Source organism: Harmonia axyridis, chromosome 4, assembly GCF_914767665.1.
Source record: "Harmonia axyridis chromosome 4, icHarAxyr1.1, whole genome shotgun sequence".
Classification (NCBI taxonomy): Eukaryota; Metazoa; Arthropoda; class Insecta; order Coleoptera; family Coccinellidae; genus Harmonia; species Harmonia axyridis.
This window is the reverse complement of record NC_059504.1, coordinates 6,764,027-6,895,594: the sequence shown is the minus strand read 5'-3', so window position 1 is coordinate 6,895,594 and position 131,568 is coordinate 6,764,027. Positions and strand designations below refer to the sequence as shown.

Below are 131,568 nucleotides of genomic sequence, written 5' to 3'. Positions count from 1 at the left end.
TGGCCGCCCAGATCCTCCAATTTTTCACCCATAGAGCATGTTTGGGACATCATGGGTAGAAGGCTTGGAAATTTACCCCAGCCCCCCGAACTTTGGCGGCTCTGAGACATGAAGTACAGGTAGCTTGGGATAGTATCCCTGAAGAATAAATAGACCATCTTATTGGATCAATGCGAGACGTGTTGGGGAGTGTAGGTATAGATAATCGCGGTGGACAAACACATTATTAACAAATTTATTAAAAAAAATTGTAAAACCTTCGTTTTTTCCATCCAAATTTCAATCATTTACTCCTTGCTATACTATCTATGTTTTACCAAAAAAAAAAATTAAAATTCAAACAGCTCCTTCTGGGTGTTGCACTTTCTTCGTCAGTTAGTTTATTACATCGAAAAACTTTGAGGAAATTTCAGAAATAAATGGTTGTTTACAGAGTGAAGGTTCTATATATGACGGAAGATATAAAGAAAGATGACTCAATAATATTTTAAATAACTTCTTAGTTCCAGTCGACATTTCTCGCTCCCCTTTTTGAAAGAGTTTTTTTAAGAATTTCCTCAGATTATTGGTTGGTTTCTTTTGATGTGGGATATTCTCAAGGCAGCTTCTTTGATATTTGAAGAAAGAAAAATATGATTGCCTTTACACGCAAATAAACGCAAAGTTTATAACATGAATTTTTCAGTTTTTTTTATGTTTTGAAGATACTGTGGTAATATTTCTCAATATAAGATAAGCAACTGTACCAAAAAGTAATTTTTTTTCGAGGCGCCTTGTAATTGCCGGAATGAGCAGAAAAACTTTCATGTAAAATCGTGGTTGTTTACAGATAAATAGGTGAACGTTTCCGGATACTTATCTGATGTATGGACGACTGATTTTCGCCCTCATATTCCTCTCAAATTATACCATATCCATCCCTTAATTCACAGATCACAATCCAGGACAATGGATAAGGTTTAAAATCAGTTTATACAGCGTGAGGTGAGAACATTGGTTATCTTCGCCCCTAATAATCCTACTCTTATTCTTCCCCTGTCATTCAATTTTCAATTCGAATTAAATAAACATGTGGATGCAGCTGGATATTAAACCGTACTCACTATTATTATTCGCAACCCCTATGTTATTACACGCTGAAAAAGAGAAACGGATAGGGAAGTTGTATATATGACGATCTAGACACCTGTGCGTCGGGATATTCAATTTTTGGGACAGCCGTATATGTTCCGTATTTAAAAAACAACTAAATAGTTCTAAATATAGATGTATCATTCCAAACTTACCGAGTTCCAGCATTTGACGAAATATATGTCGACCAAAAAAAGTATTTAGTAAGAAGAGCTAGGTCTCTCAAATTCGATGCTCATTGAAAGCATCTCGAGAATTATAATACAGAATGATTTTAGTGCAATTATACTTTGCCGTCGGATTTCGGATATAGAACAACTATTTTCATGAAAAAAAGTTCATATACACATATATCCTAACAAGCTTCATTTCCGATAAACAGAGGGTGTTAAAGTTTGAAAAAAAATCAGTTTTTTATTTATAACTCTAGTATTATTATATTAATTTTTTCAATTTTTTGGTATTGTAGTGTAGATAATGTAATGTTTCAAACAGGGCCCCCGCAACCGCGCGTGCAACGCGTGCACCGCACGCGGGCGCCACTCTAAAAGGGCGCCAAAACCTCTTATAGACCGCATGAAGAACCGAGGGACCAAAGGTTTTCAAAAAAGATTCTTTCAAATTTTTTTAACAATTTTTTTTTCCAAACTTTTTTTTTTGCAATTTATACAAGTTTCCGAACGTCGCTATCGGCATGAAATAGCCAGATATTGGTTTACAAAAACGCACACTCGATGCTAATTCTAGGGCATTTTTTGCGCCATGTGCTGCACACAGCTTAAATTTAACTGAAAATGATGCTGCTAAGACTTCAAATGAAACAGTGGACTCTTTTGATATTGTACAAGAACTTTATATATATTTCTCTTCGTCCACAAGAAGATTGGAATGTTATAAAAAAGCATGATCCTCAGTTACATCTAAAACCCCTAAGTGATACTAGATGGTCAAGTAGAATTGATGCTGAAGTTTTATTTTATTCAAAATGTGTCTGTGTCTGTTGCTTCTGGTAAGAGATCATTCACTAAATTAAAAATAATTGAAAACTTTTTGAAGTCTACCATGTCATAAGAAAGATTTTCTGGATTGGCAATCTTAGATATAGAGCAAGAGATACTCGATAAAATTGATTGAATGATTATATAAAAATTTTGCAACAGCCAAATCTAGAAAAACATCCATTCAATTTCTGCATTGATCCTAATTAAATGTTTATGCCTTTAAGAATAATTTATAGAAGAATACAGCTTAAGTTTTGAAACACATTAAAAATGTATTATGTTACAACTAACACCATAAAGTTCTTAAGGCAATGAAGGTTGCTGATAGAACAAAACAAAAAAAATTTCGATTATCAAGCAGTGCTTTTCTCCACCTCCCCCCTTTAAGGGGCGCCAAAATATGTTCCGCACGCGGGCGTTGATGTCCCTTGCGGGGGCCCTGGTTTCAAATGAGGTAAGTGTCTCTCGACAAAATTATCTAGTGGCGTAAATATGGGGGTGCGATCCTTTTCCTATTGAAAATCCACACCACTGTCTTTTTTTCGAGTAAACTGAGCTTTACTAAAAAAAGGTCTCTTTAATTTTTTTCATAGAATGTGCCATTTTCGTGACAATCGAGGACAAAGCAAAACAATATTCACGAAAATGTACAAAAATTAATTTTTCAAACTTTCAATTAGTGATAAATGAAAGTACAAAAATTGACGTAGTGTATTATAATTCTTTCAGATGATATTCAATTGAACATTTCAAAAAGAACATTTTTTACTTTCATTTATCACTAATGGGAAAATTTGAAAAATTAATTTTTGTAGATTTTAGTGGATATTGTTTGCTTTGTACTCGATTATTTCGAAAATGGTACATTCTATAGAAACAATTCCAGGAACCTTTTTTTTAGTGAATCTCTGTTGATTTCAGAAATGAAATAATTTTATTAAAAAGGTCAGTGGTGTAGATTTTCGATGGGAAAAGGATTATCGCACCCCTATATCTACGCCACTGGATAGTTGAAGCAGAAGATACTTATCTAATTCAAAACATTACATTATCTAGACTTCAATACCTAAAAATTAAAACAATGAAAGTAATAATACTAGAGTTATAAGTAAAAATCTGATTTTTTTTCAAACTTTAATACCCTGTATGTCGAAAACGAAGCTTGTAAGGATATATGCTTATATGAACATTTTTTCATGAAAATAGTTGTTCTATCGGACGCCAACGTTATTGCACTAAAATCCGGACCACCCTGTATAAGAAACAATTAATCTACAAAGACTCTTAATTTCTTTTTTCGAAATGATAAGATATCAGAAAGTAGATTATATTTCATAGATATCTTGATTCGTTCATTCGTTTCAGAAATATTTCGCTATATCTTGGTTCCTGTTGGAGATATTCGAAAAATTCTAAAACAATTTTTCAGGAATTTTTATGGTTTAATTACCTCTATGATTCTCATATCATCAGATCATAGAAATTAATTTCCGCATTAGAGCTATAGAGGAGAGGAGATTTTGTGTTTTTTGAATGGAACAGTTTATATTTTTCAACGCAGTTTTTTAACCGCATATTTGTCGAAATGCATCCATATTGGATTTTCAAAAATGTCATCCGTGAATACGAATTTGAACAAGCTCGTGAACGTTCTTGACTTGACGTTAGGGTTTTTTGGATTGGATATCACCGCCATGAAAACCAACTGATGAAATTATTCACCGTGAATTTCATTCACTTTTTATCAACCCCGTTGCGATTATAGCTATCCATGCTGAAGAGTTTTTCTGTGTGACTGCCATGGATTTGATTGCTATCTTCATAATCTTATAGACCGTACCGTAACACTGAATCTCGTTGCTAGTAGGGCAAATAATGAAATTATTCCCTCTCTGTATTTGTTTAATCCCTATGGAGCAACTGGACGAAAGATAAATCTTCTAATCGAAGGTAAATATACAGATGTATCTGCTTGGTTTACGGAAATCAACTATAGGTTTGTTCAGAAGAACAAAAAAAAAAACAAATAAAAACAGAATCACAGTTTGAATTCTCTCAAGGAGTTAGAAATAACTGCATCTCATTTCAATCATATTGGAATTTTTGAAAAATTTTGCAGACATCTGAGTAGATGAAAGTATAAAGTAATTTCAAACTTCTTAGGAGAATTCAGACTATGTTATTGTTTTATGTTTTTATACATTTTGTCAAATGAATGTTTCGAAATATTTCGATGATTTCTATGATTTGGCTTATCATTAATTGATATTATTAGAAAGTATTAAAAAGAGTTGAATAATCAGCAGTCCGACCATTAGTTTGTGAGATATTGCATTGTGAGTGTAGCTACTTTTGTTATTTGAAGAAAGATGGAAAAAAAGAATTTCGTGTGCTGATAAAATATTGCTTTTTGAAGGGAAAAAATACACTTGAAGCAAAATCTTGCTTTATGAAGAGTTTCCGGGATCTGCACTAGGAAAATTAACCATCATTGCTTGTTATGCTAAGTTCAAACGTGGTGAAATGAGCACCGAAGACGGCGAACGCAGTGGACGCCCAAAAGAGGCTGCCACCAACGAAAAAATAAAAAAAAATGGGTGCCACGCGAGCTCACAATAGCCCAAAAGCAACAACGTGTTAATGATTCTGAGCAGTGTTTGAAGCTGTTTAAGTGCAATAAACTTGAATTTTTGAGTCGATATGTGACAATGGATGAAACATGGCTCCACTATCTCACTCCGGGGTCCAATCGACAGTCAGCTGAGTGGACTGCACACGATGAACCAATTTCAAAGCGAGGAAAAACACGTCAGCTGGCAAGGTTATGACATCAGTATTCTGGGATGCACAAGGTATAATATTCATTGATTACCTCCAAAAGGGTCAGACCATCAACAGAGATTATTATATAGCGTTATTGGATCGTTTAAAGAATGAAATTGTTAAAAAACGGCCCCATTTGAAGAAAAAAGATGCTGTTTCATCAAAACAATGCACCATGTCACAAATCAATGAAAACAATGGCAAAATTGCATGAATTGGGCTTCGAATTGCTTTTATATCCACCTTATTCGCCAGATCTGACTTTTTCCTGTTCTCAGACCTCAAAAGAAATCTCGCTGGAGAGAAATTTAGCTCCAATGAAGAAGTAATTGCCGAAACTGAGGCCTATTTTGAAGGGAAAGACAAATTGTACTACAAAATGGTATCGAAAAGTTGGAAGATCGCTTTAATCGCTGTATAGCCCTCGAAGGCAACTATGTTGAATAATAAAATAGAATTTTGCCAAAAAAAATGTGTTTTACTATGGTAGACCACGGACTTTTCAATTGGCCTGTTATACCTATATATTTTTGGAAATCACTTTGCTTTATTTTATTTATAATGAAGAATTTCGATCAAGTAAGAACCGAATACATTAAATAAAAAAAAACGGTAGCAAGTTTTTTTTTTAAATTAGTCTATTGTTCCCGTATCCTCTCAATCATTTAACTGAATTGCGTTCCACTCCACCCTTCGAACAAAACCGGAAATGAATTAAGAAATCTGCCATATCTCATTTATTAAACTCCTCTCTCATAAACAACTATTAACTACACAATTAAAAACCTATCTCGGGATGGTATAGGTGTTCGAATTTATTACCGAAATATTTCATTTTCATTATTCATAATGTCGGGGTTGATTTATACAAAGCGTAGGCCTTGCGGGGGTGTCTGAATTGCGGAAATGGGTGATATATACTTTTAATGACATATGACATGTGAGTTCCGAAACGAAGGGTCACACAAATTATACCTTCGACCCGATTGTGTGCTATCTGTAATCACCTGCTCCAGGACAGGCTTGGATTTTTTTATGAAATTGATTTTGAGTTCATTTTGATGGAATTGGTTTTGCTTCAAAGTCTTTATCAAAGATGAAAGAAAGCCTTTTGTACCCACTTATTGGATGAAAAAATTATTCAGTCCCTTGATTCTTTTTTCAGGAGAATTTGATTAAAAAAGTTTTTGAAGTTTGATGAAATTTCCTGGAAGAATCTCAGGCTGAAACAAAATGAAGACAATTTCAATCTATAATCTGCAATTGCTCACAAAAAAGGCAAATATTTTCCTCATTTGATAAAAATTGATTTAAAATTTTCACTTACAAAATGTGTTTTAGAATATGTTGAACAACGCAGCAGCCTTAATTTTTACAATTAATATCCGATTTTGATGAAATTTGGTATGAGTATTCGTAGAGGGTTGCATACGAATTTCAGCTTTCTGAATTATGGGTTGCACGTATACAGGCACAAACATGAAATTCTTGAGATACCTTGAATTTCCGATTTTGATGAAATTTTCTGAAGATATTCCTATTGACTGGTGAATGGGTCCTTAAGAATTTCAGCTTGGATATAAATCCGTTGCGCATGGAAAAACGTATTAAAAAACTCAGGGAACCTCAATTTCACATACTTTACTGGTCCGTTTTTGATGAAATTTGGATTTTTTTAATGAAATTTCGGGTAATAATTTTGCTTCCAAGTCTACTAAAGTTGGAGGGAAGCGTTATGGATACTTTTGGAATGAAAAAAATTCGCAGAATTCAAAAGTTTCACTGACATTTTGATGAAATTTGCACAGATGGTGAATGGTTCCATAGGATATACATGTGTTGAGGTTGTGAAAACGTTTCAAAAGTTTACGAGGCCAGAATTTCTTACGTTTTACTAGTCTGATTTTGATGAAATTTGATATAAATAGGGTATGAGTTGAACAGGACGCACAACCAGTGACAGAGTATTTTTAATATCTTATATTACTTATGAATTTTGAATACTCTAGAATTTGAGGTAGACGGAGAAGGAGGTGAAAACTTCTTTCTGTTACCAAATACTTAAAGATTTTCGATTGATTTTGAATGGATGATCTATTTTCTGAGTGAGGAGGTCTAACGTAAGGCCAAAAGAACTTGTGTTATAAAACTTGAAATAACGTATGTCTCAAATGCTTTGGCCTAATTTTGAATGTGAGGAAGGTTTATAATGCCAAAATCTTCCGAAAAGTGGAAGACCTAGGTTAAAGAGTATGATTTCTCACCTTTTCGAAAATACAATGCCAATTTTCAATTTCAGCGAATAAATAAAAATAAAGTAAGTAAGTTACTGCTAGACAAAGTTATCGCTACAAAAATTACACGAAACATTCAGAAACTATATCAAAATCTTAAGTTACAGATATAAACAAAATCAACTTCCAATTATTGAGAACACCTGAACAAAAACGAAAGCCTCACCTAAAAAATTCTTTTATTTCAATATTGAAAGGGAAGTCCGTCCCTAACAGTGAAAATGCATTTTCCATGGTTGAACGAATGCGGTGCCACCCTATTTCAAACTTTGCGGCATCCACACGTGTTCCTAATATCTCATGAAACAATCGTAATGCTAGATTGCTAGAGATTGTTAAGCCCCAATTTATGAACGATTTCATCTGAAAAAGATTTAGATTTCGAGGTGGATATTTTTGATTTTATAATGATTAGAGGAAAGTCCACTTTCTGATTTTTACTTGAGAATAAACATAAAAGAGCAGGCACATGAACGTATAAAACATGGTTTCCGATTAATTTAAAATGTAAGTGTTGGTTTTTTGTTGACTTTTATGTCTTTAATAAGAAAATCTGATCAGAAGTCTTTGGTCAACGCTGGTTCCCATGTTAGTATAGGGTGTTCAAAGTAGGCATAGCGATAAATGCTACATCTGGAGTCGTTTTCATTCTGAATTTCTTCCGAGGAAATATTTTTGATTATATCCCCTTCTTGGTGGCTGATTTTTTGAATGAACAACAAATACGTTTATCTACAATATTGACTATTTGGCGAACATCATATATGTAGTAATAAAAATAGATAGAGTAAGAGGGAGTATACGCAATTTTTCATGTCCCCAACATGGTTAGATTACGTTGTCGGATTGTGATATATTTTCAAATCCACAATTTTACTATATCGTTATGAATGTATATTATATTGAAAGAAATATATTTATTTGAGTGATTACCGATTAAATACGCAAATTTGAATATTTGGAATCCGGTATTTTTCCTAATTGTCGAATTCATAATAGGCAGAATATTTATTATTTTCTGTAGCTAACTGCTGAAATCCAAGGTTTGGCAACTTTTGCTCCCCTAGTGTCATCGGTTGTTTCACGTCGTTTGGCGCGCTTGAAGTTTGTTTTATGAATTCCTGATATAAGTAGGTATATATTTCAAAATATTTTGAGTTAATATGAAACGTTGGTTCATTATGGGATATAAGAAGTGCGTTCTTTGTGGAGAAACTCGCGAATTGAGTGAAATATTGTGTCACTGATATGTTTTCATTTCCGCGCGCTTCATGTCAAATTTGATAGTTCATATTGGGAACAAAATTTGCTTACTGAAAATGTGGTATGCTCCCTCTATCTATGTTTATTACTCTGAGGCAAATATTCATCTCCTAAGCTGTCTTGTATTTGGAAATTGTCAAAATGTTATCGCTACTTGTTGGTTGCATTTATTATTTCTGTGAATGGAGTGAAATAGTCACTATGCTACCTCACATCAACAGATCAACTCAAATTTACCTTCAATTTTTTTTTATATTTGCCTCATAACAAAATTTAAACCACAATTTTCCTTGTTGTAATGTCTTAATGTCTTCATTTGATAGTCCCATTCGCCAAAACACATTTCATCGATTATATCTTAACATATATCCATTTCAGCACGCATATTTAGGTCCATTGGGACCAATAAACCACAATTGCATTCTTCAGAGTGAATTGTCAGGAAATTAGCGCCTATTCAATCGATAATGGATTTTAAATGCATGCTGTCTGCGTGAAGTGCGTACACGTTACAGGGGTTTACTCGATACATATGTTTCCATCCCCATGGACCCCATCAGGCTTGATAGTGTATCCCTTGAGACCTTGAGGGTGTGACATACCAGGACCGCATCGTCCTAAATTTGTAATTTGACAGGAGGTTTTGATGTCTTTCAAAAATTATCCTTTCCCGTGATTTTTCAACTGTTCCTGGTTAATTTTTGGGTCAGAATCTTCATATTTTGCCAATCAGATATATAGGGTGTATATTAGGCCAATTGAAAAGTCCTCGGTCTGATGCACAGATGGCGGTGCTAGTATTAAATCCATATGATTTTTACAAACGATATAAGTCAAAATTTGACAGCAGTCCGACCATTAGTTTGTGGGATATTGCGTTGTGGGTGTAGCTACTTTTGTTATTTGAAGAAAGATGGAAAAAAAGAATTTCGTGTACTGATAAAATATTGCTTTAGAAGAGAAAAAAAATCAGTTGAAGCAAAATCTTGGCTTGATGAAGAGTTTCCAGGGTCTGCACCAGGAAAATCAACCATTATTGATTGGAATGCTAAGTTTAAACGTGGTGAAATGAGCACCGAAGACGGCGAACGCAGTGGACGCCCAAAAGAGGCTGTTACCGACGAAAAAATCAAAAAAGTTCACAAAATAATTTTGAATGACCGTAAAGTGAAGTTGATCGAGATAGCAGACATTGTGAAGATATCATCTGAACGTGTACAACATATCATTCACGAATATTTGTACATGAGAAAGTTGTGTGCAAAATGAGTGCCGCGCGAGCTCACCATCGATCAAAAGCAACATCGTTTAAATGATTCTGAGCAGTGTTTAAAGCTGTTCAAGTGCAATAAACCTGAATGTTTGCGTCGATATGTGACAACGGATGAAACATGGCTCCATCATTTCACTCCGGAGTCCAATCGACAGTCAGCTGAGTGGACTGCACACGATGAACCGAATCCAAAGTGAGGAAAAACAACAGTCAGCTGGCAAGGTTATGGCATCAGTATTCTGGGATGCGCAAGGTATAATATTCATTGATTACCTCCAAAAGGGCCAGACCATCAACAGCAATTATTATATAGCATTATTGGATAGTTTAAAGGATGAAATGGTTAAAAAACGGCCCCATTTGAAAAAAAGTGCTGTTGCATCAACACAATTCCCAATCAATAGAAACAATGGCAAAATTGCACGAATTCGGCTTCAAATTGCTTCTGCATCCACGTATTCGCCAAATCTGGCCCCCAGCGACTTTTTCCTGTTCTCAAACCTCAAAAGAATGCTCGCTGTAAAGAAATTTAGCGCCAATGAAGAAGGAATCGCCGAAACTGAGGTCTATTTTGAAGCGCAAGACAAATCGTACTACAAAAATGGTATCGAAAATTTTGGTAAAAGTACGCTATAATCGCTGTATCGCCCTCGAAGGCAATTGTGTTGAATAATAAAATCGAATTTTGCCAGAAAAAATGTGTTTTACTATGGTAGACCGGGGACTTTTGAATTGGCTTGTTAGCCACATTAGTAGATAAAAATTAAGCGTGGACCTATCTTTGTGCTAATACAGCCCTGATGCATGAAATCAATTTGCTCCAGCTAGTGCTAGAGCTATGGAAACAAGAGAAAACTACTTGTCGAGTATTGCAAAGCGTGAAGAGAGGATTAGATGACAAATTGAAAGGGGCGGATTCTGAGTGGTTTTTTATTTACTCTGATACGCCCGCAGTTGTTCATTTCATACTGATTTTCATGCTGGGGGTTAGAACAATGGTTATGGTATCAATTTTTTTTTTCATTTTTTCGGCTGTATGGAATCGAAGCATAAATGGAGATAAACTAGACAAGACCCTCTAGAATTTCGAATGTTTATAATTTTTGACAATTTTGTGCTTCTTTGTTTCGCACAGCGAAAAATTAATTACATCCACCATTTTTTTTTAAGGATTGCATAAGTCTCAGGTACCTTTCTAAAGGGTTTTCTAATAGGAATTATCATAAGCGTGAAAAGGGGGGACGAAATTTATTTAAATAACCCCCCATTAATTAGGAGAAATAAAAAAAATTGTTACCAACCATTTAATGAAAAATTGAAAGATTTTGCATTTTCAAAGTGTGGGTAACCTCTCCATGAGTCCACTATAGTTAAACCTCTGGGAATGATAAATAAAATAATATAGAAATTTGAATATTTAGAATTAGATATTTTCCCTAATTGTCGAATTTATAGTAAGAAGTAAGGCTGTATCTATCTGTATGCATACAAGCTTTGGCAAGCGTTATTATTCCAATCCTTCTGTCATCGGTATTTTCAGGTGGTCGATTACTCTAGCTGAGCTGATTCCAAAAATGTATCACATGTTGATTCCAATTGGTACAGGGTAAACAAAAATACAATCGTTTTGTGTATGCTCATAAAGTAACGCGTAATATTCTTTATTAGTTAAATTATCAAAATTATCGAAAATACTTATTGTCTAGCTGCAATAAACAAATAATGACATTTCACAAAAAACTAGGCGACTATGTTTTTTTTGAATTGATAAGAAATAATTTCTTTCATATTCTGTCTGCTAGACCACAAGTACCAAACATGTTTGAAAACAGCTCATTTTTATTAATCTAAAAATGTAACAAACTACAGGGTGTTGCAGTCAAACCAATTCCCGCTAGACAAGTATTTTTTATAATATTGTAAATTTAACTAATAATAGTATATTATTCAACGAGCGGTAATGTAGGTCATAACTCACGCAGATGATGTTTGCAGCACGAGCCGCAGGCGAGTGCTGTAATTCATCAAGTGAGTTATGACCATTACCGCAAGTTGAATACTATACTTTATCTACGACTATATCAATAAATACTAAGAAAAAAATACAGACTTAGAATAAAGACAGAAGGAACGGGAAATAAACATAATGTGCTCGATCCCGTACAAGAGAGATGGAAACTTAGTGCCACCAATCACAATCGAACTAGCTCGAATCCAGTACAGAGTACAGACATAGAAATTTATTGAAAAACCTTAATAATTGCCTATAAAAATGCATTAAAATATACCAAAAAATATTCTCTCTTACACCCATCTTGAAAATTTTTTCAAACTCCTTTATATTTTTTCGGGCAATTAATTCTGTATGGTAACATTAGCTGTTTGTCTTTTGGAAATGTATACCTTTATAATATTTCATCTTCACTATCTGAATTAATCGTTTTCAGCAAAACATTCACAATAATTAGATATCAACTTAATTTGAAAACGTCAAAAGTGACATTCCCTCGGACTATCCTCCCCTCAATAACAATAATGGAATGTTCCTTTTCGGCCAATCGAATAGAAGCAGAGAAGTATAGAAGCACAGATCCATATTTTCCTATTTATAATAGTGAGTTATAGTAGTGAGTTATTATAAATCACGCTGTTTGTTAATAGATACTATTAATTGCTCAAAAGCAGTTGAATAATGAGTATATAATTCAATAGGAGTAGATAAAGAATGTTACGCTTTACTTAATGAGCACACACAAAACTATTGTATTTTTGTCCACCCTGTACCAATTTGAATCAACATGTGATACATTTTTGGAATCAGATCAGCTAGAGTAATCGAAAAATTGAGACAAAATGGGGGTGTTCCATTTAAAAGAAATGACGGTGACGTCATTACTCGAAAATAATTCACCCTGTATATTAGATTATTATTTTGAAATACGGTAAATTAAAATCAAAAATCGACGTGTTTCAGTATTATTTCTTAAAATGGTCTGTTTATCTTAAAATGAATTTGTTCCATACTTTACGGACACAGTGTATATTCTCAAGGCATGTAACTTTGCAAGATAATTGAGTAATTGTATTCTAATTCAAGATTTGAAGATTAAATTTCGAATTTCGTGGAAAAATTACACGAATTTCAGCAAGCGCTCAAAAGATTTCACATCAATGCTTTTCTCATTTTAATTATGGTCAAAAAGTCGATGACTCCACCGCAGAAATATGCACAAACAATCAATATATCACCTGTGTCCTAAATTCATGTAAACATTTACCCAACCACCCATAAAAGCTGATGAACTGATAAAACAGATAATAAATACTCATCAAATTGCAATGTTGGTATCACTTGGCGACGTCACATAAGCTTTCCCGATATCTCACATTGTTTTTCCTCTTCATCCGGGAAAATCGACGGTGAAAGGCGTGGTTTAACCACTCCCCAAGGGCGTCGCGACGGCGCTTAGCACCCCCTCCACCAATCCTTGTTCCTGGTTCGATTAAAACTCTTCAGAGGGTAGTTTCACTATTTAATTGTTCGGGCAATGAGCAGCACGTGCACATAAAGAAGAGATCACGTGGCTGCACGTTTTCCCAATTACCACTCAACCTTTCTTGGTTGTCGACAAGTGTCAACAAGCGTCGGTAAAGAAATACCGTGTAAACCACCCTTTAGATCGCCTCTGTGCAGTGAGTTATGGTATTCCTGATTTTTCGATAAAAAAATTCCGGGTTGAAATCATGTTTAATATCGATGATCTTGACAGACAGTTTTTCTTCGATTCTAGTAATTTTCTTAATAATAACATAAGTAGTAGTGGGAGCACTACGGGCTCTTCTAATAGTAGTGATTTGTTCCTGTACGATGAGAATAGTAGTGATTCTGCATTGTCCACTTGTTCTTTCAACAGTGACCAGGAGAATAGTTCAGGATCAAACAAAGAGTAAGGTTATTTATCAATAATTACAACAACAAAAATTTCTAACAATGTTAAATCCGGAAACTTTGGTGGTCACCGTATATTTTAATTAGGTATAAGAAGTTCACAGATTATAATAGATAAACACTTGCCTTGTAAAACTGAAACTTTTAATGATTTTTAGGTATAGTTTGATGAAAAATTTTAATATCATGTTGAATATTTTTGAAAAGGAAAAAAAGAGGCGATTTTATTTGTGATTTTTATGGTTTACATTTAAACTAACACAAGTTTCTATTATAACTCCAAAAGTAATTGCAATAAAAAACAAATGATGACACCAATCTTTACTGATTTTTCCAAAAATTAGAGTTTGTTTTTTTCTTAAAATGTGACGTTTACGAAAAATCGGTGAACGGTGTGAGAATTGACGATCTCTAATTAGCCAAATTTTGTTTTCGCCCGGAAATTTTTATGTCCAAAATTTTCACTCAAATTTGCAATACCTTGACCCAAAAAAAATCGCAAAAAGTTAAAGTTCCTTCTTAGAAGGTTAATACCATTCTTTCATTTGATATGATCACGTAGATCACGAAAATGCTTGAAGTTGGGCGATTAGTACATTATTCCAGAAATAATTGGTTAAAAACTGAAATTTTTAAAAAAAAAACTCGATATAATTTTCTCGAAGCTGCCTTTTCTTCTGGACTCAAGATTACGGACTGGAAACCTCATCACGTTTTAGATCATAACTCGATATTCGAAAAACATTTTTATTTGAGGTGTCTATAACCAATATTTTGGGAGATAAAACGATTCTAGTGAAGAAATTCAATTTTTACTGATTTTTCCAAATTTTCCAGTTCAGTTTTCTCTTAAACTGTGAGTTCTACGGAAAATCAGTGAATGGTGTATAAATTGACGATATCTAATTATCCAAATTCCGTTCTCACCAAAAAATTTTTATGTCCAAAATTTTCACTCAAATACGCAATACCAATACCTTAAAAAATCAAAAAAAAAGTAAAAGTTCTTTCATGGAGAGTTTATACCTTTCTTTCAATCGATATGATTACGTAAATCACGAAAATGCTTGAAGTTGGGCGATTAGGTACATTATTTCAGAAATTATTGGTAATAAAATGAAATTTTGAAAAAAAATCGATAATTTTCTCGAGCCTTCTCTTCTGAATTCGAGGTACGGACTTCAAACCTCATCATGTTTAAGATCATAACTCGATCTTCGAAAAACGTTTTTATTTTAGGGGTTTTCAACAAATATTTTAGGAGATATAACGATTCTCTTGAAGAAATTCAATTTTTACTGATTTTTCCAAAATTTCGAGTTTAGTTGTTTCTCAAACTGTGAGGTCTACCAAAAATCAGTGAGCGGTGTGAGAATTGACGATACCTAATTAGTCATATCTCGAAAACCATTAACGTTTTCGAAGTAAGATGTATTTTTTATTTTTCATGTAGAAACAGAAAAAGCGAAAAAATAATAGATTTACCATTGAGAAAACCTTCGAAGCAAAATCCTAGCATTTTCTTATTTTCAGTGATGCATCATATCGACACAGGAGAAGAAACAAATGTCCCCAACAGCAAATCCAGCAGAGGCAGGCAGCCAACCTAAGAGAGAGGAAAAGGATGCAGTCCATCAACGACGCTTTTGAAGGTTTAAGGTCACATATTCCTACCCTGCCATATGAAAAGAGGTTATCGAAGGTTGACACCTTAAAACTTGCCATAGGGTATATTAACTTTCTCAGTGAACTAGTGAGGACTGACAGAAACGCGAATACCGAGTGTTTTAACGGGCATAACAGGAATTTGCAGAAGGATGAACCGAGGAAAGTTATTTTGAGGGGTGAGTTCTAACCTGCATATTCAGACTTATTGGGTTAATCGTATTTGAATACATAGGCCTACAACTCTGCTTTCGCAGTTTTTTGCCGAAATTTAAGGCTTTATTGTTAACAACTGATGGCTATACATTTATGATTCAAAGTATTGTCCATCGCTGATGGCCACTACTTTCTCCCATCTTTCGGGTAGCGTACGAATCCCGCGTTGAAAAAACTGGCCATCTTTTGGAGCGTTCCACGAATCGAACCAATTTTTTCAATTCTTCATAACACCGGAAGTGCTGGTCAGCCAACACGTGTGCCATTGATCGAAAAAAGTGATAGCCCGAGAGAGCAACGTCTGGAGAATACGGCGGATGGAGTAGAATCTCCCATTTCCAACGTTTCCAAGTATGTCTTGACCACTTTCGCAACATCAGGTCGAGCATTTTCATACTGTAAAATCACTTCATCATGTCTCTCATTGTATGGCGGCCGTTTGTCTTTCAAATCTCGGCTCAAACGCATGAATTGCGTTCAATAACAATCGCCTGTGATTGTTTCAGTCGGTTTTAACAACTCATAATACACTTCACCAAGCTGGTTCCACCAAATACTGAGCATGACCTTTGAACCGTGAATATTCGGTTTGGCCATCGACGTGAAAGCATGGCCGGGATATCCCTATGATTTCCGCGCTTGGTATTATCGTAGTGAACTCATTTTTCGTATCCAGTCACAATGCGATGAAGAAATCCTTTCCGTCTTTGCCTTGCAAGTAGCTATTTACAGGCAAACAAACCGTTCAACATATCTCGGCTTCAACTCGTATGACACCCAATTTCCTTGTTTCTGAATCATTCCCATGACTTTCAGGCGTTTTGAAATGGCTTGTTGCGTCACACCCAATGATCCTGCCAATTCTTGTTGCGTTTGACACGAGTCTTGATCAAGTAATACCTCCAGTTCTGCATCTTCGAAAACTTTCTCTCTTCCACCGCCATGCTTGTCTTCGACGTCAAAATCACCGTTCTTGAAGCGTTGAAACCACTCTCGGCACGTTCTATCAATAATAGCGGCCTCACCATAGGTATTTGAGAGCATTCGATGGGCATCAGCCACAGATTTCTTCATATTGAAGCAGAAAATTAAAACCTCCCGCAAATGACGAAAATTTTGTTCGTAAGCTGACATGTTTAATCGGGAATAACTTATGATGCAGACACAAATCGACTAATATTTCGATGTCCTATGTTTACAAATACCTGAGCTTTTTGTATGACATCTACGAACTATTTATTTCGACAACCACTTACCGCTACAGCCATCGATTGCAAAACGGCAGAAGCAAAGTTGTACGCCTAATAATTTTATAAAGAAATTCTATCAGACATTCGACAGAGAACATACCGCACACTTTATAAGAGCACCCATGTTAAATTAGCTGAATTTTTGATATGTTATATTCCAAGTCATTCCAAACAAAAAATTCAATCGGCACAAATTTTGTTATAGGATATTTTTTACGCTTCATCAAACTCGATAGCATATAGCAGGAAAATTTGACATCAAACATTGAAAATGATCTGAGTCAAGAAGTGGGCTAGTCCAAAGAAAGACGTTCTTGAGAAAGGACCTAACTGCTAATAGTTATTATAATTTCATACTTTTATTGAACTGGAAGATTAATAAATGTGGGTGACTCATCATGAAAAAAGGAGAGAAAAAAGTCTATGGTCCCACAATCTTTATTTTGTGACTACAAGTTTCAAGACCTCAAATCAGTCTCATTCTCAAGTCTTCTAAAGATACAAGCTACAAAAAAACACAAATAAATCTGTTATGGTGCTGTTCACTATAACAGATTTATTTGTGTTTTTTAAAGTTTTAGCTTGTATCTTTAGAAGACTTGAGAATGAAACTGATTTGAAGTCTTGAAACTTGTAGTCACAAAATAAAGACTGTGGGACTATATGACTTTTTTCGCTCCTTTTTTCATCATACTTTTATATTGATTTAGAAGAAAATATACATTGCCTGAATGCAGATATGACAGGTACTTCAAAGGAAGCAGCTGCTTTTGTTGGCTACCCTTAACAAATGTTGATGTTACGGGTGTGATATTTAATGTCGGTTTCTATAGGCATCATTTACCAACAAATTAAGGGGTTGAATCTAACCCGGTGGCCTATGGTGATCAATCTGAAGGCTTTTGTGTTTTTCATAGTGAATCATTAAAATGATTGCGATGCTATATTTTATGTCTCGAAAGTTTTGGCACAAATTTCTTCGTACTGTAACGAAGTCTGATTATTCCAATAGGAATGATCAGGCTACGTCTAAAGAATAATTCATTATTTTCCGTTCAAATTAATCATTCTGATATATTCCGTACATATTGGAATTAATTTATCAATTGTCCAACGCGATAATGAAAAAGTCCATGCCTCATGTTTTCAACCCACCAGGATCTCGAATTATCGGATTGAAATAAAATAAGAAATTATTGATTTCGGCGTTTTTGCCACCGATATAAAGGGTGTTTTTTTTTAAGAGCTATAGAACTTTAAATTGCAATAAAACAACTATGGATTATTCGATTGACATGAATTTTATTTATCCGCAAGATAATCTTGTGGCATTACATTTTAAATATGATTTCTGGCATATGACCGCCACGTCTGGCTCGGATGTAGTCCAATCTGGACGTCCAATTTTCGATGACTTTTTCCAACATTTGTGGCCGTATATCGGCAATAACACGGCGAATGTTGTCTTCCAAATGGTCAAGGGTTTGTGGCTTATCCGCATAGACCAATGACTTTACATAGCCCCACAGAAAGTAGTCTAGCGGTGTTAAATCACAAGATCTTGGAGGCCAATTCACAGGTCCAAAACGTGAAATTAGGCGGTCACCAAACGTGTCTTTCAATAAATCGATTGTGGCACGAGCTGTGTGACATGTTGCGCCGTCTTGTTGGAACCACAGCTCCTGGACATCATGGTTGTTCAATTCAGGAATGAAAAAGTTAGTAATCATGGCTCTATACCGATCACCATTGACTGTAACGTTCTGGCCATCATCGTTTTTGAAGAAGTACGGACCAATGATTCCACCAGCCCATAAAGCGCACCAAACAGTCAGTTTTTCTGGATGTAACGGTGTTTCGACATACACTTGAGGATTAATTTCACTCCAAATGCGTGTGAATGTGTGAAATTGGAAATTGAGCGTTGGTAGCCTTAAATTGGATTCTGGGGCCAACATTTAGAGAAAAATTCTCCGTGAGAATTATTTCGCCGTGAAGTATTGCAATATTTTCTTTTTTTTAATTCTGAGAAAACTGAGGGTGAGCCAAAAATTCAATCAAAAATTAAAATCAATTAAAAACGCCTGAATATTTATGATTCATTATGTAGAACCTGAAACGGTTAGAGAAGTTTCGGAAACGCAATGCACAGGGTGGTTTTTCAACCTGCACAATTAATCTGAAATTATAACAACAACCCAATATTTTAAAGAAAGTGGAATCACTCTGGAATATGGATGCTGGGAAGCGGCAAATGAACAACAATTAAAACAGCAGATCTTGTGTATTCAGGAGATTAATTTTTGACGGGCCCTACCAAATGGAAGAGAATTTAACGTAGTCCATATTAATTTTTTCGACCGAAAATTCGTAGAAGAAAAAGTAAAATATTTTTTTTTTCTTCTAGGTGCTGGAAATTCCTACACTATTCATTCTCTATCGTGGTCTAGAGCTAAAGAACCTGGTGCAAATGGAGTGATGCATGCTAAAGTTTGGGTTCCAGAAGATCCAAGAGCCATCAAAGAAGGCAACAGCTCAGCATTCAACATATCGAATAACTGATTGACAGTTATGAGAATTTAATGGAATTGTTTCTCTTATATTTATTTTCATCTATAGTTTTCAAATATTCTTATTTAATTATTTATGGAATTTTTTTCCAAATTTTTATATTTATTTTTTTCAAACGAATATGTTATTCTATTTTCCCAGGAAAGTTTTCAATTCAGTCAAAAAATTTTATTCTATACCTATATATTTTTATTTTCACTAAATATTTTGACTGAAAATGATACTTTTAATTGTGATAAATAAAATCTCCTATTTATTGAAATTTTATTCATTTTTTCAGTTATTAGTCTTGAATTTGTATATAATTGTATATAACAGTGTAAATATGTACGAATGCAATATTTTTATCAATTAATTCGATTGTGTAAATTATACCAAAGACATATAGTTAGATCATTTTTTTTTATATTCAATTTTTGACGCGAACTACAAAAGACATATCTTCTTTATTAAAAATGCATTTATTTTTTTTATATAACAACTCACAATTTATTACCTAAATAATTGTAAATAAGCCGTATGGTGCAACCAATAATTGCTAGTCATTTTAACTATCTAGTCATTTTAAATAGAAATAAAATTATAAATTATGTATTATAAACATATATATTTATTCAATTATAATCAAAACACTATTTAGTGAATAAAATTATTTGAGAAAAATAGAGAATTTTTATTCGAATGTTATTCAATGCAAGTATATTAAATAGAAGTTTACATCCCTTGGTATATCCTCAAATAAATAATATTGAGAATTTATCATTCCTAGCCAGAAAATTATACAATTTAATTCCTGAACCAATAGGGTAGCTAACCACGATATAGGGATAATATCAATGAAAAAATACTCCAATAAATTAAAGTTTGGAATTTTCAGTGATGTCCCTTTCCAAATGAAAATTCACCTACCTCAAATTTATGGAAATATCCTGTCTGAATGGAATACAATAAAATTGTGCAAGGAACTAAAACTATCTAGGTACTCCGATAAAGATATTACATCCTCGAAAAACACCTGTATTCATAATTACCTTAGCAAATATTGAAAAATTATCTCAAGTGACTTGCGTCACTTGATAAAGATTCAATATAATCGATATAATTTATGTGTTTTTCCTATAAATTTTGAATGAGATTTTATTGAAGATGAGGACAGCACTAACGTGACGCCAGGAGCGTTTGTTCTTTCATGCGCCAATTGTTCCCTTGAAAATGTGGTTTCTAAGGATGCAATTGAAGCATCAATGAATGAACACTCAAAAGCTTCTGAACATGAACATGAAATTTTGTATAAAGTAACTTACCATTTTACATCCAAATGAAAATTATTATCTCGATCGAATGGGCAATTTTGAAATAAAAAAAAAACAATATTTCGACCGTGGCATTCGAAATTCGAACCTACATCCTTGAATTTACTACGAATTCGTCATCAGTGAGTCAAATCTTATCGTTTGTAACCATTTCCGGCTCATAATTCATAAAATACAGATATTCTGACGAAATAATTTGTTAGATGACGATCAAAAAAGCCAGATTATTGAAATAAGAGAAAATTTTTTATCAGACATGACAATGATATTTTTTTTCTGAGCATCCCTCTTTAGAATCGTTCGTGAAAAAAAAATCAAACTCTCATTGCAATTTTTAAATTTTACGTTATGGAATCTGAAGAATCCAAAAAATAAATGAAAAAAACCTTATTAAACCTTTTACCTCTAGAACACGATCAATGAATTTCGAAGGCAAAATATTGAGAAAACGAATTTAAATTAAATTTCTAGGCTATTTTACTAGCAAAGCTGGATGCTTCGCTAAATGTCCACTGTTGCACAAAACCATTATATTACACGTTCAACATTGAGTTGGAAGATTGAAAAATTCCAATAAAGCTCTGACGGCATATTTTATCATTTTTACTTCTTTACAAACCGCTAGGGGAGTTCGAGGAAAAATCTCCAAGAAAAGTTATCTTCAAGAAGGTGTAGAATCCAAAATCGAATAAATGAATGAAGGTGTACCCTCCAAGGGCTTGTTAAAAAATTCAAATGACAATTTGTGAAAATTGGGGAAAATAATGAATTTGAAAATCCCCTTTTTTATAGATGATATAGAATGAACCATAGCTATGATTCAAGATTCTAATGGACAAGGAAGACAAAACTTTCTCATTTCCTAAGTTTTTAATGTGAGTGAATTTTAATGTCTCGATGATTTATTCAGTTCTGTCTAAATAATTTTTACTTTTGGAAACTGGAAACACCTGAGAGTTCCCACGTTTCCAGGACGTCAATATTTCTCCGCCATCCTGATTGGTTGCACTTGTTCCTTCCCACGGAGCTACATGATGGCGTCTTGTAATCTGTACATCGTTATGTAGAGGAAAAACATTTTCCTTGAAATCGATTCGAAGGAAATATGCAGATCTGGAATCTATCCGGTGAAATTCCACAATTTGGAGAAATTAGAAAGAAGAAATGAGCTTTTGCTCGCTAAAATTTGTATTCATGTAATTTTCATAACTTTTTTGGAATCATTTTCGAGGAAACAAAAAAACATTTGAAAATTGTTCGGAAAGTTCGATTTTTCATAATCGAAGAATTCAAATCATTCAGTTCTCCATAAGAAATTCTGTGGTTCAAAGGATTCAGCCAAAAAAGTCCAAAAATTTGGCTAGAGAAGAATAACTTCCAAAACTTATAATAAATTTATTCATCGCAACTTATCTACTAACTGATGAATTTTTCTGAGGATTGCTAATTGTTTGATTTTTTTCTCGAAATAGGTAGCAGATACGACAAAACTATAAGAAAACAAAAAGAGTAGTACTGGACCAAAGTTTTCTTTTACATTTTTTTAAACTACCAGTGGTCCAACAAAAAAAGGTTCTGGAGGAAAGAAGCGACCACTGTTCCAGGAAAAATATCACCCTGTAGATTTGCATTCAAAATTTGCATATCACATGATGAAAACTTCGAATTGGAATATCAATGCCAAATTTAAGTCCGATATCTTGTGAAGGGAGGGTGCTATGAGAAACACTTGAAAAAAAAATTAAACTTTAACACCCTTTATCTCGAAAACAAAGCGTTTGCGAGCCCATGAATCTTTCATTTTCATTTGTATCTCCAATTTAGGAACACCCTGTATAGTTATGTGTTGTTATATTTAAAATGTATACACATTTTAAATATACTTGTATATACGTTTTAAATATATGTATTATGAACATGCAGAGTGTTTATAAAGCATTGGTTGAACTGAATATAAATCATTGAATTATGTTTATAATTCTGATATTAAAATAATCCCAAAAAAGTAATGAAGGCATGGAGAAACATTTTTAATTCCTTTTACGATAACAAAGATATAAGAATTGGAAATAACTGGCAGATTTCACATTTTCTGGAAGGAGGATATTCAATTCAGAAGGTGTTCACCTGCATTGGATAATATTTATCTATACTACATATTATATTTGGCCATGAAAAATTATCTCTAATGAATAACAGGGAATACTTAAAAACAGTTCATCTATCATTGCTCTCTCTTAGAAAACGTACACACAATTTGAGAGAGATGGAGGGCAAAATTTGGGAGACAAGTGACAACGGTGAGTGGAAGTTCAATATATTTTCTCTATTATGTTTGGCTTGTTCTTCAATAGTTTTTTTATATTCACATTCATGTGATCTACAGAGAATACAAGTAGCATTCAATGTCGATCATTACATAATCGTGTATTTATTAAAAAAATCGAGTACTCGTAATTCATGCACCCGTGGCGAACACATCAGTATACAGGGCGTTTCACCGGGATGGCTTATTAGACGTTTATGAAAACTAATCATAATTTTGAGCTGAAAATTTGCATATTGGGGTTTGAGACAATGATCTTTCTCCCTAAAATATTTTCAGATATCTTCAACTTCCGGTTATACCGGAAACAGACTACTACTTCATTATTTCAAATGGCACACCCAGTATATTATTGCCTCATTAGATAGCTTTTTGACGACAATTTCGGTGATATGCCGTACCTTTGGCAAAAACTCAACGGATCATGAGATAATGGGATTCTTATGAAAAAAATGGTGGCGTTTGGGGACTAAAATTTTTTTAATTTTTCGGCAGAAAAAGCTTTTTTCGGAAAAATGTTTTTCTTTTTAGATACTGCAAATACGTAGTATTATAAGACTAAGTGCGGTTTGGACCAAAAATGTACAGGGTGTTCATAAGAAGATCATGAACTTGGACAACTCAAATTCATCAAACTCAAGATTTTCAAATTAGAACCAATTTTTTTTATTATTTCAGTCGATTCTACGTACAATAGGAACATCAATGAATAATACTCAAAAGCTCCCTGACCTAAAGTCAGTGCTTCTCTCGATTTTTTTTTCTGAATTTCTTTTTGTTGAAACAATTTAATTTCAGGAGATATCGAGATCATCTCTCTTACCGAGAAATATCTGAACGAAAGCCTAGAACTACTGCAAAATGTATTTTTCACGGAAGAATTTACAGCTACAGCATGTGGAGTTCCAAACGATCCTGAAGCAAAAAAAGAGTGGGGTGAAATATGTTTAGCAGTGGCTAATGAAGGAGTTTCTGTTGTAGCAATTGATAGAAAAAAGGATAAAGTAGCCGCTGTAGCCTTCAATAAATTATATCAAAAGGTAAATTCTCACAAATATCGCGTAGATTTTTTAAAACTATAAAAATTCATATAATTTATGGATTTTCCATTCTCAAGACTTTATATTTATTTTCAATTGATAATAATGTTAATAATCAGTAATGAAATCAATCGAAAATAAAAAAAAAGTAACAAAATGCAACACTTATCAAAACTGAGAAAATTTTACAAGTTAGCCTACTTATATTCGATTTCCCAAAACAAATATTGATAGAAAAATAAACTGAGACCACGTAGTTGGTTGATATAAGAAAGAATAAAAAATTTATTAATCATTTTCCAAAATAATATACAAGGTGGGTCAATATCGCTCCATTGATCGATATAACTCTTTGAAATTTTGGACTAGGAAAATATGATTCAAATTTTGGCAGAATCGACAGTACTCAGCACATAAGTTTAAATTATTTTCGACTCTACAGGCTGGTCCGAAATTGTTGAAACACGATACCACCCTGTTTTTTCAAATGAGAATGCCCAATTTTTATATCATACCTTCTCATAATCTCCATGAAATTCTGATTTTGAAATACCCCACTTGTTATCATTTATCTATGGTATTTTTTGACGTAAGACACTTTATTCGATAAATATCATGGATATAAATGTTTTGAACTAAAGATCATATCTTGAAACTGGTTCGAGATAATTGTACAATTTTTTTTTATTGCATTCCCGAAAAGTTTTGAACTCTTCTGCAAATTTACGGATTACTCTACAGGTGGTCCGAAAGATACTGCAATATTTAATAGATGTTGAAAATTTTTATCCTGTTATACATAACTTTCCTGAATAAATGTTAATTTTCTATAACTGAATACATCTTATTTTCAGATCAATAGTAAAAATTCAATCTCACTTTATGACAAGTGCTTAAAATCCTTCAAAAATCAATCAGCAAAAGATTTGATTATGTGTTGTAAACAAATGGATAATACAACAGATCTATTCGACAAATGTGGATGCAATTGTTACTTAGAATTGATGTTCCTAGCAACATCTCCAAATTATAAAGGACAACGGTTGGCGACTAAACTAACCAATGCGACTATTGAGTTGACAAGACAGTTGCATCAAGGGAATAACGTGAAGAAGAGCTTGAATGGTACTATGTTACACAATGAACCTAGACCTGGAGCTGTAGTTGCAGTTTTCACATCAAACATATCCCAAAAACTTGCTGAAAAACTAGGATTTGAAACAGCAGCATGTATTTTTTATAAAGACATGATGAGAAATGGAAAGTCCTATTATGAATTAATAGACAAGAAGCAAGAGAAAATTTTAATTGTGTTTAAAAAGCTTTGAATATGTCTATAATCTCAAATGCAATTATTGAAGATTTGACTAGATGTAAAAATATTTATGATCCTTATATAGGTGTGTTGTTTTTATTGATTTTAGTGAACATATTTTATACAAATTTCTTATTAAATGATATATGATTGAACACTTGCCTCATTATTATCAGTAATCATCCCATGGGACTCTAATCTAGAGAAACAAAGGTAACTGAATTTTAATGAACCAGTTGTTTCTATATTATATTTTGTTTAATTTAAAGTGCATCGTGTCCAAAGAAAAGTGCAAGGAAGGATCATCTTGCGAATATTTGTATTTCCTAGGAATTTCAAGAAGAAAACAGTGAAAAGTCATCTCCATTTGGTACATCTGCAGTGAAATATTCACTAAACGTTTACTAAAATAAATTCAAATATTTGAAATAACAAGAATTTGTTAATAGCGCTACCTACAGTTGACATAACGAAGCTGAACTAATATTCTCAAAATTGTCAAAACGAAATCAGTGCATTCACCAGGTTTTAAGACATCTCACCCAAAAGTGAGATGTATAGAAAACCTGGCGTGTCTACTTATGCTTATAAAACTTTCAGACAAAACGGGAGATTTTTCAGATTTATACCTACTTGATTTCGAGGGATCGCGTCTGTTTCAGATGGCGCATACATCGTTTATATTTGACATTTCTCTCGATTCTCGGCTTTCGTGACCTTTGAGTAAGATGCATAGAATCCTATACTCTTCTATACTCTGTCATTATATTCCATATATTTCATTAAAAATTCGACTCGTACTGAATTGTTATTTATTGTGAAAATTTCAGTGTCTAAAATCAGTATATCGTTTTTAAACGGCACCAGGCAGATAGCGATAATTCGAGAATTTCTGAAGAGCGCCACCTTACAGAACTCCGGTGAAGCAGAACGCCAAAGCAACAGGTGGATATCTCAAAAAGTCTGAAATAAAATCGAATCAATACACACACACACACCAGGGATTCTATGCATCTTACCCAAAGGTCACGAGAGCAGAGAGAAATGTCAAATATAAACCATGTATGCGCCATCTGAAACAGACGCGATCCTTAGAAATCAAGTAGGTATAAATCTGAAAAATTTCCCTTTCTGTCTGAAAGTTTTACAGGTATAAGTAGACACGCCAGGTTTGCTATGCTTCTTAATCAGCTCCAAATCATGAAAAGGCACACCACATTCAAATTTGTAAATTTCGGATCCAAAATTCAAAAAATTGTCAAAAATTGAGCAGCGTTTTTTTGGCCTTAACTTGACACCCCATGAAAATATGTTCCTTCTTGTATCTTGGCATGTCTTTAACACTTGACAGAAACAAATCAGTTCATTTAATGTTTGGAGGACAAGCGCTCAAAAATTTAATATTCAAATTGTTTTTCATCATCCACTTATCTATTTTTTATGCTTTCTACGTGATTGGTGTTAAGTGATAATAAAACACAAAATTAAAATAAGCATTTTATGAAATTAACAAGTAAATAAACCACTTAGAAAAATATACATATAACAATCTATAAAATGATTTAAATAACATGAATCAAACATCTGGTATATTAAGTTGAAACATAATGTTTCTATCAAGAATAAATTTAGTTTTCCTTCTTTATTTACAACATTAGTAATAAATTTCTCTGAAGAAAGTGATAGTTTAACAGATGATCACGTAATGCACTACAATTAACGACAAAAAAATAATTAACAATAGGTTTGTGAATATTTTTGACTTTACAATAAACAAAATGTATTTTAATTATACGTAGCATCCTGTGTCAAACTAGGTGCTACATCTACAACTAAATTCGATGGATAACCTAATTCATCGATTGAGTCATCTGAACAAAGAAGGTGTGGTCGGAGGCTCAATATTTTATATCGACTCACAGAAAGACTTAACCAGTTAATGTCAACTGTTATTATTCTGTAAGACTGCAACCAATCTGCAAAAAAAATGACATTATCAAAATATCTAAAAAATGAGACTAAAAGATTCATTAGTAATATATCGATATCAAATCACGAAAGAAAGACATTCCGCAATAAAATTTGTGTATTTCAAATGAAAGCAGTGTTTTCATCATAATTTCCATTTTTTTCCTAAATAAATGCTGCGAGAAACAGAGATAAAATCTCATTAAAATAATTTAATGCGGTCATTAGAACAATTCACTTTTCAACATCGCTTTGAGGGAAGGAGGTTACAAGTAGGAGTGTTAGAGATAAATGTGTTCTCCTCTTCCCTTTAATTGAACTTTCACTATTTGTAAAAGGAAAGAGGGGAAAACATTGTCACTCTCTGTTTGATTCTCAGCATGGGCGCCCGCAGGGGGGGCCAGGGGGGGCCATGGCCCCCCCTGAGATTTTGGATGCCTCATTTTTCAGCACAACACCCTCAATATTACTTTCTCAATCCAAAGGGCAAGGAAAAAAGGAAAGTAATAGATTCACAACTATTTTCCGGTTTTCAATGGAATTACATACTATACATATAATCCATAATCGGCAGAGGTATTTTTTGAATTAAAAACTTTTTTAGGCGCGTTGAGCACTTCTTGGGTGAAGAAAAATCATGGAACCGAAAGCACTCCATGCGTGTCAATTTGTTTATAAATTCATCTTATACACTGCGTCCGTAACCGTTAAGTATGGAACAAAATTCATTTTCAGCTAAACAGACCATTTTAAGAAATAATCCTGAAACATGTCGATTCTTTATTTTAATTTACCGTATTTTAAAATAATTATCTAATATACAGTGAATTACTTTCGAGTAATGACGTCAGCGTCATTTTTTATTAATGGAATACCCCCATTTTGACTCAATTTTCCGATTACTCTTGCTGAGCAGATTCCAAAAATGTATCACATGTTGATTCCAATTGGTACAGGGTGGACAAAAATACAATAGTTTTGTGTGTGCTCATAAAGTGACGCGTAACATTCTTTATTAGTTAAATTAACAATATTATCAAAAATACGGCAATTGGTTTGAATATAACACCCTGTAGTTTGTTACATTTTTAGATTGATAAAAATGTATAAAAATAAGAAATAATTTCTTTCATATTCTGTCTGCTAGACCAAAAGTACCAAACATGTTTGGAAACAGCTCATTTTTATTAATCTAAAAATGTAACAAACTACAGGGTGTTACATTCAAACCAATTAGCGCTAGACAATAAGTATTTTTGATAATATTGTTAATTTAACTAATAAAGAATATTATGCGTTATTTATGAGCACACACGAAACTATTATATTTTTGTCCACCCTGTACAACTTTTAGTGATCTTTTGAAATTCAGAGTAGACGCTGGTGATAAATATAAATACAGAAATAGAAAGAAACGGAATACTGATGTCACCTACGACAATCATGGATGCTTTATTGTTTTTCAATTATTTTCATTTTGCCCCCCCTGAGAAAAATTTCTGCGGGCGCCCATGATTCTCAGCATTCTTTATGCACATTGATATTACATTCTGAAATACCAACTTGCCAGCGAGGTATGCAATTATTGTTGAAATCAACCAGTTTTATTATTACACAAAACCATATATTAGTGAGGATTTCTTACTTTCATACTGTGTATAGTCTTCTGTATCCACTAGTTCACATATTATGATACATATATATTCTTTCTCGTCCTTCAATTCTTCAATAGAAGAAACAATAACACCTTGTAGCAACTGAATGATGTTCTGCAATAAAAATACATTTCCATTTATAAATTAAATATTTGTAATAGATATTTCAGAGGGTGATTTATAACGAAATGTAAAGTAATTTACCTTAACATCTTCAGCACTTGTCTGAGAAAATGATCTTGGAATAAAAAACTTGAATCCTTTGAGCAATGGATTAGTGAGACGGGTGAGCCTTGAAATTCTTGGACTTGGTATTCCTGTTATATCAAATACTTCAAATGGCTCCTGAAATATTAAATCTTTACTTTGTATTATTCAATATGAGTTTCTTTGATAGTTTATTCATAAAACAAAATATAACACTTAACTTCTAATACATTTTTTCATCATTTCAGAAGGAAGTCACAATCAATATCTTAGTTTTAAAATATGTGTGATGCAAATTAGAGATTTTGCAGTTGAAACCACTTTTTACTGAGAGGAAATACTAGATTTCTGTAACTTGTACATTCACGAAAAACTCCCTTGTGTTCATATGCACTTTTACACTTTCATCTATCCTCAAATAAGATGTGCAATATTCAATATGAGTGTATAAGGAATATCATCAAATTGCCGAGCTATAACAAAAACAAAAAACAAAAATTTACTCACCTCATCTACAATATGATTTTTTGTCAAACATTCCTGTACCCATTTAATATTTAGTACCCATTTTCCAGCAGCAATAGCAGATATGAATTTAATTGTATGATCTTTGACATTATTATGCTTGTCCACGGAAACAATCATGTGAGTTACATCAGTTCCAAACTTATCTTTGCGTGTAGCTAATCCTTTATTGCACAAGGAAATTACACATGATGTTTCAGCATTACTCAGCCTGGTAAATGCAATGCAGGGTTTAGGCCTTTCTTGTGGTGGAGTGCTGAAATTATGCCACAATTAGCATCACTGTATTTATGAAATGCAGAAGATTTTTCAAATTATTAAGCCAATTGAAAAGTCCCCAGTCTGATGCACAAATGGCGGTGCTAGTATCAAATCCATATGCTTTTTAGTTAGTACCAACCTTCAAACGATACGTGTCAAAATTTGACAGCAGTCCAACCATTAGTTTGTGAGATATTGAGTTGTGAGTGCAACTACTTTTGTTATTTGAAAAAAGATGGAAGAAAAGGAATTTCGTTTGCTGATAAAATATTGCTTTTTGGAGGGAAAAAATGCAGTTGAAGCAAAATCTTGGCTTGATGAAGAGTTTCCAGGGTCTGCAACAGGAAAATCAGCCATCACTGATTGGTATGCTAAGTTTGAGAAATGGCCCCATATGAAGAAAAATGGTGCTGATTCATCAAGACATGTGCCGTTTCACAAATCAATGAAAACAATGGCAAAATTGCATGAATTCGGCTTCGAATTGCATCTGCATCCACCGTATTCGCCAGATCTGGCCCCCAGCGACTTTTTTCTGTTCTCAGACCTCAAAAGAATGCTCGCTGGAAAGAAATTTAGCGCCAATGAAGAAGTAATCGCCGAAACTGAGGCCTATTTTGAATCGAAAGACAAATCATACTACAAAAATGGTATCGAAAAGTTGGAAGATCGCTATAATCGATGTATCGCCCTCGAAAGCAACTATGTTGAATGATAAAATCGAATTTTGCGAAAAAAAATGTGTTTTACTATGGTAGACCAAGGATTTTTCAATTGGCCTGTTAGAACCATAGTTTTATTGAATGTGTAAGATTCTGTGTGGAAAAATAAAGATGCTTATTCAAATAAGTTCTCCAGAAACGTCTAATAGTCGTGGGAGACCCTGTATATTATATTTCGAATTAATATTACTTTTAAATATTTAATTGTATCTCATTGTGAAGATTCATTACATTCCTACTAAACAATCCGTTTAAGGTTAGAATTCAATATTATTTCAAATTCCCCAAGTTCTCAATGACCTTTCTATAGAAAAAATGAATTCATCCAAATTTTCAAAATAACTAGTGAAACATTTTTCTTTGAAATCTAAAACTAAAAAGTAAATAAATGAATGTACCTTGCTTCCTGTGAGGACTTCAGCTTAGGTTTCACATAGCTCAAAATACTTTTTTGCTTCGGTGTACTAGTCAAGACTGGCGTACTGGATTTGGGCAAAATCGTTAGAGGCGAAAATTTTGACTGTCGTACCATTTCTATGACATTCAGATTTTTGGATTTCTCTTTACATATGGGAGAAACCTTCATAAACTGTTGAGATAAAGTGGTCATCACCTCTTGAGGCGCTACAAAATGTTTGTTATTCGTGTTAGCTGCAGCTAATGGCTTCTTTATTGGTCTTTTTTCATAATTTTGTGGGGATAGTGAAGCTGGAATCACGTTTTCTGATTCTCTGTCATTACTAGAGATTATTTGTTCAGAATCAACTTTCTCTGCTATTTCTTCTATATCATCAAATCCAGGGGGTGGTGGTACAATATTCATACTTTCAGGAAAACCTTCACTGTTTTCTTGAATTTTAAATGATGCCCTAGCATTCTGGTTAACAGCTTGAGAGCAACTTAGCCTTAAATAAAATTTTTGAATATTTATGTTCTCGTTTATATCAAGAAAATATACTCATTACATATAATTAATATGTTCAAAATATTTGATCATATTTCAAAAAAAATAAATAACATTAATCATAATAAAGTACCTCAAAAAGTACTAATTATATTTAACTCAAAAAATTGGGATTGATTGAAAAAAGTCTTTTGATATTCTTTTAAAATATTTTTGTAACAAAAACAGTAATTACCTTTCCAAGAAACTAACTGTTTTTTGAGGAGTTGTTTCTACCACATCTACATCTGAAAAAATCTCATCATCTGAACTGTTGAAACCATCTACTTTCTTCATTTCCAATGTTAAATTTTTAGCTTTTTTCCTTTTTTCATCTTCACCAACAGATTTCCTTCCTCTGGGTGTGCTGAATATATTTTCCGTTTCAACCATTGACTTATTTTCTGCAACTGGAGTCCTATATGTATTATTTTCTTTGCATGATTCGAATAAAGATTCTGAAAGTTTGTTTTTAGAATCTTCAACCCTATGATTCACTTTTTCTAAAACACTGTCCAACTGATCAAAATTCTGACAAAAAAATTCATCATCATTCTCCAATTGAATTTTGTTCATCAGATCTTCATTAGTTGATGTCGTGATTTCATTTCTTGCTATCTCTTTTGTAGTTTTCGCTATTAATGCATTACAGTGATCTAGAAGATCCTGAGTTTTTATTAGATTTTCCTTCTGTCTAACTTCTTCAACAATATCCATATGTTTAGAAGTTGTCGGGACTTGTGAATCATTGTGTTTCCTTTTTCTATTTGGTTGCTCATTAGCGACTACATTTTCCATGTCTATTTGCCTGTTTGCCTTATCTATTAAATCATCATAGTGTTTGCAGTGATCTAGAAGATCCTGAGTTTTTATTAAATTTTCCTTTTCCCTTACATCCTCAAAGACGTCCATATGTTTAGAAGTTGTTGGTATTTGTGAATAATTGTATTTTATATTCGGTTGTTTATCAATGACTACATTATTTTCCATGTCTATTTGTCTGTTTGCCTTATCTATCAAATCATCATAGTGTTTTAAGAGATCCTGTGTCTTCATTTTTTCGCTCGCTGCTTGAGATTTTTCAGACAGATTAATCTTCGTTAGTGATCGATTGAACCTCCCAGTGTTTCTAATATTTTCATTACTTTCTGATATAATTTGGGATACATTAATATCGGCATCATGATTTGGCAACTCATTCTCAGCAGAAATATGTCTGTTAGCTTTTTCGATGAGTTCGTCACAATAATTCAGAAGTGTATCAGGTTCTGGTTGTTGATTGCTGTTGTTGGTTTTTACATTTTCTTTTCGGGTGTTTTGAGAATGTGTGAATTTATTTATTGGTCCAGGAAAAACTTCTTCCTCAAGCTGTAACAAGTACAAATTATTTGATTGAAAATCATGTTTTTAATAAAGGTGATTACGAGTTCTGATATCCAAAGAAAGACTATCCAAATTAAAAAAATTAAAAAAAAAAATTTAAAAAAAAGATATCCTAAACAAAGTTCAAATTTTAGTAGGGGAAAACCAACATATTGTATAACATACTTTGGGTATGGTCTGTTTATCACCTTGGTTACTATGGTTTATGAGTTGGTGCTCCGTATATGTCAAATTCCTCAAAAACCGGTGACAATTTCTTCAAACTTCGGTGAATTATCTGTCACCACAGCAACCGTACTTTTAATCTGGTTAGGTTCGGTAACCACTCCCACTCCGGTTGGCAGTTGTCATTTTAATTTTCAATTCATTATTTATGAATATTTTCCATGACATGTAACACTCAAAAACTTTATTATTTTAATTATGAAACAAATGCCCTTCAGAGCCATTAAGAACTATTAGTTATTTACAAATTAAAAGAGATCAACCTTTTATAACCTCCAAAATTCTGTCAATGAAAAATTTAGTTGATAAGTGTCAAACGGTCCGTAAATACGAAGCAGGTTACCTGACACATTGAAAACCACTTGTAACCGCTCTTTAATTCTCGGCGATATACGGACCATACCCTTTGAGATAATTGTGAGAAATATTTAAGCTAGATCAGCAGTCCGAATTTCCCCTAAACCAAAAAAAAAATTTAAATCTTACCACATCCATTTCGGCATCCAAATTCTTTGAATGTAGGCTGTTATCATTCAAACTTTCAGACTCAAATTCAATACTAAAATCATTTTGTATGAATCTGTTACATTTCATTTTATATGGCCTCTCTTCATCAGAATCAGATATCGAGTCTCTTGTTCTCACTCTCTTGAGAGTTTGATCCAATTCTCTTCTTTCCCGCATAGCCTTTTCAAACATAAGTTTGCGATTCACCCTAGAGTTCGATTGAGGGACACTACACATAAGGGCAGATCCTTGACTTGAGCCAAGGGTCATCGATGGTCTTGACTGCAATTTACTTTTATCCATGTTGTCCTTAATTCTTGAAACATTTCCTTCTAATTCCAATATATTAGGAGATTTTTTCATCATGGCCTCTTCTACATTTTTTTCAGAAGAAACATCATATTGCGTACTACATTGCTCTAAAATTTGATCAACAGGAATCTCGCTATCGAGAAGACATGTATTAATTTTATTAGCGACATTTGCCTTCGGAGAGGTTTGGTTATTGAATGAAGGTAAGTTCACATCGAGGTTCACATCTACTATAATTTCGACTTTAGATGAACTGATTTGCGATTTTATTTTTTCTGTTTGTAATTTAGGAGATATGTATTCTTGCTCTAATTCAATGTCTAATGGATCTAGTGCCCCTTTTTTAGATTGGCTTTTTTCTTGTTCTTCTTCTTCAACAATTTCAATATCATTCCTCAATATACGTTGAGATGTATGAGCATCAGTGATGTTTTTGATGGAACAAAAATGGGGGCAGTCCGAGCAGATTTTATCTGTTTGTATTGCAGCATCTTCATGTACCAATGTTTTAAATGCAGCATTTGGAGTTAAAGGTAAAACGTCCAAGGAAAGCAAATCAGTTTGGATTTCTTTCTCAACAAAACTTGTTTGATTTTCCTCTCCAACTGGTTTTTGGGATATAAGTGATCCTTCCTTGAATTTATCAAATATTTTGAAAACACCTTCAACAGAAGGTAGAAGAGAAATTAATTCCTTTGTTTCAACATTATCCTCTTCTGTTAATTGAAGTAAAACCTTCTCCAATTTTTTAATTAGCTCATTAGCATAACTTATTTTATCGATTTTTGGACTGATTTCATCTGTCGATAAGGGTTGTGTTTGATATATGTAAATATCTGAGTTATTGTCCTTTTCTTGAGCTTCATTTGATGCACTGAGTATCTCTTGAGAAGATGTTTCCCCGATATTTGTCTCTATCATTTTGGGAATAGCCTTGCTAAAATACTCCTCCATTTTCTGAAAATCAACAGTTCTATTCTCCATAACAGTAGGATTAGTAGATTTAGACGGATCACTTGTGTTCAAAGTAGTTTCTAAGTCTTTTTTATTGCATTTCTGGGTGGATTGAAGACTTATGTCTAATTTCTTAGGTACTTTTGTCTTACCTATTGTCTTTTTAAATTTCTTTATACTTTTCCACGATGATTTTGATTTGTTTTCATTACAAATTTCAGTTGTATTTAAAGTAGTTTTCTTTGAACTGCCTGCTTTTTTTTCATCACAAATTTCCATCATTTCATTATCTAACTGATCCAAAAATTCATCTTCTACATCTATAACCAATTTTTTGGTTGGTTCCTTTTTGTTGGAGGTGACTAGCATTTTTCTTTTGCTATTTTCACCTGATAATTCTTTATCTATCACATCTAAAACTTCATCTTCCATAATATTGATTATGAGTTGGTTCTCTATGTGATTAATTTCTTGTAAATTATTATACTGCTTCATTTTTATCGGAGAAGAGCATTCTAATGAATGCCTCCTCAATTGCTTACTTTTAAATGCCAAATTTTCAACAGATTGAGCTTTTTTATCTCGTAAGCGTTGATCTATATTCAACTCAACTTGATTCTCTATAACTCTCTCAGATCTGTTCTTTTTATTCTTCTCAACATAAATTTGGGAAACAGATGGCATATCTACATCTTGCGGTGTATTACTCTGGGTTTCATAAGATTGAGTTTGACTGAATCTCTCAAATTTATTTCTTGTGTCCTGTAACCATTGCAAAATTTTATTCTTATCTGAACAGGGTTTACCTGATCTCTGGTTATGTTGAGGTAGAATTTTTGTTTGTAACTGTACTAAATTGCTTTTGGAATCTGATTTTAGTTTGTTTTGTTTACGGGATAAACCAATTTTAGGTAAAGTTTTTTTATTCTCCTTATTATCTGAATTTTTCTTTATATTGAGATTCAGTGGTTTTAGTGCTGAAAAAACATTTTATATTAAAATTTAGAGAAAAGTTTCATCAGATGAAAGCTCAATTTATACAAATCACTACAAATTAACTAATATACCAACATCCAATTTTAGTGCTCTTTTTAGTTGCATGAGAAATTTGTTTCTTCAATTTTTTTATATCCTTTGGTTTGGAAGTACATGGAATTATATTATCATCTGAAAATTGGGCAATAATATCATCTGATCCATTTCGTTTTTCAAGCTTGTTTAGCATAGTTTCTTTTTTCATATTACTGAAAAAGGTTTTGACTGAAAAAAATGTTATTTTGAATTGATCACTTTAGAACGATAAAAGGAAGGAAAACTAATCTCAAAAAGGCAATCATATACAGGAGTCACCTACCATCTATTTTATGATGTACTTTAATATCATCACATAAGGTTTTAACGAAACTACACAAAGAATCAAGAGCAGCATCATGACTTAAGAATTTTCTTTTAGATATTTCTTTTTTGCATAGGGGACAAATGAGAACATCGTTCCCTTTCTTATATATTTCCAAGCATTTGAAACAAAATATATGCCTACAAGGTAGCTCTCGCACATTTTCAATAATATCAAGGCTGAAATAACAATGGTTAGAATATAGTGGTTCCTATGATGTATCATAAATATACCATATTGGGCATTTGAGGCGTTCTAATTTATCTACAATATTTTTTGAAAGGTGTTCCAGAGTATTTTCCATATCACTAAAATATTAACAAAAATAATACATATCCCGCCAGAAAATTTCAAATGGGAAAATTTGTGTAATCTGTAAATACACAGAAATGAAGAATAAATGTGAAAACCAAAGAATACAATAAATTCTTATTCGTTTTACTTTCGGTTCTAGTTGTCAAAGTTGTCAGTTTTATAGAATATTCATATCTTGTTATCTTGCCAAACTGACATTAAGACCAAAATCGAAATTTATTCGTTTTATCCAACTCATTCAAAAGAAAATTGTTGTTAATTATGTGGATATTTTAATAACAATGGCAGCCGAAATTAAACCAGCAACACAATCAAACGATAGATTTTGTACCACAAAAAAACCCGCCCTCTTAGCGAAATTAGAAGGGTGTACCGATGAAATTAATGCCGCTGTTTTAATTCCAGGAGAAGAAGGAGTTATCAGCGTATCTGATGATAAGTACGAATCTATTCAAAATGAAAAATCCCATCTCATTTTTCTTTTTATAGAACTGTTCGAGTTTGGCTGAAAAGGGACTCTGGACAATATTGGCCAAGTATTTGTCAATATATGCCCAGTGGGGCAACTTCTGTTTATTATACTATAGAAACAAGACAACTCTTCATTGGCCAAGAAAATGGTACTGTTTCTGAGTACTCCCTTGCCTCAGATTTCAATCGGATGATGCTTACGAAAGAATATCTAGTCCATCAAGCTAGAGTAACTGAAATAATTTTCTCATTAGAATGTGAATGGGTTCTCAGTGTTGGTAGGGACAAAGTATTCTCTTTTGAATGTACCCAAACTGGAAGAAACTTGGGAACATTTACTTCAGAAGCATGGTGTACATCACTTCAGTATCCTTTTCAACTCCTTCATAAATAACCATTTTAAATTTAATACAAACATTGATAATTTTAATATGTTTTCCATTGATATTTCACTTACATATTAATAGATTGAACTATCAAATTAAGAACTGTGATGATTCAAATAACTTAATATAGTGATTATAATTTCCTTATTAGAAACCAGATTTGATACACAAAGCAAACATGCATTTGTTGGGGATTATTCTGGCACCATAACTATGTTGAAATTAGAAAATGATGGTTTATCTGTAATAACAACATTTAAAGGACATTCTGGCTCTGTACGTTCTCTTGCATGGGATTTGGAAAGAAGTATGCTGTTTAGTGGTTCTTTTGATAAAACTGTTATTGTATGGGATATTGGCGGGCAACAAGGACATGCATATGAGCTCCAGGGACATCATAATAAGGTAAGATTCATTGTTCCAATAAGATAAATTGATATAGTTTTACCTGAAAATGAAAAACTATGTCAGGTTTGCTATTTTTTCAAACATATCATTTCAGGTTTCTGCATTATATTATTTGAATACTACTAAACAACTAGTGAGTGCAGGTGAAGATGGAGTCATTGTTTTCTGGGAAATGGGTCAGGAAAGAAAAGAAACTCCTGAATGGGTTGAGTCGGACTTGTGCCAACTCTGTGGTCGTCCATTCTTCTGGAATCTCAGGGCTATGATGGACCAAAGACAATTAGGTATATTATTAGAATATTGAAGGGAAAAATATCTGTGTATGCTATTTTAAAATTTTTCAGGTCTAAGACAGCACCATTGCAGGCATTGTGGTAAAGCTGTTTGCGAAAAATGTTCTGCCGGAAGACTTACTATTCCAGCGATGGGTTTCGAATTCCCTATTAGAGTTTGTGATCCTTGTCACAATAATCTGAAAGATAAAGAGTGAGTACACTTAGATATTGTAGGATTCATTAAAAGTTTTTATATTTATCAATTGTCAATTCTGCTTTTGAATTTACCAAAATTAGAAAAGGAAATCCCACAAAATTACTTTTGGAATGATTTCTGCTCTTTCTATTTTTTACTGTTACTTGCTTTATCTCTAACAATACTTTTTGATGTTTCCTATGGAATTCACCCTCTAGCTACTCTAGCACCATCAATTTAGGTCAGTTAAATTTTTGAAAATGGGAAGATTTTTCTTGCATGAATGAACAGGCGCTCAAAAGCTTCTGAGGCCAAGTTGGTGCTTTTCTTGAATTTTTTCTATATGCGTTTTTACGACCTGCCTATTATTATATATTATATTTTACAGGCGACCATCTATGGCTACATTCCATGACGCCAAACATGCTATCGTTTCAATGACCATAGACCAAACCACAAAAAAATTACTTTCTGTTGGTCAAGATCGTATTATCAAAGTTTGGGATATATCCCCATTGTTTTGAATCAATTGATTCCTTAACACTTGAAATGTGATTTATAATCTTTCATGTGCTTTGATTTATATTTGTAAAGAAATAATGTTATATTTATGTTATAAGCCTTATAGTTTTTTGAATATGATGCCTCATCATAAATTGTACTAACTTCATTCTGGAAAACGAATTAATATAGAAATGATGAGTTATCTGTTAGAATTATTGAAACTGTTTTTTTATATGTAGTGTCTATCAAGAGAGTTATTAAAGCAAAATCAACTCTATACAATTTTTTTTGTACTACCTCGGATTCCTCATAAATATTTCAGATTGATAGAATACGTAGTAAAAATAGTAGAATATATTTTAAATTTTGATAAGGAGTGGTGGCAAACTATGAAAAAGCTTATTAGAACTTAAGCCAAGTAACGGTAGAATTTTCAATGCAATTGGCTGATAATGCCCGAGATTGAAGTGACCACATTCTGGTATACTGAATTTCTATTGGAGTTTAAAGCTTTTTTATTCAGAAATTAAAGATCAGTGTATTCCATAGTACAAAATTCTACAGCTTCAAGTTTTTACAAAGAAAAAAAAGAAATCGAACCCGATTCTATGACTATTTTCAACATAACCTCTTTCTAACCTAACTTTTACACTTGTGAATAGTGACGATCCTAAAGAAATGTGGGAAGTGTATTCTAGTTTTACCGTGTGGATCAAAGTTTTTTGAAAACAATACATAATGAGTGGAGAAAAAGTTAAACTTAAATATCAAGGGGGAGGACGTTATACCCATCTGAAACCGAAATTTTCTAATTCCGAAGATAGTGTTTTTATTGTGAAAAAACGAAGTGTTCTTCAATATAGCACAAAAACTGGACAGCTAATATCAGAATACCGAGGATTAAACCAAACCATAGTTGGATTCGATGTTGTTCAAATAAAGGATATTGAGAACCTTGTCGCATTATCAGAAGATGGAGAGTTCCGTGCTTGGAAAACTTCAACCAGATTCAAAACCATAACGAAGAAGATAAAGTGTGAAAAAATCAGTTCGTTTCATCTACTACCAGATCAAAATCAAGAAGAATTGGAAGGTATTGTTACTTATACAAAGCTTGGAAAAGTCATAGCTGCTTTGATAAATACTGCAAAAGAATCGTTGCAGAATTTCAAAGTAGATATCAAAGGTGAAAAAACATTCATTGGTGTTGGTAAAAGGTTTTTTGCTATTGCCGATAAAAAAAGCCTGCATTTCATTAATATTGATAACATCAATAAGTCGTCACAAGTTTTTGTTTTCGAGAAAAAATTTAAGAATTTATATACTACATGTTTAGAGTGCCATAAACAAGAAGAAATTGTGTTGACAGGTGATTCTGAAGGGAAAGTGATATTATGGCAGAACATATTTAGTAAAAATCCAACAAAATCAATCTATCATTGGCACACATTACCTGTTAATTGCTTAGCATTTTCAGCTGCTGGTAGTTATTTTTATAGTGGCGGAAATGAATCTGTGCTTGTAAGGTGGGATTGGAACAATAGCCAAGACAAAAAGTTTTTGCCCCGTTTATCAGGATACCTTGAAGAAATAGGAGTATCTTCAAGAAATCAATTATTAGCTCTTTCCACTTCAAATAGTGCAGTGAAAATTGTTGATTCAAATCTGGACAATGTTAGTACAATTCAACATTTTGTTGTTGGAGATAATTATGATTGTGGCATTATACTCGATTCGAGAACTGAGACCCTTGTTATGAATGGCAATATTGGACAATTACAATTTTATCAACCAAGAAATGATAGTTTATTATACAGCATAGATGTTGTAAGTCAAAACAAAAAATCGAATGAAAGAAATATTGAGATACCTAATACAGAGGTTAAAAAATTTACTTTCAGTAAAAATAGTCTTTGGTTAGCCACAGTAGAAGAGTTGACAGAATCTGAATTCAATATTCAAAGATTGAGATTGAAATTTTGGTCATTTGATGAGTCTCGTCAAATATATGAATTGAATACATCCATAAATGAACCACATCAAGATTCAATCTCGTCAATTGCATTTCAATGTGTGAATGAACATCAAAATATAAAATGTGTAACAGTTGGCGAAGATAATAAATTCAAAATCTGGCACAAAATAACCATACAACAAGTCAATACAGAACGTACATGTTGGACTATTAAGAACAGTTATACATATGCAGATATGCCATGTAGAGGTTTATCATTTTCTGTCGATGGTTCTCTAATGGCTATTGGTTTTGGCCCAAATTTGACAATTTGGTCACCAGATATTTGTCAATTGGAATCATCCCTAGTGTATCCAAAATACAAAACAAATGTGGAAAAAGTTGAGTTTGGGAGAAGTGATATGCGTCACTTGGTTGTAGTAGCAACAAAGGACAGATTATGGGTTTGGAATATTTTAACTCAAAGACTAAAATGGACTGTGCCATTAGATGTAGAGTTTCTTATAGCAGATAGGCTATCGTTATACATGGGTGTTATCACAAAGAAAGGAGAAGTTAAAATTTTTTCTCCAGATTCCCATGAACCTGTTTATGAAAATGACGAAATTTTATCATCAAAGCAAATAATGGCAGCAGCATTTGTCCCAACCCAATCTTCAAATGTAGATACCAATTCAGATTGGTACAAAAGAGTTGAGCTGTTTTTTATAGATTCTAATAAAGAATTATTTTCAATTGGAGCTGAATCTACTGAAGAATATCCAATTGACCAATACATCGATGAAAATCCTGATGAACAGATGGCTTCTTTGTTTAATAAAATGATGCCATTCACAAAACATTCCGAAGTCGCCAATAGTTATATGTTGCAAGATGTACATAAATCCCTTAAAAGAAAGAGAGAAAGTGTGTTTACAGACAGTGGTAGAGCCATTCCTCCAGCATTGGTGGTTTTGGCTTTGTTCAAATCGGAATTTAAGAGAATAAGAGCAGCCAATTAGAATTGTGTAATAGGATCATAAAAAATTTAAAATTCTGTATTTTAATTGTATAATATATTTTTTTCATGGAAAGTAATGCAACCTTCTTTTTTTCATAAAATGAAAGTAGTTGAGATTGTTATAAATCTGCAGAATTATAATTATAAATCTAAATATTCAGTTGTGTACATCATTTCATTTATGGTTCTTAAAAAAATGCTTGATTTCAAAGAAACTAGAACAAAACTAATTAATTAAATTATCTAGCGATTATTTTTTTTAAAATAGTTTTACCACTGAATTATCATTATTAATTGTTATTGAGCATCATTAGAATAGAAATTACTTCAACTAATTGACCAAATGAAAAATTACAATTGAAGTGGTTAAATTTATTGAACTAGTAGAAAAAACAGTTGAAACAAGAAATATCAATAATAAAAACCCTGAAAAGTTTTCATTATGGTTTATTAATATCCTCTATCGTAAAATTTTCCTTGATAAAAAATATCAATCGGGATTTGAATCCCTTTCAAACTGATCGGTCTAGCATTTTGTAGAAAAAGTATACCTAGTCGGCATCACCACTAAAATTCCTGGTTTAAATTTCCTGATCAAGTTTCGGAAAATGATTTCTTTCAGAAACATTCAAATTTGGTATTTACCCGGAACAAACGCACAAGTAAACACAAAATACATATCGCTATATTCTATGTTGTAGATACATTATACCACAGACTAGTAATCTGTGATTATACATTCTTCACATAATAATAAAATTATTCTTATGTCAAAATACATAAAACGTATTCTTCTATGTTAGAATGTAATAAATCATTTTATTATTTCAAGAAAGGCTAAAAATATATAATTTGATAAATTATATAAAATATTTCCATTTTGAATAACATTTCATATCGGATTACTCCAGCAAAACTAGCCTCTGGGGTTATTCCACAGATTAGTCTGTGGTTATAGAATAACAAATGTCAGAGTCATAAATTATGTCCCTGCCATATGTCATTCAACGATATTTTCAAATAGTTGGCGCCGTTGTTGTTTAGATTTATGAGTGTCAAACTCCATTATTCCGTTTTTTACAGCTAATTAAATGGAAAGCATTCACTGAAATCACTGTTCCAGTTATGAATTCATAATATTTCAACTTGTTGGTAATATTGTACAAAGACCCCTATTATTGCTTGACAGTTTACAAGGAGGTAGTTAGTTTGATTTGTAGGAGATAACCTGCAAAAAAGTATCTGTCATCTTCGAATAAAACAAATGAATTCTAAAATTTGATCATGAATTAATTCATTGCTTGGAGAACAGTGTATTGACTTTTTAATATGTGGCCGTTATTGATTGATATGACAAAAGATGAATCTATACAAAGTTTAAGAAATTTAGGTAAACTCAATTTATGAAGGACGAATTTCACTCTGAATATGCCTTCTGTTTTAGAATTAGAAGCTTATTCTCATTTAGTTTCTGCTTTGAGAGCCCAAGGACCTCTTAATCCTGATAAACGAAAATTATTAAGGGAAACTAGCTGTGTTCTGAATATATCTCAAGAAAGACATAAAGCTGAAATAAGGAGGGCATTAACTGATGAAAAACTAACAACTATAGCATTTCAGTAAGCAATAAGTCATTTTTCACATTCACTATTCTCATGCTTAAAAATTTCAGTGTAAATGCACAAAATGAATATAATAGTGATTGGGCACAAGAAGGACGTAGGGTGATTCCCCTTATGCCAAGGATGGCACCACAAACTGCTTTCTCAGCTATGGCTGATGAAGTGGCTGAAAATGCTGATTTAAGTAATAAACAGTTGCCATTACCAGCCAATACAGAAAGGAAACGATCCATGATTGTTCAGTCTAATCAAAATATCTTGGGGGATTGCAATAAAGGTTCATTTAGAATTAATGAACAGCCAAAACATGAAGAATTAAGGAAGAGAAAATTTTCTGAAAATAGTAGTTTAGCTCAACATCTTCTTGGACCATCTAATAAAATGAGTAGAATACAGCAAATTTATAGGTTAGTATTATTTGTAAACAGTAATTTCATCAATTAAAATACCAGAATAGGTAATATGATTTTTCAATTTGATATTACAGTATTAGTACATAATAACAAATTAATTAGTTTTATAATGATGGTTTGTTTTTTCAAATGATGAATATTTTGTATTACAGACAAAAAACAAAATCCAAAACAAAAGAACAGTTTACAAAAGTGAAAATGGAACTAGACCAATCAGAGGTTCTCCAAAATAAAACTCAACATCCTGTTCTATCACAAAAGCCTCAAATGGTAAAAATTCCAATGAATTCCAATATGAATACACCCTCAGCAAATGGATCAAAAATTAATATCCTCCAAAATATCAACTTACAACAATCAAGTCCTCTGATTTCGGAGGATCATTCGGATCAAGTTCCAGACATAAACAACTCCAATATGACAAAACTTAATGAAGCAAATCATATAGCATCTCCACCTTTCAATATAAATGAGAATATCAACAATCGATTGAAGTTTTTAACTAAATCAAATAATATTATGTTCAAGCCGTTGAATACCTCATCTGGAACTAATATGAATATGGAGTTACAGAAAACATTGAAAGTGTGTCCTTCAAGAAAACCTATAGCAAAAGCTGTACCAACGACAAATCAGAAACTGATTGTTGTTTCAAATGCACAAACAATGCCTAATAGTAGTATTCTTCAAAGAACATTAACTATTCCTTTTGTTAAAAATATATCGGTAAAAAATTTTGATAAATTTAAAATTGTAAGCACTTCTGGCGCTCCAGTCACTTTAGCAACCAGTACTGTCAATTCAAATAGTTTCAATTCTGTAAAGCACAAAGTAGTAACTGTGAGAACAAGTAATCCTGTCAATACCGGAAAGAAGGTTCTTCCGATAACACAACTGCAAATGTTGAACAAAGGAAGCATTAAAGTACTTCCTCTAGGAGGAAAAATCGTTGGAAAAACTACAACATCAGCAATACCTTCTTCAATGTATATTATGAATTCTATGGGTAATATGCAGAACTTGACAAAAACAATAAACACTTTACCAATAGCAGCTCCTACTAAAATAATAGAAAACATCGATAATACTCAAATAGTACCTTTATCAACAAATCCTGAAACGGGAAGTTCAAATTGTGCTAGAAACATGGAAAAACTTAAAGAATTAACAAAGAATTCTTCAGTAGTTAATAAAGTCATCACTGTGGATGATGATTATGATAATCAAATTGAAGAGTTTCATATTGAAACAGTACCTGAAGATGCTGTAGTTGAAGTAAAATCTGAGGAGGATATCGAGGAAGTTGTGGAAACTGTTGAAGTGGATAAGAGTGGAATAGTTTGTCTCCCTGAAATAGGTGAGTATCTTTAAATTGATCTTCAATTCACAGGCATTTCTTTTCCAATATTGAATTTTTTATGGTTCTGATTATGTGAAAAACCTGAAATTGTTATTTTATATCTCATTTTGATTATAGACTCCAAATTTTATTTCTCTAATTCTGTGGTTATTCCGTTCATTCTTCCACATCTTGTAGAACAAAATCTTGCGAGAATATATCAGAAACGCACAGTTTTCATGGTTATATTTTATTATTCTATGTTGGTACTCCGAACTTTCCGCCACGGCTTTATCTGTCAATTCATCAATTTGCCTTAAAGAAATCAGTTCTGCCAACCAACATTTTTCAATGCAAAAATCACTAAATTATATTTATGGAAATATTTCATTAATTTCAATGAAAATGCAATGAATTAGCGAAAATAATGTATAATACTCGTCCAGAAGGCTCATTCTACCACTCGTTCATTCCAAAACTCGGCACTTCGTGGCTCGTTTTTGAATTTTGAACTCGTGGAAGAATATCAATGCCTTCTGCACTTGTATTATAAATAACTATTCTGTCAGTTCTATGATCAAGGGAATATTGGGTAATTTTCTTTCAATATCCTTCTTGAATTCTCTATGCTTCTGGTTATGAGATCAACATGAAATTTTGCATAAAGATTGAAATTATTATTTCACAACTAAATGTGATATTTACTTTCGATCTGTAGTTTTGAAATTATCATAAAAACAAAATTTAGAACAGCCATTAACAAAGACAGCAGCGACATTTTAGATCCGAGCCTACCCTGAAATTTTAAAGGTTTTTCCTTTTGGGAGTTATTGTGTTTACGGCCTGACCGACAGAATTGAATTTGACTCAAAAATTCCTAAATATTATTTACTGTTCTATCCCAAACTTCATCAAATACGTTTTCTTTATCTGGTAAATCTGAATTTTGTATGGGACCATATGTGGCCGAATACTGAATGCCCATTCCAAATTTCATTAAAATCGGAAAGAGTTGTTAGAACACAAAACAGTGGCGGATCCAAGGTACTGTTTGGGGGGAGGGTGTTTCATGGATATAAAAATTCTCATATGAAAAAAGTAAAATATGAATATATTTCCAATAGATATACAAAATAATAAAAACAAACAACATAGTTTGGTGTGTCACCAAGTTACCAGTCAACAATATCTGCCCAACATGGATATAATTGAAAAAAAAAACTTTTTAATTATCATATTGATAATAAATGAAACAAACAACATTCTGCATATGCAAAAACCAAATAAAAACACATTTCCAAATGATATATACAAAGTGAAAATAAAGTATCATGAAAATAAAATAAGACAACAAAAAAAATAGTGAAAACAATCAATAAAAATTTCGCATATCGCATTAATCAAAAAAATCTCGAAAAAAATTAAAATTATTTTTATAAAAGATGTTCCATCATAAAAAATGAATTCGAAATATCAATATCTTTGAAATAGACATTTCTGAAAAACAGGTAACAGAATGCTTTTTGTTAAATCTGTTATGAGTTTTATGTAAACCACAAAAATTACTAACAAAAAACCTTTAGAATTTTCTGAATATCGAATAGAATCCAAGAAATAATTTTCAGAATTGCTCTGTAACTCGAGAACGAAACAGGATATCTTGAGATCTTATTTCTGATATCTTATTATTAGTCTTATAGTTCTCGAGATGGTTTCAGTGAGCATCAAATTTGGGACACCCTGTACAAATGTGAAACACGATCTCTTTAATAATCAAATTGAAAATCAAATTCTTCAGGCTTTTGAAATAACTATTTTTTTTTTCAGATTGCTATATTTCAGATGGAGAGGTAATAGAAACTGAATCCAGATTATCTCCTGAGAGAGAAATGAAGGAAAGTTCAAATGAAAGCTGTAAAAATGAAGATTTTAGTGATGATCAGTTGAACAATATGGATCATAGGCAAGAAATAGAAGAAATAGTTTATGTTGACAACTGACACTTATTTATTTTAATTTAAATTTGTATTATTTTTGTATAAAAATCTTCGCTAACCTCAACTGTTAAATTTGTTATATTTTGAATTTGCACTGGTTAAACAAATTTACTGAAACATGCAATTCCATATATATATAGATCTACCATGATAAAAACATACAAATTGTGAATATTAACAAGATATCACTCAAATGTTTTCAACTTATTTGAAATAGAAAAAAATTGTGATGCCATTGGTTAAATTTATAAACATCGAAAATTGAAATTCATCAAATTTGGATAAATTTTCATTGTTTCTGAATTAAATTAATAAATTCACAGTAACAGCGCTTATTCAAAACTTTTCTCGCGAGATTATTATGGTAATAAGTAATTAATGATAGGGTATAAAATTATAATTTTTTGTTTAAAATTTTCCAGAATATTTATTAGCTATTATTCAATATTTCTTTTCACATCAAGGTACCTATAACAAATGTAGAGTTTGTTATATATGAAATTTCAGCGGCATTCCTTCCATTCAGATATTATATTCACCAATTATACAGCTTTAAATCAATAGTTATTTGTAAGAAAAGAATATTCTCAAAAAAGGGTCAAACAAAAAAATTTGATTTTTTGGGTGATTTCTTGTTAGTTGAGAAAAAATAAACTATTATTATTGTGAATTATAATATATAATCTTTCTTTTGCTAACAGATTATTGAGGAAATATTTTCTGCTTGAATTATCAAAACTTTGCTCAATATGTTGGTATTTTATGTTGAAAGTGGTATGCAGTAAATTATTTATTGAAACTATAATATATGTAAATTTGAAAATTTTATTATAAATATGAAAAGACAATTTTTATAGTGAAATAAAAATTAAAGAAAATTCGGTTTAGTGGATTTTATTTCATGTTTCTTATCTTAAATTTGAACTTTTCGGTAGTTTTCTTCAAATGAAACTCCTTTGCATCCTGAGAATGAAACATCAAAACTGAGAAGTCTCCAGGATAATTAAAAGTAAAGATCATTATAATTATCTTTATTCAATATAATAAAGCAATTAGTGTAAACAAAATCAATAACAAAATTGATTTGAAAATGCGAGAGAAAAAAAAAATCTCATTAAAACTGATAAAATCCGGGTTTCATCTGAGCACCTCAATTGATTTATTTTGTTACTTGATGAATTGCATGCGCTAAGTACTCGACATTCTTTGAAGTTACACCTGCCATAGATATACGACCATCCTTTGTTAGGTAAACACTATGGTCTTTAATCAATTTTCCAACCTGAAGAAGAAAGGCATTGGTTATTTCATTTTTATTTATATAAAGTTTGAGAAATTAGCATAGCCCAATGAAGGTCAGTTGCTCAACTAGTAAAATTGAATTATTATTCGAAATAATATATGTTATAAAGAAAAAAGAGAACAACATTCACGTGAATTTACGATACAGGGGCTTTTGTGTGCTTGCTTAAAAATCATAAACATGAAAATTCCGTATGTAATATGTGTATCTTTTTTATTTTTAAAAAACATTTCATATGGGTAACCATTAAACTTATTTCCCCAATTAGGAACTTAAGAATTTTGAGAAATATTTAGCAGAATTTGACCATCAGTGAATGGAACCTAATCATTTGCGGCGCAGAATTCTAAAATTACATACATTTGAGCAGAATGGATATCCCCTTTTTTCTCTGGAGCTAGAGTATACAAATAGAGTTAATAATAAGACAAGTAATACTTACTTGATCAGCATTCATTCCCGTGAAACAGAACATACCGATTTGATCGGTAATATGTTGCCAATTCCTAGTTGAACCTTCCTTTTTCAAATTCTCTCTGAGTTTTGTTCGGACAGATATAATTCTGTCAGCCATTCCTTTTACTTCAACAAGCCTAAGAGAAATGTAATATGTAAGTGAATATTGTAATAAATATTCGTATTATATCTAAATTGCTCAATAAAAAAATTTGTAAAGCATCTGACATGAAGTCAGGATGAGCGCCTACTTGGTCTTCAGGGGCGCAACTGGCTAAAAAACTCCCGATGTCCGGGCTTTCCCCGTTTTTTTCAATATTCTTCTTGAATTTTCTATGATTCTGACACGAAGTTCTATACGCATAGAAGCTACAATATCGTGGTTAGAAGAAGAGGATGAAATTTGAAATTGTCAATCTTTATATTATATGCACAAAATCTCAAACCGAACGAATTTATGATCACGCAAGTTCTGCATATTTCTTTTTAAACATTCATCTTGAATTTTCCATTATTCTGACGATGAAATTTTGCCCGGAACTTGAAATCTCAATTGCGATAGTTTTGTGGTCATAGAAATGTAATCTTTTTTCTATATCCTTCAGGAACATAAAATTTTAATTTGTGAATTACGTATGTTCTATAAAATTCATACTGTATACATACCAATCAGCTTTGAGTTTTGAATCTCCTAAAATTTCAGAAACGATTCTAGCACCATTGATTGGAGGATTAGAGTACATGGGTCTAATGAGAATTTTAATTTGAGATAAAACTCTAGCTGCCTCATCCTTGTTCTCAGCGGTAATACTGAATGCTCCAACTCTTTCCCCATAAAGACCCATATTTTTGGCATAACTCTGACAAAGAGCTATGTTATGACCTTCTTTTAGGAATAATCTCACCTGAGGATATAATAAATTTAATAAAAAACCTAATTGAAAAATTTCAAATACCTACTGCATGTGCATCTTTGTCAATATTACCAGATGCAAATCCTTGGTAAGCCATGTCAAAGAAGGGAAATAGGTTTTTCTTTTTGATAAGATTGGAAAGTTCTTGCCATTGTTCTGGGTTGGGATCAACACCGGTTGGATTGTGAGCGCAAGCATGAAGCAGAATAATTGACTTCTCAGGTATATTCTACAAAAATACATTTTATGTTATCTAGGTTTTATATGACGTGGAATTATGTTAAATGAACTTAATGAATACAAATATTGTTCAATTCAGATATCTATGTTTATTTAGGATATTGTTAAAAAAATGTACACAACAAATTTTCTAATGATACGAAATTCGGCATGAACATTTTTTACATAATATCCAGTTGAAATTTAGTTTGTAACTAATTGTAACTATTGGGTTATTCTTTCTGAATTTCTCATGGTTCTGTAGGTCAGGCGATCAACATATAATTCTGCATAAATTGTTATAAAAAATCTAGTATTTAAACGCAAAATTTCAACTGTGACGGAATTGGATGACACAGAAATATGATTTTTTTCTTCTTTTTCTTTTATGCTTTTTTCGATATTCATTTTGAACTTTCTCTGTTTAGACGCGATCTTGGCATAAATTTGTGTTCTGTGGTATGAACTCATTCGAAATCGTAGTTTTGGAATATCGGAAAAAAAAATTCGAATGATCATTATTTACGAAATGATGATATATTACCCCTCTTTCGAGTGTCGTGAGATGATTTCAGTAAAATCGAGTTCATATTGCTTCATTTCGTCTTTCATCATTATTCTTCTGATTGTCCATAGGGAATTTAATCGGAATTCTTTCATTTTCTCCTGATAACCTTATCATAGATGATAGTTACAAGATAATTGTTTCTCAATACAAGATTTAAGAGTGTTTACCATCAACAAAGAAAACAAGATTCATAATATGCATCAGGTTAATAAGTTATTATTATAATATTTCTCTATTATTTTTGTCACTTACCATAATATCATCACATGCCCCTTTAAAGTCGAAACCGCAAGTTTTCGGATCGTAGAATTTGTATGATTTCACTTCCATTCCAGAATGTTTGAAAATTGGAGTGTGATTCCCCCAGGACGGAGCGGGAATATAAATGGTTTTTGAAAATGGATAGAAACCATTGAGGAAAGCCGCACCAACTCTTAAAGCTCCTGTACCAGAAATTGTCTGAACTGTTGCATTTCTACCGTTTTTGACAACTTCTGAATCGTCTCCTAAAGCTAGGTCTATGCTGTATTTGCACAATTCTGCGCTTCCCGAAATTGGAGAATATTCTTTATCTAAATTTTTGGCGGCTATTTGAGATTCTGCTTTTTTCACACAAGGAAGAACATAGGGTTTACCATTATCATCTCTGTATGCACCCACTCCCAAGTTTATTTTATTTGGGTTGGTGTCTTTTTTGTATGCTTCGGTCACTCCTAAAATTGCATCTGGAGGACCCATCTCTACTTGAGACCACCATGAGCTGAAAATAATAAATAATGATAGAACTTCTATTTGTCATTTTATTTTAATTAGTTTCAATGAGTCTCAGAGATTTTGTTAAAACAGAGAAATTAGAGGAAAAGTTGAGAGTACCTTACCTGCTTCAATTATATTTTGTAAATTTTATTAGTTCAGAAACAAGAAACCCTATTGAATATTTCTTAATAATTTCTAGGTCAAACTGGAAATCATTTCAATATCACCAAAATATATGGTTTTTAATGTTTATAGAACCCCTTTTTATCAGAAAAACAAGTTATTTTGGTTATAATTTCCAATACAATTCAAAATAATTCAGAGCCTTCTTTGAAAGTTAATTCCATCTTAGACTTTAATTTGTTCTATTCAGATGGATTTCTTGATAAGAAGAATATCGGCGTTAAAAGAAAATATAAGTGAAATATTCCCTATTTGATGATCCATGGTTAAAAGAAAAGATAACATACAAATGCAAATAGCAGTCTGGTTATACATGGTGAAAAATGGTCGAAGCATGTACATAAACTTTGAAAACAAATTCCGAATAAATGAAAACTCAAAAATGGAAAAATCATATGTTTTTATTCTGCAAACATAACATAAAAATTAACTTCAACAAGCAAGCTAGCTCCTTCATATAATTACATAGTGGATTCAACAAAGCTGAAGCTATTGAACTCCTAGATTTTTCTTCAGTTCCTAACTCGAAGAAATGATATTTTCTTCATTTTTCATCATCTCTTGCATCATAAGTAAAGACGTATTATTTTTTTCAAATTGATATAGCCTTACCCAGCTCTTTGTACCACATTATTCCAATTAGGAGATCTTTTAGTTAAAGAGAACAAAAAGGTAGTTTGCTTCAGTGCCATATTTCCTCAATAACACTATCACAAACAATTCTCAATCAATAAATGGAAAAAAAATTATAAAATTATGAGCCGGCAAGAGATAATCAAGTGGTGGGAATTTGACAAGGTTACGAAAGGTCATGATGCACAAGTGCTGTGTTTCCAAATCTTCAAATATTTACGTAATACTCAGAATAAAATTATGTTTTTTGTTTCTGACAACATTGGATGTTTAAAAATATCAGCATTTATTAATTATTAGCATTTATTAGATGAAATCGATAGCTATAAACAATTCAATGATCTAATTTTATTAATCCCAGTTCATAGTCCTATATAATTTTCTATAATTGGTATAGATAATATCTATTGATATTTATATCGATATCTAGATAAAAAATATTGGTAATACTGAAATATAACTATAAAGATTTTGATCTAAATTTCAAAACCAAAACAAAAACGAAAGGGAATAGAACTAATACGGATATGTCAAATGACAAAAGAGCCACAGACAAACCAAAGAAATATATAATAATAATTATAAGGGAAATCAAAACAAATGTCAAAAAGATAGAAAGACAACTTGATAATAATAACAGATGAGTTGAAAACTGTATAAAGTATTCGGGAAACAGTTTCCAGTTTTACGTTCCAATGAGTATCTAGGACTGTTTTGAAGAGATGATGTAGAATTACTGATTGTGATACATTTCGCATATTTGATATCGGTGAAGTACCTTCCTGCTGTTTTGGTGTGCAAACTTCCGATTATCGATACCGAATCATCAATCCCAAATGCTTATTCCAGGATTGAGGATAGTAAGGGGACCGGACTGGTCCTGGGGAAATCAAGGTAACTTCATTTAATGTTAAAGATTGATCTTACATAAGGGCATTTCAGAAAATGAATGAGTATATGTAACCAAATTCTTCATAAATATTTCTAGATCTTATTGATCATTAAAGAGGTGCATATTTTGAATTTTTTTGCTGAAAAATCTAATAATATCCAATTTCATTTGCCGTCAAGTTAGTTAGTTAATACATATCTTAATATTGCATATATTTGAAACTTTAAGTTTTTTTTTTCATTGAATTAAAATGTTTTAATTGAAAGCATATTGTCTATTTGATATTTTGCCACTTCATGAAAATACCACCAATTTAACTTGTAAATTAATTTTGAAATATTTTTCCATATTGTGTGCACCAATAATTGCAATATTTCGCATTCTTTCAACTGATTTCAATATGAAATGAAAGTTTATCATTGAACTGAAACTCTATGTAATCAGTGAAAGCCAACAATTCTTTAAATTATTAGTTTATCTATAGGTCATATTGCTTTGTGAAGAATTGATTTCATTTGGCTCATAAATTCATTTTTTTCATATTCAATGAGTTAGTGCAATCATATATAAAAAGTTCATGTAATTATATTTTTTTTCTGATTGTTTCAATTGATAAGCAGAAATTCATCTTGTTTTTTGCCTTGGATTGTTTTAAGACTCAATCTTTCTCTATTCCATGGAAAATATTACAAAACATATTAGAAAAATTTATCAATTTATAACTTTATTGTGAATGTCATTTTTTTTAGATGGAGGCGAAGGATTTGTTGGGACTGTTTGTGAAATTGGAAAACCTGGAACTGCTGGATCCCCTGATAAAACCGTTGTTGTTCAATGGGATAACGGGGCTCGAACAAATTACAGAGTTGGCTATCTTGGAAAGTATGATTTGAGAATTTTTGATAATGCCCAGATAGGTACGTGTAATAATAATAATTAATATTAGTAAATTGTTGAATATTATTGAAAACATTGTGAATGCTGATCAGTAGCTTCCATGTTTATAAACTGATAAAAATAATTGAGAGACACACATTTTCAGGTGTGAAACATCCTAATATAGTTTGTGATGGATGCGAAAGCCAAGGGATCAGTGGCATGAGATATAAATGCTCCGTTTGTTATGACTATGATTTATGTTACATGTGTTACCACGGAGATAAACATGATTTGACCCATCGTTTCAAGAGATTTGATGATACATCATCAAAAGGGTATGATAAATTATGTTCTGATTTGTTAACTTCGTAGTTTTCAATAAAAAAAAGATTGGATTTCATTTAATTTTGTTTAGGGTTGATTTACCACTTCGACAAAATGGAAGAAAAAGCGAATTGCAAGGTATTTTTGTTGGAGCCAAAGTTGTGAGAGGTTTTGATTGGGAATGGGGTAATCAAGATGGTGGGGAAGGTAATTGTCTTATTATTGTTTTATTTTGATTGTCATGAAAAAAATTTAATACACTAATGTTCTCGGGTGTTCATTTAACTTATATTCATATTTGTGTTTATCCAAAAGTAAATAAATAAATTTGAAACATGGGCTTATGTTTTTAGGAAAAGTTGGTAAAGTATTAGATATAAGAGGTTGGGACAACGAAAGCAGTAGATCCGTTGCAAATGTAACATGGTTTTCTGGTTCTACAAACGTTTATAGGTTAGGTCAGAAGGGTAATTGTGATATAAAATTCGTTGAGCCAACCGGTGGTGGATTTTACTATCCAGAACATTTACCAGTTTTAGGTAAGATGTAATAATTAGTATTTGAAATATATCACCTCTTATAATTACCTTATTAGGCCAAAGTATTGAACAACCAGTGGTACAACCTCAAAGAATAGGCCCGCCTCCCTTTGGAGTGGGGGATAAGGTTCAGGTGAATGTTACAGTGGAACAGTTGAAGCATATGCAACAAGGGCATGGAGGTTGGAATCCAAGAATGGCAGAGGTGCAGTATTTTATTTCTATTGACTTTGTGTAACTTGAAATGACACCAAAAGCAATCAATAGGCAATGAGGAATTTATATACCAAATAAGATTGGCAGAATTTTCTCACTGATCATTCTGTTATTCTTTTCAGTATATTTCCAAAATTGGCACAGTACATCGAGTAACAGACAAAGGGGATATTAGGGTGCAATATGAAGGGTGCAATAACAGGTGGACTTTCAATCCAGCTACTTTATCAAAAGTAAATTTGTTTGCGGCTGGTGATATCGTTAGTGTTATTAATGATATGGAAAAAGTGAAGCAACTTCAAAAAGGACATGGTGAATGGATTGATATTATGCAAAATGTAAGTTCTGAATTGATTTGCTTAGCTTTATACATAATAACTTGAGAATCACCAGAAAATTGCAGAAGAAATAAGTATAAATTTAACACAAAAAATAACGTCATCAGTTATATATTCTGAGTTTTCTAAAAGCAGAAAGAGTTCAAAGAAAAGTTGTGTGACAATCAGCATTTGCCGATATCTTAATAATATCTATTTATATTATAGAAAACCAGATTATGACAACAATAATAAAACAAACTATTTTTTTGGAAACTTTTCAGTCTTTCATTGGGCCTTAATCATGCTAAAAAAAAATCAAAAAACACAAATGAAAATGCAATTAACGTATTTTTTTGTTATTATTTATTTTTATCTTTTTCACAACATGAAATAGGAATTCAAGAAAAATGTGCATTGAAATCATAACTAATCTAGCTGTCAAGTGATGTTAGAAATTAGTAGCTGATAATTTTTCAGACCTTGGGAAAACTTGGTAAAGTACTTAAAGTGTATTCTGACGGAGATCTTCGAGTACAGCTTGAAGGACATGCATGGACTTTGAATCCGCTGTGTGTGAGAATTGTACCTGGAAGTGCTGCAGAGCTAGCTAATACAATGCACGCATCGCAGAATCAGAGACAGGAGCCTTCAAGTAAGTTTTTTGTTGGACATGTAGTTTTCATTGTTTTCAGGCTATAATACAATTCACAAGTGATTCACATCTTTTCATGTTTATATAAAAAAAACAAATTTAATTTTGCATTTTTCCTATATTGGCGCATGAATGACAAGTACTCATAAGTTCTTGACTTCACCTTTTCTCATTTTTTTGTAGTTTTTCATTAAAAACTCATTAGATTTGGAATATTCTTCGAGAAAGGGGGAAATAAAAAATTGTTAACTGTAAATTGCACTTGCAGTGCAATGGCACCCTGGTGGTGATGGAGATAACCAGTCTGATGGTACAGCAGACCGTTTGGTTAGAGCTGCAGCCCAAGGTAATGTAGAAACCTGCAGAAGGTTGTTAGACGATCTTCCTCGATCTATGGTGGATATAAGGAGCGGAGGGAAGACGGCACTGCAAGTTGCTGCACATCAAGGTCATTTAGCTGTCGTAAAAATGTTTTTAACTGCCGGTGCTTCTGTCAATTCCAGTGATAACGATGGAGATACTTGTTTGCATTATGCTGCCTTTGGAAATCAACCAGAGGTAAGTGCTATGGTTAAATCAGGGTTATATTATTTTGTCAGAATGTCTGTATTTTTTGAATGAGTTTCGATTCTTTGATGAATCTGTGGTTAAATTAAATTCTGTTCATCCAGCCTCTGGAACAGAAAAACAGAGAAGATAAAGATTTATGTTGTTGTTTAGGTGCTAGAATTACTGATAAATGGTGGATCCAACCTGAATGCTTCCAATAAAAGTGGTTGTACCGCTCTACACATAGCAGCGCACAAACAGCCAGCTCGTTGTGTTCAAATACTTTTAGCAGCAGGAGCAAATCCAAACTGTAGGGATTTATATGGAGACACTGCCCTTCATGATGCAATAGGTAAAAAACCAATAATTTTACATAGAAATAATGACGAAAGAAAAAAATTTTTATGCACTCTCCAGAAATCTTTATTTTCCTTTCTAACTTGTCCATAACTCAAAACTTGCAAAACGTAACTTCATAATATATACCGAAGCGGAAAACACAAACTAAATTTATTTCATAGCTCAAATTGATGATATTTGATTTTCGTGTAGGTAAAGATAGTTTTCAAGTCATCGATCTACTTTGTGCTGCTCCTGCCATGGATTTCACTTTGAAGAACAAGCGTGGTTTTAACGTATTGCATCATGCTGCTCTCAAAGGGAAAAACTACGCTACAAATAAACTATTAACTCAAGCCAGGCAACTAGTGGATATCAAAAAGGATGATGGTTTTTCTGCTTTGCATCTTGCTGCTCTCAACGGCCACAAAGATGTTGTTGATACATTAATAAGGGTCGGACAGGCAGAAATCGATTTGAGAAATAATAGGAACCAATCGGCTCTTCTTTTAGCAGTTAGTCAAGGTACAAATGAATATTTAGTGTATGGTCCGTATATCACCTTGGTTACCATGGTTAGTAAGTTGGTGGTCTGATGGTTCCTCAAAAACCGGTGACTATTTCCTCAAACTTCGGTGAGTTATCTATCACCAGAGCAACCGTGCTTTTATTCTGGTTAGGATCGGTAACCACGCCCACTCCGGTTGGCAGTTGGCATTTTAATTGTCAGATTATTGTTTATGGATATTTTCCATGACATCTGACACTCAAAAGCTTTGTTATTTTAATTATAAAACAAATACCCTTCAGAGCCATCAAGAACTATTAGTTATTTATCAACCAGTTATAACCTCCAAAATTCTGTCAATGAAAAATTTGGTTGACCATTGACAAGTGTCAATATGAAACAGGTTACCTGAAACATTGAAAACCACTAGTAACCGCGATATACGGACCATACCCTAAGAAATAATATTGAAATATTTATCGTGAAAACTTTGAAAACTGAGATTGGAAGGAATTTTCTATTTCTATTTGATTTTTAGGCCATTGTGGTGTTGTGGAATTATTGATAAAGTTGAAAGCCAACATTAATGCTAAAGATGAAGACGGCGACACAGCTCTTCATCTAGTATTAATAAAAAAAGCACATTTGAACGCTGAAATAAGAAGGGAAAATTGCCCAGAAATATATGCTATATACGAGCAGATCAGTCATGTGACAGAGTTTCGGTTAGCAGTAGCCTTAGCCTGTTTCCTGATTCAGAGAGGAATAGATTTAGACATGTTGAACAATAAAGGTGAATGTGCCTTACACCTTCTTCAAGAGTCTAACCTGCAAGAACTCCTTAAGAGTTATAAGCCAAATATAGATAATAACCACATTCATAACCTCCAGATTAGTCCGGATATTTTAGATCTTGAAAGTTTGACTTTGAGAGAGTCTAGGCATCCTACAGATGGCTATAACTTAACTGAAAATAGGTGAGTGAAAAGTTGTAATATCTGGAAGCATTAATGTGATTTTCCAAAAATTATCTTTTGCAATTGATTTGGGGGAAAAAACTTTGAACTTTTCAATGTTGGCATTTTGGGTACTATTGAACTAAAAGTATGGTTTGAAACAGTTACTCTATTTAAATCATTGTCATTGTTGATAAAGGGGCGATTAAGATGTCTAAAACATTGGTTTGCTCACTTACTCTTGAAAAACCTTAAGATTGAAGTGGCGACTTTTGAAAGAACCTGCCTTCTTGGATTTTGATGGTATTGATCCCTTTTCAATAAATTCCCGCATCATTTTTTATGGCGCTCACGTCGTTTTTCTGACAATGTCGTTGTGATGTTAAATCAAAAGTCAATCAACTTTTGACAGAAACAATGAAAATTTTAAAATGATGCCGTTGATTGGTCCATTCTTTGTATGGCGCCACCTTAGGGAAGAAAAGGGTAAAGAGGCACCATGTTGAGCCACAAGAATTATCTTGAAAAAAATCTATCAGTGAATACACCAGTATTTTAGACTTCTTAGTGTAGATATGTCAGGTTCGATAATGACATATAAGAGGATCTTGAAGTTCAGGATTGGATTTACACAATAAACATTACTTTTTTAGGAGTAGTCCAGTTAGGATCCTACCTAATGAAGACACCAAAAATAGGAGGAGTAGAAAAGATCAAAAATCTGATAAAACGGTAGAAGTAGGAAGTAGTAGCCAAGAGAATTCTCCAAATCATAGAAACTGCCAATTCCAAAACGAAATTTGTACCAGTAAACCTGTAGAGTGTTTAGTATGTTCCGAATATTCTGAAGAAAATGTTAGGTAATATAACTTGCAATTAATATATTTAATATTAACGATATTGACATTTTTTGAGTTCAGTAATATGAATCTTCTGTTAAATATATTTTTTTTGTTTTTTAGGTTGGAACCCTGCAACCATAAGCCAGCTTGTGAGGATTGTTCTTCAAGAATGAAAAAATGTCTTCAATGCGGAAGTATTGTGCAGAAACGTATCACAAAGGATGGTCGTATAATACCAGCGAAAAGTAGGCAGCCAAGTGCAGAACGAATGAGATATTTAGAATCGAAAATAGCCGAAATAGAAGAGAGTCATGCTTGTAGTATATGCATGGAGAGAAAGAGAAATGTCGTGTTTCTGTGCGGACATGGTACTTGTTCTAAATGTGCGGACACATTGAAAACTTGTCACATGTGTAGAAAGACTATAACGAAAAAAATTCCTATTTATTAAAAGTTATTTTTCTTTAACCGGGGCATTTTTACAGCCAATGATATTGGTCTTCTTGGTTTTCGATTTCATTTCATACTCCAGAAAGGATGCAGTCAAAAATTCTTGATTCACTACATCTTTGAGAAAAAATTTTTCAATTTGTTTGTATATTCTATTTGTTCTCTTTATTAATGAAGAACATTTTATTTTGAACAAGACAATATTTTTTCTACTTGGTAGCAGTTTGAACAGATATCACAACTGCAGAAACAAAAGCATGGTAAAAAAAAGAGATAAAAAAATATGTAATAGTGAATGTCGTATGTTAGAGAAACACAAAAACAGGATGTTGAAATGTAAGTATATAACCATTTTTTCATCGAACTTGTATCTTATCTAATGCTGAAGGTTTTCATGGCCGGATTGTTCAACAGAGTTAGAAAATTTCAGTCTTTCTACTTCTAGAAATGCCTTAAGTATCTTCAGAGGTTTTTAGGTCAGATTTCTCCGAACTGATTGTTCTCTGCCGGATTTATACTTTCTTCTGATTTGACTAAGTATAGATAGTCTGTAACTTTCTAACCCTGCTTTATCTTGGGTATGGTCCGTATATAACCTTGGTTATTATGGTTAGTAAGTTGGTGGTCGGTATATGTCAAATTCCTCAAAAACCGGAGACAATTTCATCAAACTTCGGTGAGTTATCTGTCACCAGAGCAACCGTACTTTTATTATGGTTAGATTCGGTAACCACGCCCACTCCGGTTGGCAGTTGTCATTTTAATTTTCAGATTATTGTTTATGAACATTTTCCATGACATCTAACACTCAAAAACTTTATTATTTTGATTATGAAACAAATATCCTTCAGAGCCATTAAGAACTTTTAGTTGTTTACAAATTAAAAGCGATCAACCATTTATAACCTTCAAAATTCTGTCAAAGAAAAATTTGGTTGACCAATGACAAGTGTCAAGCGGTCCGTAAATACGAAGCAGGTTACCTGAAACATTGAAAACCACTAATAACCGCTCTGAAATTCTCGGCGATATACGGACCATACCCCTTATCTGATTATCGTTGGTTTTGAAAAAGTAGAACTTTTAATTTTGGTTTTACAAATATCAAGAAATAAATTTTGATCGATTTATGAACTACAGTTGGCCCAAAAGTAGCTCACATAAGATTTTTGTTAATGATAGTTCAGATCGAGAGAAAGATGTTTTTTTTTGTTTGCATCTTTGCCAGTTTCAAGTGAAGGGAATTATATTTATGAAATTGCTGGATAATAGAGGTCCAGCCATATATTAATCGAAATCCCTTTCATCTGATTGAAATTCTTGATATTCGAAGTTTTTTTTTTGACCTCTTGATAGAATTCTTTGATATTTAGAGGAAATAGAAAGAATTCATTTTCATGCATCTCTGCACTATGTTTGTGTACATTTTTAGACACACTAGACTCCAATTGGAAATATTTTGAGCTATTCAAAGGATTTAAAGAGCCCATTTATGATTTAAGACTTAATCTTCATTTTGTAGTCCAATTATAGTTTTTTTAACTCTCTGTCTAAACATTAAGGAGCAACTCAAAGATAATTTTTTTTTGTCTTTAGGCCATCAGATTTTTCTTTATTTGAATAAAAAGCCTACTTTGTCAGCTTCTGAAATAAAGCTGACAAAAATTCCTCAATATAATTTTCTCAAAACACAAATTTCTATTTGAAAAATAAAAAAAAAAAATAGGGTACTTTGGAAATGAGTATAAAAAAGTAGAGAAAATTGAAGTGCTTTTTAATTGATGTGATTAAATAATGTACACAATTCATTTTATGGACTGATAGTGCTATAGTCTCAATTTACTTTTTACCATTTTATCTCTTGTAACATTGGAGATCCATACATCGAATTTGATTGAGGCTATCTTGTCCGCAGATGATTGTTTCATTTTTTTTTTCAAAGGTATCAGGTTCAGAGAAAATGTATTGACATATGAATTTGAAATGCTAGTTTGCATTGGACTGATATGACATTTCGCAATGAATTAATATTTTCAAAATTTTGGAATAAAAATTCAGGAGGCCAATAGTAGTTATTTAGTTTTGGGGAATTCAACTAGATTTTTGACAAACCAGAGAATGAACCCAGTAATAATTCCATAGTACATATAAAAATATTGTACGTTAAAGGAGAGTTATAGATTTGAAGTAAAAATTTTTTTATTATTTTAGCTTGCATATTTGAAATAAGAAATTGAAAATTTCTAAAAAGAAAAGGTTTTCAATGCAAATTTTCAATTAATATTTGCAAATTGAATTTAACTGGTGGAGAATTTTTGCTACAAATCTAGATTTTCTTTCATGAAATGGCTCTCGTATTAATTATTTCTTTCTAGTTATGCTAGTCCTTGTATTTTTCCTTTATCAATTTATGTTTACGGAGGAAATTTTTCATAATAGAATTTTGTTAAAATTTCTGATGAAAAATGTTTTTTTTTTAAATAGATACTCGCCTTGTTTTTGTTATTCAGTTAAGACTTTTATTGAAATATATTGTTACATGAAAGACCATCTAGTTTACTATATCCTTGTTTTATGGTTTTTGAAATTAATGTATAAACTCTGTGATTTGTATTATTTAATCATAATTTAAGTGTCGAAAAAATATATCTGAAATAGTTTGTAGATATTATTTATATCAAATTTTGCGAATAAAAAATGTGAAAAATTGGATCTTTTTTTTTCCTGCTCAGTGAAATATAGTTTAAGAATTCAAAATCTCGTATTTTCAAAGCCATGCTGGCTAAATTTCTGTTATTATTTGCTATTCATAGGAAATGATCATACAAAAGAAATGAAATATTTTTATTTTCCAATTACTTCATAGCAAAATCTTCAGAATTTTTCTTTGTAACAAAATTGTAATAACCATTCACTAATTTAAAATCACATTTATTTTCAAAAGATAATTCACAGAACGATATCCCATGACGTATAAAATCCTTCTAAATTCACAAATTTGGTAAATTCTACATCAATTATTGAATTGAAAAAAAAAATTAAGCTATACTAAGAAATATTTTTCAGTGGGACCCAAATGTAAATTTTAGATTAGCTAAATAAAATAAAAAATTATCAAAAGTGAAACTACAATATTACAACATTCAACAAAAATAGTCGCATTTCTATTTACAATTATCTACAGTATCTCTGATGCATACAGAGTAATTATTTTTATTTCTTGGAACTTGACATTTAGTCATAACTTAATTTTCTAGGTCTGATTGTTGGAAATGAACTCGTCAGATTCTCTCGATTAAAAAATTATTCAGTTGCTATGTACCTAAATCAAAATTTTTTTTTAACAAATAAAATTTTTGGTCTGAGGAAGCCTTCTTGGAATTGAGTCAACAATAATTTATGTCAGTTTCTAAAAATCACTCTGCATGTAATAAAATTGTAAAATTGAATAAATCAAAAACAAGATCATTCAAAAGTAACATTTAGAGTTTTTATCGACATCGATTCTATATAAATATCAGCAAGCTTTGACACATTTTCTGCTAGTGTTTCTGTTCCTGTTAAACTCTTGACTTCGAAATTCTTCACTTTTGCATATCGGAAAGAACTTTTTCCATCAAACATCGTACTGCTGCAAGTAAAGTTACTGTTCACCGCACAATCATAACCTTGTCTATGCATAACTAAAAGAGCACTGTTCGAAGGGAACTGGGAATAAACCGAATCCGGTTGAGTCCTTAGATTCATCAGATGAACATCGCAAGGAAACTGCTTATTGATAAGTTCAATCGAACTGTTCACGTAATCTTGGTAACTGGGATCTAATAAATATATATTTGCCGGATATATCAGAGAATTCGATAGATGATTTGAATATAATGAGGGCCTCGAGTATCTTTCTTGCTTAGAATCCGTAGATTCCGTTGGACTATTGAAATACCTCAAGATCTCTCCTTTCTCAAAGTTATCGTCACCATTCTCAAACCTCTTCAAATTCGAGTTCAACGTTGGTTCCATGGATATGTCTTCGATTAAAAGCCAGAAACGATGAAGTGTCGGGTAGTTATCCACAATGCCCTCTCCCATACCCCTAGAATCGTCATATAACGTTCTACGATCTAACATCACTTCCAGAAAACCTGGCTGCCAACTAGCTGCTCCTTGGGCGTGGGTTGTTAACAAACTCAGCCTTATGTTTTCATCCTGAATGTACGCCATTGTAGTGATGGGGAAATAGTTGCCTTCGATTCCTATCCTTTCGATTTTAACATGCTTTTGCGTCTGGAAACCATTCGAATCTGTGTAAAATTCCGGTGGTTCACCATTCTGAACATCAGAAATAATCCTCATGAACATTTCCGTTTCTCTATTTTTCGGAGGGTTCTCGAAATCAATGGTGTTTTCAATATTCAGTCCCGAAGAAAATGCTGAGGTATCATCGTGGAATATTGTAACACTATGAACAAGGAACGGACCGTATACAACGGTTAATTCACTGTAAACCGATCCCGATGTTATCAGTATACTCATTTGATCTTTGTAACCTTGTAAGACATCTTTCTCAATTTCCCTTTCGTTAGGATCCGGCATGAACAAATAAGCCCCAGAATGAAACTGGGCGCTTCTATATGCCCCAAAGTGTATTCCGCACTGCATTATTTTCGGGTTGTGTTTTCTGGTTACGGTTTTCAGGAAACCTGTGTTACCGTTGAATAATATCTTCAGTTTATGGTTTTCCAATTGGATATCACCGGGTGGAATGTTTTTCATGGTAAATATGGACTTTACAGGTTCTTCGTGGGGTGGTGGAGTGTGATCACTGTTAACGTGTGGCTCCCTCTGGCACTTGTTGCAATAAATAGTGGACAGCTTTGAAGAGGAAGTGGTCGAATATACCACCTTATATGTAGCCACAGTTAATGCAGGTAATTTGGCGATGAAGACAACTTCAAATTCATTTTTAGATATCATCATTCTTGTATTATCCTGGTTCGAATCCCAAACTGGACTTATCTGGTGTTGCACATCATTATTGTCGTTATCTAAAATTTTAACATAACTGCTGTTCGTTCTCAATTTTATGATGTGCTCTTGCGGTTGAGCCAAAGAATTATAAAGGAGGACTTTTCGTGTTTGTTCAGGACCGATGGTTATAGAGAATTTTTTGGGCATTTTATCGTAAGATTCACGTTCCATATCACTTAAAATGAGATCTTGATTCGATTTTATCTGTATGTTTGGGAAGAACAGACTTTGTAGCGCATTTTGCTGAATTTTTATTGTGTCCCTGATTCCTTCGAATAGCTTCAAACCGTAGTCTCTCATCACAAACGATTTGCTTGTACCGGTTATGGCATCGTGATGTTGGAAAAGGCCAAGATTCCTCCTAGACTTAACCAAACCTTCGAAATCTCTTTCGAGGATTTTAATGTGGGGTTTCAATTTATTCTGTCTAGCTACGTTGAAGGCTATGGTATATAAAATTTCCGCGCTTCTTAAATTATGTTCTAGTTCTCTATCTAACAACTTCATAAAAGGTCTGGTTGTAAAATATCCTGACCAATAGGCAGGTCTGCCTTCAGAGAAAATGTCGGAATATACGAAAAAGTCCCCTTTTAGTGTAGGGAACTGATCATAACGTTTAGTTATTTCTTCGAAGTAATCATGCGGAGTGCCAAACTTAACTTCGGCTTTGTACACATCCTTGTTGGCGTTGATGAAGTTGATCAGCTTCATGTAATTCGTGTATTGTTGATCCCATTCTTCTATCACGTTATATCTGAAGTCGTCTCCTAGAGGGATCAGCACTACATTGTGAGGGAATAGAGATCCAGTCCTAGCGTACTGTTCGAGGAGCAGTTCGCTCTTTTGCTTTATATTTTTATCGGTTATCTCTTGAGCCTTGATGGAATATTCGGTGTATTCGCCGACAACCTTTCGAAAATCAAAATTGAGACAAATGTACGGATGTGGTCCACAACTGTGCTTGATGGAGTAGATGTCGAATGGCTGATTGTGGGTTAGGATAGTACCAGATGGGTCTGAAGGTGTCCACTGAGGAATCCATCGAAAATCGCCGTATTGTTTCAAAGCCAGCCATTGTTTCCAAGCGTAATGTATTCTTTGTATCACCGTTCCTTTGATCCCTGATTTTGCTAGCAGATAGGGAACGGTACCTCCATGACCGAAGGGATCCACTGACCAACCAGATTTTGGTTTGACTCCGAGATTTGTAAGAACCCATTGGTGACCTGTGAACAAATATTGGAATCAGACATCATTTGAAGGGTTATTTTGTAACGGGTGTTTTTTTTCGAGGTATATAACTTCAAGTTAGCATTATTGTTCAAGATGGCGACCGATTTAACAACTGTCAAGTGATTTATTCTCATTTTGGTTTGGCAATTCATCATGAACAGACTCACGACTGAACAACGCTTGCAAATAGTGCGATTTTATTTCGAAAATAATTGTTCTGTGCGGAATACGTATCGCGCACTACGTCCATTTTATTTTGTTTAGCGATGAAGCTCACTTCTGGTTGAATGGCTACGTCAACAAACAAAACTGCCGCATTTGGAGTGAAGCTAATCCTCAAGTGTATGTCGAAACACCGTTACATCCAGAAAAACTGACTGTTTGGTGCGCTTTATGGGCTGGTGGAATCATTGGTCCGTACTTCTTCAAAAATGATGATGGCCAGAACGTTACAGTCAACGGTGATCGGTATAGAGCCATGATTACTAACTTTTTCATTCCTGAATTGAACAACCATGATGTCCAGGAGCTGTGTTCCAACAAGACGGCGCAATATGTCACACAGCTCGTGCCACAAACGATTTATTGAAAGATACGTTTGGTGACCGCCTAATTTCACGTTTCGGACCTGTGAATTGGCCTCCAAGATCTTGTGATTTAACACCGCTAGACTACTTTCTGTGGGGCTATGTAAAGTCTTTGGCCTATGCGGATAAGCCACAAACCCTTGACCATTTGGAAGACAACATTCGCCATGTTATTGCCGATATACGGCCACAAATGTTGGAAAAAGTCATCGAAAATTGGACGTCCAGATTGGACTACATCCGAGCCAGCCGTGGCGGTCATATGCCAGAAATCATATTCAAAATGTAATGCCACAAGATTATCTTGCGGATAAATAAAATTCATGTCAATCGAATAATCCATAGTTGTTTTATTGCAATTTAAAGTTCTATAGCTCTGAAAAAAAACACCCATTATAAGCCTACCCACCTTCGATGAGCTGGTCCACCATGCCAAACACATGGGAGTTGGCTTCGTCGGTCATCACCCATCCTCCGGTGACAATTTCCAATCTGCCAGAGTTGACCAGATTCTTCAGCGCCCTCTGTTTGCTAGGATGGGCCTCTTCCCACCACGCGTTCAGGAAAGCTATCTCGGACCAGATGAAAGTGAGGTTTTTGTGCTGCTGCAGTTTGGACACCATGTGGTTCATGATTTGTCTGGACGTGTAGTGGAAGTAGTTTTCGAAGGTTTTCAGCCAGCCTGGATCGTTGTGAGAGTGTGGGATGATGATAACCTGGTGGAAAATTGAGAATAAATTGGTTAGGATTGGAACCCAGAAATTATATCTGTAATCGCTTGATATAAATATTTCATCAACAGAAGAAGATGACAAACATCTACAGAAAAAACACTGTAAGTTTAACACTAATGTTTATTATTTCCTTTTTCAACAAATTTCATGAGCAGTTAAAAATTTCAGTTTAAGTGAGGTGTAGTAAAAGAAATCCATTATTTTTGCATGAAAAACCAGGCTTTAATTATCATATTTAGAATGATCCGATTCAGGTCGAATATGCACCGTTTTGTTCGATAACTTGTAGCCATTTTGAAGACAATATCATTATGCCTTCCTCATAGAAGTCCTCGTCCCTATTGGCAAAACATTTAGACAGTCGATTTTCACAAGTCTCTGTTGAAGCGAATTTTTCACCAGCGAAATTGTTCGCCATGGAGAGGAACACATGGTAATCACTTGATGCCAGGTTCGGACTATAAGGTGGATGCATAAGAACACCCAACGAAGCTCCTGGAGCTTCTGGCGATTCACTATCGATGTGTAAGGCCTGGAGTTGTCCTGATGAAACTCAATTCCTCTCCTCTTGGCCAAAGCTGGCTGATTCTGGACGATTGCTTCCTTCTACGGTCCAATCGTTGACAGTACAGTTTCGAGTTAACAGTTGTGCCATAGGGGAGCGGCTCATAGTAGATAATTCCCTGCCATTCCCACCAAACACACAGCAAAACCTTCCTGACAATTTTAGCTTAGCCACCGTTTCCGTTGGCACACTGCGTTTCGACCACGACCGTTTTCGCTTGACGTTGTCGTAAGTGATCCACTTTTCATCACCAGTCACCAACCACTTCAAAAATGGGTCGATTTTGTTGCGATTCAGCAGCGATTCGCAGATGGAAATTCGGTCCATGGGGTTTTTATTCCGTTAACTCGTGTGGTACCCATATATCGACCTTCTTCTTGAGACCAGCCTTATGCAAATGGTTCCAAGCGGTTTTTTGTGTAATCTTCAGCTCTTGAGCAATCGAAGCAGTGCTTACATGATGGTAGGACTCGTCAATGTCCATGTTTTTATCGACATTTTCGACAATTGACCTTCCATCAGTGCATCTTTGACATCCAACTTATCGGAACGGAATCGACGAAACTAAAATTGCGCACGATTGGCTATTACAGTATCAGTACCATAAACACTCTTTACATTTTCAGCTGGCTGGCTTGAATATTCGCCTTTATCGAAGATAAACTGTAAAACATAGTGTATTTCTCTTTGCTAGTGTCCATCTTTGACGCGCGGTCAAACTGAACTGAGTCAACTAATCACAAAACTGTCGGAAAAGTTTTTGTAGTACGAAATCTCATCTTCCGAACGCCATCTAATTGAACCCGATAGGACTCATACAACGCGAGATTCAGTCGACATCTATTGGAAAAATAATGGATTTCTTTTTACTATACCTGATATATGTTCCAAAATTTTGATATGCACCTTTTGAAGCTTGGCACAAATATTTAGGAGTTTGATGTATGTAAATGAAATATATCTCACTAACCTTCAGTGGAGGTCTCTCAGGATCCATCTTCTGCCTTTCGTATCGATCATCGAAAGACTTGTCCCAATATTCTTTCGTCTTCATCCAACTCGGCTGTAAGAAAAAAAACAACCACCAATTAAATAGGTAATTCCTATCGAATAATTACATGTCGTGAAAGAATTAATAATAGAATGTACCATACAATATTCAGGTGCTGAAAATGGGATGTTAGACGTACTGTAACGAAGGAGACCGACAGAGAAACGCGTCTAGCGCTTCTAAATTGGTGGGATCAGTTGAGGGCCCCGAGTAGAATCGAGAAACAAGTTAGCCATTGTTGGGAGGAATGTAATTCCCGAGTGTTTTACTGGTTCAGTTTCAATTCAATTAATGTCTTTCAGGAGGACTGACTTCGGACACAATTCTGGAACTGAAAAAGTTCATCCTTTCCGATGGCTGGCGGAATCCGTTGATTTGGATCTAACCTAAATTCTGTATCGATCACTATTATATCTCTCTATTATTTTCCTCGAGTGCTAGAAAGAGAGCTTCATCTGGGAATTTATTATTGTAGAAATATGAATTTTGAAAACCTGGATTTTGTGTTAATATACGCATATAACGGGTGTTTTTTTTCGAGGTATATAACTTCAAGTTGGCATTTCTGTTCAAGATGGCGACCGTTTAACAGCTGTCAAGTGATTTATTCTCAGTTTGGTTTGGCAATTCATCATGAATGGACTCACGCCTAAACAACGCTTGTAAGTAGTGCAGCTAATTCGATTAACCATGGAACGTTTTCGCACCACTTTTACTTTTATTGATAACTCGCATCCCCAGAGACGCCGTACGGTGCGTACAGAAGAAGCTATTGCTGCTGTAGAGCGTAGCATTGAGGAAGACCCGAATGAGTCTATCCGCCATCGAGCACTGGAATTGGATCTGTGTCCATCCACTTCATGGAAGATTTTGCGGAAGGATCTTGGTTTGCGTGCTTGCAAAATCCAACTCTTGCAAGAATTGAAGCCAAACGATCATCAAGTAAGGCGTAGATTCGTCGAATGGGCCCAAAATGAGATTGCCGTTGTTCCCGATTTTCATAAGCGAATTTTGTTTAGCGATGAAGCGCACTTCTGGTTGAATGACTACGTCAACAAACAAAACTGCCGCATTTAGAGTGAAGCTAATCCTCAAGTGTATGTCGAAATACCGTTACATCCAGAAAAACTGACTGTTTGGTGCGCTTTATGGGCTGGTGGAATCATTGGTCCGTACTTCTTCAAAAACGATGATGGCCAGAACGTTACAGTCATTGGTGATCGGTATAGAGCAATGATTACTAACTTTTTCATTCCTGAATTGAACAACCATGATGTCCAGGAGCTGTGGTTCCAACAAGACGGCGCAACATGTCACACAGCTCGTGCCACAATCGATTTATCGAAAGACACGTTTGGTGACCGTTAATTTCACGTTTTTGACCTGTGAATTGGCCTCCAAAATCTTGTGATTTAACATCGCTAGACTACTTTCTGTGGGGCTATGTAAAGTCATTGGTCTATGCGGATAAGCCACAAACCCTTGACCATTTGGAAGACAACATTCGCCGTGTTATTGCCGATATACGGCCAAAAATGTTGGAAAAAGTCATCGAAAATTGGACGTCCAGATTGAACTACATCCGAGCCAGCCGTGGCGGTCAAATGCCAGAAATCATATTTGAAATGTAATGCCACAAGATTATCTTGCGGATAAATAAAATTCATGTTAATTGAATAATCCATCGTTGTTTTATTGCAATTTAAAGTTCTATAGCTCTAAAAAAACACCCTAGAGTCTCATCGGCAATTGTAACGTTACAAGTCTACTCAGTAAAGTCCCAGTTTCCTATTTTATATTAGGTTATGGGCCCAGACTCGATCTAGCGAAGGAAGTTCTAAATTGTCTATATTCTTCATTTTCAATTTGTGCTTATTTGATCTTGGTTGTTCAAAGTGAACTTAATATTTATGTTCAAAGACCTGTTTGAAGTATCATCGATAAACTGAAATTGAAATTGACGATTCCAGAAATCTTTTTTTGTGGAATTTCATTGAATCCTCTGTTATAGGTTGTTAAAAGTTTGAGATGGAGTTGACAGTCTTCATCTGATTTAATTCAGATCAAAACATGGCATATCAAACTGGAAATAGTAATAATAATAGTAATAGGGTTGAAATAGGTACAGCTGAGTTTTTTTTTGTGGTATTGTTCAGTCGATTCCGCATCAACCAACCGAAATATTGAAATTCATAGTACGGAAATTAACCATGCATTATGTGTATTCAGTAAGGCCTATCAGAGCGGCTAGGATGAAGTTTGATCACGTGCATCAATTAACACTTCGGTATATACTTCGGATTATAATATTAATACTGGTACACAGGAGGAATTCTATGAATAATGGATAACTAATTATACGGCGGATTTCAGATCGAGGGAGAGCATAATTATGATAATAGATTCCATCATATTATTTATTCATTTTTAGTATTAACGTCGGATTAAGAAGTTTCAGTAGAAATTATGCCTTTGACGTTTCTTTCAACTTTATTCATTGGAATTGAATTTAATTTCGAGAAGTATTTTTCTGATAGCTTTGTGATACTGAAATTCGGTATTCTAATGTACTGCAAGCTTATCAAGCTTTTGACTCTCACCAGGAATGAATATGTAAATGTTTGGTTGAGCTAGTCCACACTTCTCTTGTGGTCTTTATAAAGGCCCTGTTGTTCACAGAAGAGTGTAGAATTGAGCGTCGTTGAGCTTTTTTGTCAATCCATCCTTCTGCAAATGGTACTATGATCGATGTTTAGCTCTTGGGTGATGCTACGATTGCAAACATCTCGATATTCTCCATGATTTTATTGACATTTTCGATCACAGGTCTGTCAGAGTGTGGTGTATCATTCACCTCCTCTACAGTCTACACTAGAATGAAATCGCTCGACAATAGCCTTGTACAAGATCAGCTTGTTCTAGGCGGACATGTTACTGTGATGACAGAGCAGTGAAAGCAATTTGGTAAGCCCCATTTCACTGTTTCGGACGGCATACTCTAGGTGATGGTAGAAAGCGATCCAAGATGACTCCTAATTATTTTGCTTGGGATTCCCAGAGAATATATCATGCCCCTACATTTTAACTAGGGATTCACAGCTTGGATTGATTTTCTAGCCATGATAGCAGTGTCATCTACGTATATAGCTAGAGAAATTCAGGCGGACTTGGGGATGTCGGCTGTGTATACTGAATATAGAAGAGAAGACAGCACATTTTATTCACCAGATGCCACTGTCTTCAACCCGTATACCTCCAGAATGATACCCCTAACATTCCCAAACTAAAAACGGTCAGAATCCGAAGCATCAAAGTCCATATACGCCGTATAAAGAAAGGAACGGAAGCGAAACTGTCGTATATCGTACGAAGGTATCGCAGTATATACCGTTCAGAGCAGTATAGCAAAGTGGGAGCAAATTGGATTCGATATATCTTCGTGGTGGCCCCTGCATTTGAACTAATCTCCGTGATAAGGCAGAGTAGAGGACTTTAGGGTTGATTAGCCATTTGTCTTGAAGGTATTTTGGTTGCCAAACGAGGGAATTTCGACGTAGCAGTGTCATCTGCCTAGCTAGAGAAATTCAGCCAGACTAGAGGATGTCGGCTGTTGCTGTGTATACTGAATATACAAGAGGGGACAGCACATTTTATTAATCATACGCCACTGTCTCCAACCCGTATACCTCCAGAAAGATACCCCGAACGTTCCCAAACTAAAAACGGTCGGAATCCGGCGCATCAAAGTCCATATACGCCGTATAAAGAAAGGAACGGAAGCGAAACTGTCGTATATCGAAAGCAGGTATCGCAGTATATACCGTTCAAAGCCGCATAGCAAAATGGGAGTAAATTGGATTCGATATATCTACGTGGTGGCCCCTACATTTGAACATTGCCGAAGGTTTGACTAATCTCCGCGACGTAGAGGTATTCAGGGTTGATTAGCTATTTGTTTTGAAGGTATTCTGGTTGCCAAACGAGAGAATTTTGACCTAGCATCTGCCTATATAGCTAGAGAAATTCAGCCGGACTTGGGGTTGTCGGCTGTTGCTGTGTATACTGAATATACGAGTGGAGACATCACATATTATTCTCCAGACGCCACTGTCTTCAACCCGTATACCTCCAGAAACATACCCCCAACGTTCCCAAGCTAAAAACGGTCGGAATCCGGCGCATCAAAGTCCATATACGCCGTATAAAGAAAGGAACGGAAGCGAAACAGTCGTATATCGAAAGCAGGTATCGCAGTATATACCGTTCAGAGCCGCATAGCAAAGTGGGAGTAAATTGGATTCGATATATCTCTCCGGGGCGGCGGCATCTACCCGTCTCTTCTCTAGCACGATAAAGAGACGAAAGAGAAACATGAACTTAACTGAGATATAACGCGCGATGACATCACGAAGGATATAAATCGCGGAAACTCGGTCTGAGGAGTTTCGGATGCGGTTGGCTGGTGACAAGTTCTACGGGCAGCGGACCGCCGCCACCGCCTCGGAGCCGCCCCCCACCCCTCCCTTCTGGAAATGCGAGCTCTCGTGTGGTCCCCGGGGGGTTCCGCGAACGATCGCGTTGTCCGCCCGAGGGTGAAAAAGTAAAACGGGAATCGATGTTGAGACCTCGCGGCGGGCGAGATATCGGTAGTGGCGGTGTGGTATGTGTGTGTGTTATCTTTTGTGCGGTTACCGTCTGGGATGAGGAGTCGGTTTTTGGTTCCGGATGTGATACAGGGTGGGGCTCACGGGTGTTGCCATGGGGTTTAGGGGGTTCAAATCCACCCGAAATGTGAAGATTTCAACATTAATTAGAATAGCATAATATTTGATGGATAACCGATAATTGTTTAATTCCGAAAAAAGTACCTTCTCGAGTGGGATTCGAACCCGAGGCCTCCGAATTACTGGTCCGACGTTCATACCAATCGAGACACCGAGGAAGGTTCAAATTCCAACCGTATACGAGGAACCGCTTCTCCCGGAATCAAATATTATGTTTTTTTAATTTATTCAGACATCAACCAAATTTTCTGATTGATTAAAATAAAAAGAGGCGAGCTGACGAGTAGCATAACTGTCGACCAACAAGTACTTTTCAATATATGTATTATTATTCCTCTACAACTTTCTTGGGTTGTTTTCTTTTCCTGGGTTTTTGAGACCTCAAGAAACAACAAGCACTGCGCAATGCTACCTTAGTCAAATCGGTACGGTAACGATCACTCTTCAAAAGGTTCTTGAATTTGTAGAGAGACCTTCTTGGTCCAGATTCGAAGGTTGTTTTGATTGTCCTTTTTTTTAGGCTTATTCTGTTTCTTAGGTCTCTGATAGACTATTAGGCAAATTGAAAAGTCCCCGGTTTGATACACAGATGGCGGTGCCAGTATTGAATCCATATGATTTTTAGTTAGTCCCAACCTTCAAATGATACGTGTCAAAATTTGACATCAGTCCGACCATTAGTTTGTGAGATATTGCGTTATGAGTGTAGCTACTTTTGTTATTTGAAAAAAGATGGAAAAAAAAGAATTCCCTGTGCTGATAAATTATTGTTTTTTGAAGGGAAAAATACAATTAAAGCAAAATCTTGGCTTGATGAAGAGTTTCCGGTGTCTGCACCAGGAAAATCAACCATCATTGATTGGTATGCTGAGTTTAAACATGGTGAAATGAGAACCGAAGACGGCGAACGCAGAGGACGCCCAATAGAGACTGTCACCGACGAAAAAATCAAGAAAGTTCACAAAATAATTTCGAATGTCCGTAAAGTGAAGTTGATCGAGATAGCAGACATTGTGAAGATATCATCTGAACGTGTACATCACATCTTTTACGAATATTTGTACACGAGAAAGCTGTGTGCAAAATGGGTGCCACGCGAGCTCACAATCAATCAAAATCAACAACGTGTTAATGATTCTGAGCCGTGTTTGAAGCTGTTTAAGTGCAATAAAACTGAATTTTTGCGTCGGTATGTGACAATGGATGAAACATGGCTCCATCATATTACTCCTGAGTCCAATCGACAGTCAGCTGTTGAATCCAAAGCGACGAAAAACACAACAGTCAGCTGGCAAGGTTATGGCATCAATATTCTGGGATGCGCAAGGTATAATATTCATTGATTACATCCAAAAGAGCCAGACCTTCAACAGCGAATATTTTATAGTGTTATTGGATCGTTTGAAGGATGAAATCGTTAAAAAACGGCCCCAATCGAAAAAAAGGTGCTGTTTCATCGATGCGCCGTGTCACAAATCAATGAAAACAATGGCAAAATTGCATGAATTGGGCTTGGAATTGCTTCTGCATCCACCGTATTCGCCAGATCTGGCCCCCAGCGACTTTTTCCTGTTCTCAGACCTCAAAAGAATGCTCCCTGGAAAGAAATTTAGCGCCAATAAGAAGTAATCGCCGAAACTGAAGCCTATTTTGAAGCGAAAGACAAACCGTACAACAAAAATGGTATCGAAAAGTTGGAAGATCGCTATAATCGCTGTATCGCCCTCGAAGGCAACTATGTTGAATAATAAAATCGAATTTCGCCGAAAAAATGTGTAGACCGGGAACTTTTCAATTGGCCTATTACTGTTATACGTAATACGATATTCTACTGCAATCAAGAAAATAATTAACAAAAAAACAAAAATGGAAAAGCACTCACAACTCCAGCCTTTCCCAATTTTGATCCGATCCTCTGATGGATTGTTGACATTTCGAAAAATGCTACGTGTCCTATACAAGCCATCATCATGATAACAAAGTTAGTTTCGTCGAATGGAAAGCATACAGAGGAATTTTCAATCCATGATGTTTTGTTTGGGTCCATTTGCCGAAACTTTGTTAACTTGCGCATCACACATGAAATTTCCATCAGAGTATATAATTGGATTTCATCTAATTTGACCTTCCAAAATGGAACCTCGTGTACTGTATTAGTTGTTGCAGGTATAGTTGCATCAGATGAGTTCAGTAAAACTATTCCTCAGAAGTTTAAATTGAAATTGTGAGGTCATGTAGAAGGAGATACGTGTATGGTAAAATACAGTTTGACATTCCATCTGAATCTGAAGTTGGGTTACTCACTCTTCTGTGTTCCATTTCCACTTTGTTAGCAGCGAGATAATTGGAGGAGTTTGTCTTATTTTTTTTGTCCAAGGGGAAGATTTTTAATTTGAACCAAATGAATGTAATTTAGTAGTATTAGTAGTTTTTGTCATTACAGGTTTACTTTGAGAAATGCAATTTTCTTCAAGATGCTATTTGAAACCTAATCGATAATATGAACCGACGTATGCAAGCAGTAAATAAAAAATATATAAATCTGAATTGAAAAAAGAACGCTTCTTCAGGTTATTTACGTTAGAGTTGCATTGATTTTTGATTTTTTACTTGAATTTATAATAAGTTTGTATCAATAAATTTTGAACTGTTTGATTATCATTATAAATGAACAACATATTGTTGGCTTCTCATTAGTAGACTCCTCAGAGTAATAAACATAGATAGAGGAAGCATATGTCATTTTCAGTGAGCAAATTTTGTCCCCAACATGAACTATCAAATTTGACAAGAGGCGCGCGGAAATGAAAACATATCAGTGATATATCAGCGATATTTCACTCAATTCGCGAGTTTCTCCACAAAAAATGAACTTCTTATGTCCCATAGTGAATCAACGTTTCATATCAACCCAAAATATATTGAAATGAATACCTAATTAAATCAGGAATTCCGAAAACAAACTTCAAGCGCGTCAAACGACGTGAAACAACCGATGACACTAGGAGAGCAAAAGTTGCCAAACCTTGGATTTCAACAGGTAGATACAGAAAAAAATATCGGATTCCAAAAATATTCAATCGGGAATCACTAAAATAAATATATTTCATTCAATATAATATACATTCATAATGATTTAGTAAAATTGTGGATTTGAAAATATATCACAATCCGACAACGTAATCTAACCATGTTGGGGACATGTAAAAATTGCGTATACTCCCTCTATCTATGTTTATTACTCTAGGGATGAAGGTAAGATGCATAGAATCCATGGTGTCTGTACTGATTCGATTTTGTTTCAGACTTTTTGAGATATCCACCTGTTGCTTTGATGTTCTGCTTCACCAGAGTTCTGTAAGGTGGCGCTCTTCAGAAATTTTCGAATTCCCGCTATCTGCCTGGTGCCGTTTAAAAATGAAATACTGATTTTAAACTTTACAAACTTTCACAATAAATTACAATTCGGTTCCTATCGAATTTTTAATGAAATGAATGGAATATAGTGACAGAGTGTAGAAGATTGTTACGAGCATAGAATATAAAATATTATTGTTCTATACTCAAAGGTCACGAGAGCCGAGAATGGAGAGAAATGTCAAATATAAACGATAATAGTGCCATCTGAAACAGACGCGATCCCTCGAAATCAAGTACATAGGTATAAATCTGAAAAATCTCCCGTTTTGTCTCAAAGTTTTACAGGTATAAGTAGACACACCAGGTTTTTTATGCATCTCACCTGCGGGTAAACTCGAAAAACCTGCTGACAAGTGCTGTCATACAGTTTTTCCATCTAGAAACCATTTTTAATTCAGAATCGAGCGTTTGTGATTGGTGGAAATTCAGACGAGGAAAATAGTCATGCAAAAACTTCAAACGCTTCAACATCGCTGTTCTGGAATTTTTTCAATTGTCCGATCCCCAAAGGAATACCTACGCTTAAAAAACTTTCAACGTTTCGCTCCAATTCGTTTCATGAAGTTCATGAGTTCTAAAATGATAGCAGTAACGAATTTTTTTTGCTTTTTATTTCATCGAGTCGAGATACGATCCGCGTATCGAAGGGGGGGGGGGACATTTGTTTTAAATGGAGGTATCGCTTTGTGCAGCGGCTAATGGGACTTGGGAGGTAATCAATTCAGCGAAAAGCGTAGGCAAAAGCATCTTACCGAAGTTTCCGAGAACGATGTTACCCAGGTGAATAATTCGGGAATCCGGAGGCTACGAATTTGGTCTCCTCGCTCGTTCCCTTATTATTTCCAGCGGAAATTCGAGTTAATTAAGGTGGAATCGGGAAAATGCAGCGGGCAATGGTAATAATTCATTTCTCGGCGATTAAAATAAACAGATTTCATCCCCGATAATGCGTATCGTGATAAATCTTCGGTAATGACCATGATGTCTAAAATATAAATCGAGCGTTCATTTCTCAGAGTAATAAACATAGATAGAGGGAGCATACGTCGTTTTCAGTAAGCAAATTTCGTCCCCAATATGAACTATCAATTTTGACATGAAGCGCGCGGATATGAAAATATATCAGTGATACGATATTTCACTCAATTCGCGAGTTTCTGCACAAAGAACGCACTTCTTATGTCCCATAGTGAATCAACGTTTCATATCAACCCAAAATATATTGAAATAAATACCTAAATATATCAGAAATTCAGAAAACAAACTTCAAGCGCGTCAAACGACGTGAAACAACCGATGACACTAGGAGAGCGAAAGTTGCCAAACCTTGGATTCCAGCAGGTACATACAGAAAATAATAATTATTCTGCCTATTATAAATTCGACAATTAGAAAAATATCGGATTCCAAATATTCAAATGTGCATATTTAATCGGGAATCACTCAAATAAATATATTTCATTCAATATAATATACATTTATAACGATATAGTAAACTTGTGGATTTGAAAATATATCACAATCCGACAACGTAACCTAACCATATAGGGGACATGTAAAAATTGTGCTCTATCTATATTTATTACTCTATGGGAACTTTATTAAACCGCATCTCGATAAATATTTCTTTTCACTTTTTTAGATATATGAATGAAAATTCATACAAATCACTTTGATTACCTACGTACAATTTTTAGTCCACATAGGAATTAAACGTTGAAAAGAGTCAAGAAGCCGCGATATAAATAGCTGGAGCTATATAAATAAATAAATCCTTAAACTACTTGATCGAAAATTGAAACGATGAAAGGCTAGGCATTTCCTTGTTATGAATATGGAACTTTTTCAACGCATATGTTAATTTAAAATTGGATGAATGAGCCACGTGGGAGGTTTGGTAGGAACATAACAAAGGTGCATAACTTGTTTAGGGAATTCATTTTTTACATCAATATTTCTATGAACACTCAATTTTAAGCCTGCGAAAGATATGATTTCGATCATTTCGAAGTTGGCCAGTGTCTATCTAATCTAGTCTTATATCAATGTATTTATTTTTGGAATTAATGATCCCTGAATTAACTGGTATATATATATATATATTTTTTCGTGAATTAATTTCGCAATGCTTTCATTCGTACATTTTATCGATTTGATTTTCTCAGATTAGTTGAAGTCATAGAGTAATAAGCATAGATAGAGGGAGTATACGCAATTGTTACATGTCCCAAACATGGTTAGATTACTTTGTCGGATTGTGATATATTTTCGAATCCACAATTTTACTATATCGTTATGAATGTATATTATATTGAATGAAATATATTTATTTGAGTGATTCCCGATTAAATAAGCAAATTTGAATATTTGGAATACGATATTTTTCCTAATTTTTAATCTATAATAAGCAGAATATTCATTATTTCCTGTATCTACCTACTGAAATTGTTTTCTGAATTTCTGATATATTTAGGTATTTATTTCAATATACTTTGAGTTAATAATGTAACGTTGCTTCACTATGGAACATAAGAAGTGCGTTATTTGTGGAGAAACATGTCGAATTGAGTGAAATATCATATCACTGATGTGTTTTCATTTCCGCGCGGTTCATGCCAAATTTGATAGTTTATGTTGGGGACAAAATTTGCTTACTGAAAATGACATATGCTCCCTCTATCTATTTTTATTACTCTGAGGGTTCTACACTGATGACGAATCCGTTGTCAAATTTAATTCTGTCCGTTCGACCATTTACAGGATGTTCCTAAATTGGAGGTACAAACTAAATGACAGATTCCTCGGATCATTTAAGGAAAAAAAAGGCCCATAAGCATGAGCCTGAAAGCACTTTGTATTCGAGATACTGAATCTTTTTTTCGAGAAAATCTATAAAAAATCGCGTAGTTAGCACCCCAGAGGAATTTGATATTTTTTTACCAGTATCCTTGAGGTACAAACGAAAATTTTGGTGAAACAAATGCTACAAAATTTCTCCATTTTCGAAAAAAATTGTGCTTTACTCGTTTCTCATCTTAAGCTCTAAGCGACCTACCTGAAACTCGAAATCCTTAAAAACTTCCACCGTATTGATATCTGCCTCAGCCTGACCCAACCTGGGACACTCCATATACCTATCCAAAAATTCCTCCTTACTGTACGAAAACGGCGCCTTTCCAACCTTCAGCTCCTCCTTCTGGACCTTCTCCCATTCTTTTCTCTTTCCAGAATGCCTCAAATTACTATTCTTCGTACCGTAATCGGTCGTGTAACTAGCGTAGTAAATGCAGAGGAGGACAGTGACGCTGATTGCAGAGTAAGCAAAGACTTTCGGAGATAACCTCCTGCAAAATTTAGTCGATACCGTCATTGCGATTGGTTTCATGTGAAAGCACTAGGATCCAGAATTTTTCAGGTCATGAAGGATGATGCATTGTTTGGATTCTTCGAATTTCGTCTCTAGGTTAGTGTCGATCTTTTGTTATCGGCGGCATTGCTGGAGATGTGCTGGATTTGAACCTGAAAATAAGCATTTGATGAGAAGTGACCTAAAGACATAAGGTTGACAGTTTATGATGAGAGTATTGTGTGCACTCTATGATCCATCAGCTGATGAGGTTTATTGTAATTGAACATAAGATGAATTATACAGAATGGTCCAGATTTTGGTTCATTAACATTGGCGTCGGATAGAACAACTCTTTTCATGTAAAAAAGTTAATAATAATATGAAAATATATCTCAACAAGCTTCGTTTTCGTGATATAGGGTGTTGAAGTTCAAGAAGAAATCAGTGTTTTACTTATAATTTTAGTATTATTATTTTCATTATTTTAATTTTTAAGTATTGAAGTCGAATCGAATACAAAACAAACGCTATTCACGAAAATCTACAAAAATTACATCGGTGTAAAACTTCGCTTCCGCCGTTTTTTTCCGAAATTCGATGCTTTATTGTTAAAAACTGGTTATACATTTATGATTCAAAGTATTGTCCATCGCTGGCCACTACTTCCTCCGATCTTTCGAGCATCGTACGAATCCATCGTTGAAAAAACTGGTAATTTTTTGAAGCGATCCACGAATCGATCCAATTTTTTACTTCTTCATGAGACCGGAAGCCGTGTGCCATTGATCGAAACAAGTAATAGAGGATTTTCGGTAAGCCGAGAAGTTATTCTTTTTATTGACAACTGCCCTCCATATAAAGGGTGTTTTTTTAGAGCTATAGAACTTTAAATTGCAATAAAACAACGATGGATTATTCGATTTAAATGAATTTTATTTATCCGCAAGATAATCTTGTGCCATTACATTTCAAATATGATTTCTGGCATATGACCGCCATGGCCGGCTCGGATGTAGTCCAATCTGGACGTCCAATTTTCGATTACTTTTTCCAACATTTGTGGCCGAATATCGGCAATAACACGGCGAATGTTGTCTTCCAAATAGTCAAGGGTTTGTGGCTTATCCGCATAGACCAATGACTTTACATAGCCCCACAGAAAGTAGTCTAGCGGTGTTAAATCACAAGATCTTGGAGGCCAATTCACAGGTCCAAAAATGAAATTAGGCGGTGACCAAACGTGTCTTTCAATAAATCGATTGTGGCACGAGCTGTGTGACATGTTGCACCGTCTTTTTGAAACCACAGCTTCTGGACATCATGGTTGTTCAATTCCGGAATGAAAAAGTTAGTAATCATGGCTCTATACCGATCACCATTGACTGTAACGTTCTGGCCATCATCGTTTTTGAAGAAGTACGGACCAATGATTCCACCAGCCCATAAAGCGCACCAAACAGTCAGTTTTTCTGGATGTAACGGTGTTTCGACATACACTGGAGGATTAGCTTCACTCCAAATGCGGTAGTTTTGTTTGTTGACGTAGCCATTCAACCAGAAGTGCGCTTCATCGCTAAACAAAATAAAATGGACGTAGTGCGCGATACGTATTCCGAACAGAACCATTATTTTCGAAATAAAATTGCACTATTTGCAAGCGTTGTTCAGGCGTGAGTCTAGTCATGATGAATCCCCAAACCAAACTGAGAATAAATCACTTGACAGCTGTTAAATCGGTCGCCATCTTGAACAGTAATGCCAACTCAAAGTTATATACCTCGAAAAAAACACCCGTTACAAAAGACATCCTTCTCACGAACATGAAAATCGTTATTCTTCAATATTATGCTAAAACTCTGTCCTTATATCAGAGTATTATCATTTTTTATCCATCTTTTAAAGTTTCTGAGATGTTCTCAACTAGCATCAAATTTGAGACAGCCTGAACAAATATTTTGTTATGCACCGACTGGATACACTCCTGGCTTATCCATATGAAATATTGAAGCCATCCAGTCCATCGACAATCCAATTCATCATCCTTTCTATCTGGCGTATTATGCAAAGGAAGCGACAGGAATACTGTCAACAATGGCTATCGACCTCTAGACATGGTCCAGCGGTCAGCCTCTTCCAATTCTCGATTATAACAAGTGGCTTCCGCTAATGCATTTGTGCTGGTGTATCCGGTTTGTAGAAGTCCATGCCATCGGGATATAGATGGATGCCTATATGGATTAGGAAGAGGGGAAGATTTTTTTGTTACTTGACAACGTAGTAAGAGTAATGAAAAAGCCGCTGATGTGAATGTTCTTGTAAGGTTTTGCACTATTTTTTAGTAGAACTGTATATATAGGTATTGGTGAAAAAAATTGGAAAAACCTTAGAAACATCAGAATGAATTGTTTCATAAATATTGTGTGCCATAATTTTTATGACGTTTCAACTAATAGATATATAAACATAAAAAAAGGACCTCCTCGAGCAGGACTCGAACCCGCAAGCTCCGAATCACCAGTCCAGTGCTCTCATCAACCGAGTCCCTCTATGGAAATTTTCTTATTTTGGTTTTTATTTTTTTGTGGAAATGATTGAGATGCTGATAGAATAACTTAAAGATGCCTTTGGACTATCAATCAGTAGTTAAAAAAAACTTGGCAACAAATAACGAAAGTAATTCAAAAAGTTGGATCGAAAGTTATGTGTGTATTTTCTTTCTGCATTTAAATTTATGAAAGTTCAAAATGAACAGAAAGATTTACTCACTTATTATTTAACACATCATCAGTATTATTTGTTCATTCAACAATGAAATTCCTTACGTTCTTATTTATTTAACTGAAAGAGGTAGTTGAAGGAATACTTGATTTGCTCTGGTCAATAAGAATTTGAAGGACAACTTTAATGGAATAAAGTGATAGTCAAATAGCTTCGAAGTATCTTGCTATTGTTCCAAGGAAAGAGGAAGTTTGCAAAAAAAATTTGGTTTGGAGTTGTGAAGGTATAATATATGGTTAAATATACCTAGGCAAAAAAGTGCCGAGATTTGGTCAATGAAATACAATATACTTATATATTGAATCTATTGTATTGTCTTCGAAGTAGACCCATTGCAAAATAATTACAAATAATACAATTATCAAAACATATTTTCAGTAATCGATCTTAGTACTCATCGTAAATTTTCTTTTGTCTTTAATCAACTAAAAAATTGAGCTCCATTTGATCGTTTAGGCTTCAAAATGAAAAAAAATATCGCCCGGAATCATATTAGGAAAATACAGTGGTTGTTCAATAAGATTAGTTGTTGGTTTGGTCAGAAACTTCAATCTTGATACAATGTGTGTGTTTTATTCGAATTATGTATATTTTCAGCACTGGGTCATGAAGTTTTATATATTTTATACATTCCTTCGATAAACTGACGAAAATGACTCTTAAACACAATGTGAGTATAGAGAACAAATGTAAGTATTGACGACAAAAAAATTTCGAGAATGCATAAACTCAATGTATTTTAAGAAAGAAATTTTCATCACAAGGTGATACGAGTTTCAAAACAGAATATTTGAAAGTATATATTTTTTTTTTTTGAGAAGCATCTTAATGAAAAAAGTGTTCTTAGAATATTTACAAGATCTAATATATTGTGCGAAATCGCTTAAAAGACTTCATGCCAGTGATTTTCTCAGTTTTTAAGAGGTTCAATTTGAGACCCTTGTTCTCTAGACTTTCCAACCCCATAACTATTTACATGTAAATGTTATGTAGACAGAACAGGCAACCATCAACCTCTTCGAACTGAATTTATATCACTAATCGCAAAATATCTATTAAAATAAATGTCGCCGAAACAAAATACAGCAGACGCGAATAGACAAATGGCCATCTAGATTCATTTTATTGAAAAACATTTCCCTACCCATTTGTCTTTCTTTCAGTTCATGAATATTTAGAACATTTTCGATAAGAAGGGTCGTGGAAGACTCAGAAAAGCAGCTTTGTCATCGTGCAGTCTGAAACTCCTATCCAGGCCCTTCCATCGTTTTCGTCGTCATTCACATATTTTATTCGATGGGAAATTCATCGCATTGTGATTGATCGAATAGATCTCATGAATGTGGAAAACCAATATGTGGAAGCTTGAATGATTTCACGAAATTCATGAAAGATTGATAGGGGATCTATTGAATAGGTGGGTAATAATCTTTCGTTGAAGGAGGGGTTTTTTGTACATTTTCCGTTGGGTTTAGAAAGAATAAAAAAGCCGTCTTATCGATTCAACAGAATAGGGAAGGGGATTCTGATAACCGAAGAAACAGATACAAAATTTATAGGTATGTACGTTGGTTCTGATCGAACAATGCTGAACTCTAAATACGAAGGAAATGTCTGATTTTTATGATCATTATAATAACGAATAAATGTATACAAAAAAATCATGAAGACATAATTCAACCAAAAGAAGAATTGAATAAATATCGAACAATAACAATATTATTTTTTTTTTCTTTTCCTTTATATAATTACCTTCAATGGAAAACATTCTGAATTGCTTTTGTTCGATATTTTTATTCAAATCTTTACGAGTTTGGTTGTATATTTTTTTCAAACTACAAAATCTTTGCTGACAGTATTGTGATTAGTTGACTCAGTTTAGTGTGAGCGCGCGTCAAAGATGGACACTAGCAATGAGCAAATACGTTATATTATTCAATTTTTCTCCGATGAGGGCGAAAATGTAAGCTAGGTGGCTGTAAAAATGTAGATAGTGTTTATGGTCATACTACTGTAACAGCCAAATGCACTGGAAGGCCAATTGTCGAAAATGTCGATAAAATCATGGACATTGTCGTGTCCAACCGTCATGTAAGAGCACTGTTTCAATTACCCAAAAACCGAATATTGCACAAAAAACCGTTTGGAACCATTTGCATGAGGCTGGTTTCAAGAAGAAGCTCGATGTATGGGCACCACACGAGTTAACGCAAAAAAATCTCCAACTTCCAAATTTCCAACTGCGAAACGCAGCTGAATCGCAACAAAATCGACCCATTTTTGAAGCGGTTGGTGACTGGTGATGAAAAGTGTTAATCACTTACGACAACGTCAAGCGAAAGCGGTCGTGGACGAAACGCTGTGAGCAGTCGGAAACGGCCAGGAAGGTTTTGCTGTGTGTTTGGTGGAATTCGCAGGGAATTATCTACTATGAAATTGCTCTCCTATGACATAGCTGTTAACTCAGAACTGCACTGCCAACAATTGGACCGTCAGGACAACGCCAGGCCAGACTAATCGATAGTGACTCGCCAGAAGTTCCGGGATCTTGGTGAGAATGTTCTTAAGCATCCATCTTATAGTCCGGACCTGTCACCAGGTGATTACCATCTGTTTCTGTCCATAGCTAACAATTTTGCTGGGAGACAATTTTAATTCACACAGATTTGTGGAAATTAACTTTAGTCAACTAACACCCAGTTGCAGAAACGTTTATTAAAATTCAACCCCGCATTAAAATATTAATCATCCATTTAACAGTGCAGGCTGTCAAAAAAGAGCTCCTCCTACTGATGGAGGATTGAAATTTTAATGGCGGCATTAAATTTAATGGAAACGTTCCTAAAACTGGGAGGAAATCGAATCATACTTCATCTATAAATGAAAGAAACTTCTTGATTCGTCGAAAAATGATTTTTTTAAGATTTCTGAGCTTGAACTTTGTGTAGTTTCTAGTTTCATATGAAAGCCATCAAACGTTCAATCTTCTATCTAGTCTTTTGTCTGAATAATTATTATCCTTCACTCCCTACAGACTATCGTATTGACGGTAAAGCTCCATTAATGCAGCCACAAAGAGGGGTTTGTTGTCCATGTATCTGTCCAAATCAGAAACGCTGTAAATTTTACACAAAGCTTTATTGTATTCACGTCATTCCGTTTCCTTTATCTCATGAATTATTTCAACTCGTTAGGAAAAACATTGCATATTCCACACAAAAGCTTATCTTTCCTTTATATTACGAAGTGCGTCAATTGAAAGAAAAATTAGAGAATTGTTATGCCGCAAAATTCTATTTTGGATCATTATACACGATATTGTATGGTCTGATGCACAGATGGCTGTCACCGACGAAAAAATTAAAAAAGTTCAGAAAAATTTCGAATGACCGTAAAGTGAAGTTGATCGAGATAGCAGACATTGTGAAGATATCATCTGAACGTGTGGCATCATATCATTTACGAATATTTGTACATGAGAAAGCTGTGTGCAAAATGGGTGCCGCTCGAGCTCACAATCAATTAAAAGCCACAACGTGTTATTGATTCTGAGCAGTGTTTGAAGCTGTTTAAGCGCAATAGACCTGAATTTTTGCGTCGATATGTGACAATGGATGAAACATGGCTCCATCATTACATTCCGGGGTCCAATCGACAGTCAGCTGAGTTAACTGCACACGATGAACCCAATCCAAAGCATGGAAAAACACAACAGTCAGCAGGCAAGGTTATGGCATCAGTATTCTGGGATGCGCAAGGTATAATATTCGTTGATTACATCCAGAAGGGCCAGACCATCAACAGCGATTATTATATAGAGTTATTGGATCGTTTACAGGATGAAATAGTTAAAAAACGGCCCCATTTGAAGAAAAAAAGGTGCTGTTGCATTAAGACAATGCGCAGTGTCACAAATCAATGAAAACAATGGCAAAATTGGATGAATTGAGCTTCAAATTGCTTCTGCATACACCGTATTCGCCAGATCTGGCATCCCAGCGACTTCTTCCATTTCTCATACCTCAAAAGAATGCTCGCTGGAAAGAATTTTGGCGGCAATGAAGAAGTAATCGCCCAAACTGAGGCCTATTTTGAAGCGAAAGACAAATCGTACTACAAAAATGGTATCGAAAAGTTGGAAGATCGCTATAATCGCTGTATCGCCCACGAAGGCAACTATGTTGAATACTAAAACCGAATTTTGCCAAAAAAATGTGTTTTATCATGGTAGATCAGGGACTTTTCAATGGGCCTGTTAGTTTTCCAGGAGTCATTATTTTTATTATTCTTGATCTTGATATTTATACCTATAATAATATACAGCGTGATTCAACATTTAATGTACTAACTTCATAATTGGTTTATTTATGTAATTTTCAGGAAATGAAGGTTTTACAAATAATCTACAAAGTCTTCAAAGCACTTATATAATTTTTAAATTTTCATAAATAAAAACCCACCAAAAATCATTAACAAAGAGGTAAAACCATAATTTTGTGGAAAGAATAATCGACCGTCGACAGTGCTGCCCTCTACTTGAAGTAAGTAAATGGGTACCTAAGTTTGACTGATACGTGTAAAGCCACATAGTGGAAATCCCCGGTTTGACAGAATCACCAAATTTTCAGGTCTAGAATCTACAGTTCATAGATTTGAGATTCTTAACGGAAAACCCTGTATACCCCCCTCAAGAAACGAACGTATCAGCGATGACACGACAAAAAACGAATGGCTGGGAGGGTCCCATAGATGTCTACAAATTTCCAGCGGTGGTAACATTTATGTGAACTCATCATACTCGAGTGAGCTTCCCGAAATCATTCGCATTGTCAGCAAGCGAAATATATTTTCTACACTCCCTAGCGTATAACCAGGGGCATATGCCATTAGCTCCCGTCGAGAAGGAAAATGAAATCGGGATAGAAGATAACTCCAGACCTCTTCTTCGGTTCATCGGAGAATGGCATTATTCCTTTTTAACGAACGCTGGCTTGGGGTTTATCACTTCGTATTTCCTTCGAGCTAGATCGCTAACTGCATAAAGTCATTGTGGCAATTGAAGCAATTGGATTGATTCAATTATGATTGAGAGAGAGAGGACACAAACGTCTTTTTGATGAATCGGATATTTTATTACTTACCAACTTTTTTATCGAAGGAAGGATTTTGAAAAGAAAGACGTTATGATAAATTGAGAATACAATTCCAGTGAATATTTCCCTCCTGTCAAAAATTCTATGTATATGAAGAACAACTATCGAAAATTACAGCGATAATTGCATTGTAGGAAGCGAAACAGCACTGCGATAATTGTTCTGTTCATAGATGCATAGTTTCTATGCTTCTTACACAGTTCGAATCTATGGCAATTCTATTCTACATCAGTTTGACAAGTGATGTAGCAGTTTATTCGGGAAATATTCCCCCGAATTACACTCGTGCATCAAAATGACCGGGTAATTTCACATTTCAGCGTGTTTTCTTTGAAAAACTGCATTCGGTCATTCATTTTTGGAGAAAGAGCCCTCCACCTTCGGTGTCCTCCAAAAATGAAAATGAACTCATGCAGTTTTTATGACAACACGCTGTCATGCAAAATTATCGGTAATTTTGATGCACTTGTGCAATTACTTACGAATATTTTTTAATCCTAAGAGTATAATGGCCAGTTGCACCATTTGCCTTAACATTGATTAAAATTTAAACATTGATTACTGGTTACTGACTTCATTTAGTTAGAAACGTATATATTGATAATTAAAAATTTAAAATTCAGTTTCATACAGCTAACCAACGACGTGTCCATCTATGATATCTGTGAACGTCAGATAATTAAAATATTCGGTGGTCAAGAGCACGGAGTATATTTAGGAATTAGCTTTTCGTATGGTTGAATAATAAACATTAACTTTTTTTCAGTTTTTGGCACCATTTTCAAGAGATTTTTAATTGAAGTGAGTAACTGAAAAGGGTATGTTAAATATCTGTGAATCACAGAAGATGAGAGCATGAAAAAAGCGAATTCCTAAAAACACTGCTCTTAACCACCGAATATTTTAATTATGTGAAGTTCACAGATTATCATCGATAGGCACCTGGTAAATTTGCCGTGTGAAATTGAAGTTTTTTATGATTTTTATAGTTTGATAACAAATTGAGTTGGTATAATTGAATAAGTGATATTATCATTATTGATACTTTCATTTTCATAAGGAAAATATTTCGAAAGTTCCTCATTATCACCATATCACGAAAGGTTAATTGTCACAAAATGGCGAAAGCCCAGAATTGAAGCGAATTTACAAGAATTTGTCATTCTGCCATCGGACAATGCTAGAAATCTTCATGGGCGTATACTCAAGAATTTCCCAAAGTTTCATGGTTATCAGATGGGTGGTCCAGTAGTTTTCGGACAAACAGGTAGGAATACACACATTATGTTTTTTGTAGATTACAATGATGATGACTCTTTTGTATTATGAAAATTCACATTTGAGTGCTATGAATAATTTATTTATCAAATTTGGATAACGTTATTTGGGGATATTTTTTGAAGCCACGACAAATATTGGGAATATAAAATCAAAAAAGTCGAACCAATGAAGTCGACTACAAATATAAAGTGAAGTAGTTAACCTAACCAAAAAATTAAAAGGCTAAACTTGGATAACCCGTTCAAATTTGTTCATCTAACATTCTAGAGTTTATAGCTTTCCAGATTTGCAGCAGTTGCATCTTCTTTTAAATTAAAAGAGCATAAGCTATGAACTTTAGGGCACTCACAGTGTCAGGTTAAACAATAATTATGGTCAGCAGAGTACTGAAAGATGGTGGAATAAATAAGACACTAGTGTTTTACGACAGAATAAAATTCCATCTGAATTAAATACCAATTTTTCATTCTGCTTTCGAAATAAGCCAGTTTTGGAGGAATGCGACTGAACCCTAAGCGAGAATAACATTTATTAAAAGATATTCTTTTATGATTCGGGTTACTCTGTCAGATGATATGAAAAACAATGATTTAACATCAGTGTTCGATAGTACTGAAAGTAAATTGTGACGTTTTTGTAAGACTTTTTTGCTTAAACCATTCTGAACGTTCATTTTTGGAAATAACCAGCCAACTTACCGCAACTAGTAGAAAAATTTCATCCTGTTATATACAGAGTGATTATTCAAACGTTTTGACCTCTAAGCTGATTCAAAATGGCCATCAAATGTTTTGTTGACCTTTGGTTTAGAAGATACAGGGTGTTTATTGCAATCAAAATTCCCAGGACTTGTGTAATCTCTTGTTTCGGTGATGTGAATTGGCCATCAAGATCATGTGATTTATCGTCCTTGGATTTTTTTTTTGAGGTTATGCGAAAGATCGTGTTTATGCCGATCATCATCTGATTATTGATGATCCATCAAGTTATTGGTGAGATATTGCTCGAAAGGTGCCAACGAATCATAGAAAATAACCTCTCCATGATCGAGTCCTGTAAGAGATCACGCGGAGGATATTTAAACATAATTTAAATGCATTCCACACATCACGGAAAGGTCCAAGCATTATATTGAAATGAACATTGGATCGATATTCTTAATGAAAGTGTATTTTATTTAGTTCTACTTTCGGAACCATAAAATTAATGTCTTACCCTTTATTTGGGAGGTTATTTGAGTGTGTGATAAATATAGTATGATAACAATAATTATATGAATTCGTGAAATATACTTGATGTTATAGCCTTCCATCAAAATAATCTATTATTTTTTTTTTAACCGACCGATAAGGAAATGGGACAAAAAATACACATTTTGTGTTTATTTCCGGTTTTTGAAAATATCTATTGACGGCGATTTCTAGTTCTAACAATTTATTTTAAATTCGAATAGACTTTTTCTATTATTGATTTTGCGTGAAATAAATGAAAATAAATTGAAATTGATAAAAATATAGAATCAATATAAGTATCGAAATTCAGATTTCGATAACTTGAATGGCAAAATACATCGTATACAACATAACTGAAGCTAAACAAGTAGGTACAAAATGAAGGCTTTCCCAGAAGCACCTAACCTGCCATCTAGATGAATAGATTTTGTTGCATTATCCAACTTTATTATCCTATAGCTGAGCTCTAGTGCCTCTAGTTAATTCAGCTATAATCGATTACATGAATTGATCCTTTGCGTATTTGGATAGCGGGATTAGACTATCTTTATGATTGATTGCCATAATTCCATTGAAACCATCATACACAGAATGGAATTACACGTATGTAGTCGTTGAGAGTTTGAGGCCATTCAATATCATTGGGATGTTCGTTAACAATTAGATGAATAGCCTGTGATCTATTATTATTGTGTTATGGATTACCTGCACGAAATATATAATATTGGAGATGGATTCAACTGACAGTTATTTATGATAAAAGTGTAGAAGGTATTGATATTCTTCTACGAGTCTCAAATTCAAAAACAAGTCATGATGTGACGAGTTTTTGAATCAACGAGTATAAGAATGAGCCTACTGTAAAAGTAACGGGTGTTTTTTTTCGAGGTATATAACTTTAAGTTGGCATTACTGTTCAAGATGGCGACCGATTTAACAGCTGTCAAGTGATTTATTCTCAGTTTGGTTTGCAAATAGTGCAATTTTATTTCGAAAATAATGGTTCTGTACGGAATACGTATCGCGCACTACGTCCATTTTATTTTGTTTAGCGATGAAGCGCATTTCTGGTTGAATGGCTATGTCAACAAACAAACTGCCGCATTTGGAGTGAAGCTAATCCTCAAGTGTATGTCGAAACACCGTTACATCCAGAAAAACTGACTGTTTGGTGCGCTTTATGGGCTGGTGGAATCATCCGTACTTCTTCAAAAACGATGATAGCCAGAACTTCACAGTCAATGTCGATCGGTATAGAGCCATGATTACTAATTTTTTCATTCCTGAATTGAACAACCATGATGTCCAGGAGCTGTGGTTCCAACAAGACGGCGCAACATGTCACACAGCTCGTGCCACAATCTATTTATTGAAAGACACGTTTGGTGAACGCCTAATTTCACATTTTGGACCTGTGAATTGTCCTCCAAGATCTTGTGATTTAACACCGCTAGACTACTTTCTGTGGGGCTATGTAAAGTCATTGGTCTATGCGGATAAGCCACAAACCCTTGACCATTTGGAAGACAACATCCGCCGTGTTATTGCCGATATACGGCCACAAATGTTAGAAAAAGTCATCGAAAATTGGACGTCCAGATTGGACTACATCCGAGCCAGCCGTGGCGGTCATATGCCAGAAATCATATTTAAAATGTAATGCCACAAGATTATCTTGCGGATAAATAAAATTCATGTCAATCGAATAATCCATCGTTGTTTTATTGCAATTTGAAGTTCTATAGCTCTGAAAAAAAAACACCCTTTATGATACATTATTTTCTCTAATTCACTGAATCTTTATTGAAATCAATGAAATTTCGTTTGAGCATGTTGGGACACTGAAAATTTGCTTATTCTCCCTCTATTTAGGTTTATTACAATATAAAGCAGACGAGAAACTCAGAGGCAATATTCAACCATCCTGTGAATAAAGGAAAAAAGTACGATTTCCAAGTGTATATAAATATCAGAAGATATTACTTATTTGGTTAATGTGTGCGTCTGCCAGCGTTCAATAAGGTGCCTGCTATTTCGTTTGTTCGTCATCTTGGGTTGAGTTATGCGGTACTGATGATCCCTAACAAGGGCGATATCGCTACTCTCCTTCGATGGCGTGCCTTCTCCTTGGGTTACTTTCGATTTTGATTCTTACGTAATAACGTGGAAATCTTCTGTTTGACAATGGTTATGTGGATGGCATATTTGCCGAAACATTAACCAGATAAGTAATATCTTTTGATATTTATATACTTTTTTCCTTTTCCTTCATTCATTACCAAGTGTCAGTCATTTGTATTTATTATCCTGTGAAGTGTGAATATGTAAAACAGAATGGAAAAACCTCTGCTTTTAATTTATAACATACTTATTCTCGTAATTACAACAATAATTTCAAAAAGTCGCCCATCAATAACTCAATAATGATTGTAAGCCCTGAATAGATCCCAAAGATTAGATGCAGGCACGTACTTAGGGGAGAACAAAAACATAATTACATATTCAGTTTTTTCAATTTGATAGATTGACTTTTGTTTTCGAGCGTTCGTTTCCTGAACAAAGCGCTATACAGGGTGATGTATTAGCTCACCGAAAAACTTTTCCATATCATCATGTAATTTTAACTAAAAAACATTATCCAATTTCATATATCCGATTCCAAGTTTTTAAGGAAACTAATAGCTTCGAAAATTAAGTTCATTCTATTGATATGATTTATCAATAATAACAATAAGTATTCTCAGAAACAAGCGTGTGGGTTAAACTGATAGGGTTATTTTATGTTTAATTTCTTCGAATTTTGATAATTGCTACAATTGATTCAAATGGAATATTTGAATATACAGTGTGGTCCAACAAAAACTTAACACCTCGATTCTTCGACTTTGAAATGAAAATGTGGAAAATCGCTCGGACTGTCAATTTCTGATTCGAGGGGGAACAACTTTTCCGCTCTTCGCATCCCTGTAACTTCAGCTCCTAACGGGGGAGAATACAACCCCTTGATTTTGAAAAGGGGTGCGATACCTCATTTCGAAGATTTTATCGAGTACTATCTGATCCTGAAATTTTGCTTCAAAATTTCCATTGATAACGAAATGACAGGTAAAATATTGGATCAGTTCAAATACCTTTGAAATGTGTCGGATACGAATGATGTTCCCGAAATAAATTCCACATTGCCTCTTTCACTATTTTCGTAAGTAATTGCACAAGTGCATCAAAATTACCGATAATTTTGCATGACAGCGTGTTGTCATAAAAACTGCATGAGTTCATTTTCATTTTTGGAGAAAGAGCCCGACACCGAAGGTGGAGGGCTCTTTCTCCAAAAATGAAAATGACCGAATGCAGTTTTTCAAAGAAAACACGCTGGAATGCGAAATTATCCGGTCATTTTGATGCACGAGTGTAATTCGGTGGAATATTTCCCGAATAAACTGTTACATTACTTGTCAAACTGATTTAGAATGGATTTGCCATAGATTCGAACTGTGTAAACAGAACAATTATCGCAGTGCAGTTTCGCTTCCTACAATGCAATTATCGCTGTAATTTTCGATAATTGTTCTCTAAGATGTCTAAAAACATGGTGAATGCACTCGTCAATTTTTGAATGGAATGACATTCGACCAAATTGAAAATATTAGTTTTAGTTCGTGGCGGCGCCGCAATGTCATACTTGTCATTTCCGTTGATTTTGATTGGATACATTAATTAAAACCCGATACTGACCAATCAAAAGCGATGTGTAACCGAGTATGATCGTACAAAGTCGTGAAACAAAACACGAAACGTTTACTGGAATGAATTCAAATAATATTTGAAATAGAGAGAGAGTTTATTGGTATTTCAATTACAAGAATTGCTTCCATAGATCATAACTATAATGAAAGATATACATTATATAGGTCCATAATGGAACAAAACTCATAAATAATAAATAACAAGAATATTAATTTGTTGACAGCGCCACCTACAGTTGACATAACGAAGCTTATCTAATATTCTCAAAACTGGCAAAACAAAAGCTAATCAGTTGATACACCTGAATTTTAGACATCTTATTGTTCTCCATATACATAGAATTTTTGACAGGTGGGAAATATTCGCTGTTATTTCATTATCGATGAATATTTTGAAACGAAATTTTAGGGTCAGATAGTACGATCTTCAAAATTAGATATCGCAACACCCCTCATCCCTATTCAAGATCAAGGGGTTGTGCTCACCCTTGTTAAGGGGTTGAAGTTACGGAGAAAAGTTGCGGAAAGTTGTTCCCCCTCTAATCAGAAATTGACGGATCCGAGCGATTTTCCACATTTTCATTTTGAAATCGGAAAATCGAGGTGTTAAGTTTTCGTTGGACCACCCTGTATTTATGTGAACACAATGTGAACTATTGGGTTCCTGAGCAAATATTGGTTTGTAAAATTACCAAAAGCAACAAATAAACAACAAAATGAAGTGGACAATTCAATATTTAAGTAAATCGATCAATATTTATGCATATTTGTTTCTAAGTTCAAATATCCAGCAATAAATTGAAAAAATCTGACCTGGAGCACTTTCGACATTAGGTACATTCACTGCTTCAAGCACTATGTTACCGATCATAACTTGGAACAGAAATGATTTCATCACTGAACGTATAGGTTGATTTTTCCCGATCATTACTTGGTTTAATAGGTACACTTTTTATGGTTGATGATTTTGGATACTAGTGAGTTGAGTTCTACGAGATCATAGATTCGTTCGGGGAATCAATAAAAAATGATTTTTATACCACTCCTCAGTTTCTCCAAGTATCGATCAGTAAATATTTATTCATTAATTTCCTCATTATGAGATAATTTGATTTGACGTGCCTCTGTATTCATTATCTAGGATGACGATTGAATAAGGAAAATAAGTTTCCGGACATCATGACCCTATACTTGGCGTAATTTTGTTAATATTGAGGTAATTGCTACGATATAAAACAAGAAAGAGAGGATTGAACGTAACTTTATATTTGAGCGTTGTTCACCGAACAGATTACCCGAATTTTGAGTCAGGAGTTCTCTCAAAGTAAAAAGCATAGATAGAGGGGGCATATGTCATTTTCAGTAAGCAAAATTTGTCTCCAACATGAACTATCAAATTTGACATGAAGGGCGCGGAAACGAAAACATATCGGTGATACGATATTTCACTAAATTCGCGAGTTTCTCCACAAAGAACGCACTTCTTATGTCCCATAGTGAATCAACGTGTCATATCAACTCAGAATATATTGAGATTAATACCTAAAGATATAAGAAATTCAGAAAACAAACTTCAAGCGCGCCAAACGACGTGAAACAACCGATGACACTAGGAGAGCAAAAGTTAACAAACCTTGGATTTCAGCAGGTAGATACAAAAAATAATAAATATTCTGCTTATTATAAATTCGACAATTAGGAAAAATATCCGATTCCAAATATTCAAATTTGCATATTTAATCGGGAATAACTCAAACAAATATATTTCATTCAATATAATATACATTCATGATGATATAGTAAAATTTTGTATTTGAAAATATGTCACAATCCGACAACGTAATCTAACCATGTTGGGGACATGTAAAAATTGATCTTCCTCTATCTATGTTTATTACTCTATGGGAGTTCTCAAGCTCAACAGCTCCTTATCGTTTGAGACCATTCCCAGTTCAAAATCACAGACATTGTGTCAAGATGGTAGAGTGATCTAAACCTAGAAGATATCACTGTTTTTTTCAAGAATTCCACAAACTCATTATTTCAAGCGTAAAACCAGAAACATCACGTTTGTAATAAATAAATAAATATGATTCAACTAACCAGAGAAATCGCATTAATTAATGAAGGCTGACTTAAGGTCAGGTTCGACGTTCCGTGAACTTGACTTATCTAAGCAACAAAATACGGAATGCATGAAATGCCTTCTAAAATTTTTTGCATCGCATAAATTGAGGACTTCTTATTTATACTTGTGTCGGCAACTTCGCCGATGATGTAATTCCAAGCAAGCATTCTATCACATATCAGTTTTCAACTTGGAACGTCAATTATGCCGCTTTACGAGTAAACACCTTGTGAGATGAGTCTAGCGGAGAAGAAAGAAAGTGGATTCTGCGGGAAAGATTAACAATGAGGATGGAAATCAATGTTAGGAATGCTTTGAACATAAATAGGAAAGAATGTACTACATATTGTAGTTATAAGAATAATAATAATGATTGTACCTTTTTTTTCGTGGAGCCAAAACCTAGAAGTGGGAAACCAACCCAGAAAAAACACCATAACAGACCACATTGGCAAATAAGGCTAGAAACCAAAGTACAAAGCCTCCGACAAGATATAGGAAGGTTAACACAATTTGCAAAATGTTCTTCGTCGAGAAAACTTTAAAATTTAGTGGATGTTATTATGGATCGCCATATGCGACATGCAAACTATGATACTAACAATGAAAGTGCTCAAGAAACTTTAGACAAACTCAAACAAAAATTGAGTGTATACTCTTAACGACTGAGAAGATACAACGGTAGCTATAAACCAAAACATGACAATATTAGTTTTGAAAACTCCGAAAATTAATTTTATAGGATGCTGATTGCTGAATGAATAAACGTCAACAAAATTAGGGATTCCTCCAAGGGCCCAAGATACAGAGAGTTTTTCAACCGATCAAAAATATTAATCGATTTGTGTCTGCATCATCAAGTTATTCTCGATTAAACATGCCAGCTTACGAGCCAAATTCTCGTCATTTGTGGGAGGTTTTAATTTTCTGATTTAATATGAAGAAATCTGTGACTGAGGCTCATCGAATGCTCTCAATACTTATGGTGAGGCCACTATTAGTGAAAGAACGTGTCGAAAGTGGTTTCAACGCTTCAAGAACGGTGCTTTCGTCGTTGAAGACCAGCATGGCGGTGGAATAGAGAAGGTTTTCGAAGATGCAGAATTGGAGGCATTACTTGATCTGTTAAACGCAACAAGAATTGAAAGGATCATAAGGAGTGACACAACAAGCCATTTCAAAACGCCTGAAAGTCATGGAAATGATTCAGAAACAAGGAAATTGGGTGCCGTACGAGTTGAAGCTGAGATATGTTGAACGGCGTTTTTTTGCTTCCGAACAGCTGCTTGCAAGCCAAAGACGGGATGGATTTCTGTATCGCATTGAGACTGGAGACGCAAAATGTGTTCATCACGATAATCCCAAGCGCAGAAAAATCATAGGAATATGCCGGACATGCTTCCACGTGGACGTCCAAACCGAATAGTAATGATTCCAAGGTCGTGCTCAGTATTTGGTGGGACCAGCTCGGCGTAGTGTATTATGAGTTGTTAAAACCGACTGAAACAATCACAGGCGATCGTTATCGAACGCAATTATGCGTTTGAGCCAAGCATTGAAAGAAAAACGGCCGCAATACAACGAGAGACATTATAAAGTGATTTTACAGCATCGACCCCATGTTGCGAAAATGTTCAAGATATACTTGGAAACGTTGAAATAGGAAGTCCTACCCAACCCCGCCGCATTCTCCCTCGGACTATCACTTGTTTCAATCAATGGCAAAAAGCCTGGCTGACCAGCACTTTCGGTCTTATGGAGAAGTGAAAAATAGGATCGGTTCGTGGATCCCTTCAAAAGATGACTAGTTTTTTCAACGCGGGATTCGTAGGCTGCCCAAAAGATGGGAGAAAATAGTGGCCAGAGATGGACAATACTTTGAATCATGAGTGTATAACCAGTTTTTTACAAAAAAGCCTCGAATTTCGGAAAAAAACGGCGAAAGCAATGTTGTATGTCTATAGATGTACATGACCAAAGGTTGTTCGAGTTGAATGACCCTTTTGTGCCTAGTACCAATAATTAGAATCTTATTTTTATTTATATAATTATGAAGATAATTCCGCTATTCCAATTGTTTTTTTCCAGGTCTTCCATTAAAATTATCCTGAAAAACCCTTCCAATAACTTCAGTAATCATCGCTTTTCAGACCTCACAAAAGACTACAAGGGTCAGGACGATAAATAATCAAACAATTAGTCTGACCAAATCAAATCCAATTCGATTCAACCGAATCGAACAAAATCAGGAGTGATGGGAGATACTCGTTCGAACATGTAACGTCGAACCGACAGAAACCAGAGTGTAACTGAAAGATACTTGCGTTATCGATTGTGAGAAGTGTCTGGCAACTTGGCTGAGGGCTCTCATTGGTTGGAGAGCACAAACGTGATTTATAGCTGAACGGAAATGATGCCCCTACAGACATTCATTTCTTGATAATCCGCTCAAGTGTTTTCGAGCGGAAGCGAGGAAATGCGTCAGTGATATATGTTTGCTGGAAAAAATCATTTTTGCGAAGCATAAGTGGAAGCGATAGTCGATCCATTCTGATGTTAATAAGTAATGAGGTAATCGAAGAAGTGGGAGCTGAAGTTTCTATTATTATATGAATTAATGAAGAGCTACGAATTGTACCTTATCATAGCATACTGTTTTTGCGCGTTCATTCCTGAGTGTCTATTATTTTGTCACATTATTAGTATTCTGTGGTTTTTTCATTAGAAAAAAATGAATAAGCACTAACGTGACGAATGTCAAATTTTATATGAGAAAGGTAGTCCAAAGATCAAATTTCTCCTATTCCATTCTGGTTTAGTAGAGGACCTCTACGAAAAATCGGTGAGCGGTGCCAGAATTGACGATCTCTTATTAGCCCAATTTCGATCTCTCCTGAAAAAAAATTTTGTGGAAAAATTTTCCATATTTTCCCTTCAAAAATTGAAAAAAATTTAAAGTTCCTTCATGGGACTACTGTACCATCTTATTGATTGATTCGACTATGTAGTTCACGAAAATGCTTGCAGTTTGGCGATTAGTACAATATTTCAGAAATTTTAGGTGAAAATCTGAAATTTTCGAAAAAAAAATGGATGAAATTCCCGAAGCTCCAACTTCTCCTGGACGTGAGCTACGCCCTCGAAACCTCACTATGTTTCAGATCAGAACCCGCTGTTCAAAATCATTTTCATTTTAATGGTCTGTTACGAATAATTCAGGAGATATAACGATTTTTAGGGGGAAATTCAATTTTTTCCCTAATTTCGAGTTTAAATTTCCTCAAAACCGTGAGCTCTACGAAGAATCGGTGAGCGGTGCCAGAATTGACGATCTCTGATTAGCTCAATTTGGCTCTCACCTTAAAAATTTTTTGTCGAAAAATTTTCGTAAAATTTTCCATACCTAACCCTTAGAAAATTGAAAAAAGAATAAAAGTTCCTTCATGGGAAAATTGTATCATTTTATTGATTGATTCGAGTATGTAGATCACGAAAATGCTGGCAATTAGGCGATCAGTACAATTTTTCAGAAATTATAGGTGAAAATCTGAAATTTTCAAGGGAAAAAATGATAATATTCCCGAGGCTACAACTTCTTCTGGATGCAAGCTATGCCCTTGAAACTTTAGTAGGTTTTAGAGCGTAACTTGATGTTTGAAAAACGTTTTATTTGAGGTGTCTGCGACGAATAATTCAGGAGATATAACGGTTTTTGGGGGGAAATTCAAATTTTTCCCAAATCTCGAGTTCAAATTTCCTCAAAACCGTGAGCTCTACGAAGAATCGGTAAGCGGTGCCAGAATTGACGATCTCTGATTAGCTCAATTTCGCACTGACCTGGAAAATTTTTTGTCGAAAAATTTTAGTGAAATTAGAAAATTGAAAAAAAAAATAAAAGTTCCTTCATGGCGAAATAGTATCATTTTATTGATTGATTCGAGTATGTAGATCACGAAAATGCTGGCAATTAGGCGATCAGTACATTATTTCAGGAATTATAGGTAAAAATCTGAAATATTCAATGAAAAAAATGATAATATTCCAGAGGCAACAACTTCTTCTGAATGCAAGATACGCCCTTGAAACTTCAGTATGTTTAGAGCGTAACTTGATGTTTGAAAAACGTTTTATTTGAGGTGTCTGCGACGAAGAATTCAGGATATATAACGGTTTCAGGATATACAGGGTGGCCACTTTTTCAATGGGATTGTATTGGTAACTTTTGAACCATAAGAGTTAGAAGGTCGGTCAAATGGAGAAAAAGTTGCATGCATAAAAGCATTATCAAGCAGTTCAAACAAATCTAGACTATCAGGGCCGGTTTTCGAGATATCATAAGAAAAGTAAATCATATCATTTTGATTTTTCTTTTTTTCCCACTTTATTTCAAATATTATCAAAAAATGTTACAGGAATTTTTTATTCGACAGTGAATTGTTCTCAATTTGACGTAATCAGATTTCGTATCCAACGTTTCGTGCTCTCTGGGCCACCCTCAACCTCAGTTTTTTCAATACGGACCTGTATATTTTATGACACTTTTCGAAATAACTTTTAATGCTGAATTCAACGATATATCATACAATGTCATTCAAAGTTGATTTTCGGGTGATTTTGACCCTTATCCAAATTTCTTTGGGTCGGATCTGTATTACATTTAGGTAACTTTCTCGGTAATGAAAGAAAAATCGAATGATTATTCGAAAGTGAATGAAAATGAATGAAGTAAGTGTTCGAAATGTCCACCATTTTGTAAAATGGACTCAACGGTTCTGGAACCCATACTTCTTATACATTTGTTTATTTCGTCTTCTTGAATACCTTCCAATACATTCTCAATATTCTCGCGAGAAATCACTATTGTTGGATTTGTCATTTTTTTCATTGAAACAAATTACAAAATCGAACTTGATTTTAATATAATTACGATATAATTTTTGCAAGGCTTGGTGTTCAAATTTGAAATAATTGTATTAGCGTCTCTTGACTATTTTATTAACAGCAGTTTTTGATGAATTGCATTCACTACAGATCCGACCCAAAGAAAATTGTATAAGGGTCAAAATCACCTAGAAATCAACTTTGAATGACATTGTATGATATATCGTTAAATTCAGCATTAAAAGTTATTTCGAAAAGTGTCATAAAATATACAGGTCCGTATTGAAAAAAATGAGGTTGAGGGTGGCCCAGAGAGCACGAAACGTTGGATACGAAATCTGATTACGTCAAATTGAGAACAATTTACTGTCGAATAAAAAATTCCTGTAACATTTTTTGATAATATTTGAAATAAAGTGGGAAAAAAAGAAAAACCAAAATGACGGAATTTACTTTTTTTATGATATCTCAATAACCCGCCCTGATAATCTCGATTTGATTGAACTGCTTGATAATGCTTTTATACATGCAACTTTTTCTCCATTTGACCTACCTTGGAACTCTTATGGTTTAAAAGTTACCAATACAATCCCATTGAAAAAGTGGCCACCCTGTATAACGGTTTTTTGGGAATAGGAGCGGACCCAAGACAGAGCCCTGAGGCACCCCAATTTCAGATTGTGTTCACAGGAAAAAAGAGGTAATTATTTTCACAGATGCAACTCTAGATTCTCCAATATGAACTGAAATGAGAGACTATCAAAATATCAAATGCTCTAGGCAAATCTAGACTGTTCTCCTGATGTCTGAGCTTACGTTTCTCATGATCTTACATTTTCATTATTTATTTATCTACCAACCAAAACTCCCGTTAACGTAGCATAAACATGGCTGTTGATTTCCCGCCAATTAGCCTTGTTTTCGAAGACAGCTAATCTCCTGTCAATCGGAAGACTTCTCATCAATCGAAAGTAGGACAGAAAAGTACGGCGCCGACTATCACATCAGATGTGGCGACGCTCTATACGCGAAGCGTCTCGACGACATCCCCGAATGCGACGCAATTCTGTCGCCGCGACAACCCAATTAGGTTAATTTGCAAACGGTGTTTCCGCTAATGGCTTCTATAGACTCGCAAAACATTTATTATGGAAATTAATGCGCAGACGTTCATTCATTAGGATTTGTGATAATTACTGGCAAGACTTACACGTTGAATCATCTGGGATGTCATGGTGGGTTTCACCTGAACAGATTTTGGAAAAAAAAAACTTATCAGACGTATGTCATGAGGGTCACCTAAGTCGATATTCAATAGATTTGAAGTGAAAAGTTATGTTGAATCATAATAATAATAATATACGTCCAGGAAAATTTGCAGCCTCGGGAATTTCAACCATCTTTTTTTAGAAAATTTTTCAGATTTTTTTCAGATTTTCACCTATAATTTCTGAAATAATGTACTGATCGCCTAATTGCCAGCATTTTCGTGATCTACATACTCGAATCAATCAATAAAATGACACAATTTTCCCATGAAGGAACTTTTATTTTTTTTCAATTTTCTAAGGTTTTAGGTATGGAAAATTTGACGAAAATTTTTCAGGTTAGAGCGAAATTGGGTTAATCAGAGATCGTCAATTCTGGCACCGCTCACCGATTCTTCATAGGGCTCACGGTTTTGAGGAAATTTGAACTCGAAATTGGGGAAAAAATTGAATCTTTCATTGAATTTGAGAAAGCTATTCATAAAAAAAATCCAAGTATCGGAAAGATGTTACCGATCTATTAATAGCTATCTTATTCGCTGATGATTTTTCATTAGCTGTTATGCGATCTATTAGTTCAAAATGATTCTGAGCAGTGTTGGAAGCTGTTCAAGTGCAATCAACCTGAATTTTTGCGTCGATATGTGACAATGGATGAAATATGGCTCCATCATTTCACTCCGGAGTCCAATCGACAGTCAGCTGAGTGGACTGCACAGATGAACCGAATCCAAAGCGAAGAAAAACACAACAGTCAGCTGGCAAGGTTATGGCATCAGTATTCTGGGATGCACAAGGTATAATATTCATTGATTACCTCCAAAAGGGCCAGACCATCAACGGCGATCATTAATATCGTTATTGGATAGTTTAGAGGATGAAATCGTTAAAAAACAGCCCCATTTGAAGAAAAAAAAATTGTTTCATCAAGACAATGCACCGTGTTACAAATCAATGAAAACAATGGCTACATTGCATGAATTGGACTTCGAATTGCTTCTGCATTCACCGTTTTCGCCAGATCTGGCCCCCAGCGACTTTTTCCTGTTCTCAGATCTCAAAAGAATGCTCGCTGGAAAGAAATTTAGCGCCCATGAAGAAGTAATCGCCGAAACTGAGGCCTATTTTGAAGCGAAAGACAAATCTTACTACAACAATGGTACCGAAAAGTTAGAAGATCGTTATAATCGCTGTATCGACCTCGAAGGCAACTATGTTGAATAATAAAATCGAATTTTGCCAAAAAAATTTGTTTATCTACTCCTATTGAATTATATATTCATTATTCAACTGATTCTGAGGAATTAATAGTCTCTGTTAACCAAAGCCGTGAGTTATAATAACTCACTGCTATAAATCACTATTATATTAATCAGAAAAGATGGCTCTGTGCTTCCATACTTCTGTGCTTCTATTTGATTGGTCGAAAGGGAACATTCCATTTTGATATTGAGGGGAGGAAGGTCAATTTAATAATTTTGACGTTTTCAAATTGAATTGATAACTAATTATTGTGAAAGTTTTGCTGAAAAAGATGAATTCAGATAGTGAAGTCGAATTACTATGTACACCACCAGAAATAAGACAAGCAGCTAACGATACAATACAGAATTTATTGCCAGAAAAATCCCAGAACAAATATAAAACTGTATACAAAAATTTTCAAGATTGGTGTAGCAATAAGAACATCAAGTCATTTACAGAGAATGTTCTTTTGGCGTATTTTAGTGAACTTAGCACAAAATATAAACCATCGTCTTTATGGACTTTCTACTCCATGCTAAGAAGCACACTGGACTTAAATAATTCAATCAATATAGAGAATTATTCAAAATTACGTGCGTTTCTCAAACGACAATCAGAAAAACATGTAGCAAAAAAGGCAAAAACTTTTACGCCAGAACAACTTAATAATTTCATAAACGAAGCTCCCGATGAGAAATATCTGGCGACAAAGGTAGTATATCTTACAATAATTCAATCGTTTTCACCATCTAGTCAATGATATTTTTTTTAGGTTGCTTTAATAATGGGCATTATGGGTGCTTGTCGTGCAGCAGAATTGCACTCTATGCAAATAACAGATTTAGAAGATCATGGATCTATTTTTATGGTCAATGTACCAAACACAAAAACAAAAATTGCCAGAAAATTCACTGTTACGGGAAATTTTTATACAATCGTAAAGAAATATTTAAATCTTCGTCCTACAGATATATCGCAAACGATATTTTTTCTTAAATTCCAAAATGGAAAATACCACTCACATAGAATTGGAATTAATAAATTTGGAGCAATGGGGAAAGACATTGCCACATTTTTAAAATTACCCGACTGTAATTTATATACAGGGCATTGTTTTCGCCGCTCGTCGGCAACTTTATTAGTAGATGCTGGAGGAGATATAACGGCACTGAAACGCCATGGCGGTTGGCGATCAACTACTGTGGCTGAGGGGTATATTGATAATTCTGAAAAGAATAAGGCAGATACTGCAAATAAAATATACAGTTCTATAACACCTCAACCAGTTAGTACCTCAACAAAATATATGCAACAAACAGAAACAGAAACAATCAACTTGCAAAATTCAGCCCCACATATTCAGTTCAATGGTTGTTCAAACTTTACTGTCAATTTCATTAATAAATAAACATGTTAAGTAATTACAACTGAAATTTTTATAGCATTGAGACTATAAGATTTGTTAATAAAGTTCTTTATTTGTACTTTTTTCTTACTATTTATTGTTAGTTAGTCGTAGATAAAGTATAGTATTCAACTTGCGGTAATGGTCATAACTCACTTGATGAATTACAGCACTCGCCTTCGGCTCGTGCTGCAAACTTCATCTTCGTGAGTTATGACCTACATTACCGCTCGTTGAATAATATACTATTTACTATGGTTGACCGGGGACTTTTCAATTGGCTTGTTAGAGTTATATAGTCTGACAATAATGTATATCGAGATGTACACTTACCTTGAACAGCTGATTGTTTAACATTGATAGAAGACAAAGAAGCCAAAGGTGTATTTTTCATTCAACTATTGGAATCTTGTCAATCAAAGCTTCTTGTCCAAAGTATTCCGAATTTTTCTGTTAAAAATGATAAATCAAATTACATAGAATACCATCCCTATCGATCTCACAATATACGTTAGTTATTTCCGCTTTTTTCACCTCCCTCAAATTGAAATTGAATAATTTCCCTCTGGAATAATCACACAACCTGAAATTGGGTGAATTCTATACATATATGTGGAGCAAACAATCCCAAAACCAAAAAAAATAATGAGTTATCCAGCCAGCCGTGAGGCCACACGCAGTAAAAATGGAATAATTTAATTCATTGCTCGCTCGAATAGAATAAAGGTTGGCTGTGGAAAGACATGCATTAAACAATACTTCTGTGGTTTTGTACCTTCACACATTGAAATTAAATTTCAGCGAATCAGAACTCTCGTCAAAATTTCTGAGGTTGGTTTATTGAAATGGACATTGAGGGGTGGCTCGAATTGCCAACCAGGTTCTGTCGTGTTAATATTTACCATAATATGCAAATTAATACGAAACAAACAATATGTGTTTGTTCATGACCGAACGAGGGATGTGAAAACTCTCTGTTAGGTTTATACATGTAATAAATCAGTAGCAACTGTTTATCTGTGAATTCCATAAATTGATTTGAGTACGAGAACAGAAAATATTTGGTTATAAAGGGTGTTTTTTTTAGAGCTATAGAACTTTAAATTCCAATAAAACAACGATGGATTATTCGATTGGATTGAATTTTATTTATCCGCAAGATAATCTTGTGACATTACATTTTAAATATGATTTCTGGCATATGACCGCCACGGCTTGCTCGGATATAGTCCAATCTGGACGTCCAATTTTCGATGACTTTTTCCAACATTTGTGGCCGTATATCGGCAATAACACGGCGAATGTTGTCTTCCAAATGGTCAAGGGTTTGTGGCTTGTTCGCATAGACCAATGACTTTACATAGGCCCACAGGAAGTAGTCTAGCGGTGTTAAATCACAAGATCTTGGAGGCCAATTCAAAGGTCCAAAACGTGAAATTATGCGGTCACCAAACGTGTCTTTGAATAAATCGATTGTGGCACGAGCTGTGTGACATGTTGCGCCGCCTTGTTGGAACTACAGCTCCTGGACATCATGGTTGTTCAATTCAGGAATTAAAAAGTTAGTAATCATGACTCTATACCGATCACCATTGACTGATTCGTTCTGGCCATCATCGTTTTGGAAAAAGTACGGACCAATGATTCCATCAGCCCATGAAGCGCACCAAACAGTCAGTTTTTCTGGATGTAGCGGTGTTTCGACATAAACTTGAGGATTAGCTTCACTCCAAATGCGGCAGTTTTGTTTGTTGACGTAGCTATTCAACCAGAAGTGCGCTTCATCGCTAAAAAAAATAAAATGGACGTAGTGCGCGATACGTATTCCGCACAGAACCATTATTTTCAGAATAAAATTGCACTATTTGCAAGCGTTGTTCAGGCGTGAGTCTATTCATGATGAATTGCCAAACCAAACTGAGAATAAATCACTTGACAGCAGCTGTTAAATCGGTCGCCATCTTGAACAGAAATGCCAAATTAAAGTTATATACCTCGAAAAAAAACACCCGTTACAAAAAAAAGCAAATTTTCTTCCCATCTCGAAGAATATCCCAAATCCAATGATTATTATTATTTTTTTATTATTATTGTTACAATAAGAGTAGAGGTACAAATACCTATAAACTCAAACTTAAAAAAAAAAATAATAACATTCGGAAACTAAATATAACTCAAAACAAAAATTATGGTTTACAATGACAAAAAAATTAGGACGTATTATTCTCGAGGTTGGGTAATCCATCGGTCATATCCATTCTTGAAGGCGTTGGTGGAGGTTGCATCTACAAGATCACTCGGTAGACTGTTCCATAAGTGGAACACCCTATTTGTGAGGAACTGCTGTCTCTGAGTAGTCTCTGAGCTTTTATAGTAAAAAAAAGTACATTTCGAAATTTTGATCGTTTCTTCTTTTCTTTCTATTTTTTCATCTAAATTTATAAATATTGATATATGAATGAGCACATAAGGTTAAAGGTAATGAAAATTCAAACACATTTTTTGGAATAAATTTTGAAACGAATATTGAAATATACCAAACTTTACCTAATATTTGTGTTGTCATGGATTTGAAAATTAATTCAAATTCATTCAACTTATCCGAATTGGATCTAACGTTAATCGAAATGTCATGTTTATATCTCCCTTTTTAACGTGTACATGGATTGGGCTGTCATTGTGAACATTTTGCAATAATTACGAATATCACTTCCAGAAGTGAGTTAGATCGGTAAAGTTTGATTGGATCGCCCCTTTACATGACGTTATTCGACAGTTGCTCTATATACAGGGTGTTTCCAAATTAGACGTGAACCTTGATGGAGGTAGGAGTATCACTCATTTGTTGTCGATTGATAACCGAAAATCAACAGTTACCGAGATATTTGAGTTCTTGCGTTTTTTTTTAATTTCTCACCTAACTCGTCAATTTTCGTCAATTTTTTTCTACTTTGAACAAGTTTGATTCAAATTTTGGATTATTTTTCTTAGAATAGGATATAATATGTATGAAAATAGCAAAACTATGCTTTATCTGATTTGGAATAAGAATTAGTATAATTTTAAAGTTGGTATATGAAGAAAAGAATAGATAATTTGATACTTCGAAGGATGTATTTTGGGTCACAGAAGATAATGTTAGCCAGTCACTAAGAATTATTTCAATTAAGTCAATCATAATTAGTTCCTTAGTAATTCTTTCAGTTAATTTATGTCTATTCTTGCTTCAAACCATTCAAATAAATTGAATTTTTCAGAAGTTGTTCTTAAGCACAAATGCCGTAATTATATGTGTTCGAGATCAATTTCTATCTATTGTCAGGCACCACAGACTGTGCTCTGGACCAATTAAGATTTAATTCAATTTTGCCTCATCAGTAACTAAGTTAACTGCGGTTTTTGCCCTTCCTTCCAATCTCAAGGGTTGCTGCAGTCCATTCGCACCATCTTACACTCCTACACTTCAGACGTGTCCCTTAATTGAAATAAATTACTTTCCGGACAGTAATCCCATGAAGTCGATGTTCACAACTAGATGAATTGAAACTTTTTTTGAGTCGAGCTCAGAGAGTAATTTCTCGAAGGCGGGCGAAGCAGAGCACAATTTTTTTCAATTGGTCGTTTCATTGCTAGTAGTGGGACTGTTCCAGAACGTATTTTGTAGTTTATTGTTGAGATAAATGGTTGTACTGAAGAGTTAATTGATTGTGGAAGAAGCACACGTCAATAGAAAAAGGGAAATAATATGAATTGAATGAAAAAATCATTTATCGAAAAATATACAATATGAATTCGCGAAGTACCAGAATGACTATCTAAGTGTTGATTAGAAGAATCAATAGCAGTTTTTTATCTTTTATGAAGTAAATAGAAATGAAACCTTAAAATCAATTCATTTCTCTCCAGGTTTTTCAACTCAGACAAAAAGTAATCCCCAGAATGACTATGTAAGGGTCCAAGAGATGATTCATTCTATAAGTCCTATAATGGGTGTTTTTTTTCGAGGTATATAACTTTAATTTGGCATTACTGTTCAAGATGGCGGCCGATTTGAAAGCTGTCAAGTGATTTATTCTCAGTTTGGTTTGGCAATTCATCACGCCTGAGCAACGCTTGCAAATAGTTCAATTTCATTTAGAAACTAATGGTTCTGTGCGAAATACGTATCGCGCAATACTTCCATTTTATCGTCGAATTTTGTTTAGCGATGAAGCGCACTTCTGGTTGAATAGCTACGTCAACCAACAAAACTGCCGCATTTGTAGTGAAGCTAATCCTCAAGTGTATGTCGAAACACCGTTACATCCAGAAAAACTGACTGTTTGGTGCGCTTTATGGGCTGGTGGAATCATTGGTCCGTACTTCTTCAAAAACGATGATGGCCAGAACGTTACAGTCAATGGTGATCGGTATAGAGCCATGATTACTAACTTTATCATTCCTGAATTAAACAACCATGATGTCCAGAAGCTGTGGTTCCAACAAGACGGCGCAACATGTCACACTGCTCGTGCCACAATCGATTTATTGAAAGACACGTTTGGTGACCGCCTAATTTCACGTTTTGGACCTATGAATTGGCCTCCAAGATCTTGTGATTTAACACCGCTAGACTACTTTCTGTGGAACTATGTTAAGTCATTGGTCTATGCGGATAAGCCACAAACCCTTGACCATTTGGAAGACAACATTCGCCGTGTTATTGCCGATATACGGCCACAAATGTTGGAAAAAGTCATCGGAAATTGGACGTCCAGATTGGACTACATCCGAGCCAGCCGTGGCGGTCATATGCCAGAAATCATATTCAAAATGTAATGCCACAAGATTATCTTGCGGATAAATAAAATTCATGTCAATCGAATAATCCATCGTTGTTTTATTGCAATTTAAAGTTCTATAGCCCTAAAAAAAAACACCCTTTATTTCATTTCGATTAGTACTTATTCTGTAATAGTTCTCCAAACAATTTTTCTGCTTTCTTATTCATGCGAAAGCATCACAGGCCTAAACATCTACTTCCTACTATTCTATCCAAAACTCCAAAGATAAACAAGATAAATAAATTAGCTTGGAATCGAATACTTGCGTCTGTTCCAGAGGAATATTTCGATATTGATCGTGAACCAGAATTTATTCTCGACAAGTGAAATAACGTGAAGAACTTTTCACTGTAATATATCAAGGAAAGAATTTCGCTACATTTTATCGTCTCTTAAATTATGTCCCTTGTCGATGAAGCTCCCTCTAGAGAAGTTGCTTGGAATCAAATTCCTCTGAGATCCAGCAGCTTTATCAACTTCAACTATAGCGTATCATAGGAGCAATATTTCATAGCGGAAAATACTTTTATGGAGCGTAAAACAAGGCGTAAAAATCCTCGAATATGCGGAAATTCAATTATTTCAGAAACAGGAGATAATAAAAGAAATCGTAACTGTAGGTAATTACTAATATTTTCTTGAGGAATGTTGCTTTTGAGTCTACCGAAGACACTTTTGAGATGCAAAATATTTTTCTGAAATTTTTTAAGAATTCCAAGAAATTTTTGTATGAAAATGAGGTATGTACATGCTAATGCTAGAATCATTGGCATTTGCTACAGTGTAGATATTTCAAAACTAAGAAAGCACTGCATTTCGAAGTAGATACTTGAAAGTTTTACAGAAGCTTCTATATTAGATAGCACTCTCGTGAAAACTGAATAGTTATTTATAATACAAGTGCAGAAGGCATTGATATTCTTCCACGAGTTCAAAATTCAAAAACGAGCCACGAAGTGGCGAGTTTTGGAATGAACGAGTGGTAGAATGAGCCTTCTGTACGAGTATTATACATTATTTTCTCTAATTCATTGCATTTTCATTGAAATTAATGAAATATTTCCATAAATATATTTTAGTGATTTTTGCATTGAAAAATGTTGGTTGGCAGAACTGATTTCTTTAAGGCAAATTGATGAATTGACAGATAAAGCCGTGGCGGAAAGTTCGGAGTACCAACATAGAATAATAAAATATTACCATGAAAACTGTGCGTTTCTGATATATTCTCGCACGATTTTGTTCTACAAGATGTGGAAGAATGAACGGAATAACCACAGAACTAGAGAAATATATTTACTACATTTTGAACTACCGACTTCTCACAGCAGATTCTTTGATTCAAGAAGAAATTTGTAGTATTCATTTGAGGTTCTTTTGGAAAATGGATGGAATATGCAGAAGAAAATGAAGCAGTGCAACTTTTTGAATTACTGGATTTTCATTTTTTTTTCAATAGATCAGAATGTTGACACTTATTTCATTCAATTTTTCCATTTTCTGTTCTTTGCAAATCCATAATTTTTTCATTAATTGTTTTCAATACTTATTACCTAAATATTTTTATAATTAGCTCTACTGATAGTTTATCGAAATAGATGATACTTTCGGAATGTACTCAACTACAAAATGGCGAAAGCACTATACTAAGTTCGGAGATCCTGAATTCAAATGAGTCTCCAAAGTTTCAAGAATGTTTTAAATGAATTTTCTCTTCAGAATTTATCAGTATTCAGTGTTAAAACCTCGAAATTCTGGGATAACGTACTTCCTTTTCATAAAGTTCACTAATTTGCGACATTGAGAACCACATAATGATATATGTATACTAACTGACAAAGAAACTGCAACACCCAAAAGGAGCTAGCAACATTATCTAGATGAAATATCGGATTCTCGTGCCGGTTGAGGTAAGAGAGAACATATGGCTCTACTATTTTTTGAAGATAACGCAGCGCTGTCATGTTACCTCGAATAAAGACTAAAAGTGACCTACTTGAATGTGCAATAGCATCCCATACCATAACGCCTACTGTCCGGTGTACATGACGCTCAACATCAAACTGAGGTTCACGTCTTTCTCCGCAACGTCGTCAAACCGTTCTTCGGGCATCATGTGCAACCAAGGAGAATCGAAATTCATCAGAAAAGACGACCTGATGCCATTCCACATTCCAATGTTGACGTTCTCTGCACCACTGTTATCGTTGCCGGCGATGCTCAACCATCAGAAGTAACACAAGATGGGGTCGATAATGCTGCATTCCAAAAGACCTTATCCGGCGGTAAACCGTTCGGTCAGTTACAGGATGAGCGTAGTGACGAGCACTGCTCATGAACTACTTTTTGCACTGCTGAGTTGAGTTACAGGATGCCCATGCTCTCCTAACCACTCATCAGCCAAAGATCAAGTTGTCGCAAAACGGTCTCTAATGGCCATAAGTCTTAGACGTCGATGTTGAACTTCATTTGTGCCCCTTCGACGTCCAGTGCCTACTCTTCTTCGATTTTGGGCATTATCAAACCAAGCTTGATAACATCTTATAATAGTAGTTGGATATCTGTTCGTACAATTAGCGATTTCTCGAAATGACAACCCCGCCTCTAGAAAACCAATTTTTCGACTTCTTTCAAATTCACTTAGCTGGCGATAAATTCCCCGTACACGTGCTCTAGGCATTTTAACAACAACTAAACATCGACTTTAGATCTCCTCGAACAGATGGTTTGTTGTGAAATTTAAAAAACTTGCAAAAAACGACTACAATACTTAAGTAACAAAAATTGTTCATGAGTTTTTTCTTCAAATTCAATAATTTTCTCTTTGCTATACTATCTATGTTTTACAAAAAAAAAAAAAAAAATTTAGACAGCTGACACTCTTTGTCAGTTAGTATATTTTGGTGTGAAATTTTGAAATGAAAAATGAATTACATGGATTTTCACTAAAATTTAGCAATTTATACTTTATTATTACTTTATAGCATATCTCTAGAAATCTTAGATCAAATTTGTTTTTGACATACTGTACCAATTGAAAACTTCCATTTAAATAATCGGAAACTGTTTTCAAACAATGAAAAGCCTATTGCTTTAATATCACCAATAGAATTGACAAATTGAATTAGAGGTTAAACTGGATTCACAACAATTTCCTTTGCAGTAATGAAAGACCAGCATTGATTCCTCATATATTTGAATAGTGTTGGATTCTATCTGGGGTAAAAATTTAATGGCGCCATATCCGATACAGCCCGGCTAATTTGACTAAAAGCTTTCAGTGATCATTAAATAAACACTTTGATCACTCCTAATACGGTATAGCTAATTGAATATCCATTTACTTGAACGAAATGGCCTATAATGGATTTCAGGATGGATTTGAGTTTCAATAAACATGAACTGTATAGGAATTTGTTATTGTTCTTCTTAATTATGTTTATTTTCGAAAGGAATACAGAAAACTTGCGTGGAAATCTATGGTGAAATCAATCGACAAAACAAGGTTTTTTATTAGGTGTACAACTTTGTTTCCGCCGTTTTGCAATAGATGGCTGGATCGGTAAGTGGTAGTCGAAATATATAGATCGTAGATGTCATACAATAAGCGCAGGTATTTGTAAACATAACGCCATCGAAATATTAGTCGATTTGTGTCTGCATCCTCAAGTTATTCTCTATTGAACATGTCAGCTTACGAGCCAAATTCATGTTATTTGTGGGAGGTTTTAATTTTCTGCTTTGATATGAAGAAATCTGCGGTAGAGGCTCATCGAATGCTCTCAAATACCTATGGTGAGGCCGCTATTAGTGAAAGAACATGCCGAGAGTAGTTTCAACGCTTCAAGAACTGTGATTTTGACGTCGAAGACCAGTATGGACGTGGGAGAGAGAAGGTTTTTTAAGATGCAGAATTGGAGGCATAACTTGATCAAGACTCGTGTCAAACGCAACAAGAATTGGCAGAATCATTGGCAGTGACGCAACAAGCCATTTCAAAACGCCTGAAAGTCATGGAAATGATTCAGAAGCAAGGAAATTGGATGCCGTACGAGTTGAAGCCGGGAAATGTTGATCAGCGTTTGTTTGCTTGTGAATAGCTGCTTGCAAGGCAAAGACGGAAGGGATTTCTGCATCGCATTGTGACTGGAGACGAAAAATGGGTTTATATGCGATAATCCCAAGCGCAGAAAATCATGGGGATCTCCTGGCCATGCTTCCACGTCGCCGGCAAAACCAAATATTCACGGTTCCAAGGTCATGTTTAGTATTTTATGGGACCAGCTCGGCGTAGAGTATTATAAGTTGTTAAAACCGACTGAAACAATAACAGGCTATGGTTATCGGACGCAATTAATGCGTTTGAGCCGAGCATTGAAAGACAAACGGCCGCAATACAACGAGAAACATGATAAAGTGATTTTACAGCATGACAATGCTCGACCCCATGTAGCGAAAGTGGTCAAAATATATCTACTTGGAAACGTTGAAATGAAGAGTCCTACCATACCCGCCGTATTCTTTATACATTGCTCCCTCGGAATATCACTTGTTTCGATCAATGGCACACAGCCTGGCTGACCAGCACTTCCGGTCTTATGAAGAAGTAAAAATTTGATCGATTCGTGGATCGCTTCAAGAGATGGCCAGTTTTCTCAACGCAGGATTCGTACGCTGCCCGAAAGATGGGAGAAAGTAGTGGCCAGGGAAAGACAACTTTGAATCTTGAATGTATAACCAGTTTTTTTGCAATAAAGCCTCGTATTTCGGGAAAAAACGGCGGAAGCAGAGTTGAAGGTACGCCTATGTACTATTTTCAATATTTACCTCGATGTGTATCAATCTTAGTTTTGCTGAATATGTTGGAATTTTCAAAGGAAATGTTAATTCAGATGGAGGAATTCCTATAAACTTTCAGCAAAAATTAAGAGAACAACTGAAATATGACAAAATAAACACCACTGTGGATCTCCAACGAAAGAATAATCGCAATAAAAAGTTTTTTCAAAATTCATCTATTCAAATGCGATTCATTCGGATAAGTCGGTTTCTGATTGCTCCATTTTACAAGTAGGGAAATAATCAGCCAAAGATTCCGGCAAAGTGGAATAACTCACAGGAATGAGCTTCATAAGATTGCTTGAGGATAATTTCGAGTCACCGCACATAGTTCCCTGCATATCTGGATGTGCTCCAAGGAAACTTCTTCAACCAGAAGGACGGCGATATCAAGTATGTTGCGATAATTTGATAGAGGAGAGGGGTCTCCGTCTCCTGAATAGAGAACATGATCCTCTGTATGCAAGTTTACGGCATATTGTTGAAGATGACACCCCGAATATTGCGGACCTGTCACCTCCTTGATATATGGGGTGGAGACGTGGTTCGACTGAGAATCATCAGGACGAGAATTGGAGAATTCATCTGGCAGAAATAAGTCCTACTTCTCCAGGATTATGAGAGGGGCTTTCGTCGAGCGAATAAAGGACTGTTTAGATATTCATGTGAGGCAGTGAAATTTTCATTAATTTCAAGGTTCTACGTTCATACGGGGTTTTGATCGTTTCTTCCCACTTCTACTTAGGTTATTTGCCGATAATTTGATAACATGGTACTTAATAAGTCCTGGGTCTGATACACAGATGGCACCGCCAGTGCAATACTACTTTATTCTTGTTAGTATCAAGCTTCAAAAGATGCGTGCCAAATAGGGATTCACGTCTTGGCTTGATTTTCAAGCTACTTGGCTTGAGCTTGACTTGACATCAAGTCAAGCTCAAGCTCAAGTCAAGTAAAGTATTGATTTATCAAGTAAATGAATCATATCAAGTTAGGTACTTGATTTTTAGCAGTTTTATTGTGTTGTGTCAGATCAATAAAAGAAATGATGAAATAAGAAGGAACCTTGCAAAAAACACCTTCACTTATTAGACTAATTGTATGAAAGAACCGAAAATATCAACTTTTTTCAAAGAGAAACATAAATTAAATCACTATAAATCATAACAATATAGAAAATAATAAATAAATAAAGTTTCTTAATATTGAGAAACCACCAGGCTTTGTTTGATTTCATAGTTTTCCATCCAGGATCTAAGACACATGAGGCATCTTATAGATTTGTCGCCTAACCTATTGCGGGTTTTTGTTACTGTAAAAACAGCTCTGGAAAATTGTCTTTCAACAGGAGCTGAAGATGCTGGCGTTGTTAAAAAATCCTTGGCCATTTCGGCCAAGTTTGGAAAGATATTTCTGAAACTACCGAAATCTACCAATAGATTTCATAGAGATTTGAGAAAACTACTAATAAAGTCACACTGGCGAATGCTTCAATCTCTCGGCGATCGAGAAACCCCCTTATTTAGTCTAAGCGCGCACGAGATTGCAGAAACATATGCCGTGCGACGCGTGCATATCAAGCTCAATTAATATCAAGTAGCTTGATAACAAGTCCAGCAATAAATATCTAAAATCAAGTCAAGTAAATTTCAAGTATGTTATATTTCACGAGCTTGATTTTCAAGTCAAGTAATTGATTAAAATGTCAAGCTGCTTGGCTTGATACCTAGTTATAACGCGATCAAAGCCAGCAGTTATAATAAGAGTTTATTTGTTCAAGAGATCTTACCTCGATGGAATTTGTCCGTGAACCAGAAAATGCTGAAACAGAAAATAATATTATTGAAAATGTTTTTACATAAATCTGAATTTTGATGTTTATAATTCCAAAAAGATAATCTGTGAAAACGAAACTCACTAAGAAAAACTATATCTAAGGCAGAAAAACTTTAAGGAAATATGAAATGGAATCAATGAGTTTTGAGTTTGAATAACCCTGAATTCAACCTTACAGCATGGCATTTATTAAGAGATATTAAAAACTTGTGTAAAAACTGCAAAGTTTTTTTGATGTTATCGTATCCCATCAATGACGTATAAGTTGGTCGAATTCAAACTGATCAATGAAGTCTATAAGTTCCTCTGCTACAAATTAGAGGCCCCCTTCGATCTGGGAACACGATAAGCTACATCGTTACATCATTTTCAATGCCTCAAGGGAAATATTTGGCAGACTCGTTTCCGATCGAATTATTCATATTTATACAGATTCGAAAACTTCGCGAAGTTTCCGAACAAATGGGCCCTGAGAAAATTCCACACACTTTATCGGAACGATAACTCCAACAGCCCTAACAACCTGCACAATTTACCCCCTCTTATTTTTTTTTCACGTTGGAAAAACTCACGTAAGTTGGAACTTCAAACTTTGAATCTCCTCCCCCCATTTTGTGAAAGAATTAATAACGGGAATACGGGAACAAACATTTTATGGAACCGGAAATGGAAACAAGGCTCACTCCATAGCGTTTTCCTCGCTTTTCCTACCGCTTTGTGATCGTAATAACTTTTGTACAAATGGCGGCTTGTTAGGGAGGTTTGTACTTTATAATCGTACGAAGCTAGGGGTTTTGGAGTTTAATGGAATCTACTTAGGCAAAAATAAGTTCTCAAGGAATTCATAAACGTTCGTCGTCTTACGTATCCAGGTTCATATTGTCGAAGAGGCGAGGATATTAAATTTTTTTATTCGGGGTTATGATGATTAATTTCAACATTGAAATCAGGAATTTATCATTACGAGTAGGGATTAACGGCTTGCCTGATTTTCTAGCTACTTGGCTTGAGCTTGATTTGATTTCAAGTCAAGCTCAAGTCAATTTTTAACAGTTTTATTGTGTGGTGTCATAACAATAAAAAAATGAAGAGAAGAGAAGGAACATTGCAAAAAAAATATAAATTAAATCACTAATAACAAAATGAAAAATAATAAAAAAAATAGTTTCTTGATATTGACAAACATCCAGGCTTTGTTTGATTTCCTAATTTTCCATCCAGGATCTGAGACACATGAGGCATCTTATAGATGCACGAGATTGCAGAAATATATGCCGTGAGACGCGTGCATATCAAGTAGCTTGATATCAAGTCAAGCAATAAATATCTAAAATCAAGTAAAGACAAGCTTAAGTATATAATTTTTCATGAGCTTGATTTTCAAGTCAAGCAGTTGGTCAAAATGTTGTTACAATAGTCTTGATGAACGTAAGATAAAAGGTTTCATTACAGGTAAGATCTAAAAAAATTCAAAAGGTAGGCTTCGAGTACAAAAAACGCCCTGTAAATTAATATTTTAAAATTTTATTTACAAATTTGGAAATGGCAGAAAAAATAAGTAAGACTAAAAGATGTACTTGGTATACAACTCTTTTACATACTAACTCGAGTAAAATCTAGATATTTCGATGATGAGGTGGCACAAAATTAAAGAAAAATTTTTTCTTCATCAGCTACTTCTTATTCTCCTAACCTCATTGAATAACGAGAGGACTTGTTCATATTTGGGATAGATCTAACAATCAAACAACCTGTTTGCGTAAAAAATTATCATATTATTTGTTCTTTGCGCTACATTAAAAAAAATGTATAAAATGAGGAAAAATCCATATGTAATGAAGATTGTCCATTACTGTTAAGTAACAGGACAGTCCCATGATATTCACTGTTATCATTATGACATGAAGCGTTATGAAAATTACCTGATACCAGTAAAAGGAAAATTCATAATTTTCCTGAACGTTTGTTATTACCATTTGAATCCATTCGTTCAAGCATGTTATTAAATGCAATTGAAGGAATAACTATATTCCATATTATCAATAATAGTTCGAGCATGCAGTAGAATCATATCTGTCGTTTTTTATTTAACTCGGTTTCACTTTATATCTGAAATAATGAGAATTACAAACCTCAGTGCAACATTTTCGCAAATGAATCGAACAACCTTAGAAGTCGATGCCGGAAATTATATAATTATAAAAATAAATTAGAAGTTATTGAAATGAACGAATACTACTGAAACATGTTAATAATCCATAATTGACACTTTGCTAACAGGAAAAGTGGAGGCGTGCTGAACAAAGTTTCTTGATTTGACCAATGTATCAAATTGCTAATACATCTGTCCATTTGGTGTTTAGAAGCACCTGACAAAAATACCGGGGAGAATTGAAAATTTCTGGAACGAATTTAACTTCCAATTACTTGAAGAATGACTTGAAACTTGGACAAACTTTGTTTATCTGCTATTTTTTCACGCTAGTCAAGTGTCTTTGGAAATACTATATTGTTGTCTTATTGATAATCGGTGTCGAATTAACTTTAAACACAAACATTTAGTGGACGAGATTGTGATTCATCTTCTCAATATACACACATCGTCAAAAGTCTTCGGTTTCTCGAGAAATGAACAATCTATGTTCTGGAAAAGAGATTTATAAAAAAAATTTAAAATAACAATCTAATATATAGGGTGAATTACTTTCGAGAAATGACGTCCCCATAATTTTTTTTTAATAAAACACCCCCATTTTGTCTCAATTTTCCGATTACTCTAGCTGAGCTGATTCCAAAAATGTATCACATGTTGATTCCAATTGGTACAGGGTGGACAAAAATACAATAGTTTTGTCTGTGCTCATAAAGTAACACGTAACATTCTTTATCAGTTAAATTAACAATAGTATCGAAAATACTTATTGTCTAGCGGCAATTGGTTTGAATGTAACACCCTGTAGTTTGTTACATTTTTTGGTTAATAAAAATGAGCTGTTTCCAAACATGTTTGGTACTTGTGGTCTAGCAGACAGAATATGACATGAATTATTTCTTATCAATTCGAAAACATGTAATGAATGTAACAAACTGCAGGGTGTTACGTTCAAATCAATTGCCGCTAGACAATAAGTATTTTTGATAATATTGTTAATTTAATTAATTAAGAATGTTACGCGTTACTTTATGAGCACACACAAAACAATTGTATTTTTGTCCACCCTGTACCAATTGGAATCAACATGTGATAAATTTTTGGTATCAGCTCAGCTAGAGTAAGTGCAAAACTTGCAATTCTTTTTGAAGGGTTTTGTGTAGATCTGAGTAGGCAATACTGCTCCATACAGAAGAAATGAACACGATGTTCACTTCATTGAGTGAGTAAATTGTTTAATTCAGCCTCGAACTCCTTCCCCATTATTTTTTCCGTTAATAACAATCAATCTATCACCTCGAGTAACCACCAAAGACTTCTGACGGGGTCTGCCTCTTTCTTCTGGCCCGGAAATTAACTCCGCTAATGGATTACCTTACTCGGGGAGAATTGGTGCAGAGATTCTTCACCACATCCCCTATAAAAGTCGAAATAATTCACGGTTAATCAGAGGTTTTTTTTCCTTTTCCCGACGCGAAAGGTTCATTAACTCTTTTTATTTCTAGAGGATAAGGAGGGTTGCGAAAGGACTGTTCGGGGTATTTTTAAGAGCGGACCCTCGAGGCTATCCACCTCAGAAGAGGGAATGAACAAGAGGAGAAAATTAACATGGTTCGATGGAGATTGTTACCAGAAAATTCGATGTGGATTACATTTTGAGAGGAAAGTACTGAGAATTAATTATTTGAAAAGTACAGTCTAAGGGATTGCTGAACTTGTTTCATTGCTAGGTTGGCATAACTATCATTTAACTGTATTTCTTTATTAATTCATTCTCCAAGAGTATACATGAAAACCTCAATTCCTCATCAATAATTTATTTAATCGAAGGTAATATCCTCAATTCATCTTTATATATTCTGATATTGCCAATTCAAAAGATATATACACAATTGAAACTAGTGCAGAGGCCCATACCTTTGGAGTCCGTTGAAGTGGAAGTGTTCAAATACTAACAGTTTCCTTTAGTTATGCATGTCTGATTCAAAACATGTTATAGTGGACAAAGAAAGCTTAATGTATTCTTCCTTTGTGATTTATAACACAATTCACGTTCTAAAATTTGTAGCAAACCCTCAACCGAATTCGGAAGGAAGAAAGAAATCTCTCATTTTCTTTCGAGACAGAAAACAGAACCATTACAAAACTGCTCGGGAACGTTGTCAGGAAAGTAGGTAAGCTAATCTAAAGGATTGCTGAACTTTATTCCTAGGTTGGCACAACTTTCATTGTCTTATTCTTTATACTATTTATACGTCTATTTATTTATTGATTCATTCTCCAAGTGAATACATGGAAAGATCTATTCCACATCAATAAATATATTTTTCTTCAAACGTACAATAACAATGTCATATTTTGACTGCCGGGTTCATCGAAAAGTTCAACTTCTTCTTCGTCGGAGGGAAAAGTGTTGCTAGGTCAACAATAAATTTCTTTTTTATATTGGTTGTGTTTCATAGTAATTTAATGTGATTTTTCATGTTGAAATAGTTGATATTTTCCACATTTCATCATTTTTTTATTGATGTATACACTACACAATGAAACAACAAAAAAACAAATAGCTTGATAGAATGTACTTGACTTGCACTTGACTTGATTTCAAGTCAAGTCAAGACAAGTAGCTTGAATATTAAGTCAAGCTGTGGATGGTAATTTTAATGCAAAGTTGATAAATTCTTTGGACGACATCTGATGTATTTCCTGCTCGAAACACTCGTTTCTACAATTCCTTCGGATATTTCACTGGATTTATGTTAAATTGCCGTTTACGTTACTTCCCGAGATTCCGCTGGAAGACCGGAAACACTCAATAATTATCGGGAAAACAGGGAAACTTCGTCGACAAATCTCCTGCCAACTCAATTCGAACATTTCGTGCCAACGCAACGTTTCACATCGATTTGTAAGTCGACTGTGCATGACTCTGTTTTTAGGACCCCGGTAGATGCGAATTAGCGATAATGGTCGTGTAATGACCAAGAAGGGTTTCAACATTTCGAGACCGAAGATTTAATTACCTTTGTCGGATCGCGAGATTAGCTTACCTACTTTCCCGACAGCGTTTCCGAGGAGTTTTGTAATGGTCCTGTTTTCTGTCTCGCAAAGAAAATGAGAGATTTCCTTCTTCCTTCCTGATTCGGTTGAGGGTTTGCTACGAATTTTAGAACGTGAATTGAGTTATAAATCTTATAGGAAGAATATATTTAGCTTTCCTCAACTACTATAACAAGTTGCTGAAGCAGACATGCATAACTAAAGGAAACTGTTAGTATTTGAACATTCAGCGGACTCCAAAGGTATGGGCCTCTGCACTTGTTTCAACTGTGTATATATCTTTTGAATTGGCAATATCAGAATATATGAATATGAATTGAAGATATTACCTTCAATTGATAATTATTTACCCAGTTTTCTGTGCAAATAATAAGAAATGATCAGAATGGCACCCTCCGGCGGACAGAAAAGTAATTCATCGTTGACATAGCAACACTTTTCCGTCCGACGGAGAAGAAGTACAAATTTTTGATGTTAAAGTTATAAATGGCAAAGATAGAATTCATTAAGCTTTCTTCGTCACTATAACAAGTTGCTGAATCAGGCATGCATAACTATATGAAACTGTTAGTATTTGAACACTTCCACTTCATCGGACTCCAAAGGTATGGGCCTCTGCACTTGTATCAATGGTGTATATATCTTTCGAATTGGTAATATCAGAATATATGAATATTAATTGAAGGTACTACCTTTAATTAATCTATATTTACCCAGTTTTCTGTGCAAATAATAATAAATGATCAGAATGGCACCCTTTGGCGGACGAAAAAGTTATTCATCATGAACATAGCAACACTTTTCCCTCCGACGGAGGAGAAGTAGAACTTTTCGATGATCCTGACAGTCAAAAAAGGACGTTGTTATTGTACGGTTGAAAAAAAAAATTCATTGATGTAGATTTGATCTTTTCATGTATTCACTTGGAGAATTAATTGATAAAGAAATAAATGGCCGTATAGATAGTAGAGAATAATATGATGATAGTTGTGCCAACCAAGCAATAAAACAAGTTCAGCAATCCTTTAGATTAGCTTACCAACTTTCTTGATAGCGTTTTCGAGAAGTTTTGTAATGGTTCTGTTTTCTGTCTAGCAAAGAAAATGAGAGATTTCCTTCTTCCTTCCGGATTCGGTTGAAGGGTTTGGTAAAAATCTCAGAACGTGAATTGAGTTATAAATCACAAAGGAAGAATACATTGAGCTTTTGTTTGTCCACTATAACAAGTTCATGAATCAGACATTCATAACTAAAGGAAACAGTTAGTATTTGAACATTTCCACTTCATCGGACTCCAAAGGTATGGGCCTCTGCACTTGTTTCAATTGTGTATATATCTTTTGAATTGGAAATATCAGAATATATTAATATGAATTGAAGATATTACTTTTAATTAATTCATATTTGTCCAGTTTTCTGTGCAAATAATAAGAAATAATCAGAATGGCACCCTCCGGAGAACGAAAAAGTCATTCATCGTTGACATAGCAACACTTTTCCCTCCGACGGAGAAGTAGAAATTTTCGATGTTATAGTTATAAATGACAAAGATAGAATACATTAAACTCTCTTTGTCCACTATAACAAGTTGCTGAATCAGACATGCATAACTAAAGGAAACTGTTAGTATTTGAACACTTCCACTTCAGCGGACTCCAAAGGTCTGTGCCTCTTCAATATTGTGTATTAGGGAAATGGAGTAGCTTGATATTTCAACAAACTACTTGACTTGAAAATCAAGCATTTGATAAATTACATACTTGAACTTGATTCCATCTCCTGAGTTTATTTAAGAAATCTTCTGTAAATGGAGCGAATGAAATGAAATAGACAAATTTCTAAACTGAATCACGGGCTGACAGTTCTGAATATATTTTAGAATGATGGAAGAGGCATATAAATATGAAATATAAATACTGCCTACTCAATTCTTGGTATTTGTCCAGTGCTTTGTGGAAATAATTAAAAATAACCAGAATGGAATCAAGAAGATTAGATCGAATTGGACTAAATGTGGGAGTCAATTTGCTAGAAAAAAAAACTTCCAGAACAGCAACCAGTTTGATATTTTGTTCTAATATATACGTAATGAGCGTAATGATTTGTTCGGTGAATGAACACTCAAAAAGGTCGAAATCATCTAACCCAATACATTCTGAGTCAATTCTCCAGCTGCTGAAGTTAAGCAAGACGGAAACCAAACCTGACACCAATCGAACAATCAGATCCCAACATCTACATTTTCCCAAATTGAAAACGCAAAATCAATTCCCCAGCATGCAACTCACGTTTCAGATATGTCTCGATAAATCTCCCTCAGGATAATTCAATCCTTTGGCGAAAACCCCTTAAAAATCTATTTTTTAACAGCTCCAGAACGGTATATCACGCCGTAATATAAGCTTTTATTGCAGCCTACGGTCCTAACGATTCGGTTTTAGTGTGTGGTGTGGTGTGGGTGGAAGACCATAAATTACAAGGTACAAAAGGGGAAAACTCAACCTGAGGACGACCCATTACCGCGACACGAAGAAATGATATGGCTGCATATTATGCAGAGACCATAGATTTATGCGTCTCGTTTCTGTGGTCGACCGCTATCGGCGCACATAATTCGAATTACCTCTGCTCCAGTTTCTTCGGGGCGAGGCTAAACGTGAAAACGGAAGCACGAGAGTCGGCCGAACGTATTTATCGGTGTATAAATGACGTATATCATGTCTGTGATTGTGGATTTGTTGACCGAGAGTTGAAGACAAATCGAATCTTTAATTCGTGAAATACGGATATGTCAGATCATCGTGTAATAGTTTAGAATCTGAACTGAATGGCATTCATGGTGAAGGGTTATCCATTTTGTGGTATACATACATCGTTGAAAATCTTGGCCCCCTAGGTTTCTCAAGAATAGAACAATATACACTGCGCAAAAAAATTAACGCACATTATGGAAATCTCAAATTTATTCTACAACTGAAGGTGTTCTCAATGATAATTATTTTTATCAGAATTATGCATGCATATGTTATCCACTTTCAACGTTTTTCTTCAATACAGATGTTTTTTCCCAGCAGGAATAAAAAAAGAGATTATCAGATTTTGAATGTATTGGCTCCATTCTGAAATCAGTTGTTCTCGATCAATCCTAGTGATCAATAGTTTTTCTTTCGTTTGATTTTCTACACTCGATCGCTATGAAACGCGAAACACGCAATTTGACCCAAGAGGAATGTGCCCAAGCGGTAGTTTTGCGAGAAGAAGGGTGGACATACACAAGAATTGCAGAAAGGTTTGGAGTTTCCCATATAAGTGTGTCCAGAATGTTGCAGCGATTCAGGCAGACAGGTATAAATGTCCGAAGACCAGGACAGGGTAGACCACGGGTAACAACTGCCATTCAAGAACGTTACTTGAGAGTTTCTTCGTTGAGACAACGGTTTGCAACCGCTCGTCTCCTTCAAAATCAACTTGAGCAAACTCATGGGGTGCAAATTAGCACTCAGACAATAAGAAATCGCCTCAGAGAATATGATTCAAGGCCTCGTGTCGCGGCAAGAGGCCCAGCTCTTACCCCAGCCCATCGAAGGGCGCGTTTGGATTTTGCGAGAGAGCATATCCATTGGGAAGAGGCTGATTGGGAAAGAGTTCTCTTCACAGATGAGTCTAGATTCTGCCTCTACCATTGTGATCGACATTCCCTTGTATCCAGACGTCCACATGAAAGATATGCTCAGTGCAATTTCCTGAATACTACTGGTTTCGAGGGAGGATCAATTATGGTATGGGGTGGAATATCTTTGACTGCTCGCACAGACCTAGTGGTCGTTGATAATGGAGCTATGAATGCTGATTGGTATATAAGGAACATTCTTGAAAAGTATGTAGTGCCATTTGCCCCATACATTGGTGAAAATTTCATTTTTATGGACGATAATGCCAAACCCCATCGTGCGCGCATCGTTCAGGAGTACCTTGAAGAGGTTGAAGTCTCTCGAATGGAATGGCCAGCAAGAAGTCCAGATCTCAATCCGATTGATCAGGTTTGGGACAACCTCAATAGAAGGCTAAGAAGTTCAGAAAATCATCCAGCTACTCTTAATGACTTAGGAATCCAACTCAGAGAAATCTGGGAAGGATTAGATCAGAACATTTTAAGATCACTCATTTTGAGTATGAACCGTCGTTGCCGAGCTGTAATTAACGCAAGGGGTAGAAATACCAAGTATTAAATCACTTATCAGCATTCCAGTATTTTGAAAATTGTTTATTTTTCTTCTTTCACATAAGATTCGGTGAAATCCTGAATTTTTCTTCCATTTAATGTGTCTTCTTTCGTTCAAAACCTTCCCGATAGAACATAAAAAATAAGTTAGAGAACATAAAAAATAGTTAGTAGAGTTAACTTTCATAAAAATTGAGATTTTCAGAATATGCGTTAATTTTCTTCCGCAGTGTATGTTCTGGAAATGGGATGAATATTTTCCTCTATTTGAACTGCAAAATTGTTAACATGAAAATACCTTTACGATTTTTTTCCCTAAATTCAATAATTTATTCCTTGCTCTACTATCTATGCTTTCCCAAAAAAAAATTAAAATCAAACAGCTCCTTCTGGGTGTTGCAGTTCCTTTGTCAGTTAGTATAAAAGTACAATTATAACACTTTTAGAATCTCCCAAAAAAAATGGGTATAATACCGAAAATATTCTTCCAAATGAACAAACAGATGTAAACTCATCCCCATTGTTGAATATCAACAACAATAACAACAACAAAATTATATTTTGGAAATCCTGTAGAATTTATTAGGTCCTTTTCAGTTTTCATGGATTTTTCCTTAAAATTTTGTTACCTTTATAAGCTGATGGACAGTATTGGTGATACAAATGTGTTGATATTAACATAGTTGTGGAACTCAATTTTGTTTCATTTTATTTCTAGATTTATGAGCCGCCACAAAAATGTTCATTGTTTCAGAAACATCATTTAGTAGAAACGGGGACTGGAAGTGGCAAAGGCTTTCTCATGAAATTTGCCACATTATCGAAATACTAATTACAGTTCCAATATGATGGATCACGAGGTTAAAAACCATCGGCGGTATGTCGTCAACTGTCCCATCGCTTTTTGTGGCTGCCAGAAGACAGCGAATTTCAAGAAATGCCGACTGTATTTATCGAAGAAGAATTTCGACCACTGCTGCTGCCCAAGAGGAACCCTCCTCGGAATTCGAGTAACATGTTTTTTGGTCACGTGTCTTATGTGGATAATGATCGGTGCCATCATTTTTTGAGGTATTGAAGTGATGTCGGTATTGTTTAAACCTACAGGGAAATTCGACTTTTATTAGGCAGACATCTACAATGTTTTAGTATGAATTTAAAGAAAAAATGTGAAAATAAGTTCCTTTTTGGGAAGTTTAAAACATTCTTTCCATTGATATGCTTACGAAAATGTTTGAATTTGGGTGATTAGTACATTATATCAGAAATTATCGGTCAAAAAATGAAATTTTGAAAAAACAAAACTCGATTATTTTCCCGAGGCTGCCTTCTCTTCTGGTCTCAAAATACCGGGTTTTTCACCATAATTTGACCCCCACTTTAACTTTGTTACTTAAAGAGGTACAAAAAAATGTTTTCCACAGTTGTTTCACGAAATCGACTAATGTTTTTTAAAATGATTTCACAAAACGAAATATATACAGAGTGGGCCACATATTGATAGCAACTTCATTTTTTCAAATGGAACACCCTGTATATTTTCCTAAATTTGACTAACTCTTTTTCCCCTGATTTCAAATATATAACATATGTTTGGCCTATCTCTCTTATTCTGAGTACCACAGAGTTTCAAATTTTAAGAACCTCAAAAAAATCGCAAAAATTAAAAGTTGCTTCATAGGGAGTTTATACCATTCTTTCAATTGATATGATTACGCAGATTACGAAAATGCTTCGAGTTGGACGATTAGTACATTATTTCAGAAATTATTGGATGAAAATATTTCGAAAAAAAACTCGATAATTTTCTCTAAAAACTTATGTGTTATCTTACTTCATCATAAAGACCATCAACGAAACTACTTATTGATTCACTTCTACGTGTCAAATTCAGCTCTATACTATATAGTAACTGATAATTGTATGTTTGTCATAAAGTTATGAAATGTCATTTTCCTATGCAAGTGCATACATCACGATCATGTATGTGTGACTGATTAACTTCAAATAATATATCATCATTATCGAATGAAAGGAAGTACCTAGTTATTTTTCTGTTTATTGAAACATCCGATTATGATGATATTGGCATCGAAACCTGAAGGTTATGTTATTGTGGATGGGATGTATTTGGTAGATATCAGATTGGGGAATTTTCGTGTTTTTCGCTTTATTTTAATGCCTCATAAAAAGTGTTACAATCATCCAATTGAAGTCATATATGCGACGTTCTGTTCGATAGGTTTTTGCCAACGAGAATCCAATTTTATAATGCCACTCTCTTAGAATCCTTTATATCTATCCGACGCGAAGGTTATTGAATCTGGACCACCCTGTATACCAGGTTCTATGCAGCATTGCGAATTTTCATATGAAATTTTTTTGCGGAACACATACCGACATCAGGCAAACGCGAAACCAAAGTTGTTCAAGACGATTTGAAATGCATTTCTCATCCGAAATTATTTTGCTTCAAATTTCCGAAAGAGTTTCCTTATACTCATTTATAATTTTTCCAACATACCATGAATAAATTCATTTTTGATAAATTTTCAACAATAATCTCAACTTCTGATAGATTTCAATATATAATTTTTCCTGTTGTAAAACTATTTTTGTTTACATATCTTTTTTATAGTTAATTATTTCAGCGTCTTGAAGGACAATATTCTTTTGCCTTTCCTCATTAAATATCAAGGTATTTGTCCCATTGTAAACAGAATTCCCATTCGCAAGGTACAATTTATTTCATAATGGTGTTAATTTGAATTCAACTTCATTAAGGCTCAGCTTACAGGGACAATAAAAACATTCGTAGCCCAAATTTAGGAACCTTGTTAACACGATTATTCAGAAATCTAGGGAAATGAGTCGGTAAAAAAAATTGCAAATTTTTCACAATGCTTCATTATATGCTCCTTTTTCACAGAATGTTATTGAATATCATGTTGTCATGAGTTCTTGTTTAAAATTTAATTACAGACAAAGAAATTTTTTTCTGAAAAACTAATGAATTGATTATTGTACAATTATACGATTTTGAATGCATTTTTTTGGTATCTTCAACTTCCTTCATTAACGGAAAAGTCATTTATAATTTCGATTTCTCCAAAATTTTAATAAATTGATTATTCATGTTCCACAGAAATCAAATCAAGTTTTTCTCAAACGCAGTGCCGACGACGGACTTGTTCAACTCATAATTCTAATTTGAATTTTAATTAGTTCATTTACAAATTAAATAGACGTTCTTTGAGAAGGATAAGGATAGAAGAATTTATGAACGACGAAAATTGAATTTCGAGTAAAACATTGAATATGAATATTTCATCTGGTAGCGTCTCTTTTTATATCTACTGCAATAAAAATGAATTCGAATTTTTAGTTGAATATAATTTGGAGGAAGTGTATTCGAAAAAAAAGTCTTGGTACACAATTTATATTTGACACATATTTGTCCACATGATATTATTTTACATGAATTCAATTCGAATAATGGTTTCATCACTTCAGAATATATACAGGGTGTCCCAAAATCGAAGTTCAGTGGGAGCAATTCGAGAACTATAAGACTTAGAGAAAATTCTCCAAAGATCCCCGATTCCGAAATAATAAGATATTAGAAAGCAGATCAGAGATATCTTGATTCGTTCTCGAGTTACAGGGCGTTTCTGAAAAATTAGTGTTTCGAATATTTCGCTACATCTTGGTTTTTGGTCGAAAAATTGAAAAAATTTTAAAAAGTTTTATTCAGTAATTTTTATGGTTTATTGATACTAATAACAGATCATAGAAAATAATTACTATTTCAGACATAGGTGCAGAGTAGAGTTGGTGTCTCAAGAATGTTACCGTTTCAAAGATATGTCAACCTCATCTTTAATGGGACACCTTATGAATATTTCTCATTTATTTCGAGATTTAATTCATTTTGTATCGATTTTATAATTGTAATCAAGTCATATACAGGGTGTCTCGTGTTGTGTCCGTAAAATTAATAGTTTCCTAATGAAAAAATTAAATATAACATTGTGCATGAACGTATCTTGCAAAAATCTAGTAGGTGGCTGTTATGTTCTGTTTGCACTTCATCAACATGCCCACAAAATGTCATACCTAAAACTCTTCGGCAATTTCAAATTTTTTTCATTTTTGATAGCGTGTTACTTTTTTAAGAGCTTCTATTTACAAGAAATACTCTTTAATTTTGGACGAAGATTGACCTCCTAAAAACTTTCAGACAGTGGCTTTGCTACTAGACTGTGAATATGAAGAGAATTGGCATTAGGATATCTAAAACGAGATAATGGTATCTACATATGTGAGTCTAATAATAAAGTCAATATATTCGGAAGTGAATGAACTAATTAAGTTAACATTAGGACCCAAAGCTTCTAGCCAGCAGTTCACTGAATGATAGTCACAATTTGGTATAATATTAACTTGAAATAATCAACAAAAACATATAAGTATATTCAGTAGCACTGAACTGTAGGACCTGAATAATATTGTCTTCATTATTCAGAGTTACTTAAACTGAAACTGATATTAATACTCATTTCGGAATAACATTAACAAAATTGATAAAGACTTGATCCAAATTTGGTTGCAATAGCCAATATAGCAGAAGTTATATTTAAAAATAACTTGAAAAATTCATAGAATCTTCAATCCATCAAAACATTTCGGATTTTCAATTTATCTATCTATAATTTTCTTAGGTTCTAATAATATTTTATCTTATTAAAAAATATTAAGTATTGCTGAAAACTAAAAACTTATTTGTTGAATATGAAAATCTTCATATCATCGTATAAAATAAATGTAAAGGCTTGCTCAATGGCGGGTTCTGGTCATTAAATAATACAAAAACAACTTTTTCTT

General features: G+C 34.3%; 10 protein-coding genes across 13 annotated transcripts; 7 read left to right on the top strand and 3 right to left on the bottom strand.

The window, feature by feature from the left end:
* Positions 1 to 13,142: 13,142 nt before the first annotated feature.
* LOC123677560 (pancreas transcription factor 1 subunit alpha) lies at positions 13,143 to 19,488 on the top strand. The gene is made up of 3 exons (XM_045614148.1): positions 13,143 to 13,732; positions 15,268 to 15,578; positions 19,273 to 19,488. The coding sequence occupies exons 1-3, from the start codon at positions 13,530 to 13,532 to the stop codon at positions 19,425 to 19,427; spliced, it is 669 nt and encodes a 222-aa protein (XP_045470104.1). The 5' UTR covers positions 13,143 to 13,529; the 3' UTR covers positions 19,428 to 19,488.
* A 3,345-nt stretch (positions 19,489 to 22,833) lies between these two features.
* On the top strand, positions 22,834 to 25,585 carry LOC123677686. The gene is made up of 3 exons (XM_045614359.1): positions 22,834 to 23,049; positions 23,874 to 24,115; positions 24,970 to 25,585. The coding sequence occupies exons 1-3, from the start codon at positions 22,938 to 22,940 to the stop codon at positions 25,441 to 25,443; spliced, it is 828 nt and encodes a 275-aa protein (XP_045470315.1). The 5' UTR covers positions 22,834 to 22,937; the 3' UTR covers positions 25,444 to 25,585.
* Positions 25,586 to 26,916: 1,331 nt separating this feature from the next.
* Positions 26,917 to 36,881, bottom strand: LOC123677674. 2 transcript variants are annotated; one of them, XM_045614337.1, is made up of 10 exons: positions 36,722 to 36,881; positions 36,447 to 36,667; positions 36,164 to 36,352; positions 33,806 to 36,069; positions 31,908 to 33,079; positions 31,167 to 31,673; positions 29,768 to 30,041; positions 29,258 to 29,398; positions 29,044 to 29,167; positions 26,917 to 27,406 (listed from the first exon to the last, which is right to left on the bottom strand). In XM_045614337.1, the coding sequence occupies exons 1-10, from the start codon at positions 36,790 to 36,792 to the stop codon at positions 27,216 to 27,218; spliced, it is 5,154 nt and encodes a 1,717-aa protein (XP_045470293.1). In that variant the 5' UTR covers positions 36,793 to 36,881; the 3' UTR covers positions 26,917 to 27,215. The 2 variants fall into 2 exon arrangements, with proteins under 2 accessions (XP_045470293.1, XP_045470294.1); XM_045614338.1 differs by lacking the exon at positions 36,722 to 36,881 and having other exon boundaries at positions 36,164 to 36,336; positions 36,447 to 36,586.
* Positions 36,882 to 36,960: 79 nt separating this feature from the next.
* Positions 36,961 to 39,320, top strand: LOC123677675 (WD repeat and FYVE domain-containing protein 2). The gene is made up of 6 exons (XM_045614339.1): positions 36,961 to 37,242; positions 37,293 to 37,640; positions 37,819 to 38,065; positions 38,163 to 38,352; positions 38,413 to 38,554; positions 38,928 to 39,320. The coding sequence occupies exons 1-6, from the start codon at positions 37,085 to 37,087 to the stop codon at positions 39,061 to 39,063; spliced, it is 1,221 nt and encodes a 406-aa protein (XP_045470295.1). The 5' UTR covers positions 36,961 to 37,084; the 3' UTR covers positions 39,064 to 39,320.
* Positions 39,321 to 39,688: 368 nt separating this feature from the next.
* LOC123678152 (WD repeat-containing protein 75) lies at positions 39,689 to 42,095 on the top strand. Its single transcript, XM_045615000.1, has one exon. It carries the CDS (start codon positions 39,782 to 39,784, stop codon positions 42,017 to 42,019), a length of 2,238 nt encoding a protein of 745 aa, XP_045470956.1. The 5' UTR covers positions 39,689 to 39,781; the 3' UTR covers positions 42,020 to 42,095.
* Positions 42,096 to 43,016: 921 nt separating this feature from the next.
* On the top strand, positions 43,017 to 47,968 carry LOC123678452 (BRCA2-interacting transcriptional repressor EMSY). The gene is made up of 5 exons (XM_045615486.1): positions 43,017 to 43,408; positions 43,463 to 43,637; positions 43,691 to 44,047; positions 44,206 to 45,410; positions 47,220 to 47,968. The coding sequence occupies exons 1-5, from the start codon at positions 43,348 to 43,350 to the stop codon at positions 47,390 to 47,392; spliced, it is 1,971 nt and encodes a 656-aa protein (XP_045471442.1). The 5' UTR covers positions 43,017 to 43,347; the 3' UTR covers positions 47,393 to 47,968.
* Positions 47,969 to 48,405: 437 nt separating this feature from the next.
* On the bottom strand, positions 48,406 to 52,585 carry LOC123678453 (aspartate aminotransferase, mitochondrial). Its single transcript, XM_045615487.1, has 6 exons — positions 52,401 to 52,585; positions 51,102 to 51,609; positions 50,109 to 50,291; positions 49,815 to 50,053; positions 49,135 to 49,285; positions 48,406 to 48,671 (listed from the first exon to the last, which is right to left on the bottom strand). Exons 1-6 carry the CDS (start codon positions 52,478 to 52,480, stop codon positions 48,549 to 48,551), a joined length of 1,284 nt encoding a protein of 427 aa, XP_045471443.1. The 5' UTR covers positions 52,481 to 52,585; the 3' UTR covers positions 48,406 to 48,548.
* A 418-nt stretch (positions 52,586 to 53,003) lies between these two features.
* On the top strand, positions 53,004 to 62,122 carry LOC123678451 (E3 ubiquitin-protein ligase MIB2). Of its 2 annotated transcripts, none has more exons than XM_045615484.1 (14): positions 53,004 to 53,315; positions 54,063 to 54,230; positions 54,356 to 54,527; positions 54,608 to 54,723; positions 54,870 to 55,055; positions 55,112 to 55,260; positions 55,394 to 55,609; positions 56,069 to 56,243; positions 56,512 to 56,801; positions 56,964 to 57,144; positions 57,345 to 57,656; positions 58,178 to 58,616; positions 59,249 to 59,455; positions 59,558 to 62,122. In XM_045615484.1, the coding sequence occupies exons 1-14, from the start codon at positions 53,258 to 53,260 to the stop codon at positions 59,886 to 59,888; spliced, it is 3,000 nt and encodes a 999-aa protein (XP_045471440.1). In that variant the 5' UTR covers positions 53,004 to 53,257; the 3' UTR covers positions 59,889 to 62,122. The 2 variants fall into 2 exon arrangements, with proteins under 2 accessions (XP_045471440.1, XP_045471441.1); XM_045615485.1 differs by lacking the exon at positions 53,004 to 53,315 and adding an exon at positions 53,765 to 53,892.
* Positions 62,123 to 62,802: 680 nt separating this feature from the next.
* Positions 62,803 to 117,241, bottom strand: LOC123678450 (alpha-mannosidase 2). 2 transcript variants are annotated; one of them, XM_045615482.1, is made up of 5 exons: positions 117,204 to 117,241; positions 80,342 to 80,805; positions 69,002 to 69,094; positions 67,142 to 67,448; positions 62,803 to 66,138 (listed from the first exon to the last, which is right to left on the bottom strand). In XM_045615482.1, the coding sequence occupies exons 2-5, from the start codon at positions 80,669 to 80,671 to the stop codon at positions 63,353 to 63,355; spliced, it is 3,516 nt and encodes a 1,171-aa protein (XP_045471438.1). In that variant the 5' UTR covers positions 80,672 to 80,805; positions 117,204 to 117,241; the 3' UTR covers positions 62,803 to 63,352. The 2 variants fall into 2 exon arrangements, with proteins under 2 accessions (XP_045471438.1, XP_045471439.1); XM_045615483.1 differs by lacking the exon at positions 117,204 to 117,241 and adding an exon at positions 95,639 to 95,776.
* On the top strand, positions 104,389 to 120,991 carry LOC123677778. The gene is made up of 3 exons (XM_045614478.1): positions 104,389 to 105,059; positions 105,120 to 105,632; positions 120,908 to 120,991. The coding sequence occupies exons 1-3, from the start codon at positions 104,637 to 104,639 to the stop codon at positions 120,989 to 120,991; spliced, it is 1,020 nt and encodes a 339-aa protein (XP_045470434.1). The 5' UTR covers positions 104,389 to 104,636.
* Positions 120,992 to 131,568: the final 10,577 nt, after the last annotated feature.

Coding starts and splice junctions, on each gene's coding strand:
- LOC123677560 (XM_045614148.1), top strand. CDS start 13,530: ATGTTTAATATCGATGATCTTGACAGACAGTTTTTCTTCGATTCTAGT. Junction 13,733..15,267: donor AGTTCAGGATCAAACAAAGA/GTAAGGTTATTT, acceptor TCTTATTTTCAG/TGATGCATCATATCGACACA. Junction 15,579..19,272: donor GAGGAAAGTTATTTTGAGGG/GTGAGTTCTAAC, acceptor TTTTTCTTCTAG/GTGCTGGAAATTCCTACACT.
- LOC123677686 (XM_045614359.1), top strand. CDS start 22,938: ATGAATAACAGGGAATACTTAAAAACAGTTCATCTATCATTGCTCTCT. Junction 23,050..23,873: donor TTGGGAGACAAGTGACAACG/GTGAGTGGAAGT, acceptor ATTTAATTTCAG/GAGATATCGAGATCATCTCT. Junction 24,116..24,969: donor TCAATAAATTATATCAAAAG/GTAAATTCTCAC, acceptor TCTTATTTTCAG/ATCAATAGTAAAAATTCAAT.
- LOC123677674 (XM_045614337.1), bottom strand. CDS start 36,792: ATGGAAAATACTCTGGAACACCTTTCAAAAAATATTGTAGATAAATTA. Junction 36,070..36,163: donor AAAGAGCACTAAAATTGGAT/GTTGGTATATTA, acceptor ATGTTTTTTCAG/CACTAAAACCACTGAATCTC. Junction 27,407..29,043: donor AGACTATACACAGTATGAAA/GTAAGAAATCCT, acceptor TTTTTTTTGCAG/ATTGGTTGCAGTCTTACAGA.
- LOC123677675 (XM_045614339.1), top strand. CDS start 37,085: ATGGCAGCCGAAATTAAACCAGCAACACAATCAAACGATAGATTTTGT. Junction 38,066..38,162: donor TCCAGGGACATCATAATAAG/GTAAGATTCATT, acceptor ATATCATTTCAG/GTTTCTGCATTATATTATTT. Junction 38,353..38,412: donor GATGGACCAAAGACAATTAG/GTATATTATTAG, acceptor AAAATTTTTCAG/GTCTAAGACAGCACCATTGC.
- LOC123678152 (XM_045615000.1), top strand. CDS start 39,782: ATGAGTGGAGAAAAAGTTAAACTTAAATATCAAGGGGGAGGACGTTAT.
- LOC123678452 (XM_045615486.1), top strand. CDS start 43,348: ATGTGGCCGTTATTGATTGATATGACAAAAGATGAATCTATACAAAGT. Junction 44,048..44,205: donor AGAATACAGCAAATTTATAG/GTTAGTATTATT, acceptor TTTGTATTACAG/ACAAAAAACAAAATCCAAAA. Junction 45,411..47,219: donor AGTTTGTCTCCCTGAAATAG/GTGAGTATCTTT, acceptor TTTTTTTTTCAG/ATTGCTATATTTCAGATGGA.
- LOC123678453 (XM_045615487.1), bottom strand. CDS start 52,480: ATGGCACTGAAGCAAACTACCTTTTTGTTCTCTTTAACTAAAAGATCT. Junction 50,054..50,108: donor TTGACAAAGATGCACATGCA/GTAGGTATTTGA, acceptor TTATATCCTCAG/GTGAGATTATTCCTAAAAGA. Junction 49,286..49,814: donor TCAAAACTCAAAGCTGATTG/GTATGTATACAG, acceptor CATTTCTCTTAG/GCTTGTTGAAGTAAAAGGAA.
- LOC123678451 (XM_045615484.1), top strand. CDS start 53,258: ATGCTTATTCCAGGATTGAGGATAGTAAGGGGACCGGACTGGTCCTGG. Junction 54,528..54,607: donor GATGATACATCATCAAAAGG/GTATGATAAATT, acceptor AATTTTGTTTAG/GGTTGATTTACCACTTCGAC. Junction 57,145..57,344: donor TGCCCTTCATGATGCAATAG/GTAAAAAACCAA, acceptor ATTTTCGTGTAG/GTAAAGATAGTTTTCAAGTC.
- LOC123678450 (XM_045615482.1), bottom strand. CDS start 80,671: ATGAAACCAATCGCAATGACGGTATCGACTAAATTTTGCAGGAGGTTA. Junction 69,095..80,341: donor TTAAGGATTTCGAGTTTCAG/GTAGGTCGCTTA, acceptor TTTTTCTTACAG/CCGAGTTGGATGAAGACGAA. Junction 67,449..69,001: donor CTGAGAGACCTCCACTGAAG/GTTAGTGAGATA, acceptor ATTTTCCACCAG/GTTATCATCATCCCACACTC.
- LOC123677778 (XM_045614478.1), top strand. CDS start 104,637: ATGAATTCAGATAGTGAAGTCGAATTACTATGTACACCACCAGAAATA. Junction 105,060..105,119: donor AGAAATATCTGGCGACAAAG/GTAGTATATCTT, acceptor TATTTTTTTTAG/GTTGCTTTAATAATGGGCAT. Junction 105,633..120,907: donor GTTCTATAACACCTCAACCA/GTTAGTACCTCA, acceptor TTTTATTTCTAG/AGGATAAGGAGGGTTGCGAA.